Source organism: Spea bombifrons, chromosome 2 (genome assembly GCF_027358695.1).
Source record: "Spea bombifrons isolate aSpeBom1 chromosome 2, aSpeBom1.2.pri, whole genome shotgun sequence".
NCBI lineage: Eukaryota > Metazoa > Chordata > Amphibia > Anura > Pelobatidae > Spea > Spea bombifrons.
Genome location: NC_071088.1, coordinates 127,592,521 through 127,736,699, shown reverse-complemented (window position 1 = coordinate 127,736,699; position 144,179 = coordinate 127,592,521). Strand labels below are relative to the sequence as shown.

At 39.7% G+C, this 144,179-nt stretch overlaps 3 protein-coding genes across 6 annotated transcripts; 2 read left to right on the top strand and 1 right to left on the bottom strand.

Annotated features, from left to right (window-relative positions):
- Positions 1–2,465: 2,465 nt before the first annotated feature.
- Positions 2,466–42,095, top strand: PARP4 (poly(ADP-ribose) polymerase family member 4). Its single transcript, XM_053456081.1, has 40 exons — positions 2,466–2,617; positions 8,664–8,796; positions 9,298–9,490; positions 11,216–11,279; positions 11,709–11,787; positions 13,063–13,161; positions 13,627–13,776; positions 14,001–14,138; positions 14,756–14,929; positions 15,530–15,690; positions 15,958–16,095; positions 16,424–16,522; positions 16,704–16,887; positions 17,264–17,435; positions 18,217–18,341; positions 18,423–18,554; positions 18,633–18,719; positions 18,887–19,051; positions 20,147–20,193; positions 21,040–21,121; positions 21,572–21,709; positions 22,786–22,966; positions 23,155–23,222; positions 23,721–23,908; positions 24,285–24,384; positions 25,061–25,231; positions 25,755–25,835; positions 26,459–26,539; positions 27,376–27,471; positions 27,896–28,021; positions 29,390–29,410; positions 32,054–32,227; positions 33,444–33,683; positions 34,218–34,463; positions 34,976–35,182; positions 35,763–35,975; positions 38,095–38,163; positions 39,583–39,685; positions 40,202–40,334; positions 41,538–42,095. The coding sequence occupies exons 2-40, from the start codon at positions 8,665–8,667 to the stop codon at positions 41,710–41,712; spliced, it is 5,232 nt and encodes a 1,743-aa protein (XP_053312056.1). The 5' UTR covers positions 2,466–2,617; position 8,664; the 3' UTR covers positions 41,713–42,095.
- An 11,997-nt stretch (positions 42,096–54,092) lies between these two features.
- MPHOSPH8 (M-phase phosphoprotein 8) lies at positions 54,093–74,586 on the top strand. Its single transcript, XM_053456449.1, has 14 exons — positions 54,093–54,367; positions 60,260–60,415; positions 60,663–61,478; positions 61,972–62,065; positions 62,260–62,514; positions 63,137–63,268; positions 63,350–63,438; positions 63,639–63,779; positions 65,403–65,489; positions 65,830–65,984; positions 71,546–71,700; positions 72,289–72,416; positions 73,851–73,934; positions 74,207–74,586. Exons 1-14 carry the CDS (start codon positions 54,173–54,175, stop codon positions 74,246–74,248), a joined length of 2,529 nt encoding a protein of 842 aa, XP_053312424.1. The 5' UTR covers positions 54,093–54,172; the 3' UTR covers positions 74,249–74,586.
- Positions 74,587–78,683: 4,097 nt separating this feature from the next.
- Positions 78,684–124,877, bottom strand: PSPC1 (paraspeckle component 1). Of its 4 annotated transcripts, XR_008346321.1 has the most exons (10): positions 124,382–124,877; positions 122,640–122,941; positions 119,337–119,432; positions 118,830–119,026; positions 118,532–118,616; positions 118,254–118,338; positions 105,026–105,083; positions 101,840–102,009; positions 81,420–81,511; positions 78,684–78,782 (listed from the first exon to the last, which is right to left on the bottom strand). XR_008346321.1 is itself a non-coding variant. In XM_053456446.1 (9 exons), the coding sequence occupies exons 1-9, from the start codon at positions 124,760–124,762 to the stop codon at positions 81,482–81,484; spliced, it is 1,404 nt and encodes a 467-aa protein (XP_053312421.1). In that variant the 5' UTR covers positions 124,763–124,877; the 3' UTR covers positions 81,354–81,481. The 4 variants fall into 4 exon arrangements, 3 of the variants coding, with proteins under 3 accessions (XP_053312421.1, XP_053312422.1, XP_053312420.1); XM_053456446.1 differs by lacking the exon at positions 78,684–78,782 and having other exon boundaries at positions 81,354–81,511; XM_053456445.1 differs by lacking the exons at positions 78,684–78,782; positions 81,420–81,511 and adding an exon at positions 98,297–98,853.
- Between the last annotated feature and the right edge of the window lie 19,302 nt (positions 124,878–144,179).

The following is a 144,179-nucleotide window of genomic DNA, read 5'->3' as shown; positions in this document are numbered from 1 at the left end:
AATCAAAAATTGGGAACTACAGGCGGTCCCCTACACAGCTGGATTGGTTTAGATATGCCCAGCTGGGCGATTTCTTTCATTCCCTGTGGCGACTGCACCATGCTTTGAGGGACCTCACTGTGTTTGAGTCGCTTTGCGCATCCACCTTGTGCCTGGCCAATGGAATTTCCCGGCTTTACAACTTGTTGTCCAACTTGAATCCGGTTCCCCCAGTTTTTCTGAGTCGCTGGGAGTCATTGTTGCAGGTCGTCCTCACGGAGGAGCAGTGGGAAAAGGTGTGCATCCTGACCCATCGTTGCTCTCTGAGCAATCGAGACCAGGAAAGATCATATAAGCTACTGGCCCTCTGGTATCGGCCCCCAGAGGTGGCATCACGCTACAATCCTGCTATTGCGGACTCCTGTTGGAGGTGTGGGCCTTCTCCTGGCTCTTTGATCCACCTGTGGTGGCACTGCCCACGAATTGTCTCATATTGGCAAGCTGTCCATACGTGGATTACAGCCCTTACGGACAAGGCAATCCCCCTTTACGCCAGAATTTGATCTTCTCCACCATATGCCTATCTCAATCTCATGGTATGCGTCACCTACTTACTGCGGCATTTCTGCTGTCAGTTTTCATACACCTCTGGGGTTATTATGTTATTTTATGCTTTGGGGCTTATCACCTTCCTTTGTATTGTTTGACCATTTCCCCCCTGCTTTCTCTTTCTTCTGTATCCTGTTTATAAAAAAAATCAATAAATATTGATTCCCCCCCCCCCAAAGGAGGCCCACAGATCACTGCAACACAAGCAGCAATTGGGGAGAATAGACGGACAGTGTACTTTGAAAGAAGAGAAGGTGAGGCAAGGAATTTGTGGCAGACATTAAAAGGTGCAACAGGGGGAGAGGAGAATGCAAACACCCCCTCAATGTCTAGGTGTGTGGCTGGAGCAAAGACCACTGTAACAGCAAGAGAGGTAGTGGGTGCAAGGAGTGGTGGTTAGAGATGAAAAAGTCAGCAGTGAGTATTGCAGAGGGCGCAGGAGAAAGGTGTGTTAGGGTCATTTGGGATTGCAGTAGTTTGTGTTATTATGGAAGGTGTCGTGGCGCATGTGGGTCTAGGGTTAGATTTAATGTCACCTGAGCACAGAAGGATACAGACAGAAATGGGTTTGTGATTTGTGGAGATGGGATGCCTTTACCTGTGAGTAGTTAGTGGTGGGGAGGGTATGAAGAAAAGAGAGAATGGTATTCCAGTGTAGTAAATCACCGCTTGTCTTTAATATAATGTAGTGGTGTTACTACATCAGCATGTGATCCAGGATTACAAATTTTAGAATGCTGTTTCGGTTCAGTGTGTTACGTTTTTGTGCCATTTTCTAAAAGCGTATTTCCAAGGGAAAAGGTAGAACCTGTAATGGCTGTAAATCTCCAAGTCGCCTACAGGTGGAGGCAAAACCTGTGTAATCCAGATGAAGATACACTATACATTTCAACCATTGAAACTGCATATTAAATGTTCTGATTTTGTTTTCTGAATAAGAGGTTGTTTCCCTCCTCTTGCAAAAAGGTGGGCTCAGTTATGTATTAAATATATTTTGTGCTGCAATTCACCTATAAATGCAGCTTGGATTTTCTTACCTACATGAATTACAACATGTAAATTAGACATAACACAAGTTTACTCACTGAAGGGACGGTTAAGGAAGAGAGGTATGTTTCAGCTTCACTGTACATTATGAAGGTCCAAACCCAGTGAGCTTCTGTTGCAGGAACATCTTGGGTGTCTCCTGTATAATGTATAGTTAAATCAGAGAGACTCCTCACTCAACTGGATACTGCATTATGCAGGGCCATCTCAGCCTTTCTTGCTGGAGAAACTTGGCAGTGTTTACCGTTTACATGAATTCTGATTCATGTCAAGTCCAAATTTACCTTATTGTAGTGCTACAATTAAAAGGTGTTTTTTCACTTTGCTTTTGAACACTTTGCTTTTGCAAAAGTGAATGAGAAACAAGAACTCGCAGTTGTATAAAGTTCTGGAGCATAGAAAAGAATCTAGTCTGCCCATTTTTCCTGATGTAAGGACTCAAACCCCAATTAAGCCTTGGTCTGCTCCTATAGGATAGCTTTATCCCTATCCCATGCATGTTTAAATTACGTAACTCTTTTTAACATTTAACAAACGCTTTATTGCATTGTCTATTTTTAAGTCATTGGAAACAATTTTCAAATCCCTCTCCTCTATTGTTGCTTACAAAACAGTGCCAATGCTATAGTCTACTGCTACACTGTCCATTCTACTAACTTAAATTGTTTGCCATTTGACTTGTTCCACCCGAAAACCCTACCCTGTTGCAGACCTTTGTATCCTCTGCAAAATGACATAAAATGTTGAAAAAAATTATTGATATGAATCCAATCTTGAACATATCATTGCTGTATACAGCTTTAAAAGCAAGGGAGGGTGTAGACTTTGTGCCTCCTCCTCTCCAGGAAGAAGTCTGCTGTAACCTACAACACATTAAGCCTGGGGCAGAAGGGCTCACAGTTACACGTTCACTCCGGGCACCCTATACAGCTATCCGGACATTAAGTCAGCTGTGATCGGCTGGACAGAAGAAAGTTGAAAGGTGAGGAAAAAGCGATGCTCTGATTTAAAAAGTACTTGGCACTGAAGGTGTTATGTATATGAAACAAACTATGAATGGCAGCCCCATAATTGATTACAGTACATAGGTCTTAAAACAGTTCCCTAAACTGTCAATAAACCGCACAAGATATGACATAATTGATTAGTGTTGAAGACAGAATATAATATGTCACACAGAAAAGGACAGATTTGCAGGCAAAGTGAAAACACCTTATGGTTTGAGGCAGACTAATGGGTCATATTCTGTTATTATTAGGATGTCCCTGGTTTAATTTTGATACCACTAAGTGTAGAAGGACGCAATACCGAACATGATACACAAGGTTGTATGTCAATCACCTCTGCTTTGTTTCTCCAGGACTCTAAAACAAAAGAAATATGCTTTTCTTCAGCAATTCGACAAATCAGGGAGTGGCGTGAAGCATTTACAGAGCAGATTCCTGTGAGAGAGATTTCCTTGTGAACAGGGACACACAACATACTTCACCCTAACTTTCTACCCATGTATAGCAGTCTGAACTTTATAGGGCCTTAATGACCATACCTTTAATTAATATTAACAGTATAGAAATTAGCCTTAAACTTCATGGTGTGATGCATAGTGTTAACAAAATAAGTATTGAAACTCTTGTGGGACTATGGGCCCTCAAGAACCAAATTCAATAGTTCTGGGTGTGTGGTTGTTAAACAGCTTGTGGTTAAGTGTTAAAAGAATTTACTGGAAGACCCACCCTGTTCTTTGGAGGCAAGTCCAGCCAATAGCTATCCTAACAGGTGCAATCTATTGACAGGAGGAAACTGGTGGCAAATTGAAGTACATTAACTATTTACGTTCACTGCATCACTGTTAACTATTTATATTCTTTTGCCGTCTCATTCTGCCTTTTCTTCTGTGCTAGAATGCAGTAACGTACACTATTGTCAGTTTTGCATATTGTCCTTTATGTTATTGTTAATTTCCATTTTACAGAATCTGCTGGCGCTTTGTCAATAAATTTAACACTTTTTGTTCTCTCCAGGGGCATTCCTAGAGTATTTGGAACCCGGAGTGGGTTCTGTAGGTGCCCCCCCCACACACACACACTTTAAAATTGAAAGACAACCACAAAAAAAAATAATGTTGGCAAGAATATTTATTTTTAACACGTTTTGTAAACTGTATGTCAACATGTACGTGGTAGCGTTATTTGCCGTTGATCACAGCGGTTTCCTGGAAGCTATCCAAAACAAATTTTTCTGACCTTCCGATTGCCATGAATCACCGCGATTGGCAGTTTAAACAACAGACCAGTGATGCAAATCACCCATCTGTTAAACACACCCACAAAGCCTGCAATGCCCCAGAGGGGGCTTCACAACCTCCCGATCGGTGGGTTAAACGACAGACCAGTGATTCAAATAGTAAAATAAATAAATATAAATATATTTTAAAAAATATGGTAACATGTAAAAATAATTCCCCACTGTCACCAAAAAAGTGCAAATATATAGTTTTTTTATGAGCAAGTCCTACAATTAGCAATATATCCACAAAAAGTCCTGCATGGAAAGAGTTAAAGTATTGGCATTATAAATGCCCATAGGGTGCGTAGTTTTTTTTTTAAAAAAAATTATGATTTGATGGGGTAAATTGAATTGGCCGGCTTCAAAGATGTCCCAAATATGGGATGTGGGCACAGACTGACCAGATGTCTAAATTGCAAAAAAATACACACCTCATTTTGTGGTCTTTTACCTCCCAAATAACCCAACAAACCCATGCATGTGGGGTATCACTGCGCTCAGGAGATGTTGCTGAACACATATTGGTGTTTGGCAGTGACCTATACCAGGGACAGTAAATTTATACCTGGATTACAACGTGTGTGGAAAAAATAAATTTTTTACTACCATAAAGATTGACAAAGGCTGGTGGTAGAATAAGTGCATGGAGAGGGTTAAAATGCCAGCATTTGAAATACCTTGGGGTGTCTAGTTTTCGAAAATATATGGTTTGATGGGGTAAATCATTGGCTGGTTTCAGAGATAGCACACGAGGCAGAATGACCAAATTTGGGGAAAAATGATTTTGAAATCGCAAAACGCTACTGGTACTTGCCCATAAGAAGCAGAAAAAAGCAAAAAACAAAAACATTGGGCATTTCTAAACTCAGTACAAATAGTAGAATCTATTTAGCAGGTTTTTTCATTAGTTTTTGCAGATCAGTAATAGATTTTTTATTAAAAAGTAAGTTTTTTTTTTTTTTTAACAAAAAAATCACCATTGTTTATAGTAAATTAGATGATAAAAATATTGGTATCTAAAGAAAGCCCTGCTTGTCCTGAAAAAAACAACAATATACTGTATGTGTATGGGTGCACATTAAGAAGAAAATTAAAGCTACAGCAACACTGAAAAATGTTAAAAGGGCCATGGTGCTCAAACACTGTGTGAGAAAACTCTTTTCCTGTCCGTTCGTTTTCCTGATGAGTGGGACTCGGGGCTGACCCTTGAAAAGCCAGGGATGTTTTACGCTTCAGGACCAGAGCATTTTTTGTGTTTTTGCTATGCCATTCTTTGTTTATTTCTCTCTAATTTAATAAACCGATACAAATTCTTTTTTTTCGGGACAAGCAAGTCTTTGTTGTTTTTTTTTTTAACCATATTGATTTTTTGACATTTTATATATTTTATTTAAAAACATTTATTGTTTATTCGCAGTTTTTCAGGGTATATAAATTATGCATAGCTAAATATGGGGGGAAAATACTGAAAATATTTTAGTTAAGCTGCCTTTTTTTGGAAACCACCCTATGTTTCTATATTATTAATTTTCTATATATTTTTTACTTTTTTTTTTTAACCCCTACCGAATCCAAACCCTAGCTGACTATTTCTGCAGTAACTAACCCTCACAATACTAACTACAAAATATAAACCTAGACCCATATACCGTATTTGCTTGATTATAAGACAAGGTTTTTTCCAGAGCAAATGCTCTGAAAAATACCCTTCGTCTTATAATCGGAGTCGTCTTATAATCAGACCTCAAATAAGTCTGACTATGATACTGAGATCCAGATCCCCCGCAGCGATGCAGTAGACCTGGATCCTCCTGTGTTATGCCGTAACCGCCCCCCAACTTACCGGTGCTTCTGAGTCCCCAGTGCTTAGTCCGGGCAGCGTGTAGAGCTCTCCGCGATTCGCGTACACAACTTCAGCTGCAGCTGGGAGGAATTGCGTTTAGCAGTGGGGGTTGTCTGCGTCCATCGCGCAGACCTTCCCCGGCTGTCAGAGATCAGAGTTCCCCGCACCGGGGCGGCCGGGGAACTCTGACAGTGAATAGTTAATGAGATCCTGATTTCTTCAGAAACATTGTATCTTGTTTGTGGCTTGTATCCAGTTTGTAACCGTTAGTAATATTGAAAACATTTACAGTCTTACTGATCTTGTATTTACTGTATTTGCTCAATTATAAGACGACCCCCCCAAAATCTGAATATTAACATACTATATATATATATATATATGTATATATATATATATATATATATGTACTTATGAACTTTAATATCATGCATTGAAAGTTTTCTACTAATGCACCATTATTGTAAACAGATGTGAATGGTAGTGTTAAACCCCACTGTTGTGCTTCTTAGTTATTGGGGTTAATATATGTCACATATCTATTCACTAGTTTGTAATTATAACAAAGGAATTATTAATAGTAGGGCTGCAACTAACGATTATTTTAATGATCGATTAGTTGGCCGATTATTTTGTCGATTAATCGATTAATTGGATAAAAAAATACATTATTTTAAATTGAAGAAAAATAAAAAACGTACAATTTACACTTTCATCTCTTTATTGCAATGGCCTCTCTCTATTCACCTTCTTATTTTACTGACATAATAATAAAAGCTACAAGAACCCAAACACGGTGTTTCTCAAACTAGGTTTTAATACAAAGTTATTAGTAAATATTAATTCATATGTTAACTATTTTTCATATTTAATAAAAACTGAGAAAAAAGCCTTGTTTAAATTTTTTTATTTACCAAACTGCCCCCGGTTATGCACATCTGACCCCCAGCTTGCCACTCTGCCCCCATATATGCCTTATACCTCTTATATGCCAGATTCCACTGTGCCCCCTGATATGCCACTGTGCCCCTAATATGCCTTATACTCCTTATATGCCAGTGATATGCAACTGAGCCCCCTGATATGCCTTTTACCCCAGATATGTTTATGCCCCCCTGATATGCCTAATATCCATATGCCTTATACCCCCTATATGCCCTAAAAATTCATAATACCCCCATACACCACTATAAACTCACCCATACACCACTCTGGCTCCTCCCCATCCCATACACCACTCTGGCTCCTCCCCCTCCCATACACCACTCTGGCTCCTCCCCCACCCATACACCACTCTGGCTCCTCCCCCTATCATACTCCACTCTGCCTCCTCCCCCCTCCCATACACCACTCTGCCTCCTCCCCCGCCCATACATCACTTTGCCTCCTCCCCCTCCCATATACCACTCTGCCTCCTCCCCTCCCATACATCACTTTGGCTCCTCCCCTCCCATACTCCACTCTGCCTCCTCCCCCTCCCATACTCCACTCTGCCTCCTCCCATACACCACTCTGGCTCCTCCCCCTCCCATACATCACTTTGCCTCCTCCCCCTCCCATACATCACTTTGCCTCCCCCCCCTTCCCATACTCCACTCTGCCTCCTCCCCCTCCCATACTCCACTCTGCCTCCTGTGAACCTCCGTTTCTGACAAGACACCAGGGAGCCGGGTAGAGAGGCAGAGTGGCGTATGAGAGGGGGAGGAGCCAGAGTGGTGTATTGGAGGGTGGCTCCCATACACCCCTCTGACTCCTCCCCCCTCCCATACACCGCTCTGCCTCTCTACCCGGCTCCGTTACTGAAGGCACTTTCACTGCAGCTTCATAGAAGCCACAGTGTAAGTGAAGGGCAGTAACGGAGTCTGTCTGTGCGATGCAGACCCTCACCGGATGACAGAGAGGATGTTTCTCTGTCAGCCGGTGGGGGTCTGCATCGCACAGACAGACTCCGTTACTGCCCTTCACTTACACTGAGGCTTCTATGAAGCTGCAGGGAAAGTGCATGTCAGGAACGGTGCCGGGTAGAGAGGCAGAGTGATGTATGGGAGGGGGGAGGAGGCAGATGGGAGGGGGAGAGAGACGGAAGTGAGAGACCGGCCGACAGTGAGGGGAATCCAGGTCCCCTGCAGCGTAGCGGGGATCTGGATTCCGGTGTTATAATCCGATCTCTGTTTGAGGTCGGATTATATAAGGAGAGGAGTTTTTCAGAGCATTTGCTCTGAAAAAAACCTCTTTTTATAATCGATAAAAATTGATCCGATTAATCGATAATGAAAATCGTTGACAGCGATTTTCATTATCGATTTTATCGATGAGTTGTTTCAGCCCTAATTAATAGGACATGGGCACAGACTCAGCAGATGTCGGAATTCCAAAAAATGCACACCTCGCAAAGGTGGCCTTTTATCCCCCAAACAACCCAACATCACTGAACCTAGGAAATGTTTCTGAACACATATTGGGGTTGTTTGGCTGTGGCATATACCAGAAGATATAAATTCATACCTCAGGACAGATATTAGAATTTAAATTAAATGATAAATCAAAATAGTGGTATCTAAAGAAAGCCCTTCTTGTTCTGAAAAAAAATATATAAGTTGTGTGGTTTCAGTAAATGAGAAAGAAGAAAATTACAGCTAAAGACAAATACCACAGAGATGTAAAAACTGCCATTTTCACAAAGTAAAAAAACTGCTCTAACCTTAAGGGATTAAAGCACTTTATATTTATCCTTAGAGTGTGAAGCCTGCGTCATGTTTATTTGACTATAAAATGCCTTCAATTGAAATCCATAGATAGCATTACAAATCTTTATAATGCGAGGCAGATCCAGCCAGTAACAGACGTCATTCCTATATATTCCATTAAAAATCTGATGCTTAATCTTTTTAACTTTTAGGATGACTGCAGGCATTTTTGCAGATTGTGTCTTCTTCATCAAAGTCAACCTCTCATCCTTTAAAGAAAAGAAAAGGCTAAAAAACATAATCTCTTCAAATGGTGGGAGTTTTTCCTATGTGCTGAATGAGAAGGTAGGGTTGCATGTGTGTGTTGATAAGTGCAAGTTCCGGTATTTATTGAAATAATAAAAGTAAATGTGCCCACACACCTTGCTTTCAAACAATTATAGTCTCTGTTTGGCTTTGAGTTACCTCTGTGGTCCTGTACATATATTAGTTTTTAAGACAGATGTCAGAGGTAAGAGTGAAATACGTCTTTTAAAAGTTGACGCAGACTGCATGGTTATATCCAACATGACCTAGTTTATAAAGTTTATGTGAACGTGTGGCCCGTGGGTGAAACATAGAAAGTATTGCTCACATTATCAATGACTTTGTGAAGACATGATACAGAGTTATCTGCAACCTCATCTATTCTGATTCCTGCATCTTTGCCATTGTGCTCTAAGGCACCCCGTGGTGGTCTAGGCTCTGTTTCGTCAAATTATTTTCTGTGCAATAAGATGAATTCTGGTAGCTGTGTCAATTAAATTTTGTTACTTTTCAATCTATTACATGTTTTGTTTATTATAGTGCACACACATCATTGCGTATAATGTCAGCGATCTCAGAGGTTCCCATTTGAAAAAGATTCAGAAACATCAGATTTCAGTTGTTGACCCTGATTTCATATGGAAATGCATAGAAGAGAAACAACTTATTGAGAAAGCTGATGATAACAAATCCGTGCATGTTGTTCCAGAAAAAAAAGTCAAAAACATACAAAGTAAGGTTATTTTCTCTCTTTTTTTTTTTTTTTTTTTTTAGTCAGTTATTCTTCATTTCGGTTGACCATATTTCAGACAAATATGGCCTCAGTATTAGATTTAAGAGCAGTTAAGTATACCTAAAAAAAAAACAAAAAAAACCAAACTTTGTTTTGTTAAGAAGGTTTGAATTTCCTGAGAGGGTGTTAGATAAACGGTACAACCTCTCATCAGTGGTGGTAGAGGCTAATATAGTAAGGGAATTTACAGATGCATGGGATAGGCATAAAGTCTTGCATCAGGAAAAATGGGCAGACCAGATGGGTCAAATGGTTCTTATTTGTCATCAAATTCTATGTTTCTATTATCTATGTAATTTTTTTAATATGTATCTTTTTTGCCTTTTTTCTTAACTGAAAAAAAACTAAAATTTCTCTGAAGCAGCGGGGGGGGCAGATGGGGGATCTGATTTGTCGAAGGCTGCTGGAGAGTAAATTTATTTTTCATGTAAATTAACTATCTAGTTACAGTGGGGATTTAAGCTGACCTACTAAAACTAAAAGTGCTGTAAAACCAGGGAAACACAAGATTATCTTTTTAAAATTCATTTTCAAACAAGATAAGCCATTTTTTTAAAATATTTAAAAATAGTTTTATATTGAAAGGTGCCTTCAAGGTGTCTGATAAATATAACTCTGGAGGAAAATAGATTGCCAGCTTTGCTACCAATGGATTAACTCAGCAATCCAGGGATAACACTTTCAGGCAGATCAGGTGGAGTTATTTATATGTTTTAAGCAGCCTCCATTACCGCTTTATCTCTTAGTCGTGTTCTATTGCATTCAGAATTTGGTGTAGAAGACGTGAACATTCAAAAATATTTCAAAAAGACTTGTGGTTACATTTAGCTTGCGAACTACAAACAGAAGTTATGTTTATAAGTTGAGGAAATTCTGTATTGAAAATCAGTTGTATTACATATGGTGTATATTATGTAATGTATATTGTTTTTTTTTTTTTTTAAATAAACAATTATTTTTATCCGAACACTATAAAATCCTATCAATTTCTTGCGCTGCTTGCTACTAGCATCTACTACATTGTGAATACATTCAGCTTGCAATAGGAAGAGATATCGTCAGCATATGTTTCACCCAAAACACCTAAGGTCCTTGTCGGTGTTTAAACCACAAGGCAAATAATTCAAATAAGCCTGTATTCTGTCTTTGTACTTTCCCATATGTGATTTATGCCCTAATGATGACATGTATTTCAGTCGAAACATACGCTTTTAATGCTTTGGTCATCCAGATGTGGAATCCATGCCCATTTGTTCCTTTAACGGTCCACAGGCATGGCACTGTCCTCCAGGATTTTTAATGGCCCTTGAGTTTCTGGAAAAAGAATTGGTTATGTTATCTTAGAACAATAATTAAACGGTCCCACAAATTCAGACAATAGCCCAATACAACTCAGCTGTAGTATGTTTCAATTTGTTCCCAGCAATCTCCTTCTTGAAAAAAAAAAAATAATAATAATTCAATGAAGACCATATTGTGGGCTGTACCTGACATGAGACCCTTGTTGGTAAAATGCACACAGCATTGCATACACCACCTAAAACGTGTCGTCTTCACATCTAGGGAAGGCAGGATGTACGTGATATAAGATGTACGTGATACGTAAAAAATCTTGACCAGGATATAGAAAATGTTCTTATCAATATTTTTATATGATTCCGGCAGATTATCAGAAAACTCAATCATATGCTAGAGATGAAGAAAAGAACAAGGAAGACATTCACGTCTGGTATTTATGTGCTTCATTCGCATCAGTCTCCTGAAATATAACCAGACTCTCTGGTGTGGCAAATTCAGAGCTTTGCTTCTTGATAAGATCTAAAAGATATTAAATGTGCATATCTTGGTTAACCAAGCCTATGTCATCAGTGGGTAGTGAGGACGTCGTATTACTGTTTGATCTATGCATTGTGCAGGCTCAGCCCTTCTTCTAGAGAAAGCTGGTCAGGGTTGTCTGTTCAGATTTTGTAGTAAAGCGAGTGAGATGAAATGGTTTTCTGTGTACACTTCTTTATGTCTGAATTATCTGTGATACCCTGTATTCTGGCCAGACCTTTTTAACCTTTATGTTACTTGGGAGCATCTCAGAATCAGCATGATGATCTAATGATGATGCTTCATGGCATATCAATAATATATTGACATTTTCTCACTGTAGGGATAACGGTGATCCTATGGAGGATGAATCCTGGTCTGCAAAAGATTTTGAAGTGGCAAAATACAGTTTTCTTCAAAAAGTGTGTGTCCTCTGTGAATGTTTTGGGTTTTTTTTCTTAACTTTTGAAACATTTTATTTAGATATATACCTATATGTAATGATCTTTTAATGTGAGATTAGACAACTTGATATTGAATTTAGTAGCCAGGTTATTTTATGAATAAGACATTAGAAATAACATATACAATTAGTCTATTTCTGCCAACTCGTCCGACCATCATTCTGAATATATAATAAAAACAAAAGGTGCCACCTTAGCATCTCCCAGCTCATTTATGAAAATGTACACAATAAAATGCACGTGTCAATGGAACAACATATTTATTTGTTTCACAAATGTCCACACAAAAAGTGAAACAATGAATTACTTAATAACAATCTACCGTTTCCATGTAATCCATGGTTGTGAGCTCCTGTACTTGGGTTGGCTTAGTTTTCCTGGTGAATTGACTGAAACCTTTTGCGTTAAATCTACGTATGCCGTATATTACGGAGCCTGTTTATATCACACTCCCTTTCAATGATGAGAACCAACATTGCTCTATCACAGCCTTCTACGTAGAAGTAGCAGCAATCTGATCCCTGTTTTAGCCCAAATGGTAAAGTAAGATATTTCTCATCGACCAGCAAACATGGCTGTTCTTTTTTTCCCACTATTTGACCCCTTGCTTCAACAGACACTATAGCCATACAAACCCTGCACATGTTAACCAAGTCTTTCACGGTGGCAGAAGACCTTTATTGTCAGGATAATCACCATTTTTGCTGGCATCCCCAGGACAAAAAAATAATGAAGTTCTAAAATATCACATATACTGAAGTTGCAATGACACATGTAAATGTTTGTAATTGAAAAGGCGTTGCCACTTCTCACTGCACGTGTACTGTGGCATGCTTTTTGAGGACACCGTAAAACAGGCAAGAATTCTCCCTTTTACTTTTGTCTTTTTTTTTTTCTTGTATGGTAGCTCCACAGAGATAATCCTGCTCCATATCCGTTGGCTCTCCCAAAAGATTATGGTGTCGCTTCGTTTTATCTTTGGTCAATATTGTTTTGGGGGTCACTTGCCACACAAGCTGATAACTGCTTCCAGTTGTAACATATTGAATGGGCAACTACCCGCATCAAAGTGGCACCAAAGCTTCTGGTGGTAGAACGCCAAAGTTGGTAGAGCGCATGCTAAAGTGGCACCAAAAAAATCCCTGTCAGCTTACTATTTCACAATGTACATATTCATATATTAGAGCGACTCAAAGCACAAGTCATTTTTTTTCCCCTTAATTGGTTATTTAGGACTCGGAAGTGGCAGTTGTGGAGCTACTCAGCCTTAAAGATGAATGCTTGCTTCCATATAAAATATCTACAAGGACGGGCCTTCTAAATGGATCTAAAGTAAGAACTATGTTATACCTGCAATAAAAATGTATAAAATTGTATTAACTCAGTAAGTATAACAGTGTATGCGAATTTAGGCACATATAGTTGTTATTTAATGCTGCAAAGACTCAGGTGAAACAGCCCTCAATATGACACCAAGGTAAATCAAGTGTCAAAATTGTGAGAGTGTGCAAAAAAATTATTTAACTTTTTATGTATTTTACAATCAAATTAGACAGGTGATTTCTTGGTAGTACTCATTCTACCTACTACACTTTGTCCTTGTTCACCTGTACAACCTGATTGTAAAATACATGAAAAGAGTAATGAATGTTTGTGCATCCTCACAATTTTATCATGTTTATATATAAATGTATTTTTAAACACCTTAGCCATTGGATAGTACGTAACTTGATTATTTACGTAGCCCGCTGTGTAATGTATTTATTTTTCATTCACTGAATTTGTTGTTCTTTGCAGCAAGAATACACATATTTTCTGGCAGAAAACTCCATGAAGGCCTGTGAGAGATATGAGCTACGTGTCAAAGAACTGAAAAACAAAGGCTTCCTTCAAAAAGATATTATTCCCCCTGAGGCAATGATCTTCATGTCAGAGCCACTGCAGGAGGTAATGAGTTTTTATTATAATATGACTTAATAAAGTTAAAACTACATTTATCCTTAGTGGATCCTTTAGATGTTCCTTTTCAGAGGGCTGGTTTTTCTGTTTGTCATTGAGCATTTCAGTATTGTATGTATGCAGTAACTATAGGTACACTTTATTTGAACAAAGTGCATTTCTTTATTATGTAGCCTACAATGTAATACGTTTTCTTTGTTTTACCTCAACAGGTGCTACTGAAAGAGGCTATAAACACTACTAAACTGTCCCAGGAGGTTGGCTGTTTTGTGGAATCCATCTGGCATGATGCCTTTGGTCATCTGTTTGATATACTGTCCTCGCACATAGAGAGCATCAGTCTCAATGATGTAAGTCAGTGAATAAACTAAATATTGGTTAACTTTTGTGTTGTTCTGCCACATTCCCCCTTTTATCTTCTTTTACGTGGGAAATGTCTTGACCTGGCAGGAGGTGGTGTGTTGTACACAGATGGCGGTGTCCAGCTTGGTGTTCCTGCTGTCGGACCCAAGACTAGATGCTGCATGCTTGGAAGAAGACCAGGCAGCCTACAATATTTAAAATATTTTCAGACGTCAACAAAAAATACTGTGATAGTCATTGATCACATTCAAAAAAATACTCCAGATTCAGTCACCACAGCCAAAAAGAATCCAAACGTGGTCACCAGCCAAAGATTCACCAGATATGGGGGTTGCTTTATTAGAGATACTTTGTGCAGGTAGTTTATCCAAAAACAAGGGAACCTGCAGTTTTTGTCCATACTGACCAGGACTGAAAACAGATTTAGTTATAAAATGTATGTGTCCTACAATTATTATTATCTTTGTCAAAATATGAGCATTTTACTCTTCTTGAAGCAAGTAATGTTATTGCTTATTAAATGTACCCGACACCAATCCGTTTCCTGGCTTTTATATACTGTGAATTTTTTAGTTATTCAGTTTGTTCTTCACTTGGTTTAAAGGTAAGCAAAGCCGAGGGGATTTTGCTGCAACTGAAAGGTGGTCTAACCACAGCGGCCACGCCAGGAGAGTTGCAGAATTTAATGGCTGAGTTTCACCGGCTTATCCCTCATAATGTTAACTCATTTCAGCCGATTACAAAAAAACTGATATCGGAGAAGCAAGAATTGTGCCAGGTAAGTTTACATAAATATGACAGGGAAAAGATTGATTCTGTGTCACGTACTCGGGGTCCAAGGATGGGTAGGTTACTTAATTATAATGAAAAACTATGAGAACGTTCTGGAGAAATGCTTCCGGTAATTGATTATGTACCTGGGAGTCGTGGGTGGAATTTCCGTGTTTTTTGGAATGAGTAGCAAGTTAAACCATGTTGGGTGGGAGATGTATATTTGTGATAATGATGTATGAACAGCTTTGCCTGGAATTTAGGGTCTCAGTTGTGGATATACTTTCATTCTTGTCTTCCTTAATCAAAATATCTAATGTTTTACCCTCCCCAAGCCTCAAAAATTAACATTAATCCTTGGCTGAAGATAGCGGAGTTAGTAATAGTAGTTGGAGAAATCCATGAGCTATGTCCTTTTGGAACCCATTAGCTGAAAATGTTGTGGTCAGCTAGATAAGTGCAATGCATCATGGTAAATACAGCTCTTGATCGTCTGTTAAATAATAATTTTATCTGTATATAGTATTAGTTAGGTAAATATGTCTGTTCAGGTGTGTTCTGAAATGTGAAAAGAGCCCATCATTTTTTTTCTTGTTATTATATTTAGCTTATTAGAGACTTTCTTAATACTTGTGAGACTACAAAAGCATGGCACATGTATAGTACTTTTGCTAAATACCAAGCTCTGAGATGCAAAATAGAATATGTGGATCCCAACACTGAGGAATTCCTTCAAGTGGCCAATCAAGTCTTGGAGAAGAACTACAGGTAAGACTCGGAGTATCATATCTACTAAATGTTCTCTCTTTTAACCTTCCCACTCTTAAATAAACAAACAGAATTATATTATCTTATAGATATATTGTATTTCAATGACACTTTTTTTGGTTATAGTCAGATCTTGTGGATGGTTGGAGTCTGTCTTCTTTGTTTTTTACTGTACCAGACAGAGATATGATGATCCAACGTGCTTTATATATGATTATTATATAAAATTATAATGAAACGCCATGCTATTTTATGTCGTCTACACAGTAATGAGTCCTTTGAGGTTTTAGAAGTATACAGAATTGGGAGACTGAGCGAAACCTCCAGTTTTCAGAGCAAGATGGGAAACATTAGGTCCTTACTCCATTCGTCCTCCGCAAGCAATTTTCTTGGAATCCTTTCTCGGTAAGATTGCGTAGAGGAGATTTGGATACTGTTTGTTATATGGGATAAATATCAAATGATGTAAATAATGTAAGAAGAACGGTCAAATACAAGTTTTACTATGCATATGAAATATGAAGGGTATGTCTGAATGATTTGCTGTATCACTTTCCCAACGCCATATCATCTTCATCCGTTCTCCCAGTTTTAGGTCGAATGTAGTACCATGTAGCCTATTACAGTAGATTTGTGTGTTCAAGTGAATTAGGTCTTTCTTTTCCTGCTTTCCTATTATAATGAATGTAAGCAATGCACACATCATATAAATTACTTTGACATTTTTATCTAGTGGGTTACTGTTGCCAAAGACGGTCGTGGAAGAATTTGGATTGGAAAGGACAGATATTGGAAACCTTGGAAGTGGCATTTATTTCACTGATTCAATAAGGTGTGTATGTAATTACATTAATTGCCTACAACACCACACATTGTCCTTCCCTATTAAATCATTTTTTAAGTGCTGAGGAGTGAAAGATACATCGTCGCTTGCAAAGAATATTGTAACTTTATTTAGAATCCTTTGAGTTGAATGTATCCATCCAAGAGCATGTTTGCCTATTCCTTTGCAGTGCTTGTGTTAAGTACTCAAAACCCAGTGACACCAGTGGCGCAAGACTTTTGGTGCTTTGTGATGTGGCCCTAGGCAACCCACAAGACACCTACAAGATGGACTTCTCAATAACAGAGCCACCCAGTGGCTTACACAGTGTACATGGCGTACGGAGAACTGCAGGGGTAAATTCGGACTTTGAGGTAAGTGGCAACATGGGCATATGTGTAAACTTGGCACTTACTGCAGCAGGTGAAATTGCAATTTGTGATGGTTTGCTTTATTTTAGTATGGGGTGTATTGATTTGTATAGCACCATAATGGCAGATCTTAAAAACTGCCTGTTTTTTATGTTAAAATGTTCAAAATTATTTGGACTTTTTAGTAAAATGCTACACAACATATTTCAGCCACAAAACAATATCCATATATATCATCTGCATACGTTTGATTACATTCAACCTTGTACAGGGATATAAATCTTCCTCCTGGTGTATTTTAGTTCACTGCCGGATCAGGTATTTCTAATGTTTAATACAAAAACCCTGTTAAGCATCCGATCTGCTTCTTTTTCGCCAGGATGATGAGTTTGTGGTATATAACAGGAACCAAGTGAAAATGAGGTATGCTGTGCGGTTTAGTGTGAGTAATGACAAAGTGGATCTGAAACCTGAGTTTCTTTTCAACGAGAATGAGCTTGAGCTTGAACAAACTCCGCAAGATGTCCTAATGGTGCCAACACAGTCAGAAGGTTAGAAACTTTAGTATGATTTTCATTCTCGTATGATGATTTGTATTTGCATGTATTCCCATGCCTCATCTGACATTTGTACCAAACTAGTCCTAAATTCTAAAAAGCTGCCAATCCAAGAGCAGTCGTCCTCTGTAATGCAACTCTTTAGGGTTTATCATTTAAAGAGAGAGTTGAGATTTTAACTACACGATTCAATATTTATTATGAAAAGCCAATCCCTTTGAGTTTCTGCTACAGGAAAAGCTTGGCTGGCCCTGTGAAAGTCATAGGAAAATCAATGAGATTTTTTGCTCAAGGACCTAATACATTACAGGGCTAACTTTCTTTCTGGGAAAACCTGTCAGCATTGATCCTTCATAATAACTATTATGTGATGTTAAGGGAGTTGAAACCACAATTTTCCTGCCAATTCTCCCTTTACCGAATAAACCTCTTAGTTTTCCCAAAGTGACCTGATCTAGGGTGGGAGCTGTGGGCAAGCGATGAATCTTGTGCCGCTGTTCCTTTTGGATTATTTTACAGCTACAGCAACACTTGAATCAATTTTACTTTTTATATAAAATAAATAAGGGCCTAATAGTATGTGTCTAACTAACTTGCTCTCGCTAATACTCTGTCTCCTATTAGTGAATGTTAAATTATTCAAAAAAAAAAGAGTATTTTATGATATTGATACCCTCTTTAGGACACCCGGAAGTGCTAAGCATTTACTTATCAACCTTTTGTGCATGGGGTTTCCCGTACAAAATATTGTTATTAAACTCCCTTACTTTAACAGATGCTGCCATAGATGAGCTTCCGCAATCCAAACCCATACATGGTGGTCTTCAGAGTGTTGACGGTAAGCAAATGCCCTTGGAAATGATCCATGTGAAGGCTAAAGTGATGGACCTCATTGCGCAGGTGGGTTTATAGATACTGTACCGTTAATTCAAAGACATAACCATCCTTTGTAGACTGTTAATATTTGGTGTGTTCTTTTAGGTCGTGATTTTTCAAACCTATAAAAACAAATCGCCCATGCCCATTGAAGCCAAATATGTTTTTCCACTGGACAGCTCAGCAGCTGTATGCGGTTTTGAAGCGTTTATCAATGGAAAGCACATTGTGGGAGAGGTACATTAAAGCATATATCATTATGGTTATTCAAACTTGTATGTAGATATTTGACTTATGTTTAATTTTTTTTTGCAGGTTAAGGAAAAGCAGCAAGCTCACCAGGAGTACAGAAGTGCAATTCAAGAAGGTCACGGTGCTTATCTAATGGATCAAGATGCACCTGTATGTTTTGATCCAATTAAACCCTATGTTAATTAAGAGTAATGAGTTAATCTGTTTTTAGGGGTATACTGTGTCAGTGGAAGCCGCACCCACAAGTCATAAGAATATTAACAAATGTCAAATAAAGCTAAGGAGAAGGGTTCATGTGATACCTTTTATCTTTCTAGGATGTCTTCACTGTGAGTGTTGGAAACCTGCCACCAAATTCCACTGTAATTATAAAAATTACCTACATAACTGAGCTGGTGATGTCATGTTCTGAAGTCAATTTCCACATTCCGGGAACAGTGGCTTCCTGGCAAAAGGATAAAGCACTCAATGAGAACATTCAGGTAATCTGTGTTTCATTTTTCATACCTAAAGATAACTTACCTGAAACTAATCCTACAGGCTGCTGTGGAGAAGTCATTATTGGACAGGCTGTAGTATCAGCATGTTGATGACATCAAAGCCAGGGCCATGTTTTTACACAAGAAAATGGGTAGTTGACTGCACAGCCCCCAATTCTGCAGCTTATACCTGCTGGATGTAATGAGGAAATTAATTTGTGACTTATTCCACCCTAGAAATTCTGCAAGCTTTGGTGCAGAAATGGGGAACCACTGATTCAAAAGTTGTTTTGCATATTTCCCCCAAACCTGGCGTCTATATAAATAAATCCCAATGGAACACATGCAGGAATCGGCAGCCATTGCTCACAGTGATCTGCCAGATCATCTGTCACTAGTATCTTCATACCCTGCATATATACACGTGTCCTCACAAAGTGCAGTGTTTAACCCAAAGCAGCACCACTGCTGGCCCCTCTGTGCCATAGACCTTAATGTTGAGGGCCAGGATATGACAGCATATACCGACTCACTGACTTTTAAAAATGTGCCATGTCAGGTGGAAGGAAGCTATGGAGGCTTATTGACCGGTGACACTACAGGGAGCCTGAAAGCCCAAAAGGGTGACTGCCTCTGTGTTATATAGCAAAGGGGCTAGGATATACCCTAGGCCAGAATATACCACTGCTTTGGCAACCTGACACCTCAAAACATTCATGAGGTAGACATAGGATTTTCCAGAATAAAAGAGCAAAACCAAGGACCAAATAAGGCTTTTACAGCATGACAACAATGCTCAGGCTATATGGGCTGAATGATTCTTATCTACCATTTAATTTCATGTTTGGCTTAGTCCTCTCCTTCAGTTTTGCCCAACCACCAAAGGACATCCAGGACATATGCAGGGAAAGATCCCAATGACTTTGCTATTCATTGTCATGTTTCCAATGACCAGTTTGGCACTACATGCAAAATCTAATCGTGGTTCTTCATTTTGTGCCCCCATTCTAAAATATCCCCAATTTTTCTTTCTTTTTTTTGATTAAAAATCCAATGTATTGCACTTCTTTACATGTCTTTCACTGTTTTGTTCTGTAGGACACAGTGACAAAAGTGAAAATTGATGAAGGAGGTGCACCAAAAGGGTAAGTATTTCAGAGAACAGGGGGTGTGCCACTGGTGAAAGAAAACAAAATATGTTTAAGGTACCTTTACATACTACAACATATAGACATAAATATTATACTTTAAGGTTTGGAGGTTTTTTCTTAATTCTATATTTAAAGAGGGACTGTTGCAAAGTGCTTTTTTCATTTTGTTCCTTGATGCTTTTGTAGGAATCTCTCTTGTAAACAGATTTATAACTCCTAATAATGTTAGGGAGACATCACTGTGTGTAACTTTTATTTTATTTTTAAGCATTTTTTCACACAGACATCCACTAAGCACTGATCCTGCCAAGAGGTTCTGTGCAGACCATGCCGGGTCTCTGTTGCAGGGTTCAATGTTTCCATCTGTGCCAGCATTGACACCATAGAAGTTTGGGCATACAAACACTGTTATTGGAGCAGTGTTGGCACTTGCTCCCACAGAGGACTCATTAGACAGCATCATCTGTCCCCCAAGAACATTAAGCAGTTAAACAATGGCAGACCATTCAGTTGTTTTAAGGACCAGGGTGCCCCTAAGCAAACAATGCATTTGAATGTACTTTGTAATTTGGCCTCAAGTAGCCAATCAATGGCAGAAAAGCAATCTTATTCCCTGAAAAAATCGTTAACAAGGTAAAATATTACATTATCAAATTATGTCCGGAAAGGGTTTAGGTATTTCACAATGATGTTTCTTATATTGCAAGGACTTGAAAGTTTTACACTGAAAGTGTTAAATTCAGCAAAGTAGGTAGGACAAACTCTTTAATGTATTAGTTTATAAGTATCGTTGATTAGCCTAAATATTCAAGATATACTATTTTCCATTTTATTTTCCAGGTGTTTCTGTTTGGATATGTCCATTGAGATGCCATATAAAATTGAGAACATATCAAGTTATCAACACAGTCTAAAAATTAAAGTAAGCTAACATTCTTGTTCGTAAATATAGAAACCCATAGAAGACAGGAATGTGTCAAATGGTTCTATTTGTTCCTTTTTCAAGGGGACAGTAACTTCTTTCCCCAACAGAGGCTTGCAGCACGTAGTATTGACATATTTCAGATAACACACAGGGAATATCTTCACTGTGATATAAATTTGTACATCAGAGAAACATCTCATATAATTATAGCTAGCAGTGAGTTAGATGTACAGATACATTATGGTCTCTTATCATAATTTACCCAGTCTAACCCTTAGACTACTGAACTCCAAAACCTAAAAAAAAAATCATACTTGGTGTTGTCTCTCCTTCTCCCTTCTGAAGGATGAGAATTTATTGAATCCACACCTTTGACCATTTGTTGCTTCTATTCCAGTGCTAGAAAACAAAACCTGTTATAGTAAAAAATATATTTTTCTTTTCTAGAAAACAGATTGCAAGGCTGTAGTCCAAACCAGAGAGGGAGCTTCTCTAGATGAAAATGGCTTTACATTGGTTATTTCAATGACAGATGCCTATCTTCCAAGAATGTGGGTAGAAAAACACCCAGATAAAAACAGCGAGGTATACAAAAATACAACTCTCTGGTTTTATTTTTTTTATGGTATGACATGATTGTAGGATAGCAGCTCTAGGGCTTACCGTGAACAACTACAATGTATCAAAAAAGACTTGTCATTTTTTTCTTTATAGCACCATCAGTGTTGTAGAATGAGGTGAAATGTTTACCCTTATATTTATACCAACTATTAGGTTACTTCTAAGAATGTGAGACCTCTCCTATTACTATAGCAATTTATCCAGTTAGGTTGGGATTACATGACGTACTGATACAGCTGCTTAGCAGGATATTTAAACATTCAGAGGCATTTTAGCCATGCCTTTGTAAAGTATCTGGTCTGTGTACTTAATACTGTTTATTAGCGTAGCTTTTGACTCCTGTTGTGATGAAATCTTGATTATTCTGACCTCTAGTATCCTGATCCAGGGTTTGTACCACTGACCTGCTCTCTGGTAACCGCTGCATCTGCTGAGTGGAAATCAGTAGGTCATGTAATCCCAACCTAACTGGATAAATTGCTATAGTAACAAAAAGTCGCTACATAGGTAAGGTCTTGCATTCTTAGAGGTAACCTAATAGTTGGTATGAATATGAGGTAAATTGCTAAACCCAGTTTGGCCAAGGTGTGCAAGGTGGGGCAAGGGGTTTTGGTGGTGTCTCAAGTATGAAACGGAAGCACCCGAGGTATTTTACGGAAGTGGAAGTAGGAGGACTTACCATGTGATTGAATATGAGGAATGAAGTAAAGAACATAATACAAGATAACATACTTCAGATATTGTAAAGAGGGTTGACTTATTCAAAACTAGAGGTATGGAAAGACAGCTGGTGTCACAAGCCAAGAGAGCAGGTTTAGTTTCAAGGCAACATTGGAATCATTGGTAAACGTAGAAGAATGAGTGCATGAATGAATGAATTAGGTTGCCCAGAGAGGAAGCATAGAGGAAAAAAACGAAGGCCTAAGATTCTGGGAAATGCATCTTTTGAATAAGCTTTGTGTCTGCATTGACCAGGGTCTTTTATTGTGAAAAATGTATTTTATTGCATTTTTAGTAAAACGTTGATCCCCCTCCCACAGGCGTGCATGCTGGTATTTCACCCTGAATTTGAGTCCGAATATCAACCAGCAGATGTAACCATTTGTCTAGATTGCTCTAATTCCATGGAGCCATGTTTCCAAAATGCTAAACTACTTGCTCTGCACATTCTTCGATCGGTGCATCTAGCCTACCATGTTAACCTAATCCTCTTTGGTACAAGTAAGTCTCTACACAATTTTAAAACACGGTGTCAAATTGTCCTAAACATTGTTCTTTCACAATTATCTTGAAATTAGGAAATAATAGCTCAGATATTGTTTCCTAAATAATTTGGATAAGGAAACTTCCTAACATAAATTCAAGTACATGCATGTTATTGTCATCTAAGTGTCTCTTTTTTGTTTTAGCTTACAAAGAGTTTGACATTTGTCCAAAAAGACGAGATAATTTACAGGACCTGGAGAAGTTTATTAAAGTAAGCAAGACTGCTACATGGGGATGTCATTTTTTCGAAAAAATAATCCGGGAACCTTTCTGGTAGTGTTTGGAGGAGGAGAACTTTATTATAATCCAAATATGCAATAACCAATTTAATACAGATTATATATATATATTCATCATGAATTTATACATAGATATATAACTATTTTTTTTTTAAATGGTACGGTAATTGCAAGCTTTGATTAAATATAACATTTTTGTGATGCTTTTGCATCCGGATGAAGTAAGTGGTCTCCTTGTCACTTTTTTTTTTTATATAGGCTACAATCTGTATAATATTTCTAGGTTTAATGCAGGCATGTTAGCCCCTGACTATGCTAGGCATCTTCTGATGAGGATACGCCTAATAAACTGTTATTAAACCCGATCTACTGTAAGGCCTCCAATCTTACTTTTTCCAATGCTAGGTTACATTGTGCCCTCTGGGCTTTTGTATGACTTCAGCTTGCAATTACTTTTGTTTATCTTCTAGATGGCCAAACCAGACATGGGCAATACAGAATTCTGGAAGCCCCTGAACTCGATGTGTTTGCTTCCACCATCCACAGGAATACATAAAATCCTCCTAATATCTGATGGACAAATTCAAAATGAGTACCCTATCTTCCAGATTCTGAAAAGAAATGTGGGGAAAGTCAGGTTATTCACCTGTGGTGTTAGGTAAGTGACATTCCATTATTGTGTAGCATGTTCCAAAGATAAGGCCGCATGATGTGAAATGGTTGTAATAATTCATTTTTACTCGTATGGCTCTTTTGCTTAGAGAGGAATAATGCTTTTGTAGCACCTTCTCTTCCAGATTGGGTGCTTATTTCTCTGTCTTTTATACATGGACCTGGCTGAAGTTTAGATTTCCATATCAGGGACTTGGCCTTAAAACTACTTAAAATCCATAAATGGCCTGTTGCTGACCTTTGAAACCTAATATTACTCCCTGCTATCTAGAACTGAACTTTTAGGTATATTGAAGAGCTCCGCATATTCTCTGTACTGTGCCCTATGTATTTCAACATATGTACCATGGATATTTTCCCAGTGCAACAGCAAACCGCCATATGCTGAGGAGTTTGTCACAGCAAAGTGGGGGAGCCTTTGAGTTTTTTGAAGACAAATCTAAGAGCAGTTGGGACAGCAAGGTAAGGACATAAATTAAGGTAGCATCACAAAGGCTTGTGGATATTAGAAATCATGTTAATCCATAGATGAATAAGACTTTCAATCCTTGTGAAGGTTTATTGTAATGTCATAGTGGATACAGCAGTGTACTCTGAAACCCATAGAGAATAAGAACAATTAGTGGCAAAACAAACAAAAGCTTCTAATTTACCTAGAATAAGAGAGCCACTTTAAGTAACTAGGGATGGATCCTTCTCCCCGATCCACAGTCATACTGTATTTCAAATGCCTTTTATTTATTTTTGTAATTAAATATGAGAGTTTAGTCTTTTGTACTGGAGTCTAGGATAAAAATCATGCTATGATTAAAAAAAAGACAGTAACATGGCTTCTACAAAACGAAAGCAATACTTCATTTTATGCCATCAAACATTCAGATTATTAGCATTTAGGTGTGTATATATATATATCTTTTTTTTCTTTTTTTTTTTTTTTAAACAAACATCAATAAGTGTAGTCATATTTTAGGTTCTTGATGTCAAATGTGTTGTATAATTGTAAAATACAAATATATAGTAAGTTAGCATTTGAAATTTTATATAAAAGTGAGATTTCACGCCGAGCAGCTTGATGCTGAAATTAAATATGAAATGGAATTTTCACTGTTTCTTACTGGAAATATGTTTGTTACTATAGGTACAAAGGCAGATTTCCAGACTGTATTCTCCCAACTGTAGCGCTGTGTCTGTCAAATGGAGACAATTTGATCATAATGCCCCAGATCCACTCCAAGCACCATCTCGGATACAGGCGTTATTCTCTCAAGATTCCCTGCTTGTCTATGGGTTCATTCACCATTGCACTCAGGTATGTTGTATTTGACATGATCCAAAGCTTACATGAGAGACACTGAAAAATATTTGAGTATAAACATCATGTTGTTTGCATGTACCGGCAAGTAACACTGGGTAAGTTGCTGTCAGCCTTGTGTCATCAAGTGTAGCAGTAAACCAGGGGTCGGCCATGGGATCTCTGGCTGTCACTGTCACCTACCTCATAGTAAGTGCCTGCTACAGGTGGGTAGTAATGACACGGCACACAAGTCAGGATGCAAAAAAACCCAAAAAACTGTTTATTGTGGTTATTTTTAAGATTCAGGACAAAGTTTGGGTAAAAATACAGGACACAAATCCATTTGTTGTCACCTATGGCCCAAGTGGCGTTGAATTTGATGGGCGAGTTTCCCCTTAAAGCGGACAAATAGTTACTTGGATGAAAGGCAAACTGTGACTGTTCTGTTATTGAATATTTAAGTTCTGAAAATGCTTCTATAAGTTCGATGAATAAAATGTCACAATATAAATATTAGTCTATTTTATTTTCATTTTAGGCCACCCTGAAGGGTTTAATTGGCGATAAAGAGTTGGATACCATGGTATCAACAACAGAATTACAGAAGACAACAGGAACGGTACATTTTGATTTAAACTTGTTAGGATAGTACAAAATTAGCAGTTACAACAAACCATTAACTAATTTGTGTACGCAGTTCAAATTACTACATGTATTGTATCTATTGACAAATATTATCTATATGCTTAAGATAACAGTTGATCTATCAAATCAGCAGTTCTAATATCATTACCATTTATATTCACAATTGTAGTTGTTGAGACTGTCTGGCCCCACGTAACATAGTTACGGTTTAACTATACATGATGCACAGCCAGTTCTGGCTTATCATGATGCATTGTGATACCAGACCGCTTAATTGTTTAGTTTTCTTGCAAACCACCTGCTTATTGAATTGCACCTTTTATAATTAGTGTCAAGAGATAAAGTCAGAGAACCCATCCATGAATATATTGGCAGGTAGATGAAGGGTGTCTGCAGTCTAGGTGGAATTGGTTGTTGAGATGCATCCCCTAACTAGAACATAAGGCTCAAATCACAGCAGATAAATGTAGCCAACCTGGCTGTTGGCCTTGGAGGGCAAGTTATTGGTTCCGCAGGAATATTTTATTATTTGGCATTCTGCCTTCTATATAGATACACACTGCATTTCATTTTTACTTCATATCCCATTACATCTAGATGTTGCACAAGCTGACAGCTAGAGCTCTCATTCGAGATTATGAAGATGGAATTCTAGGTGAAGAAGAAGATGAACATGAGGTTAGTATGATGGGACATCTTTTTAGCAGTTGGGTACAGTTCAACACATTAAGCACACTTGCTAAGTAGTTTAATACCTATTTCCTACAACATTTTAAAAAAAAATATTTACCTTAGGCGGAAGCTGCACAGAAGCTCTACAGCTGTAGCTCCCTGCCTTCACCATGGTCCAACAATTTTCACCTTTGATTTACTCCTTGAAGGATTGGGCTGATGCCAGGCAGGGGGCAGATGCCCTTTTGGGTAATCAGTATCCCCTTTGTTCTGCTGCTCAGTGGGCTGGTTACAAGGGAGAGCTTTTGATCTCCCCATTAGGCTCATTTACATTATGGAGGATTGTGTTGAGCTTGCACAGCCTCCATCGCACGTTATTCCCAGGTGCAGTGTGTATTTTTTTGGTGGAAAGCTGAGATATGATACCATATCCTGTTGCTTAGCATTAAGGATAGCAGCTATTGAGTAAGTCCCAGGGCAGAACCTATGATAAATATTTTGCAACATGTGATGGCTGGAATGTCCCTTTAACATTTAACCCTTCTTCTTGTTCATTCTCTGACATTATTATATCTATTCTATATGAAACAGTGAAAACCTAAAACCCTGTCACAGAGAAATTTCAACATTTTGTTTTCTTAAACCACTGATAGCAGAAACAAAGATTCCTGTAGATCAACTTTATTAAAGGGCAGGGAACGGACAGCATCAAATCCATACCAATGCAAAAAAAGTTTAAACATGAAGGGAGTGATCCAAAAACAAGTCTTTGCTATATAAGTTGCTTTTCTACATGTCAATTATTCTAATCGATGGATATCATACTCCATTATTTTCTACAGCTGAATAAAAGACTAAAGAAGATGTTAATTGTCGAGCTCAGTAAAGAATATTCCCTTGTAACTCAGTTTACAAGCTTCATCGCAGTAGAAAAACGAGTAAGTTTCATTTCATGTAACAAAGTCACTGGGGCTGATGCCAAAGCTACGTGCCATAGGTGTAATGCCAAATATTGCACTTGCTGCAATAGACGGGTTAAATGTTTTTTCCTTCCTTTGTATTATATATGTATTGAATTTTAGAACCTGCAGAAATATGATTTAACTACAGTGGATGTGTATAGATCTTTCTAGTGTTTTTGAGTAGAGGAAAACTGGAAGAAATGTTTAGTAATAGATAAGTAAACAAACTGATCTCTAAATTTCAATAGGAAGTCGATAAGCAGATGTACATTTAGCAGAATATACCGTAATAGTTAATTCACGGCAAAAAAGAGAGCATGGAATTACATTCTCAGTGTCTGGTGATGGGTCTGTGCTTGTCTGCAAAGGCAAACTGGAAACAACTGCGTTATTCTTTTAGGAAGCAGATGAAAGCCATCTGGACATTGAACCGAACATTCAGGAAATTATTGCATCAGAAGATGTGGATTTCTTGCCATACATGGATTGGGACCCTACTGACCCTACTGACCCTACTGACCTTCAAGTAAGTGCAAATATCATTTATTTAAAATACTTCTGCTAATCTGACTTCAAATAGGCTTAGATTTTTAACATGATCACTGGCATCAAATCTGCAACAACAACCAATATATGATGTGAATCTCTAGTTAGGGTGCGGTAAATTGATTAGATCTTTTGACTGCAGGGCCTAGTATGACCCAGATGAAAGTCAACATGGTCTGGATTAAAATTGCAAGGGTTTTGTTTCCCATAAGGAATATGTTTTTGGTGCATTTAGATCAGGGATATTTACAAGGTTTAGCAACGGATTGCTGGTGCCTCGGGCATCCTTTTATGCCACTGAAGGCTTTACGACATTCCAGTCCATCATGAAATAGGTGGTCTTTAAATCTTACCATGTCTTCAGTAGCCATGTATTAGTCCCTGCCCTTCAGTACCTAATGTTTTCCAGTGCAAAGGACCGCCATGCAACAGAGGCAGTCCATGGGAACCACTAAGCACCCACCTACGTCTTGTGGTCACTCTGCCAAATCAAACCGATCACGTGGCTCTTTAGCTGCATCCTGACTTCAAGAAACAGTTTCAGCACTGATGATAGATTGATAAGTCTTGTGCTGTGCAGGTTATTTTTTATTAGACTGGCAGGTCAAAAAAGAAAAACATGCATAAAATATATTTTCTGTATAATACCAGCTGAAGAACCCACTTATCCTGTACTTCTGAAACCCCTAGAATGTTGCTAGACTCTGCAGCGTGTATTTTCTGACCAGGATTCTACACACTGTCTCACAAAATATCACTGCAGAAAGCTGGGGGTAGTAGTTCCTACTGCCTATTTTGCCTTCTGAGTCTCAACATAGGCATAGACTACTACATTCTACTACATGAAGGAATGTAATTCCCCATGCTACCACATTGCCTGATCACAATGTAAACGAAGGCATGTGATTCCCTTACCAAAATGTTACAACGTTTTAACCATGCCAAGCCTAGTTTGGATACACGTTCTCCCCGAAACCTCATATTTGTCTACATCATGAATACATAATGGATTCACAGCATTTCTTCTCCTGACGTGTTGTCTGTGCTTTCATGCCATCATGATGGTAGGTTAGGTAATAATTACTTATGTCTTTTTAACTTAAATAGACAATAGGAGCTTGAATATACCTATAGGACTGCCTCGGTTCAATCCAGGCTGTCAATAACAGGATATATTAGCTCTGGTATGTTACTTACCAGAAATAAGTCCATGCATCACGTATACATTTCTTTTCATTTTAAGATATACATGGCTAGACTAAAACAAAAACCTTACAATTATCAAATGGAATTTTGAATGTGTTCTGTGGGGTTTAACCACCATCTTCTGCATTTTTTCTTCTTACAGATGGATTTTGACAGTGAAGAGGTACTGTTGCTTATGCTTATTACAGTCATGTTAAATAAAACAAAAGGCCCCACTTGTAATCCTGCATTTACAGTAGCAGCACCACGAAAAAAAGTACAGATCTATTGGAAAGGAGGTCGTATTTTTAAATGGGCCTGTCAAGTGAGCCAAAAATGTCGGCTTCAGAGTCTTAATGTATCCATACCAGTGTATGATTAAAAAGTCACGATGACCTTGAGCTTTCTTTTCTGACTGACTGAGTGGGCTCTGTGCATGTACCCCATCCAGTAGCTAACAGCCGTAAGATCACGTTAGAATTATCAAAATAATCTTTAAATGTGCTACAAATGTTTACATTCCACCTTTTATTTTAGTGCAATTGAAAAGTGGTTATTATTCTCAATGATGTGCAGCTGCTTATTGATTAGCAGGGTTCATCAAGTCAAACTATGAAGCAGGGCCGCCCTTAATGATCGGAGCCTGGGCGAGCATTTGCTTCCCCCCATGCTCCCTAGCAGTATGGATGGATGGACTAGGCTTGCTAGTCCTAGATTAGGTGGAGACTGTCAGAGTCAGTGCAGTCTTTTGTCTGAGCCTAGAGTGACTTGACATCCTCACACCACACGTGCTGGTAGGAGCAAAGAATGTGGGTCCAGCAAGTGACTGTTCCTACAGACTTCTGTTTCAGTGCTCCATCACAGTGCTTCATCGCAGTGCTCGCGGCTTCAGTGCTGAGCTCATCATCAATCGCCTGCATGTTTTGTGAGGGTGCAGTGAAACAGAGGTCTGTATGAACAGATCTTCCTTTATTATGGGACAGTTAGAGAGAGACATCACAAACTTTGGTGGTGGACACCCGTCTCCATGTATGGACACCTTGAAGACCCCTGATTGCCACCCTTGTCAAAGTGGTTCCTGGGTCCCATGGACCCACTGGGACCAATGTAAGGGCCGGCTCTGTTTGGGCCCCCAGGAATGACTGGACCCAGTGCAGCTGCCTCTTTCGCCCCATGTAAAAGATAGCCCTGCTATGATGTCAGGAAATGGGGCAGGGGAAGCAGTTCCTTTACATGTGATTGTAGGGTATATAAACCAGACACTAGAATTGACTCACACACACATATATAAAGACACTTGAAACTTTCAATTGGATAAACAGGCCGTGGTCTTTTATTTAGCTTACCATTAAATTAACAACTTACACACTTAACCTTGAAACATTGTAACCATAAAAAAGCAACTCCTGGCCCAAGCCCCAGAGTGCAATCCACTTTAACCCTTAGCATGCCATCCGCCCTAAAGCCAGGACAGCAAAAAATGCACCACCGGTTCACCCCTTCTTTCACTTTTTTTTTTTAATTTTTTTATAAAGGGGCAACCTTAACTCAATAAAAGCCACGACATAAATAGTATACAGATAAAGATTAACAATTGGGTGGGAGGGTGGGCGCCTCAAAAGCAGCTCTTCCATCTTCCACCCTTGGCTCTCCCGCTATGCTGCTGCTCACCAGACTCTACGAGAGGTCAGTGCAGACAGCTAGCGGTTCGCCGCAGGTGAGTGAGGTGTACCTCAAGGACGCTCTATTTATAGAGCAAATTCCCGCCCTTAGCGCAGCGCGAGACAGCCGCAAGCGCAAGGCGCGCAAAAGGGGGGCGTAACTAAGCGGCGCGCGGCGCCCTCGAGCGCACTAACATGAAAAAGGCGGCAATACTAAGCGGCGCGAGCGCAACTAGAAACTTCTCCACACACACTTTTTTTTTTTTTTTTTTTTTTAAACATAACCTGCCTGACCTGAATACTGACCTTTACATGACCCCAATCCCCACAACCACATGCCGCCCTGTCGTCTAAATAGAGCCAGGGCTTTCCATTTCTCAGTGCGGTGTTTTTGGAGGAGGAACACATACCCAAGTTTCTTTATTAAAATAGCAACAACTAGTTCTTGTTTGTATCTGCTCCTCGGGGCTTACATATGTTTGTGTAAAATTTTTATTTTTTATGTCTTAAACTTTGCAATTTCTGTTGGCTACTATAGGTTAATTTCCAAAATTTACGTTTTGACGATCGGGGCCGCCATCAGGGGGTACAACCATATTATGTCACAAACCCAATATCAGGCTTCATGCTTATCACGCGCTTGCCGAAGGTTTAGAAATAAGTAGCTTTCGGGTGCAAAGTATTACAAAAATGTGCCTTCACATCTAGATAAATGGAACAGCCTTCCATCAGAAGTGGTAGAGACCAATGCAGTGAGGGAATTTAAACACCGAATTGGCATACAGCTATCCTGAATCTAAGGCAAGATCAAGGGCTGATTAAGGTCTACATCAGGAAAAATGAAACTTCATTCATAACCAATTAAATGTATCACTGCTGTCGTTTTCTGCCAATTCTCAAAAGACAGTTGCATATTAAAGTTTAATATTTTAGTGAGATTAAATATTTCATGTCACCTATTTTCCATTCTTTAGTAAATAAGCCTCAGTGAAATATGCTGTTCTTGTTGACACTGTTTTGTTGTATTGGGGTTTATTTTTTTGTTGAGGCACTTGTTTATTATGCTTATGTTAGTAATAGAATCAAACTCATTCATTAATTCTCTGTACTCTCAAGTTAGACAAAATGTTAGTCTAATTACTAATTTACTGCTATTTTCATTTCAGAGTGAATTCGTTGAAGAACCAAGGTTACATTTAGACGTTCTGGAATGCTTAGCAGAAGAAGTTTATGAAGGGGATTTTGAGTCTGCCCAATATGTACTAGCCGCCTCAGCATTTCCGACCTTCATTCCTCTAAGTCCACTACCTTGTGTTGAGAGGAATCTGTCACTAGCTGAGGTAACTAAATAGTGAGTTTAGAAACATAAAATAAGCTTTTTCTGCATTTCCTGACCTAATTATATATCCCAAGGCCCAATGAAGTGTGCACTAAGCCTGTTTCCATGCACATTTGATCCTTCTCTTTTAACTCTTTGAGTGTTAGGGTCGCTATACAGAAATTCCAGTGATGTTGTCATGTTTTTTGCTAATCATCCGTTAAAAGTTCTTATTTATTTTTCATGGTAACTTTCTTTGCTTACGTCCCGTCTACTTTTTCATTAAGATATTATAATTAGAAGTACATTTTGTTAGGAATAGCCTGGATTATGGGGAATTAAAGAAATTCTAGATGCTGTTTGTAAACACTGTTGTTCTTTCTGTCCCGTAACAAATGATAAGGCGAAGATGCATATTTTATTAGTAAAGGGTTTATTTCTGAGGGTAAACCTGTGCAGGGCTAAACACAACCAGGGTTACATAGGATAGTTACAGAGTAGAAATTACAGAGATAGAGATGTAGCTGAAGTGTAGCTAAAATGTAACCATGAATTATGGAGAGACTGTCTGTAGTGGCATCAGATTTACAAAAAAACCCAAAACACTTATTTCACACCAGTTGTCTCTACGTTTATCTATACAATATAGCTGCACAATTACACTTTGATACAGGATTTAAACAAGATCATTTTTTAAAAAAAATTTCATTATCACCCTCACTCCCTCTGCCCCTCCAAATTCTTCTCACACGGCTAAACTAATTTACCTTAAAGTGCTGTGACCTGATCTTATCGGTCTCTATCCGTCGCCTTAACCCCGGTTCTGCCCACGTTGCACTTAGATGCTTTGTGGTTAGTATTGCTTTTCACTTGACAAAGGGAGGTTGATTTTCCCAAAAGCTTGTCCTCAAAATGTAATGCTACTCCAATAACAATATATTATTCTATGTGATTTACTAATGTATAATGTATAGATAACTCCTTTTATATTCCACAGCTCTGTGCAATGGGTAAACAAGTGCATCACACAACAATTTGAACTACATGTGAGCAGGGCCTAAAGAAACAAGCTCATGTTTTTACCTATAATAATAATACCACTGCAGCCCACAAGGGCAAACAATGTCTCCGTTATCCTTAAAATTCACAATTTTTGGAAATATAATAGTTTAAGGAAATGTCTGGGGTTGCTGCCTAGTAATAGACTATTCACACCATGTTGATAATTTGCTTCCCAGATTGGAGCCCAAACAAGTTTATTTTCAGGCGCTCCACAGCCACAAGCATTGTCATTCGATGCCCAGCCGTATCCACCACCTCCCCCGTTGTTTGGCAGCCCTTTCCCTCATGCACAACCGGATTCTCTCCACCCTGCGTCTCAAAGAAAGATGGAATCCAAAGGAATTATGCAGCGCAGAAAAATTCTGGGGCGGAAGATGGATGTGGACATGGAAATGCGTCCGTGTGGTTTTTCAAAAGTACGGATCATGTGTTTGAAATTTTCATTGAGGATGGTATTGTGTTAAATTTGTGTTAACAAAGAGGAAAGAAAGCATGTTTCAGATAGGGTTATCTTTGATTTGCAGAGAATGCTTGATACAATTTCCCAACATTATTTTAGGGTAATATTAGTTATCTATTAAACGTTGCTCTTGAAGTAGCATACTCACAATTTACACAATTTTATTTTTGTAAACATGTTACTCCAGCTTGTGTGCAAAATCTGTTTTCTTTTTTACTTTCATAGAATTGTTGTGGTCTTTATAACGAGACACTTCTATAATATAAACTCTCTGTTTATGGTACGCAGTAATAGTTTTTTTTCTTTTATATTTGGGAGCCCCTGTTCTTTTATTACTTAACTGAAAGCTTAACTTTACTGTTTGCTGTCACCAAATTCATTTAATAAACCATCATCAGGGCACCCAGGTACCACAGCGTGAGGGAGGAGGAGGTCTGTATAAACTTTAGTACAACCTAATTAATTACCATGTTGATAATTTGCTTTCCAGATTGAAGCCCAAACAAGTTTATTTTCAAGCGCTCCACAGCCACAAGCATTGTCATTCGATGCCCAGCCGTATCCACCACCTCCACCTCCCCAGTTGTTTGGCAGCCCTTTCCCTCATGCACAACCGGATTCTCTCCACCCTGCGCCTCAAAGAAAGATGGAATCCAAAGGAATTATGCAGCGCACAAAAATTCTGAGGCAGAAGATGGATGTGCACATGGAAATGCGTCTGTGTGGTTCTTCAAAAGTACGGATCATGTGTTTGAAATTTTCATTGAAGATGGTATTGTGTTAAATTTGTGTTAACAAAGAGGAAAGAAAGCATGTTTCAGATACGGTTATCTTTGATTGCAGAGAATGCTTGATACAATTTCCCAACATTATTTTAGGGTAATATTAGCTATCTATTAAACGTTGCTCTTGAAGTAGCATACTCACAATTTACACAATTTTATTTTTGTAAACATGTTACTCCAGCTTGTGTGCAAAATCTGTTTTCTTTTTTAGAATTGTCGGTGGTCTTTATAACTAGACACTTCTATAATATAAACTCTCTGTTTATATATTTTTTCTTTTATATTTGGGAGCCCCTGTTCTTTTATTACTTAACTGAAAGTTTAACTTTACAGTTTGCTGTCACTAAATTAATTTAATAAACCATCATCAGGGCACCCAGGTACCACAGCGTGAGGGAGGAGGAGGTCTGTATAAACTTTAGTACAACCTAATTAATTACCATGTTGATAATTTGCTTTCCAGATTGGACCCCAAACAAGTTTATTTTCAAGCGCCCAGCAATATCCATCACCTCCCCCGTTGTTTGGCAGCCCTTTCCCTCATGCACAACCGGATTCTCTCCACCCTGCGCTTCAAAGAAAGATGGCATTCGAAGAAATTACGTTGGACAGTGCTGCAGGTTGTGAGACGGAGGTGAACATGAAAATGCGTCCGTGTGGTTTTTCCAAAGTACGTATCATGTGTTTGAAATTTTCATTGAAGATGGTATTGTGTTAAATTTGTGTTAACAAAGAGGAAAGAATGCATGTTTCAGATACGGTTATCTTTGATATTTCACACCATTTAAGAAAGCTGAAAGTTGAATTTAATTGCAGAGAATGCTTGATACAATTTCCCAACATTATTTTAGGGTAATATTAGTTATCTATTAAACGTTGCTCTTGAAGTAGCATACTCACAATTTACACACAGAAGAAAATACAATTTTATTTTTGTAAACGTGTTACTCCAGCTTGTGTGCAAAATCGGTTTTCTTTTTTACTTTCATAGAATTGTTGTGGTCTTTATAACGAGACACTTCTATAATATAAACTCTCTGTTTATATTATTATTATTTTTTTCTTTTATATTTGGGCGCCCCTGTTCTTTTATTACTTAACTGAAAGTTTAACTTTACAGTTTGCTGTCACTAAATTCATTTAATAAACCATCATCAGGGCACCCAGGTACCACAGCGTGAGGGAGGAGGAGGTCTGGACAAACTTTAGTACAACCTAATTAATTACCATGTTGATAATTTGCTTTCCAGATTGGACCCCAAACAAGTTTATTTTCAAGCGCCCAGCAATATCCATCACCTCCACCTCCCCCGTTGTTTGGCAGCCCTTTCCCTCATGCACAACCGGATTCTCTCCACCCTGCGCCTCAAAGAAAGATGGCAATCAAAGGAATTACGTTGGACAGTGCTGCAGGTTGTGAGACGGAGGTGAACATGAAAATGCGTCTGTGTGGTTTTTCCAAAGTACGTATCATGTGTTTGAAATTTTCATTGAAGATGGTATTGTGTTAAATTTGTGTTAACAAAGAGGAAAGAATGCATGTTTCAGATACGGTTATCTTTGATATTTCACACCATTTAAGAAAGCTGAAAGTTGAATTTAATTGCAGAGAATGCTTGATACAATTTCCCAACATTACTTTAGGGTAATATCTAATATTGGTTATCTATTAAACGTTGCTCTTGAAGTAGCATACTCACAATTTACACACAGAACAAAATACAATTTTATTTTTGTAAACGTGTTACTCCAGCTTGTGTGCAAAATCTGTTTTCTTTTTTTACTTTCATAGAATTGTTGTGGTCTTTATAACGGGACACTTCTATAATATAAACTCTCTGTTTATATTATTATTATTTTTTTCTTTTATATTTGGGAGCCCCTGTTCTTTTATTACTTAACTGAAAGTTTAACTTTACAGTTTGCTGTCACTAAATTCATTTAATAAACCATCATCAGGGCACCCAGGTACCACAGCGTGAGGGAGGAGGAGGTCTGTACAAACTTTAGCACAACCTAATTAATGACCCCCCCTCCTCGCAGTCTCTGCACCGACTGATGACACTGCGCTCAGGAATATTGCAGTCACAAATGGAAATGTCTGTGTGAGCACCACACGGGAGTTGGGACCACCAGGGATGAAGCTCCTAAGCGGTTATTGAGCAGGAGTGTGACTCCATTTTCTTTTATCGAGTGGTCGAGGATGGGGGGTGAGAGATAATTGAGGTAAAGGCAACTAGAGAGGAATGGCAAGCAAAAAAGGAAAAGAAACGTAATGGAGGCAGACAAAGGAGGTGCTGATGCAGTGTAGGGGTTTGGGCCGGAAAGAAGGATCTGGGGCCAAGAGATGAGTCCTTGGGCAGAGGAAGGAGTATTGCATAGGGAAAATTCTAAAAGGGTGGACACGGGATATGGTCGTTATATTACAAAAGGAGAAGGGGATCCAAAATGCTCTAATTAATCCAAATCCTTGACTGATCCACTTTCCAAAGATGGCCTCTAAAGCATTGAACAAGTACACGTGTGGTTTCTTGACCAGACCGTGAAACCTGACCATGACCAACTATCATCTTGCTCCTTAAATACAAACACAAATAAACAATATTCCCCCTGTCTGACACAATTTTTTTTAACTTTGATGCTCAAAAATCTAAAGTATCCCAGTTTCCAAGCCTTTTTGGTCTACGACAGACCGAACAGAACACTTCTTTTACCTTTAGGATACACAAGTTGATTAGCTACGTCAAAGTTATAACCCCGCAAATAAATGCTAAATGTATCTACGGAGGGCACAAATTTAATTACCCCCTTGTAATCTCCTCCCAAAATGCACAATCTAATAATAAAAAATATAATACTTCCCAACCACAGTCTTCAACTACCTTGCCTATAGGTAGGGCCAGCACTGTATAATAGAATAAAGAAAGAGACACACAACTCTCCCCTAGTGAATAAACCTAAACATGAGGCACTGATGGTATCCAATGCATGAACTCGCCTACATACCATATAAGTTCCCCAATATCTTCCACATGTACTTACAGTGAACATATTTATGTATGTATGTATATACCGTATATATTTATATGTGTGTGCATGTACATACATATGCCCAGTTAATCAGTATTCAAGAAAAGTGTTTGCATTGATTGCAGATGGACTTGCTAGAACTAATAGAACTAAAGGAAAATGGTGATCATTTATTGTTGTGATTTAAATTTAAATATATTTAACATCATACATGAAGACCCTGTCATTTTGCAGGAAACTTACCTGTCTTCAGGTTCAAACTTGATACCCCTCACCCACCCCTAGGCACATGTACACACACACACACACACACACACACACACACACACACACACACACACACACACACACACACACACACACACACACACACACACACACACACACACACACACACACGTTCATAACTGACTTATTAGAGTGACCACTGCTTCTTATGAAGTCAGTGCTTTGACAAATCAAGTTCTGTGGGGGTGGGGAAGACGATATTGACTTTATTAATTTAGGTAACCAATACTTATACATTGTGTTTATTCATTTATCTTTTTATAGCGCTCTATATGTAAACGCCCACTAATAAAAAGTCCTACTTGGTCATCCCTTTCTGCACTACAACAGGAGGTAATGTGTTTTGACCTTATATTACACATTTATCCACTAGTGGGGGGCGCTGTAAGTTTTTTGGCTGTCAGTTTGCTGAATTTATCAGACTTGCTTTACTATATTAAGCTCTTCCTAATTTTTGGTGTTATAGAAAGTACACTATACAAAAATATTGGGACTTAATTATTGAATTCAGGTGTTTCAATAAGCCCCATTGCCAGAGGTGTATAACATCAAGTACCTAGCCATGCAGTCTGCATTTACAGATTGTTCTGAAGAATTGAAGCATGGTACTGTGACAGGAGGCCACCTTTGCAATATTCAGTTTGTGAAGGTTTGTCCCTGCTAAATATTTCACATCAACTGTAAGGGGTATTTTTGGAAAGTGGAAGCATTTAGGAACAGCAGCAACTCAGCCACGAAGCAGAAGACGAGGTAAAGTCACAGAGTGGGGTCGCTGAGGCGCACGGTGCGTAAAAGTCATCAACGCTCTGCTGATTCCATAGCTGAAGAGTTCCAGCTTTCCACAGGCATTAATAGCAGCACAAAAACTCTGCAGCAGGAGCTTCATGAGATGGGTTTCCATGGCCAAGCAGCTGACGCAAGCCTCACATTGCCAATTGTCAGATCGGGTGGTGTAAAGCACGCCGCCACTGGACTCTGGAGCAGTGGAAACGCGTTCTGTGGAGTGACAAATCACGCTTCTCTGTTCAGCAATCTGGTGGCAGGTCTGGGTTTGGCGGGTGTCAGGAGCACATTACCTTCCTGACTGCATTGTGCCAACTGTAAAGTTTGGTGGACAATACATTGGTGGATATTGGTCTGGGGCTGTTTTTTTAGGATTCCACCCCTTACTTCCAGTGAAGGGAAATCTTAATGCTTCAGCATACCAAGACATGAAAATGCTATGCTTCCAACTTTGTTGGAACGGTTTGGGGAAGGCCCTTTTCTATTCCAGCATGACTGTACCCCAGTTTACAAAGCAAGGTCCGTAAAGAAATGGTTGGATGATCTTGGTGTGTGGAAGAACTCAACCCCTTTGAACACCTTCGGGATGAAGTGGAACGGAGATTGCAAGCCAGGCCTTCTCGTCCAACATCAGTGCCTGAACTCACAAATGCCCTACTGGATGAATATGGACAAATCCCTACAGAAAAACTCCTAAATATTGTGGAAAGTCTTCCCAGAAGAGTGGAAGCTTTTATAGTTGCAAAGGGGGAGCCTACTACATATTAATGTCTATGTATTTAGAATGTGATGTTATAAAAGTCCCTGTTGGTGTAATGGTCAGATGTCCCAATACTTTTGTCCATATAGTGTAAATATAATATAGTATATGATACCACTCTAGGGTGAGCCTTGTAGTAGCTAAATGCAAGGATCCTGTTAGTAGGCACTCTACTAATAATATAATGGGTTATATTTCTATGCTCATAGGAGGGATTCTGGTTGTTGACACCTGCTCTTGGCAAACTTCTACATATTGATGTACCTTTCTTGACTGATGTTTTCCTATACAAAAAAGGCATCTGCTCTCTTGGTAAGTTTTCGTGTATAGATAACATAGAATTTGTTGGTAGATAAACGTGTTTGTCCCATCTAGTTGACACATTTTCTGCCTGTTGCAACACATCAAACCTTACTTGAGCCATGATTATTATTATTTAATTTTATTTATAGAGTCCTTAATGTTGTTATGATAACGAGGAGAAGGCCCTTCTCTTGTAAGCTTATGGTGTGTTAGGATGTACAGGGGAAATGAGGCAGATTGTGATGAACTGCTTGGGTGAAGATTAATTAGGTGCAGTGTAGGCCATATGAGGGTAGATCGTATGTTTCTGGCCACGTTGATTTTAAGCAAGCATTTGGAGATAGAATAAATGTGTGATAGAACAATGTAGGGAAATCCAGAGAATATGTTCAGCAATGGGGATGACGTCATAACGATTTAGGAGAGATTCTGTCTAGAGTCTTGTTTTGAAAAACCTGACGTGTATGATTGTTTTATTACTATAACTAATGTTTTGACACTTTTCTTGACATTTTTCTCTCCAAGGGATCAAAGGAAAAGATGAGGTTCAAAAACTAATTGCTACTCTTCTGGTGCTGCAAGCAATACGCAACTACGGATTGATTCATTTGGTCACGTTTAAGTCATTGATGAAAATGGATGACTCCTCCACTACAAGGTACGCTATTCATCTGAATTTTATTTAACCTGATATGAATACTTTTTTGTGTAGTTTAACAGTTCTGTTCAATCTTGACAACGACTAAAATGTGTCCTCTGTTTTTTCAGGACAATAGGGGCTTTCTTTAAATACCATTATTATCTAATTTACTGTAAAAAAATATATATATATATAGATATATATATATAAAATATGGTGAAAAATTTGAAGAAAAAAAAAACACTTAATGTCTGAATTTTATTTGAAAAATCTTTTGTTTTTATGTTTTGTTTTTATTACAGGGCAATAAGTATGATGGCATATTGCATATTCTACCCTCCATGTCCTATATGGGACATATTTGAAGCAGTTAATTCAATTTGCCCCCATCCAAACATCCAAACAACTTTTTTTATTCACTAATTATACTACCAGCCTTTGTCAAACTTTGTGGTAGTAACACACATTGTACTTCAGGTATGAGTCTACAGCTCCTGGTATATGCCACTGACAAACACCCCACTATGTGTTCAGGAGCATCTCCTGTGAGGTTGTTTGAGGGCCAAAGGGCCACATTTGGAAGGTGCGCATTTTTCAGTGTTGGGCAATGTTGGACATCTGGACAATTCAGCTTACGTAATGAAACCAAATAGTTTTGAAAACTAGACACCCCAGGGCATTTCAAATGCTAGTAGTTTAATACTTTACATGCAGTAATTTTACCACCAGTTTTTTTCAGAGTTTGTGGTAGCAATTTTTTGGCATTTTCAGGTATGAATTTATTGCTCCTGGTATATGTCACTGTTAAACAATAACTCCAATATGTGTTCCGGAACATTGATATCACCTATGCATTGGTTTGTCTGGGGGCTGAAATGTCACATTTGGGAGGTGCATATATATATATATATATATATATATATATTTTAACTTTGACATCTCGGTAGTTTCTGCCTGTGCCCTATTTGGAACACATTTGAAACCAGACAATTCAATTTAAACTAATCAAACCATATATTTATGAAAACTAGACACCCTAGGGTATTTCAAATGCTGCTATTTTAACTCTTTCCATGTTATGATTTTTGGGAGGATACAAGACCAATTTTTGCATGATAGAGCATTTATGTGCAATCTATGTTATTCCTAATATAATACATTGTGACTGTGCAATTGCATTATTATGTAAGTGTTCTCTTTTGTTTCATTTTTTTTACATAGTGAATTCTACCCAAATATCAACAAAGCCATCAAATGGGCAAGGAAAGCAGAGCAACAATATCCAGGCATTTGCCCACGACTTGGTCTGGGGAAAGACTGGGATTCTGCAACAAAACTGTTACTAAGGATTGAACCTATAGATCTGTCTTCTGACCTTTACCCAGCAGTAATGTAAGAGGTTTTGTAAGAGACAAATCTGCTATATACAATTTGCCTATAGCTAGCATAGTCTTTAAAAAAAAAAATACCCTTTAGTCCCTTTCACTTTGAGCAAAGATCTCCACTTGCTCTCTCATAGATCCTTAGTGTGCTCCTGTTTTTAATTTGGAAGCTTATTTTAGCAGCATTGGCCACCCAAGGCAGCACATCACAAAGATATGTTTCAGAAAAGGCACAAAAAGATTGAGGAGCAAAGATCATTAGGTTGCAAGCAAAACCAAGTTGCACCATCACCCCCTTGAGCCCTCCTCAGTAACATACATACTGGCACACATTTTAAACACTAATACACATACATACACGCTTGTGCTACAAACAGACTATATGTACACAAACACACACACACTCAATTATTCATTTACTGCCCCCACCACATTCATTATCCCCCCACAATCATTATCACCTACCATCATCACCCTGTATTGTATCACATTCTTCCCAGTCCATCTTCATGACCTCTAACATAACTTATCATCTCCAGCCTTATTTACCCATCATCACACCCTTACCTTAACTCACCTCCATATTCATAAAAACACACACATATTGAACACAGGTACATGGCTATTATGGGTCACTGATCTCAAAACCACCCCCTTAATCAAAATGTTAATGAAAAGAAAAAATACACCAGTATGCAATATTTCCTCTCATTTTTAGTTGTTGGTGTTTGTAGAAATCAAATGTTGTGCACTTTTTGTTCCTGTTACAAAAGTATGTGTGCGCTGAATGCTTCTGCAAATGTAAACCTGAAATTGTTTCAAGATAATTTTGGCATAGCCTCTTTCTCTGTCATGGCTAATAAAATTGTATCGCCATGTTTTACTATATTACAAGTATGAATGCAATCTATGAAGTTATGTATTTAGTCAATATTTCATTCTATACATTGACATTTGAAGTACTTTGGACTAATTTTTTAATCAGTTTTAACATTTGTGGGGTGCTCGTGTTTAGCTGTAATTTTCCTCTCTCCAGGGGCGTAACTAGAAGCCTCAGGACCCCCGGTGTGAGAATCAAAATTACATATTGAATCGTATCTCTTAACTTTTTCAACTTACTTTATCTTAAACAATGCAGCATTCAGGATAGGAAAAAGTCACGCGTCGCAGCCATTTATGGTGTGGTTCTGCAAACATAAAGGACAAGCATTAATCAACATTGTTTATTAAGCATCCCTCCCTTTAATAAAAAAAATTATGATTTATAAACAACTATTTTTGGGGGTTAGCTATAAATAACACTCAATTCATCCACATATTAATTCATTAATTCTCATTCTTTATTTCAATATGCTTACTACCCCCCTTTCTTACTTTTTATCCCCCCTTTGCCCCTCTTCTCACACTATCTACCCCCTCTAACCCCCTTCTCACACTATCTACCCCTCTCCCCCTTCTCACACTATTTACCCCCTTCTCACACTGTCTACCCCCTCTCACACCATCTACCCTCTCCCTACCCCCCTTCTCACCATCTACCCTCTCCCTACCCCCCTTCTCACCATCTACACTGCCCCCTTCTCACTATCTACCCTCTCCATATCCCCTTCTCACTATCTACCCTCTCCCTACCCCCCTCTGTAGTTTACTTACCGTGTTAAAGTCCTGTGGTGGGAGTGCGAGACCTCTGTCTCGCTTCTCTGCCGCGGTGCGCGTGGCTTCACTGCTGGGCGTCGGCATATGACGTTCCCATCACTGCAGTTGGGTGGCGTCAGGGAGCAGAGGAGACAGAAGGACGCCGAGCAGTTGCTGAAAACGACAGGGCCCGGTCGCAGTCGCGACCCCAGTAGTTCCGCCACTGCCTCTCTCTCATTTAGTGTACCCACACAAGTTATATATTGGTTTGTTTTTTTCAGAATATATATTATAAAAAAAATAATAAAATATGGTGAAAATTTGGAAAAAAAAAACCCCTTTTCTGACTTTTATTTGAAAAAATATTTTACTCATCTATAAAATCTAATGAAATTTGTCCTGAATTTAGAAATACCCAATGTTTTGGGGGGTTTTTTCTTTGTTTTTGTTATAGGGAAATACATATAACATGTTGCCATTTTAAAACCATTTTTGTCAAATATGGTATTCCTGTCCCCATGTCCCATCTTTAAACAAGGCCAATTTAATTTACCCCATCAAACCATATATATTTTTTAAACTAGACACCCAATGGTATTTTATATGGTGGTATTTAAACTCTTTCCATTAATTCTACCACCAGCCTTTGAGTTTGTGGTAGTCATTTTATGTGGGTTTTTTTCACATACATACTAATTTCACTTTAGGTATGAATTTACAGCCCTACGGGTAAATGTCACTGACAAACGACACCTGAATATCTGTTCAGCAACATCTACAGGGTTCCATCCATGTATTGGTTGTCTGGTTGTTTGGGTTAGTCGGTGCCCATGTCCTAATTGGGACATTTTGAACCCGGCCAATTCAATTTTCCCCTTATTAAACCATACATTTCTTAAAGCGAGACACCCCATAGGTATTTAAAATGCTAGTACTTATTACAAGCCAGGACTTTGGGAAGATACAGCACTATTTTTGGCACTTGCTCATAAAAATAAACTTTTTTTAATTTTATTTTTAAATGTTATCACTTTTTTTAACCTTTTATTTTTAACTATTTTTCACTAATCACATTGTGATTAGAAATGTGGACTCTATTGACTTGCATGGTTGAATGCAGAGCCTAGAGCTCTCAGGAGTTTCTGGAGACACCCTCTTGGAAATGTGTTTATTTTTTAAAGGGCACCACCATCTTGCAGTGGTGCTTGTGACCCCTCTCCGGAGCAGTCACAGTGAGCCCTGGGGTGGGTTTTCGCTATGAAGGCATTTCAGCGACACCGTTTAAGCTTAGGAGACAAACGTTGATGTCCTCCTAAGCTCTTTTAAATCAGGCGTCTGCCACAATACAGTATATGGCGGATGTACGGGGAGGGGCCACACAGAGCCAATGGAGAACGTTACAACGTTGCTGAATGCCTCAACATCAAGGCATTACAGCAACAGCGTTTAAGTAAAGAAGGCAATCTTAGATCACTTTCTAAACTTATTTAATGCCATGACATTCCAGGCACGTCACTGGTTGATAAGGGGTTAAATAAAACGTCAATGAAGGTTACGCCAATGTCCATCAACTTGTGTATTTATGTGTAAGATGTCGGTGTATGTATGTATGTGTAAATGTTGGCGTGAGCACATGTGTGTGTGTGTGTAGAGCTGCCCCTGATTATAATCATACACCCGACACCATAATTCATTTACTGCCCTGATAACCAAAATTTCCATCCCCTAACATTAAAACCCCATATAACATCAAATTCTTCCCCCTCCATTGTCACGGTCAGGACTACTTGCCCAACTGTGACTGTGTGGAGGGCGTGGGCATGAAGGGGTTAATAGCACCAGGCCTCTGGATTTACTAACTTCACCCCTTAACAAGGCATCAGTTATACCAAATTAACCCCCAAATCCTGCCTGTATCTCCCCAGGTAGTCTGCCACCACTCACGATTTTGAGACCGGATTTATGAGAAATCCGAATTAGAACATCTCTCTCTCTCTCTTATATATAAATATATATATCAACCCACCCCGGGCAAACAACATATATATATATATCCTGTACCCTGGGCAAACAACATATATATATATATATCCTGTAGAACTTAATAACAATACGGTAACGTGTTATCCTCTCTTGTGGGTTTGTGGATATCAATACTAGAGCCCAAAGACAGACTTGGATTATGAATATTTTAATAACAAAAAGACAAATATTACACAGTGCCAGAATTACAAAAAACAAGACATACAAAAGAAAAATAAAACAGCAAACAGTTCTTAAAAACAATGGGACTTAAACACAGGACCCTCACTCACGAGTTTCTCCAATAAGCCGGCCTGTAGGAACTCTGTAAGTCCAGACGGTTTCTTATGATGTTGTTCCGATCAGAGTATATCATGGAGTTCTGCTTTGAGGTCGCTGCATTGCCACTAAATCAGGCTCTGTTTCAAGAAAACAACCCTCTGACCACATGTCCAATTATATGACACCTTTTCCAAGAACTGGTTCCCATCTTTGATGTGCCAATAAGTTATGGTGGGGTAAAGGTGATGGAAACCCCTCCACTTAAGATAGGCATGGAATTCCTATAACTCAGGGTTCTTATCTGTAAGGCCATGAATCACCACAGGGGTCCTTTGGGAAGATGACACCTCTTGCCAGAACAGATACAGAGGGCATGCACAAAGAAACACATTTAAATCAACCTCAGATTAACTCATTGAATGCTTAAACAAAGAAACTAACAACCTCTGCTGGGTTACCCTTCCATGCATTCACTATATTCCATGAGTCAATCATGACATCCATCTTCATGACCCCTAACAAAACGTCTACTCATCTCCATACCCACCCAGCATTATTTACCCATCATCATATTCTCCCCTTAACACACCCACTTTCATATTTCTCCCCTCACTTCCCTGTCCCCTGAGTCAGTCTTGCATGCCGTCTTGCTCTGCATGTCGCCGGTTAGCACTGTGCCAGATATAATGTCATATCCAGTGTGGTACTGACCGGCAGATGCGCAATGAGGAGATCTGTGCTTCAATTGGCACAAATATCTTTTGCGGCGCCAGCTGTGTTGGATTGTACCAGTAATTGGGTAATTTTAACATTTTTCTTTGCAGCCATTTCATCGCTATTTCACAAAATTTGTGTTATTGCAGTATTCACATATATTGCAGTTGCTGTTTATTTCCTGCCCAGAAAATAAGGGCAGGAAAAGTTTTGACTAGTTTAGTCATAAAATCTTTTTTTTTTCTCTAATAAGTAGTCCAAGAATTTTTTGTGTATTTTTTTACTTTTTTCTTCCAGTAACTAGGGTGGTGTTATTTCATCTCTCACAAATGAATTAGAGACTACAAATACACCGTATTTAAACTTTTGTTCTTGCATCACAATCACATTCATCAATACGAAGCCGGCATGTACTTAAAATGTCTTTTTTCCCCCCTAAATTGTATTTCTGTAGTATAATATGGCTTTTTTACTATTAATTTTATTTGTTCCTACCCTAAATTGTATCCCAAGAGATAAGTGTGTTATGTAGTGGGACAGGCTCGGATTGATCACAGCTGCAAATGCCCAGTGGGTCGGTGCCCAACAGCCCCTGCACGCAGTTGAAAACAAGCAGCCTACACCCCTCAATGTGGCCGGTGTGGGAGATCATGGGATGTCCGTTCACCACCCCACTTAAATGCCCAGCAGACATGTTAATCCACGGCAGGTACAGCCTGGCTGTATTAGAAGTTATCTTCTGATACAACCTTACCGATCCACTAGGCCACTGTGGAAAGTCGCACCACCCGGTGGTAAAAGGTAGGCAAGTGGTGGGGGTATTATAGAGGCTAGTGGGGACATGACAGGGCTTTTGAGAGAACAACCGGGTTGAAGGGGATATGGGGGGGGGCTGGTGTGATATAATACAGGGGCTGGTGCTGAGATTACAAGCAGGGAGTTTGTGTAAATGGGTATTTAATATTACTACATGTCATTTTTTGCTGCTCTATGGACAAACAGCATAATGAATTAAGAACACGCACCCTAGGGCTGTAAAGGAGTCTATAGTAAGGTGATGTAAGGCTGGTGTAAGCGATGTAGTAAAGGGTAGATGATACAGTATGTAGGTATCTGTAGGTGATCTAGTAGAAATGGAAATAATGGTGATAAATTATAGGCACATTGTTATTCCAACTTGGCTATTCCAACTTTGCAATTCTTAACTTAATGAATTGATCTCACAACTTTTTCAAGTTTGCTAAGGAAAAAATATTTATTCACAAATTTTATATATTTATTTTTTTAACCAAATTTATTTTCCCCCATGTTTTCATAATTGTGTTATTGCGATAATAATTGGGGTGTCCCTGAGGACTTAACTCACTAGTTCTGCCACTGCACAGAGCCATATATTCCAGTATCCAGCAGGAGGCAACACGCGATCACTTTAAAAAATATAGCTGACTGCGTGTGGCTGCTTAATGGATGCAGTGCTCTCATGATCCCGTGTTACAGTGGATCGTGCAGCCACACAATGTCTACACCTATGTTGGAATCCACATGCAGGCTGAACAATCGGTTATAAGTAATGGCTAAACCAAAGATAAGCCTGATCTAGCCTCAATAATCAAGCTTTGCAGTTGTGTGTAAGATGATGAGGCTAGATCTCAGCTCAGTCCCATAGTTACCAGGCTAATATTGCCTACATTTTGGTGTCAAAAGACACCCCATGTTTTTTGTTCCAATCGGCTTCCTTAGGGGCCACATCAATGGCACAATAACAATAGACTGTAAGCTCGTTTGAGCAGGGCCCTCCTCACCTGTTGTCTGTTAGTCAATTTGTTATGTTACTTACCACTTGTTGTGTCCTGTCTACCCATTGTACAGCGCTACAGAATTTGATGGTGCTATATAAACCAATAAATAATAATAATAATAATAATACAGCTGTAACCCTCTCTCTCTATTCACATTCACTCATATTACAGGATGATTGCTGAAAGTGTTCCGTGACCCAATAACTAACTCTAACTCGCCTTTTTTGTTCTTATTTATGTCCATTTTGTGTATAAAAAGGAGATTTAAAACAAAATGGACAAAAATGAGAAAGGAGTATTGCAGAGTATGCGGTGATACCTTTTTTACTGGACTAACATAATATTTAAAAAACAAGCTTTGGAGAGTTATCCTCTCTTCATCAGGTCTGAAGCAATACGGCTTAACCCATTTACATTATAATATATATATATATATATATATATATATATATATATATATATATATATATATCCCGTATTTGCTCGATTATAAGACAAGTTTTTTTTCAGAGCAAATGAAAAATACCCCTCTTATAATAGAGGTGGTCTTATAACCAGACCTCAAATAGGATCTGACTAAGGGACTAAGATCCAGAATCCCCGCAGCACTGCAGGGAATTCTCTTCTCTGGCAGCCGGCTAACTCTGCTCGATGGACACAGACAACCACCACTACTGAGTGGCACATAGGGAGTTAAAAGGCATATCATGGGGCAGAGTGGCATATAGGGGGGTATAGGGAATATCAGGGAGGCAGAATGGCATATAGGGGGTATAAGGCATCTCTGGGGGCAGAGTGGCAAGCCTGGGGGCAGATGTGCATAACTGGGGGGGGGCAGGTTGGCAAATACAAGGAAATAAAACCAAAAAAATATTGTTCTCAATATTAAATATGAAAAAAAACTTTAAATGAATTAATATTTACTACTGTATTTGCTCGATTATAAGACGACCCTGATTATAAGAAGACCCCCCCCAAAATCTGAATATTAATTTAGGAAAAAAAGAAAAAGCCTGAATATAAGACGACCCTATAGGAAAAAAGTTTTACCAGTAAATGTTAATTCCTGTAAACTATTTTTTTTAATAAATGCCACTGTGACGCATGATATGCCTTTTAACCCTCTATATGCCACTGTGCCCCATGATATTCCTTTTGACCCCCTATGTGCCACTCTGCCTCCAGAAATGCCTTATACCCCTATAGCCCACTCTGGCATTTAGGGGGTTAAAAGGCATATTATGGGGAAGAGTGGCATATAGGGAGGTATAAGGCATTTCAGGAGGCAGAGTGGCGTATAGAGGGTTAAAAGGCATTTCTGGAGGCAGAGTGGCATTAAGGGGGTTAAAAGGCATTTCTTAGAGCACTCTGCCTACAGAAATACCTTAGGCCCCCCATTTAACCCCCCCCCAAAAAAAAACTGACCGGTGCGGTTAGAAGCAGGGGTTGTCTGCGTCCATCGCGCAGACCTTCCCCGGCTGTCAGAGAGAATTCCCCGGTGTTAAAAAACCTTGTCTTATAATCGAGCAAATACGGTATTTCCCTATAGGGTCGCCTTATATTCAAGCTTTTTCTTTTTTTCTGAAATATTCAGATTTTGGGGGGTCGTCTTATTATCAAGCAAATATGGTGTGTAGTTGGTGGGACTTAGGCAACGATAAGAGTAAGTAGGGGGTACATGTGTGCTTTAAAGTGCACGGGACTATTTTAAGTTCCAGTTTGGCCCTAAAGTGAGATGAGTTGTGCAGTATGCCCTATGGTTTCCATAACCATATAGTGACCAATACATGTGAGCATACACGGGAACTCTCTACCCAGACCCCCCCTCTTGCATGATGCGGGTGAGACTTCACAAGACACACGCCATTTTTAGAGAGGAAGTGGGCATGGAATGGGGTGTGCTGCAACCCCATTCCTGCAACCAGGAGCTTCCCCGCAGTGACCCAGAGAAGCGGAGCTTCACCTGGAGCCAGGGCCGGACTGGCCCACCGGGATACCGGGAAATTTCCCGGTGGGCCGGAAGGTCCGTGGGCTGGGCGGCCATGAAGACAGCCGCTGAGCTGCCCCCCAGGCTGCCCGAAATATAATCAAAGCGGCCGCTGGGTGCTGATGCGGCCGGCCGGCATCAGCACCCAGCAGCCGTGTGCGATGGCCGTCTAGTGATGGGAGCAGCGTGAGGGGTGAAAGCTCCGCCCCCTCGCACTGACCTTTCACCCCTCACGCTGCTCCCATCACTATGCGGCCATCAGATTGCTGGGAATGTAATCTGAACGGCCGGTGCGTGCTGATGCCGCCGGCCGCCTCTGCTTTAATACTTTTTTTTTTTACTTTATATGGCGAGCCGATCCAGCTTACCATATAAATTAAAAAAAAAAGTGTTAAAGTAGCAAAGTAGCTCCGGCCGGCGGCATCAGCACGCACCGGCCGTTTAGATTACATTCCCAGCAGCCTGATGGCTGCATAGTGATGGGAGCAGCGTGAGGCGGAAGCTCCGCCCCCTCGCGCTCAGACTGCTGCAGCACCGGATGTCAGGTCAGTGGCATCCTGGCTGTCAGCATAGAGGAGAACAGTGTGCAGCTACCAGGAAGTCAAGAGAAGTAGAAGGTGAGTAAAATAATGTATTTTTTGTATTGTATGTTTTTTGTATTTGTTAAAAACAAAAAAATCGGCATGTGTGTGTATGTAAGTGTGTCCCCCTATATGCCACTCTGCCTCCAGAAATGCCTTATACCCCCCTATATGCCACTCTGTCCCATGATATGCCTTTTAACCCCCTATATGCCAGAGTTGCATATAGGGGTATAAGGCATTTCTGGATGCAGAGTGACATATAGGGGGTCAAAAGGCATATCTGGAGGCAGAGTGGCATAAAGGGGGTTAAAAGGTATATCATGGGGCAGAGGAGCATATAGGAGGGTATAAAGCATATCGGGGAGGCAGAGTGGCATATAGGGGGCATAAGGCTTTTCTGGAGGCAGAATGTCCCATGATATGCCTTTTAACCCCCTTCATGCCACTCTGCCTCCAGAAATGCCTTATACCCCCTATATGCCACTCTGTCCCATGATATGCCTTTTAACCCCCTATATGGCAGAGTGGCATATAGGGGGTTAGAAGGCATATCATGGGACAGAGTGGCATATATTATTTTTTATTTAATATGGCAAGCTGGGTCGGCTTGCCATATAAAGTAAACAAAAATGTCCCACGATATGCCTTTTAACCTCCTATATGGCAGAGTGGCATATAGGGGGTTAGAAGGCATATCATGGGACAGAGTGGCATATAGGAGGGTTGAGGCATATCAGGGAGGCAGAGTGGCATATAGGGGGGTATAAGGCTTTTCTGGAGGCAGAGTGCCCCATGATATGCCTTTTCACCCCCTTTATGCCACTCTGCCTCCAGAAATGCCTTATACCCCCCTATATGCCACTCTGTCCCATGATATGCCTTTTAACCCCCTATATGCCAGAGTGGCATATAGGGGTATAAGGCATTTCTGGATGCAGAGTGACATATAGGGGGTCAACGGCATATCTGGAGGCAGAGTGGCATAAAGGGAGTTAAAAGGGATGTCATGGGGCAGAGGGGCATATAGGACGGCATAAAGCATATTGGGGAGGCAGAGTGGCATATAGGGGGCATAAGGCTTTTCTGTAGGCAGAGTGCCCCATGATATGCCTTTTAACCCCCTTTATGCCACTCTGACTACAGAAATGCCTTATACCCCCCTATATGCCACTCTGTCCCATGATATGCCTTTTAACCCCCTATATGGCAGAGTGGCATATAGGAGGTTAGAAGGCATATCATGGGACAGAGTGGCATATAGGGTATAAGGCATTTCTGGATGCAGAGTGACATATAGGGGGTCAAAAGGCATATCTGGAGGTGGAGTGGCAAAAAAGGGTGTTAAAAGGCATATCACGGGGCAGAGGGGCATATAGGAGGGTTGAGGCATATCAGGGAGGCAGAGTGGCATATGGGGGGTATAAGGCATTTCTGGAGGCAGAGTGGCATATAGGGGATTAAAAGGCATATTATGGGCAGAGTGGCATATAGGAGGGTATAAAGCATATCAGGGAGGCAGAGAGGCATATAGGGGGGCATAAGGCTTTTCTGGAGGCAGAGTGCCCCATGATATGCCTTTTAACCCCCTTCATGCCACTCTGCCTCCATGAATGCCTTATACCCACTATATGCCACTCTGTCCCATGATATGCCTTTTAACCCCCTATATGGCAGAGTGGCATATAGGGGGTTAGAAGGCATATCATGGGACAGAGTGGCATATAGGGGGTATAAGGCATTTCTGGAGGCAAAGTGGCATATAGGGGGTTAGAAGGCATATCAGGGGGCAGAGGTGCATAACTCGGGGGTAGGTTGTCAAATGAAAGGAAATAAAAACCAAACATGTCTCAATCATAGCTTTTATTAAATATGGAAAAAAATAGTCTACATGAATTAATAAAGAAATAAAAGTTTCTTACCAGAATATCGTGAAGAATAATGTGATCAGTGTTTTGTTCCACTGAATAAAATGGAACTCTTTCATCTAAAAATGTTCGCAGTCTTAAATGTTTTGATCCCATTATGTGTAATGTATTTCATTTATTAGGGCCTTTTAACACTTTTGCTTTCTGGCATTTTAATACAAATAATGAGATAAAAAGAATGGCACATAGTGTGACTCGGGTATGTATAAGGGGTGCGTGTGGGTATAAGAGCTTCACCGTGAGATAAACAATATGGGGCTGGTCTCCAAATTTTTCCAGGGCTGCTTTTCAGTCCCAGTCCGGCCCTGCCTGGAGCCTCTGGGGAAAACCAAGAGAGTTCCCAGGCATAGGTTAGGTTCCGTTAGGTGGAGATGCAGCGAGTTTTTGTGTACTAAAACAAAACCTGCGCAAAACATGCTATCCAACATGAAAGCTATTTCCGAAAAAACTAAATGAACATAATAATGGCTAACATGGTGGCCAAATGGCTGGATTACAAGAGACTAAAGGTTCCTACTGAAATACCGAGCTGTCTGCTTTTGACTAATACATTTTTTTGTGGGTTATTCATTTGTTTTTGTTCTTGATTACATTACAAACCAGTTATAGTAATTCTAACACATCAGCTTTTCGGCTCCAGCTACCCAAAGCCCCCTTTTCGGGACGCGGACAGGACTACCCGCTGATGTCAGGGGCTTTCCTGCTGATGTTGTGTGCTTTCCCGCTGATGTCACAGACACCCCCCCCCATTAAGGGGGAAATGGGTGGGGAGCGGGGCATGCTACTCTCCCGGAGATATATCAGGTATTTCCCATACTCAAGACAATTTCATGAATATATTTCATATTTTGGCCAACTCATCTACAATTAACGCAAAAGCGCAAAAAACGGTGGCTTTTTAAAAATTAAAAAGTGGTATCAAAAGAAAGCCAACCTGACCTGGAAATAAAAGGGGAATCGTGGTTGAGTCAATATATATCATAAAAATGTGCTTTTTTTTGCCAATTTCCTCAGCTCCCTTGAAATTTACACTGAATACGAAAATAATGTAAATGGGAATCGTGGGATTTATAGCTTCAAAAAAACTGGCGGTACATGCAAAGAGACCACATCCTGACTGGAAATCATTACTACGCAAACAGAATTTTTCCACGGTAGATCTGCAGCGGAAACTTTCTTGCCCTTAATAAAAATGGTGTCTCCTGCACAAGCTCGCATGCGCAGTTCCGGGCTCCAATTCAGACATTGCCTGAATTTACCTTTACAAAAATGTACGCGTTATGGTACAACACACGCCGATTGATTTAACTGCTCTTGCCAGCAGATTTGCCTAGCCAACCAGGTTACCCGGTCCTTTGCCATGTGAATAAAGCTCTTCCTTTCTGAAAGCCGATTGGTTTATCCCCGACATCCGCTGCTACTCCTGTACTCGGTGATTGGTAGAGCGCTTAGCCCTTTGGGACGTATCAGGAGGTGTGTGGCGCAGGAGGATTTTCCCCGTTGTCTTCCGTCCAGCTTAAACCTTCATGGCGGAGGTTGCGGGACGAGACAGTAGTGGAACTATGGAAGCTGGCTCCAAACCGGAACCGTCTACGGGGAAAGCGACGGCTGCGCAGCAGACAGGAGATGGAGGCGGTAGGGCAGACACGGCGGATAGCGAGCAGGATGACGAAGACGACGTCTTCGAGGTGGAGAGTATCATAGACTCCAAGATTGAAGGGGTGAGCGAGGGAATCCCGGGTCATGTGAGGGTGTCTGGGGGATACGCTTGCTTGTCTAGGGCCTGCTCACAGGCACGTAGCTATGAACAGAGAGGGCCTCAGGCTTCAAGCGCTGCAGCGGCATGGGATATAGGAGTGCGGGCGGCGGCCGTGGCCCCCCGGTATTTATTCGTATCAGACGCGGACAGAGATGCGGGGATAACGCTAGCGGAAGCTGCAGGGCAAGGATTAGCTGTATGTTTCTGCCATCGGCCAGCATAATCCCACGTAGGCTAATCGGGGCGCTCGCTGGTTTTATGCGGGGCTTTTATTTTCGGGAATTCCGTTTTTGCCCTGACCCCGAGGCTGTACTCGGTCCCCTGGTAATTCCCACCCCGTGTTATCAGGAAGCCCATGCAGATAAGAGGAGGGCTGGGTGGGGGAGGCATTGGCAGGTCAGACAGTGACATCAGACGACAGGGAGTCGCCTGGAGAATATTAACCCCTTCCATAACCCGGCTGCTTCCTACACTGCTGATGCTAACCAACCGACGGGAGAGTTACCGGTGACAGCGCCGTCCGCCACACAATCTATTGATACATTTCTCTACACCTCAACGTGAATGATGATGTAAAAATATAGTGTGACCCGCTTTGCCATCTGAGTGTTAGCTTTGAGGGCCAGCGCTTGCCCTTTGGCTCCCCAGGTCTCATGTGCCCATTACCCCTTCATTACGATCCCTGTTGTTTGGCGTGGCTTTGGTCTGGGGCTGTTGAGCTCAGGATGGTTTCGCCTGTAAATCGTCTGCTTTCCTGTCTGGGAAGGCAAAGCGGTATTTGAAGGGCATTTTGCTTCAGTCGTTGCCAAAGTCAAATGAATTTCAGTGAAATGTAACAATAACGTTGGTAACGATATTTTATCTTGCACAAAAAATATACAAAATGGGGGGGCAGCGCACAACCTAAAAAAGCTTAAACATTCAGATTGCTGGGTTGTCACTAGAATAATAAACAATATAAACCAATTCTTACCTGGAACGCTTTCTGCGGTGTGCTTGTGTGTGTATACCGTATTTGCTCGATTATAAGACGGGGTTTTTTCCAGAGCAAATGCAACGTATATTAAATATGAAGTACTGCGGGGGAACGTGGTCAGAGCTGATTTTATTTCATTTTGTTCCTATAAACTTCCTTTGTCTGCGGACCTGGAGACTGTTGCCTGTTGTGTTATTTCACGAGCCTTCCCTCCCACGAGCCCCAGACTTCACTGCTTCTATATGACTGATGCCTATGAAGTATTGCCCATAGAATGAAATCCTTTCCCGTAGACTTTCAATACTCAGAATGGGTGGTTAAGACCGAGCTATTCTGAGTGTCTCTTTACCACAAGGTGACACCAGAAAGGAATCGGGGCGTTCGTCTAGTAAATTGGACTTACACGACAGCTACAACACGCACGCGACTGATATGCAGCTGTATGAAAATGTATTATTTGAAATAATATTTAAAGCAACCTGTTTCTTGTCGTACTCGCGATAAAATGTTGGGTGTTCTCCCCGAGTTCTTCGTTATTCAGGCCGCTGAATCTTTCATAAGGTAGAGTGATTTGTGGTAGTTGAAATGTTCAGTGCTTCTGCAGACCTCCAGTTTAGTGAATACTTCTTGAGCTAATCTATCCCCATATCATTGCCCCAGACCAGGATCTCCAGTACCAGGTGGCGGAGTACTTGGTGGAGTAGAAATGGCCCTCAGAGGGGTAAATGGGGTGACCCTTAAATATAAATAGTATATTCCTTGAACTGAATATTACCGATCAACTCCTTCCTTTCATGTGACTAATGACCTTTGCAGTGGAAGTTTCGGCTGGGTGGGTGCTATGCCCGGGAATATGCGGATTCTCTCTCCACTCACCCCTGTGACGGCTGTCATATGAGCAATAAACCGTGAGCAGGAGACTAAAGTGCATGTCCCGGAGTACAGAAGGCAGCGTTAACCCCTTCCTTGCTAGATACATTAGCATTACCATCCACACACTCGAAAAGAACTTTGCGTAAATCTGCGCAGCGTTCGATGACTTCATGGGATTTATTTTTCCAATATGGTTTCTCTGACCTACTTTGAAATCCATTTTGGGTCCAGCGTCGCAGGGAGTGTAAATCTGTGTCGTGGGATTGAGAATAAAAAGCTCTCGGCTTTACTCACACTGCAGCTATGAATTATATAAACTTGAATTATTTTTGGGGTTTATCATTTTGAGTTTGCCATACAGTAAACGGCTGCGTAAGAGACAGATCTATTGGTACGAGATCCCATGTTTTATGTTGTGACGTTTTTCCCATTCATTTTTTTTTAATGATGCGTCTGCTCGTGTATTTGTCGTGGCTTGTTTATCATAGAGCTAGTTCACATCATATGAAGATATTTCATGGAAGCTGTGTCTGGGACCTGTTACTTGGCACAATATAATAAAACAATTTCAATCCCAGCCAGGGCATGAGGCTCTGTTTACCCTCATGTGATGTGCGTGATTCCTGTGTAAAGCGGATTAACCCTTCAGATACTCTGCGTTTTATCCTTATGTATAAAAAAAAAAAAAAGTTCTGATCATGTTTTACCAAAAACAGTAACTCATTCTGCGGATGAGTAAGCGAATCTACTTTATGCTGTTCCCTTTATCTCTAGAGCACCAGCCGGTTCCGTAGCGGTTCCGTATTCGGGGGGGGGGAGTACAAATTAAAGGGACACTAGTTTCTGGGCAGATAATAGAAGTACGTTAAATCTAGAGCTGAAACAACGAATCGATAAAATCGATAATAATCGATAACGGAAATCATCGATAACGATTTCCGTTATCGATTAATCGAGTGATCAATTCGTTGTTGGAGCACTAGGCTCCTTTTACTTACCTCCGCGAGCGTTCCCCGCTTCTGCTACACGCTCTGCAGTCTCCGCCTTCTAGCTACGTGACGGATGTGACGCGTTCCGGAGGTAAGTATTCTTCATGTCTATGTGCACGGATCGCACAGAGCCACTCGCACAGAGCGAATCGCTCTGTGCGAATGGAGCCACTCGCACAGAGCGGTTCGCTCTGTGCGAGTGGCTCCACTCGCACAGAGCGGTTCGCTCTGTGCGAGTGGCTCCATTCGCACAGAGCGGTTCGCTCTGTGCGAGTGGCTCCATTCGCACAGAGCGGTTCGCTCTGTGCGAGTGGCTCCATTCGCACAGAGCGGTTCGCTCTGTGCGAGTGGCTCCATTCGCACAGAGCGGTTCGCTCTGTGCGAGTGGCTCCATTCGCACAGAGCGGTTCGCTCTGTGCGAGTGGCTCCATTCGCACAGAGCGGTTCGCTCTGTGCGAGTGGCTCCATTCGCACAGAGCGGTTCGCTCTGTGCGAGTGGCTCCATTCGCACAGAGCGGTTCGCTCTGTGCGAGTGGCTCCATTCGCACAGAGCGGTTCGCTCTGTGCGAGTGGCTCCATTCGCACAGAGCGGTTCGCTCTGTGCGAGTGGCTCCATTCGCACAGAGCGGTTCGTGAGTGTGGGTGCAGGGCAGAGTGGGGGTGGGGGTGCAGGGCAGAGTGGGGGTGGGGGGTGCAGGGCAGGAGACTGGGTGCAGGGCAGAGTGGGGGTGGGGATGCAGGGTGTGAGTGTGGGTGCAGAGCAGAGTGGGAGACTGGGTGCAGGGCAGAGTGGGGGTGGGGATGCAGGGCAGGGTGTGAGTGTGGGTGCAGGGCAGAGTGGGTGCAGGGCAGAGTGTGAGTGTGGGTGCAGGGCAGAATGTGGGGGCAGGGCTGGGTGCAGGGCAGAGTTAGAGACTGGGTGCAGGGGCACAGTGCAAAGTGCTGGGTGCAAAGTGCCAGTGCTGGGTGCAAAGTGCCAGGGCTGGGTGCAAAGTGCTGGGTGCAAAGTGCCAGGGCTGGGTGCAAAGTGCAAAGTGCTGGTGCAAAGTGCTGAATGCTGGGTGCAAAGTGCTGGATGCAAAGTGCTGGGTGCAAAGTGCCAGGGCTGGGTGCAAAGTGCTGGGTGCAAAGTGCTGGGTGCAAAGTGCTGGGTGCAAAGTGCAAAGTGCTGGGGCAAAGTTTCTTGAACAGTAATAGTCCACCTCTTTTCAGAATGTTTGGGGTTATTTTGTTTCATAAATATTGTGTTTGGGTTCTTGTACTTTGAAAATATTGTTTTTTATTACATCATAACAAAATAAGAATGTTAATGTAAATTTTAAGTTGTTTTTTAACATCCAGTTCATTAAATTCTTTTAAATAAACGAAAAATTTGCATATTGTTTTTTTTATCCGATTAATCGATTAATCGAAAAAATAATCGGCCGATTAATCGATTATTAAAATAATCGTTAGTTGCAGCCCTAGTTAAATCTGCAAAAACAAAGAACTTACGGAGACTGATTGTCTGTCCATGGTGTGTATGGAGAGGCTTGTTTGAGGCCTTGCTAACCCAACGCTGGTTTACCATACTCCGTGCTTTTGATGTTGAAGTTGTAGTCCACGCAATCGTGTCAGCCTGTCTGGTATTGGGGGGGAGAAAAATTATATTAATGAATCAATGCAATAAGCAAGCAAGTAAGACTACGTTTTTTGGTACTTAATTTTTGTTCCATTGGCATATTTGCTTTACAAAATAATGACATTAACACAGGGCTCGACAAATCCCAGGCGCCAGGTCGCCATGGCGACTCAGAATTTTGTCCTGGCGCCTAGGAGTTTGTCAGCCTCTTACATTCACAAAAAATGCCCCCGTGTCACCACGTGGGGGCGCTGCTGTTGCTGTCTGCCCAGGAGTCTGGGCAGACAGCACAGCCACTCAGACCCCGGCCCCGAGCCTGAGATCACTCCCACGGAGTGATCCTGTAGGCTGAAACCGCGATTGCAGAGAAACCTGCAATAGCGTTTTCAGCTGCCACAGGCAGCTTCAGGAAAAGGGGTTCAGTGTTGATTGGGTCCCCACACAAGTGCGGGGACCTGACACAACATCCCCCTGCTGCCTGATCGCTCCATGAGAGCGACAGGGCAGCGTTAACCCCTTCAATGCCGCGATCGCGGCATTTAGGGGTTAATTCCCGTTTTTCAAGGGGCTCTGCTGCTGGTGGTCTGCCTGGAAGTCCAGGCAGACCAGCAACAGCAAAAACGAGCCCCCACAAGCCCTTTGATGATTCCTGTAGGCATGGAAGCCTACAGCAGTCATCAGAGACTCCCCCTGCAATGGCTGGTCTATAGACCAGCAATTGCTTCCCAGCTGCCAGAGGCAGCTTCAGGGACAGGGGGAGAGGGTTCTTTGGTGTCCACATGAGTGTGGAGACCAGCCCCAACACCCCCCTGCTGCCTGATCGCTCCATGAGAGCGACAGTGCAGCGTTAACCCCTTCAATTCCACAATTGTTTATAACACATTCGTGGCATTGCAGGGGTTAACATTTGTCCCCACAAGCTTGTGGGGACTAAATATCAATCAATGCTGTGATCCAATGGAACATCAGCATTGAAAGTGTTAAAAAAAATATATATATCAAAAAAAATTATTTAAAAAAAAAAAAACCCAAAAAAACAGCACTGACCTGAAAGTCCAGGGTGCTTCCAGGTCAAATGCTGTGAGTTTAGTAAGTGGGCTGATGATGATCAGATCCCTCCTAACCAACTGTTAGTTTAAAAAAAAAATCCTGGCTCCTAACTTTTTTAGCTGGCGCCGAGATTCACAACAAATTTGTCAAGCTCTGCATTAACATGTTAAGCTATGATGGTAGAGATCTTGCAAGCTTACAGCCTTGATCTCTTTTGCTGGTACTGATCCTTGGCACTAGCATGTGGTAGAAGAAATTTTATGCATGTCTTTTTTTTTTTGTTAAGGTTTGTGATAGAGGCTTTACGTTAACGATTGCTGGTCCTTTCACTGGCTTATTTTGCAGGGTGAAGTACTTTACCGTGTCCGGTGGAAGGGATATGATGCTGATGGCGATACCTGGGAGCCCGAGGCTCATCTTGATGATTGTAGAGAGGTTCTTCTTGAGTTCAGACGCCAACAGGCAGAGGCCAAGCAAAAACTGGCCAAGAAGGAAACTCCTGTAAGTATTACAACACAGTAGAATCTTTATTTTTAACATATTCATTTTTAGTGTTTAGAGGGCAGCATTTCAATTACCAAAGCTTACATGCATAGGCACCAGCATCTTGTACACACCTCTTAAGACAAAAAGTCTGACTTGAACTTCCATGCTGTTTAGCGAGACTTCGATTTGGTTTTAAGAACATAGATATGTTATATTCAAATTGTAAATTCAGCTAGACAATGCCTTTTTTTTTTCTTTGCAGAAATTATCATTGAGTGATGTTTTCCAGGCAGATTCGGACAGTGAGCCCCAAAGTGACATAAAAGATGCATCCCCTCACAAGAGGAAGAAAAAGTCGAGTAATGAAGAGGACGACAACACTTTGGACGATTTAAGAAAGAAAAAAAATAAGTCTGTAAAATCGAAAGAAAAATCCAAAGAGTCTGAGCCCTTAGAGTCTCCTGAAAGTAAACCCAAGAAAAGGATGTCAGAGGGCAAAGAAGATTTAACCAGCAAAAAGCAAAAGAAGGATGATTTCAAAGAGTCAAAGAAATTAAAGAAAGAAGAAACTAAAGATACAAAAGCAAAGGGTAAAGAGGAACACAAAGATAAAAAGCACAAAAGGGAGAGAGATAAATCGCTTGAGTCAGAGCAGCCAAGTCCTGCCCATGAGGTGCCTTCAGAGTCTATTCCTGAAACCACCGATATGAGTGTAGATGTAGTATTGGATGAAAAAATCAGGCCTACTCAAGAGGTAGAAGACAAAAGTCAAGAGGCAGTGCCTGATCTCCTGGAAGAACCATTAGGGGAATTACAAGCAATGGATGATGAATCTGATGATGTAAAAATTAAAAAGAAGAAAAAGAAGCACAAGAAACTAAAATCTGACAAAGGGGATGAAAGCAAGACAATAGCCAGCGATGACCTCCAGTCAGAGAGAAAGAGTCTACACAAAAAGCAAAAGTCTGTTGAGAAGGTGAGGGAACCTTCAGTGGAAAAACTCCCAGCTCCAGTCCAGAAGACTTCCAAGCTGAGCAGCGAGGAGAAGATAAGGAAATCTGTAGACTCCGTAGCAGAGGTATGACGTAAAACAACTGGGATGAAGCTTGGTAATGCTGAGTGATAATCATTCTCTTTCGCGTTAGTGAGCTTTAATGGAATCCACAGGATCCCAGTGAAACTAAAATAGCAGAGTGGTACTGTGCCCCAGGAGCAGGTGGTGATTTTAGCATGTGTCACCTCTGTGGTCCTCCTGGAAGTTCTTTGAAAATTGCTTAATATTAAAATGAAATTATATAGTAGCAATTCTGCAGTCCGTTACACTAATATAACATTGTTGTATTTTTTTTTTATAGGCGGTGCTTGCTTAATACATATCTTATTACGGTAGTTTTTGTTTAAAAAAAAAAAGAGAAAAATACACCTATGACATGCCATATCCACGGGCTTGCATGGTGCCGCGTTGTAAGACACCTGTGTTATAAACTTGTGAAAATATGCTTCATGTTTTTGTGATGTGTTTATTAGGAAATATTCTTTGGTTTTAAACGATATTGTTTTTCTTCTGCCAGAATGAGACCAAGAAACCAGACTTGGTAAAAGACAAAACAAAGAAGAAACATGACTCTGAAAAGGAGGTTAAAAAAGACTCAAAGGTGATAAAAAGTGAGTTTGCATAAGTGCTTTTACTATAGTTGGCATCAATAATAATTCATGTGAAGGTATGGCAGTAGACCATATTTTTTTTTGTACTATTGGTGAGTGTGTTAATCTTTGGTAGTAAATGGTGACTGGCTGTGCTATTTTTCAGGCGTTGTGGTGACCATTAACTTAATAGTGTGCCCCAATATCCGTTGTAGATTCAAAGGAACATAAAAGTACACCATTTGGATTTACAATATCTCCAGAAGAAAAGAATGAAATCACAGAGTGCGCTAGGAAGAAAGAAGATCCTTTGGACTGCAGACTTTCAGAAGACTTCAAACCTAAGGAGCCAAAAACAGCTTTCAAAGAACGAAGAAATACAAGAGATGAAACAGATTCATGGTCTTACACTGCCTCTGAAGGAGATCAAGAGGTGGTCGACTCGGTGTGTCATTTGCAAGAGAACTCCGGTACGTACGTGGTCATTTAATTTACATATCTGCCTTTAAATAGTCTGAAATCTTACATTTTGGATTCCTCAGTTTGCAGGTTACTTTACTTATGTCTTGGAAATTGTCCACAAACCTCAAGTCACAACCTTTGGCCTTTATGAAGCGGTCATGGGATTTTGGAAAATTCACATCCAGTGGTTTATTCATATATACATCAATGTCTCGGTTTCACCCGGTGCTCTTAATCAACACACACACACACACACACACACACACACACACACACACATATGTATAATGGTATTATAATTGGTGTGAGTGCTTTCTGTGGATGCTAAATCATATTTGAATCTGGGGTCTGCAGCCAATACTATCCTGGTGGTAGAGGATACATTTTATGTCACAGAATAGAAGTATAGAGATGTTTTGGTGTTTATCGACCTCTATTTGAGGTTGGATTATAAAACGACCTGGAATATAAAACGAGGGGTATTTTTCGAAGCATTTGCGCTAAACCCTCCCCCCCAAAAAAAACTAGTCTTTTATATTCGAGCAAATACAGTATTTCATGTTTAACCATTTTCTCATTCTAAAAAATTTCTTGAGAAATTGACAGGTTATTTTTATGTTATTATTCCAGCTGCCTTGGATAGTAAATCCCAAATTCTGGGTTTAGGGATGGACCTACAGTTAGAATGGATGACACTGGAGGACTTTCAGAAGCACCTTGATGGGTCTGATGAGCTACTTCCAACAGAAACGATATCCAATAGTATGTAATGCATTGTTTCTTGGTTCCTCAGTTTGTCAGCTTTTTGTATGTTCACCTAAGTAAAAATTGTGTTTCTTTTAGATGCGTTGAAAGATGCTGTTAAGAATGGAGACTACCTAACAGTAAAATTTGCACTTAATTCCTCAGAAGAGTACAATTTGGACCAAGAGGTAAGTGCTGGACCAACAGTCCGTTTCACCCATCAAATCATAAACTTCTGAGTATTTCACAAAATGCACATGTATTTTATAACGAACAGATTATTAACATTTTGTGTAATGTATGGTCATCTCACCCTTGACCTTCTTTGTTTATTTTATTTTTTAAAATTTTTATTTATCTTGCCCAAATTGTACAAATGTGCTTGCAGGATTCTAGTGGAATGACTCTTGCGATGATGGCGGCTGCCGCTGGCCAGGATGACCTTCTCAGACTTCTTATAAAAAAAGGAGCAAAGGTTAATGCAAAGCAGAAAAACGGGACCACCGCTCTAATTCATGCTGCTGAAAAAGTGAGTATTTTGTTAGGCAATGTCTACAACGTAGGACTACGATCTAGCCTATAAATTCCCGCCAATTTCCTTGATTCCCAGAGTGCTGAGGAAAACAAAGCAGGACAAAACTCGAGGGTTATACTAACTACCCTCTTCTGGCCCTGATGTTCCTACTTATGCCCAAGATACAGTATTTGACACTACCTCCCAGGCCAGATCTAATGTTACAGTATCAGAAGCTGATGTTGGAGATCCGGAGAATTTGGTTAACGGCCTGGTTTCTGAATTGGAGGTACTATAGAACATGTGGTGGATTCTGAGGTCATTAATATTTTACTCGGGGCAAGGAGAAGGTTCACAAATCGAAGATCTATGCCCAAATCTGGGAGCAATTTAGAGGCTGGAGTATCCAGAATGCTTTGCACTCTTTCGTTGCACGTATCTGGTATCCTAAAACTTGCAATTGGGATTGCCATGCTAAAAGTTCACATTTCAGCGATCACTGCAGGGGTGTAACTAGAAACCACTTCACCAAGCAACATGTCCCGAGTGGCACCTTTACCCCCAAGCAGGTTATAGGTGACGTCCTAACCCCCGAACGCAACAAATACGTACATGCTCACACAAACACGCATACATATCTATGCTAACACACGCTTACACATTCATGCTCATACACACAACTCTTTCACATAGATTCATGTTAACACACACTTACACACAGCTATTTATTCTACCATACAATACATACCCCCTCCCTGTTTTCATTCATGCCTTGTAATCTCCAAATACCACAAAAAACCTATGAAATATGGGGTATTCTGGAGAAAGAGGTGAACATACTGTGTGGTCTGCAAGTTTCCCATTTGAAACCTGTAAAGGGTGTATTGTGACCTGTATAGTCCAAATAATAATAAATACCCTATGGATAATGGAGTATTTCTGTAATCTGGGGATGCAGGTGATAAATTGTGGTAAATTTCTCAAACAAAATCTTAAATACGTCAAATTTTGGCAGAAATGTGTGGCAAAGTGACTGCATGGCAAGTGTCCAAGGGGTTTGATTATCCTGCCTTAAACATGTACATGAAGAATCACGATTAAACAAAGATATAACAATGGCAAAAAGGCTTTGGTCACTTAGAGGGGTAAACCCCTCTGTCACAAAGGGGTTACATAAAACCGTGCCTATTATAGAAAAGGATGTTACAGCGCACGCTATAGTGAAAGATAGAAATTACACTGCGTGTGCATTATATTTAAGCGTTACTGTTTACCCTTTTGTGTGTACACGTGTGGTGCCCCTTCTGACTTTCAAATGCTGTATAACGTTCAATAAACTTACTGCGAACAAATTCGCAACAGGCATTTCAGTATTAAGTGAACACTCATGTCCCCTGACGTGCAGAGTATTTCCCATAAATGTTATGTTCTATAGGCTGGTCACCATAGGGTTAATTGTGAGTGATGTTGAATGGATGAGCTTCCATGGTGGCATTTTTAAATGAGGCCGATTAGTGAAGTTGACGCTGTTTACTCAAGGCATTTAGAAAGAATTTTGTGTTTTCACTGTTAACAAAACTAATTTACGTGTTTTTTGCTTTTGTAAAAGTAAAAACCTTGGATCTTTTTTTTCCCTAGAATTATCTTACAACCGTGGCCCTCCTTTTGGAGGCTGGAGCTTATGTCAACGTGCAGCAGGCTTCTGGTGAAACCGCACTGATGAAGGTAAATTCGACAGAATCTAAAATACTGAAACGTTTTTTTTTTCTTGCTAGCGTTTAAATATTCATGATGGTGAAAATAATGAACCTGCTTTGTTAAATGGCTATTCTGTAGTGGATGTCTCCATCATGAAGCTTGTTATATATGGATCCAGCTTTTCAGCAAACAATCTTTACCAGTTTAATTTTATGTGCCTGTTGGTATCCTTGTTTTTGGAGGCAGTCTATTAAATTTGAATGACCGAAACCGTTTTTTAATGTTCAAACTAGAAATATTGCGATAGCGTGTAGAAATTCCTATCCATATATAACAAAGCACTTTCTTTTTTTTCTTGTTTCTCTAGGCATGTAAAAGAGGGAATTCTGATATTGCGCGTCTCTTGATAGAACATGGAGCAGACTGTAATATACAATCAAAGTACCAGGCCAATGCTTTACAGTTTGCTAAGCAAAGCAATGATGTGCTTTTATATAAGTTGCTGGAAAGCCATTTGGAAACGTAAGTATCGGTTTCTATTGTCTCCTTTTTTATGTAATGTAACCAGGGCGGTTTGTCAATGTTTTTTCCCTGCCCAGTAGATTAATATGCAGCTCCCAACTAGTTTTCTTGATGGTCTCAGACTTTTCTGTATTAGCCACTGTGAGTCTAAGAAACTAGGTTGCCCAGCAGCTTATGTGCCAAAGGCTGGCTGACTTGGGGTGCTGGGGGGGTACTGTAACGAATGCACACTACTCCAAGGTGGCACATGACTTATTTTAGCAGTAAGAGGGTGTAAATCTGTCTTCACTAGAAATGATTAAACTCCCTGTTTAATCTGGAACATAAATGCAATATCCAGAGCCCACTAATGATCAGAGTAGCTTAAATTAATTCAATAGCCATATGGTGAAGCCCAAATGCAACTATTGCTCTTTCTTTAGTATGTCTTATTGCAGGGAGTATGTAGGCCACATAACATGATCCTTGCCAATGCTCAGGTAATCTAGGAAATGCATAATTTCCACACACCCAATAATGTCACATGAACCTACCTATACCCCAACATCATCTTCCCATGTAATGTTAACAAGATGTACAATGACACCTGATTCCTGCAAAGCAGGGGAATTTGAACATGAAGTCTTGTGACGCTTACTAGTTCCTACAAAAATACCTCCCTCAACATTTATCCGTTCTAAACATAAAACCCCAATGTTTTGTTATTCTTGGTGCGTTTTCCTCATGTCTCTTTGAAGAATTAGAAGACCGAACATATCCTGTCTACGCGCTCAGTTTAGTTTTATGACCTCAAGACAGAAAGGGAGGATAAAGAGTTTTAGGGAGACCCGGGAGTTAAACTTTAGTCTTATTTCTAAATCATACCATTTTCATTAATACAATACTCGGTACTATTGAATGGGTAGGGTATAAAAGGAACACCTGTGTCTGAACTATGAGGCATATGAATGCAAACACAACACGGAGCATCTTGTACGTTCTCAACATAACTATTGGCAAGAGCTCCGTTCTTAACGTTGCAATAGAATAACAAAGGATAGAAATACAAAAAGAAACCTTTGTATAATTAGACTTTTTAAAACTTCCCATTTTTCCCTGTGTTAAAATACTTGTTAATTATATAATCTAAATGTAAATAAGCAACATAAAATAAAACAAAACAAAAAGGAAAATGAAGTATTTGAAATATAAAATTACTAGGAGACTATCCGTCTTTTAAATCTTTTGTGGGAGACGCGAGTTTGCAATGGGAGATATGGATCCAAGAAACAAGTTCAGAAATTTTAACGGCAGTCTGTGTTGTACATAATACCAGATATTCTCATTTCCAGTGTGGTTCCTTTGGAAACTGTTAATAAGGACCAAGTCTCTAGACCGGATATGGAGCACGTGTTTCTTCAGATAGTGTTGGCTGTACAGCTTTGACCTGTAGATGTCGACATTTATAAGTTTTCCTCTTGTATGCAACATAGATTTTGATAGCAAATAAGAACCTTTCAACCCATTCGCTCTGCCCATATCCCAATCGGCCCCCGTCCTAGACTCAAGAACCACATGCCCGTGTCCTGTATTTTGCATTTACCACTTCTGCTGGTAGGCGGCTCCATCAATCTTCCACATCTCTGTAAAGCAAAACTTCCTTGCATTACATCTAAATACACATTGACATATGTATTACATAGACTAAAAGTATAAATATACTTAGGGAATACAAGCACAAGATTTTTGTAATTATCATTTAAGTGTGAAAAAGAAAGTGGTTAGAAATTTAATTCCATGGGATAGAATCTAGAAGGATGTAATCCTATATCTGTAGATTTAGAAGCCACAAAGATTTTCTTTTTACCTTAACTGCAGTTCTGCACTAAATTAGAATTGAAATAAAAATTCATAACCTAAATTTATCCCCTAGCTACTAGGCCAAATCATGACTTTATGCGAACATTCTTGTTAAAAAGTGCTCAGTCGCCAAGCGTTCAACTTTCTTTCAGATCTGAGTTCTTTTGTGGCTTGAGAACCCTGTTGAGATATAACGCAAATCATAATGGTTAGTCCATCAATATTCTAATAGAATCTGACATTGCATAAATATACTTGAGATATGGATGTCGTTGTATCCTAAACCTGATATTTCCTAATGAACACAATCCTAATCTCGCATACATTCAGTACTAAGAAATATTCCTAATGGATATATAGTTGGGGAACTATTCCAATGAAGATATATGGATGTATTCTATTATATAAATCCAATCTGCTTAATCCATTTTACACGCATTATAACAATATCCATGTTAGTTCCTATCCAACATTCATTCACACTTCATTCGTATCACACACACCGGTAAAGCAGATTGGAGTAGAAACAACTTTTACAATAGCAGTTATCCAATGCACATTGTATTCACAAACACAATGAGTGTTATTACTTCCATACAACTTTGCTTATTGCAAACTCTTAAGGCAACTGTCAGGCATCCTGTTTCAAAACTTACTCCCAAAATACAAAAAGAAAAACTGATATCTTATCAAGTTACAAATATATTATTTTGCCTATTTTGTTTAAATATGTGTTTCCCGTACATCACGTTCAAGTTAGTCTTTTTCAATGTTCCTGTATGCACAGAATAGGCAAGTTTAACACTTACATAAACCACATTTATAATAACTACAAATCTCATCCACTTCCTAGAATGTTCAAATGAATATCTGACAGCAAATATAGAGCAATCAAACAATTCTATTTCTTTACCTGTTGATAACATCATACCAGTTACAAATCATTCATACAACCACCACAACTAGCAGCCCATTCCATGCTTCCACTATATATTTTTTTTTTTTACTTTCACAAAAGTACAACTCACAAACACTCATAATATGTTTGCATCTGTTACAAGATGCAACAAACAAAATTTGTCTTTGTGCACATCTTAGAAAGGAAAATATACATACATGCATTCTTATATATACACGCCTTTATTCTTAGAGAGGCGCGCCAGTAATTCTAAACACTTTTGTTTAATCATTTTTCTTAGACTTTTGCGTTATGTGCCAATTTCACATTACATTTAATCTAAGGTACCTTCTCGGGGAAATGCAGTTTGATATTTCCCAATTTGCTCCGATAAATTTCATATACCTCACGTGAATTCCTGGTAATTAAATACTAAACCGGGGTTCCCTTTTTCTGAGACCACCACTTCCTTGGAATCATACTTATTTTTCCTGGACCAGCTACAATTAGACAATTATCTACTTGCACTTGCTCTGAGTCCACTACATCTAAGTCACCACGGCCAGTCTCCTCCCGGGACCTTCTATCAAATATAACCTGACCGTCCTTCAACCGTCCTCAGGGGTCTCATATGTACTACTTCATTCAGCTCTCAATTTTCCTCTGACCACCATTGCAATCAAGATACCCTGGTCAACCCCCGAGAGGCTAGCAGGGGTCTTGGGGCGGCTGCAGTCTGATTATTACCCGGTCCCGACCCACCTGGGTCTCAGTCACACAAGTTCCAATATCCCTGACCTAGGTCACCTTATACAACCTTTATATTAACGTTTATACATTCAAAGTAAAAATATCCCGTCACAAGGAATATCTTGCCTTCCATGGGAACAATACCACTCACAGGAGACACAAACAATGGACATTTCAAAAGGTGTCTTACCTTAATAGTGTGCTGGGTTTGTGTGTCCTGGACAGAGTCCCAAGGAAGGGTTCGATCAGTTTTCCTGGATGTTGGGATCCTGCCGACTACGCCAAAAACTGTTGTGGAAATCAAACGTTGTGATGACCACCAGACTTGTTTGAATGTGTAAAAGTTTATTCCGGATACAAGCAGATGCAGGGAGATCTGACAACTTTACAATGTCACACAATATATATACATTGGTCACAAAAGAAGATGAATACACTCATACTAAAGGCTAGCACTATTAGAATAACTCTATTCATAAAATCCATAAAAGGCAAGGCTTGACCTACATAACATTAATATGTATGATATGGGTGGGTATTATACCCCTCCCACTGGAGATATATAGATATGTAATATAATATAAATCCCTTTCCTGCAACCCAAAGTTCAAAAATAAGAATAGTTTAGCATGTAAAGAAGCATTTTATTCTCTTTTTATAAAGTTACAATACATAATTTGTTTCTGTACGCCAAAAATGGAAAAAGGAATAAAAAAATCTGATAATGGCAAAAATGCTTTGGTGACTTAGAGTAAAACCTCCGGTCATGAAGGATTAAAAATACTGATAAACTTGCTTATGTCATAGCTATGATGTCCCGGCCGCCTCCAAGTGTCTGTATTTGGATGGGGTGAAGTACCGGCTCCGCTGCCAGTGACTATAAACCATGCACACTGCTGGTTAAAAGCCTGTGTTTAGGTTAAGGTGGATGAAACTACTTAATACTTTTGTGTTTAATGGTGATGCTTTTATGTTGCTTGAAATGTTGTTGCTTTGTTTAACCCCTTAAGGCCAAAGCATTTTGTGGTTGCAGTTTTTCTTCAACCCTATTCTTCCTTTCTATTTAATCTTAACCACATAAATAAGAATATTTTGTTGAAACCATATGTTATACATATAACACTATTGCTTAGAAATAGAATTTTTAAAACATTGCCCTTTTCTTCCTTGTAATTCTGCTCAATATATTTCTAGAGGATAGGTGCCACTGCTAAAAAGAAAATGAAATTGTATTTAGCAATATCCCCTGAGTAGGGCAATACATGGCATGCGAAATGTTAAGATTTACGAGGATCAGAACGATACCTTACGTTCTATGATATTATTCTTTATCATAATCGGTGCAACAGGACCAGGGATCCATTTAAAGACTCTTGTAACTGTAGGTGCTTGGTGAGATCACTGCACTTGTGTTCAAACTACTCTGCCAGTGGTTTATTGCAGTGCCACCTTTGAATGCCTAAATGGAAATTCAGGTGATCCTCCTCAAACACAACTAGTGCCCCCATACCACAGTGTTACACTGATTTTGTCAGCTGAAGGTTTTTCTAGTACATATATTTTGTGAGATCTTTATAATATATTTTTAATTTATAATATACACTCACTGGCCACTTTATTAGGTACACCTGGTCAATTGCTTGTTAAAACACATCACATGGCAGCAACTCAATGCTTTTAGGCATGTAGATATGGTCAAGACAACTTGCTGAAGTTCAAACGGTGCATCAGAATGGGGAAGAAAGGGGATTTAAGTGAAATTTAAAATTTAAGTGAAATATGCTACAGAGAATGAAGGCGGTTCTGATGGCAAAAGGGAGTCCAACCCGGTGTACCTATAAAGTGGCCAGTGTATAAGAACATATGATGATGGTTTAGCATTGCCTTAGAAAGGAGGGGGGGGTATAACCAAAACTTCACCCCTGTTATAAGTATCACATAGCAAATCTTTTGACCTGAAGTGTGAGATTGCTTCATGTGCTTATTTGTCTTTCCTGTTACATATGAGTTGAATACACTGTATTATCCTAATGTTTCCATTTTGTAATGTTTGTTTTAAATTATTTGACAATAGGCTTACCAGAGTAGTGGAAGATGCAATTAGGGACTACTTTGAGATGCGGTTGGCAATCCTGGAGCCCGTTTTCCCAATCGCGTGTCACAGACTCTGCGAGGGACCAGATTTTTCTTTGGATTTTCCCTATAAACCTCCCTACCTTATACCAGAAGGTAAGAGTAAAAGTCTTAAAGGGGATGAATTCACTAACCACTGCTGCATGCACTTAAAATATTTCACTTCAGTGAAAAAACAAGCAAGCTTTGAAATAATCATTGTCCTGCATGCCAGTATGATGTAAACATCTATAATGTCATAAAATAAGAATGAATGGCTGCATTTAAACACGATGTCCAATACTCAAAATCTAAAGCAGGGGTTCTCAAACTGTGGCCCTCCAGCTGCTGCAGGACTACATCTCCCATACTCCTCAGCCAGCCCCTTAGCTGAAGGAGCATTATGGGAGATGTAGTCCTGCAGCAGCTGGAGGGCCGCAGTTTGAGAACCCCTGATCTAAAGCATTGTAATTTACAAGCATTGTGTTCTTGTAAAGGTCTTCAAATATACTTTGCTACCTCGTCTACCAGTCTTGTTCATGGTAGTATTTCTGTTGTATCAGTATTTATGCATTTTGTCTCCCTTTTTTTTATATTACAATATTTTCCGCGTGATTAATTTGTTTTTGGTTTTTAAATATATAAATATACTATTTGTATATATTTCAGATACTTATGCTTTGGTTTCTTATTGCATTTAAACAGGATCAGGAATATTACTGTTTGTGTTTCATGCAAATTTTTTTGGCAAAGAAGTTGTGGTGAGGCTTTGTGGACCATGCAGTGTACAGGCCGTCGTGTTAAATGACAAATTTCAGCTCCCAGTATTTTTGGTAAGTCTCCCCCCCCCCCACTCTCATTGAAATGAAAAATAGTCACATTCAAAGAGCACCCCTCCTCCCCTGTAATCATTACCTACTGTCTTGTCATTTAGGAATCTCAGACTCCACAGGAGATTATGTGGGATGTGTAGATTTTAATCATTGGGAATGCTGGGCTTCTATCTTTTAATAGATGGGTCTAGAATGACATTTTTACTGTATTTGCTTGATTTATAAGAAGGTTTTTTTCAGAGCAAATGCTCAAAAAGAGGTCTAACTACAAGACTAATATCCAGATCCCCTGGCGCCATGTGACCTTCTGGTGCTCGGTCATAGAAGCCCCGGCGGAAGTCCCGGGTAACAGCAGAGGTTGTCTGTGCGGAGGCAGACGCCCACCGGCTGCCCCCACTTGACACCAGATGCATCGATAAGTTGGGGGAGGGGGGCATTTAGGGGGGATAAGGCATATCATGGGCAGATTGGCAAATAGGGGGATAAGGCATATCTGGGGGGCAAAGTGGCAAATAGGGGGTAATAAGGCATCTCTCGGGGGCAGAGTAGCAAGCCGTGGGGCATATGTGCATAACTGGGGGGCAGGTTGGCAAGTAAAAGGAAATAAAAAAAAAAAACACTTCTCTCAATCATGGTTTTTATTAACCCCTTAAGGACAATAGGCGGTCCATAAACCCATTGAAAACAATGTATTTTCATTAAGGGGTTAAATATGAAGAAATAGTTTACCTGTAAATTGATATTTACCAATAACCCTTTTTTCCTTTAGGATAGTCTTCTTTTTTTTTTCTTTTTTTTTTTTAAGTCGGGCTTTTTTCTTTTTCTAAATTAATATTCAAATTTTGGGGGTTCCTCTTATAATCGAGCAAATATGGTACTGTATTATATTAAGGTTCAGAGACTGTAATATGATACCTTGTAGCCTGGGTTATATCAGCCTGTATCAACAATAGGCAGTCTTGGCTACTGACATCTGGAAGGCATTTAGAGACCGCATTAGGACGGAATACTCTTACAAATCAATTAATCTACATCACACCAACAATTTAGGCTGCAACAAATAGTGTTATTCACAGCGGTTATATAAAATTTATATAGCCAGGTTTTAAATTCAATGTATTACCGCATCATGTCATCAGTATACACATCTTCTGCTCCTCTTTTTAACGTATTTTGTATTATAGTAGATTGTGGTTTCGATAGAACTTTAATAGTTTGATTCAGTAGGGAATATCCATATATTCTTTGTATAAATACACTAAAGGAAAGACATGACGTATCCCTCGTAATGCAGAGAAGTACTGTGTAGGTTTAAAATGCTTCCCAGAGAAATGGTCAGTCTGGAAGCCATCGTTGTGTTGTGCAGCTCTGTCAGTTATTACACTCCTTCCCTATTACGCCTTGTTGAAACTTTTCCTTTCTCTTGTCTTCTAGGATGCGCACTTTATTTATTCCTTTAGTCCTGTCAATGGCCTTAATAAACTGTTTATTAGACTGTCAGAGGTACCAACCGCGAAGGTGAGTTTATTTTACACGTAGTCTGTGTGTGTACAAAGATGCCGGAGTAAAGAGAGAGGCCCTGACAAATCCTTAATTCTCCTTCAAAGGTGTATAAAGTTTGGGGGGTAATTTACTGCTCTGTGTAAAGAGGCTAGAATGATCATGAGGGTGGAAATTATAACAAGTGGGATCACTGTGATTGGGTTTTACACCCCCCCCCTTTTTTCTTTAAATTAAATGTCGATCACGTTCTTTCTGTGCTTTACTCTAATGCACATCTTTGTTTACAGGTGAAGCTGCTGATCTGTGCATATAGAGTTCAGCTGAAATAATTGCCGATGTGGGATGTTTCAGCATTGAAGTGGCAGTCACTTTACTGTATAGAAAATGCGCATGGATCTGGGATTGAAGTTGGACAATCTGCTTTTTGTGACTGAATTTTAATTGTGTGTCACTTTCATTGTTTGTGGATGGAGTTTGTTTTAAGGATGTATACATGGGGTAATGCCAGCCTCTATTAGATTGTATGCTATTACCAGAATCATGTGGTAACCCCCCCCCCCCGGTTTTGTTTTTTTACCGTTCCCATGGCATGGCATTCCCTGCACCCACCAGCAGCAGTCACTCGTCTACCCTCTAAATAGTTTTGTGTTGGTGGTATCCCCATCTCGATGGCTGTGGTGCAGCCCTGCTTTTTATATAAAGCATCCATGCTTGCAGCTGGAACTGGATTCCTGTTTTGAGACATTTAATAGTGAAAGGCCTTCCCTAGATCGACATGTAAAGTGTTTTCTGGTGGAAAGCCTGACAGTGGGGGGCGATGCGGTCTTGTGGATGAGCAGTGCTAGATACTGTGCATCTCTAGGGTGAGTTCGCAAGACACGCAAACTGAAGAGGATGTTTGATACCAGTGTGAGGAGTACCACGGACATTCCGCTGTTATATCCACAATGTGGAGCTTGCAGAATGTTGTTGGTGTTTTATAATATGCCCAGGATAACAACTTTGTTAGCCCCTGATTTTTTTATTTGCATTAAATGTTATGGACACTGAAAAGTGATCTTTTTGGTTACGATCAGGGGAAGAGGGTTTTGCTACTCTTGTCTCCTAGGGCATGTCACCCAGACCAAAGTATTGACAATGCTGCTTACTGGACGCAATCGGTAGAATCCGACATTAACTGCTCTGTTTCCATAACAGACGTACGGTCACTTCCATTTCAACACTTTCTCCTGGAAAACTTTTCTTATTGTATACTAGTCATCGAACTATATACTACAGCAAAAACAGAATATGGACACGCAAGCTTTTAAAAGTTGCTTTTTATTTAAAAATAACGTATAAAGAAGTCAGATTGAGTTTGCAATATTGTCCACGGTTAACCCTGTAGAGTAACCATGGTCATGTGAATATCCCATAGTTTATATTTTTGTATATTAGTAGCCAGGTATCTCAGTTGTGTTGGTACAGTGCTTTGAGACTTGTAAAAACGCATGAACACACTATGAAACTGTAAATTAAATGTTAATCTGGAAACATGGCTTCTTTTTGTGTCTTTGGGTTCTGTATTTTAGATCACATTGCATATTCCAACATCATTAAGAGGAAGGCGATATGTCCATATAACACTGCCTTACACTCCCCTACTACGCGTGTCTCTGAGCACCTCCTGAAGCCCCTCATTAATTCTGAAATGTTGGCCATAGCAACCTTTTATTAAACAGGACAGATTAACAGCACAAGTGAGCTATCCCAGGTGGGTCTAAGCTGACTCATGGCACAGGCTACAGTTAATTTTTCACAAGCCTTTCATACTGTTTGTTCATAACTGGAATTGTACAACTCGCCAACTCCAATTTAGTTACTTATACTTTATACTTAATATAGCTCCACTGAATTATCCTGTACTTCCAACGTGAAACGTTTTCTTCTTGCCTATAACATGCAACAGTGGCCATGAAAAGACAACTACAATTTAATTTGCTTTTATTTTTCATATTTAGAAAAGTCTACAAAAAAATATCCAATCATACATCCTGGATTGACGTCGATGCATTTTCATCAAGATCCAGTAATGTTTTGATTGAAGCGTGTTTATCTGCGTGGGGAGAGAGAGAAATATATTGGTATTACTAGCCCTTAATCCTAAATCAAACAAACGGGAACTATTACCACATTCTATTACTAGTATCATATTAAGTTTTCAAAACGTATATTGAGGCAGTTTTATTAACCCCTTCATGACAATGGCTTAACATATCTGCGGTGCTTGTGTTTTAGCTGTAATTTTCTTCTTTCCCGCTAGTTTACTGAACCCACACAAGTTATGTTTTTTTTTTTTCAAGACAAGGGCTTTCTTTAGATTTATTTTTGTCATTTACTAAAAAAAAAAAAAAAAAGTTAAATATTTTGAAAAAAGACTGACTTTTACTTAGAGAATATATTACTCTTCTATAAAAACTAATGAAAAAAACTGCTAGAGTCTACTATTTGTCTTGAGTTTAAAACTTTTTTTTGCTGGCTTTCTACATGTTATGAGGCAATAAGTACAAGTAGCATTTTGCAATTTCAAAACTAGTTTTTCCAAATCTGGTAATTCTGCCCCCATGTGCGATTTGGAAGATCTTTGAAGCCGGCCACTGCAATTTACTGCATCATACCATGTATTTTTGAAGCCTAGAAACCCCAGGGTATTTCAAATGCTAGTATTTTAACTCTTTCATTGCACTAATTCTATCAGTCTTTCAAACTTTGGTTATTTTTCCTGCGTTATTTTTCACACATTTTATTTCAGGTGTGAATTTACAGGTCCTGGAACACCCCGATATGTGTACAGCAACATCTTCCGAGTACAGTGATACCACCCATATATGGGTTTGTTGGGGGCTAAGAGGCCCCAACATTGTGGGACATTGTTGAAGCTTCACTTTAATTCAAATCATACATTTTTTTTAAAAGTAGACACCCCATGTGAATTTAACATGCCTAATTTTAGGATATATATCTAGAGTTCACAGGAGGGTCTGAAGAAACTCCGCCAACTTAGCAGGTCACAACACCCTAGAAGCTTAGGAGGCAATCAACTCTTAAGATGGGCGTTCGCTGCCGTACAATGTATGGTAGACGTTGATGCCCAGGAAGCTGCCAGACATGGTCCCTGACACAGTTCTCGGTTTTGCTACATTCCTCAACATCGTGGCATTACAGCAACACTGTTTGGGTGAAGAAAGTGACTGTAAATCACTTTCTATACCCGTTTAAAGTCAAGACGGTCCCGGCCTGTCAATTGTCAATAACCCCTTCAATCCCCTACGGACGTACCGGTACGTCCGGCACTTCTTGCTGCCGCCGGGACACGTCCCTGCCGCTGCACAGGAGATGCCGAAGCCGAGTTTCTGCTGTCTGATCTGATGTAACAGTTCAAGGCATAAAGGCCGGAAAGCTGTTACATTTTAAACTGCGCGATTGGGCATTCCCTTCCAGGTTGCGTGACTGCTGCAGGGGATATTCTGTCCTCCGATGAGGCACAGACGCTGCGATCTCTATGCACGTCTGAGGACCTGCATAGAGATCACAGTGTGATCGGTGCAGGGGGATCGCAGGGAGGGGAGTGAGAAACCATGTCTCTCACGCTCCTGCCGTGCTGAAACAGGAAAAAAAAAACGGTTATTCATTTAAAAAAATAATCATTAAAATAAAAAAAAAATAAAAAACTGGCATTAATTACATGTTCAGGAGGTCCCTAAGAGGCCCTCTAACCATTTTTTTTAAAAAAATATATAAAAAATATTAAATATAAAAAAAACTTAAAAAAAAAAAATTAAAAACCTTACATCCCATTGCCCTAGCATAACATCTACCCAGTATAACCCTCCTGCCCCCGTTCACAACCCCCAAAGCCATAAGCATAAAAATTCTACAAAAAATGTACACCTTATAGTATGTTCCCTGGTGCTGGGAAAGTATGGAAAATCTGATTTCAGAAATACCTAATTTATATAGGACACCTGAATTGATAAACTTGGAGGGGATTTTCCATCACTTTACCTAATTTTGTGAGGATTCAGAGGGATTTTTTTTAAAAAAAATTAAATGATTTTACCCCAATCTAGATAGATACCCTGAGGTGACAGACTGCAGTTCAAACCACAATTCTCCTATTGATTCAAAAATCATTTTGTTTACAACAGTGTAAAAAAAATCAGTTTGTCCTGTTTTCCTCAATAAACTCATGAGCTCAGTATTTTAATGCTCAAAAATGTTCTGAAAATATTTTTTCCCCAGGTACTTTCAAGTGGTGCAGTTTCCAATGTTTTTCTTTTCTTTTTAATTGGGGGGGGGGGCATGAATTCCTTACAAGCTGTAGAAGTCATCAGGTTATTAAAGTTGCAGTCATGAATATACTGCTTTATAGAAACAAACTGCACCCCCACCTCCTCTGTTTCCCTGGTGCACTCATTCATTTACCTGGTGGCTGCATCCTATGAAACTCAGGCAGCTGGGAACGTGGTATTCATACGCCTCTAATGTTGCTGCTTAGAAAAACTACAGTGAGGGTTTCACAGAAGTATTATGCTAAAGGAATGTATAGGGAGGAGGATTTAATATTTTAGGTTTCTTTAGTCACCTACAACTTTCTGAGAATGACCCAAAACTATCATCATCATGAATCGGGGGCTTTTAATGGTTTGTCTGCTCACATTCAACAACTGATATTCTGTTTTTAGCTTTTACATTTCAGATGAGCATGCTATAAATGCAAACCTCACATTTACCTTGTATTTCATTCCAAAGACGATCACGTATTCCCAGAGGTGTGTACTTTGTTTAGCTTTAGACACCATATCTGAAGGGTACAGGTGAGTCCTGAAACAAACAAATGAGATTTCTAAATTCAATGCCACTTAAACCACTTTTAGGGACACAGATGTATGAAAATGTATGAAATAAATTTCTGTTCTTTAACCCCTTATCTTTGCACTATTTGTGACAAAGGCGGTTTTAACATTTCTGTGGTGTTTGAGAGACAATAATTACAGCTAAAGACATTTACTAAACCCACACAAGTAGACCATATAATTTACTTTACTATAAAATATGGTGACCAAAGCCTTTTCTATACCTGTTAATTTGTTGCCGTTTACCAACTTTACTTTAAAAATCTTAATGACAATTGACGGTCCAGGCACGTCACCCGAAAACGAAGGGTTAGCGACAATTGACGTGCCAGGACCGTATGCAGTACCTGCATGGTTGAATGCAGGTACTGCATTCAACCATGCAAGTCAATGAAGCCCAGCTTTCTAATCACAGTGTGATTAGTAAAATATTTAAAAAAATAAAATAAAAATAATAATTCAGGGGAGCCTTCAAGTTCCAAAAAATGTAAAAAGAAAATTAAAAAAGGCAAAAAATAAAATATATTATATATATATATATATAAAAATATTTTTGTGAGCAAGTCCTAAAATGAGCACATTAGCTTAAAACAATTCTCGCATGGAAAGTGTTAAAATACTGGCGTATTAAATGCCCATGGGGTGTCTACTTTTAAAAAATGTATGATTTGATGGGGTAAATTGAATTGGCCGGGTTCAACAATGTCCCAATTAACATGGGGGGAAGGAGGACCACACATCTAATTTAGAGAAATGCACACGTCCCAAATGTGGCCTTTTAGTTCCCCCAAAAAACGACAAACCCATGCATGTGGGGTATCAGGAGATGTTGCTGAACACATATTGGGGAGTCGTGTGACAGCGGCATATACCAGGAGCTGTAAATTCATACATAAAGTAGGTGTATGGGGAAAAATACACACACAAAAATTACTACCGCAAACTTAAAAAAAAATGCTGGTGGTAAAATGTGTGCATGGAAAGAGTTAAAATACCAGCATTTAAGATACCCTGGGGTGTCTAGTTTTCAAAAATATATGGTTTTATTGGGCACACTGAAATGGCCCGGATCAAAGATGTACCAAATAGGGCATGGGCTGTGGATCGCCAAAGTTCAACGTTGAAAAATGTGCATGCCTCAAATGTGCCCCCCCCAACAGCCAGGCAAAACCATTCATGTGGGGTATCGCTGTACTCAGGAGATGTTGCTGAACACATATTGGGGTGTTTCTGACATATACCAGAAACTATTAATTCCTACCTGAAGTAAAATGTGTGTGAAAAAAAAAAATGCAAAAAAATGACTACCACAAAGTTTGACAAAAACTGTTGGTAGATATAGTGCATGGAAAGAGTTAAAATACCAGCATTTGAAATACCCTGGGGTGTCTAGTTTTCAAAAATATATGATTCCATGGGGTAAATTGCATTAGCCGGCAAAATGTTAAAAACAGCCATTGTCACGAAGGGTACAAAAAATAAAATCAGCCTTTGTCACGAAGGGGTTAATCATCTACAAAAGCTAATGAAAAAAAATCTGCTAAGTAGATTTAACTATTTGTCCTGAGTTTAGAAACACCCAATGTTTTTGTTATTTTACACATTATAGAGCAATAAGTACAAGGAGGTTTTTTTTCTTTGTTTTTTTTTTTTACAGATCTGGTCATTCTGCCCCCATGTGCTATTTGGGACATCTTTGAAGCTGGGCAGTTCAGTTTATCCCATCAAACCACATATATGTTTGAAAACTAGAAACATCTGCGTATTTCCAATGCTGGTATTTTAACTCTTTCCATGCACTAATTTTTCCACCAGCCTTTGTCAAATGTTTTTTCTATACATTTTGTTGGAACTGAATGGGGACATCATTGGGGATTTTTTTTCTTCTTAATCACAATGATTAGTAAGCTGGGCTCCATTGACTTGCATGGTTGAATGCAGTACCTACAGAGACCTTCTTCAGAACTTGTTTATTTTTTAATGGGCACAAGAAGCAAAGCCTCCCCGCAGCGGTCACAGTTCTTCCAAGGGTCTGCCACACTCTTCCTGCAAGAGAAGCTTACTGTAGATGGCTTTTTGTAAATGTATAGTGAAGAGAAGGCGCTTCATCCCCCATGGGCCACTACTGATGCCGGCCTATTCAATTTCACCCCATCAAACCATATACGTTTTAAAAAACTAAACACCCCAGGGTATTTTAAATCCTGGTGTCTTCACCCTTTCCATGCACTAAATTTACCACCAGTCTTTGTGGTGGTCATTTTTCAAAGACTGGTGGTAGAATCAGTGCATGGAAAGAGCCTCGGGTGTCAATTTTTCAAAAATATGTCCCAAACAGCAAATGGGGGCTGAATTACCGGATTTGAAAAAATGGTTTTGAAATAGCAAACCGTTATTACCCTATAACATGCAGAAAAAAGCGAAAAAACATAGGACAAATAGTAGAATCTATTTAGCATTTTTTTCATTAGCTTTCATAGACTTTTAAAGATTTTTTATAAGCAAAAGAAAGTATTTTTCTCAAGTTTTTACATTTTATATTTTTTTATAGTGAATTATATGATACAATCAAAATAATGGCATCTAAAGAAACACTACAGATTACCTGAAAGAAACAAGCCACTTGATTCTGTTTCAGCATTCTTGGAGCACATTTGACATCATCAGTTATCCTCTATTGAAAATGGTGAGGCTTTCCTAAAATCACAGAATATACAGATGAATTAAATGAAATCACAACTGGTGAAAAATTTCACACTAGCATAAAATAAAATTATGTATAATGTATATATTAAATATGGATTATCGAGGTGTCTGCAGGTAATTGGTTCATATAAATGACTTTCTTTTACCTACACTGTACTTAAGTGGAAAATGTACATCACTCTACAGAAAATAAGTCATATAGGTTTTAGAAATTTCCATTGACTAATTACAAATATATATTTTATCTTATTACCATATAAACTATGAATCCCTTTAAACGTACAATAAAAAAGTTTAGATTTATTGAAATTTAACAAATTATGCAGTAGGATTGATATAAGCTGCTGTACATATGGAAAACATGAACACAGGAAGCAATGTGTTTTATAAATTGTCGGTGTACATCACAAGGCTCACTACATAGTAAAATTCTGGCTCAACACTGATATATTTAGATAGGAGAGAGGAACAAAAAAATGGCCTGAGGATATCCATCCTGTTTTACCTTTTTTAGCCACTGCAATTGTCTAATATAATATATATAATATATAATATAATAACTTAGATATCGGTCTGTTGAAACAATCAAAACTTGCACCACGATGTCCCAGCACACCTGATGGGCAAGCTATATAACAGGAAACATCCACCACCCCAACAAAGGGATAATACTGAGTAACCTCCTAGTTTATTTTCTTGCAGACATGATGGAGGAATTTACAGCCACGTGTGAAGTAGTTTCCAAGAATTATAAATGATTTTCCAAGAATTATAAAACTAGCCACTACTTCATACAGTTTTTAAGATTTTCTCAAATAAAAAAAAAATAAAGTATGATGATATGCCAATCCAATCCAAGTTAATTTTCTTGAAAGGAAGTACTATTAGACGGCATATGGCACAGCATTTACACATGTTCATATGAATTTACAATCAGCCCTCACATCATCACGAAACAAAGAGTTAAATGTCAAGGTTAGCGATATTAAGGTGTGGCAGGTCTGCGAACACTGCTTCTTCATACGGACATGGATACCATTGTAATAGCTTTCAGTAATGCGCACATATCATCACTCATTGCCTAGTGGCGGCAGCTAGCTATGACCACCTTATATCTTGCAATATCATACAGTGAATTAAAAAATGCTCACCGGAGGATACTCACAGAGATTTTTGCAGGTGTGATGGAAAAGTTAAAGTCCGACGGCATTATGTAGCGCCAACCCAAGTGAGATTTTACTGAATGTAAGTCTCTGTTGGCCCTGTATAATTCCAAAATACTTGGCCCTACCTGAAGTGCACCACAAAGAGAACTTTATACTGCATGCTAAGGTTAGCAGGAACACAAACATTTGATCTCAACATACAGACAGTTGGTTTTAAAGGGAGATTTCCAAAAAAAGGATATATGAACATTTTTAAAACTTCCCTTACCTGGGATTTCATTTGAAATGCAGGCAAAAGTTGCAATTTTGGCCTCATGCCAAACACAGCATTCCCACTATCAGATCACGGAAGCAATCTCACCAGTTTACCATTCAGTGATTTGCCACTCCATTGACGTTAACGCAGCATACTGAGGGTGTTTGTTTTGGCAGAGCTCATTTAAGGATTGACACCCCCCCCCCGGTATAATACATTTCATCGTTACATATACCTAAATCACAAGGAAATACCTGGAAACTGTGTTCATTGTGCTTACTGCATCTGAACTTCAAACTATATAGTGTTGGGATTTTTTTAGTCGCATAAATCATATCCTATATATTATCCCATATTTTATATTCTATAAAACTATTAAAAATATAGAATAATATGAATTTGAATTAAATTCCACAGAACGCAATTAAATGGAATTTGATGCTGAACTGAATTTGTCAACTTTTTTTTAGGCCCCCCTCGCATCCCCAAAAAATTAAAGAATAATAATAAAAAAAGACGTCAGGGTGTAGTAGAGAGTCATTTGTATGACTGGACTTGTGGATTAGAGCTTTGCACCACTGATGTATGGTAGGGGGTTATGTACCACAACGTCCTCTATATTACGAGCCTTTGTCCCTGCTTTGCTCACCTCTATAGCCACATCCAGACCCAAAACCTTCTCATCAATGGCTCCCTTGGCTAAAGTAAATCTGCAATTACCACTGTTGGTGTTTGTTACCCCTGTAAACAGTAAGCTCTTGAGGCAAATATATTCACTCCAGTGTTATGTATACTTTTTGTAAAATAATTTGTTTATTCATTCCCACCCACAAGGAAAGAAAATGTTGACATTTTGAAAAATATTGCCATTAAACTATGTTTCAGCAAAGCCATCAATAAGAAAACCTTTGACTCAGGTCATACACTACAGCACATAGATAAAAATAACCATAGTACAAAGAAATAAAAGAGTTGGGCTAAGAAAGCCTTTACCTGAAAAAAAGCAATAAGATGCCAATTTTACTATAGATATTAGATGAGAAAAGGATTATAATACACAGGAAAAGGACTGATAGTTAGCATGCAGAGTATGTACGTGGGCCAAAACACAATTGTAATAGTACAATTTACAGCGTGCACGTCAGCATATTTCCTTGCTAAAGGCTATATAATACTTCAATCTAAATGTACACGATGGTTTTAGTGCTAGCTTAAAAAATATAATAATCCAGTTACAAAAGCATTGCATGGGTGCTTTTAGTTAGGACACGCTGGCCAATCTGAGAAAATGTTTGCACACAAATAAGTGTATTCAGAACTTTATCCCACGCCAATGTTTTGAGAGCTTATTCACAAACAGGGATCTACAGAGTATACAAGATTATTTGTTCCATGACAACTCGAGACCAACCTCTTTTTCCCAGTCTAAAAGGATTTATATTTTTTCCTGTATTACCAAACTGTACACAAAATAAAACTATGTCCCTGGCACCCCCCAAAGAAAAGTTAAAAAATGTAAAAAAACAAAACAAAAATAACTTACCTGACCTAGAAGTTGCAGCCCTGCTGCAGCAGCTGCCCTCATCATCCTCCTCGGTCTGACATTTGTTGTTATTGATTGAATGTTTGAAGCAGCCAATCAGTGGTAGGAAAGCACTCCTACTGAAATCAACATGAACACTTGTTGTACATGTGTACCTGGGTCTGAACAGACCCCCACTGGGAGTGTTCGCCAGGCAAAGCTGGGGATGGGGGAGAGGTCAAATGCATATGGGGGATTCCTTACATTTGTAAAGCAAACACCTCAAAAATATAAAGGGACCACACAGCTTTCATAATAAGCACGGTTTTGTGTATAAAACCCCACATTTTATATATACTTTGTCACCACAGTCTTAATGGAGGAATGAGATCTGGAGAACATCCATTATCATTAAAGTTGCCGATTTTGGAAGCTTTTGGAAAGAGTGGGGGAGGTGAACAGAGCTTCAAGACAAAATATTGATTATATAATGCTAATTGTGCTAGATTCAAATATGGATTTCATCTTCACACGCTTAGATATTTAATCTTAATCTTCTAAAAAGCCATTGCCAATTGAATACATGTAGTTATGCCGAAAGCTATAAAGTAAATGTTTTTTTATTCCAGGAAGACATGGATTCCAATGTCAAGAGTGGGTATATTAGATATTTGAATAATAATCACATGATTTGAATGAAACCACAGATATCCATTAGCTATCTTGATGAAATTATCATGTCTTATTTTTATAGTTCACAATAGACTTTTGTTTATGTACAGAACATATAAAAGCAAGTTACTCATATTAAGCATAGAAAAGTTCATTTTAGAATACTGCCACAACAAAATATATTAATCTGTGGTATTTGAATACTGAATGTGTCATCACCTTCTAAAGTAAATAACCATGTCAGAAAAAACCCAAACATGTGTAAATGGCTCCTTTTGCTGCACTACAATACGCAAACAAATTGGTAACAATGTATGACATAAAATAATTCCTCATAGGGTCCCACGTAACAAGTAAACAGAAAAATCTGAAAGCAAATTCCTGTATTTATCTTTGCACACTTAGGATTTTGGTAATTAAAAGAAATATGATAACGGATCACAGATTCGCAAACAGCCCACAAGATATGTTTCTGAAACCCTGGCAATCTAGGCCATTTTACAAATTCTAATTCTACCGCTTTTTTGACAATAATCTTTCCATGGGTTGCAAAGGAAAAGGGTGAGAGCGTACAAAAATAAGGCACTACAAACGTATTATGTATGTCTGTTACTTGAATACAATTTAATCAAACCACTTTTTTGACAGCCATTTCATGCCTAGAATTGTGTCTGCAGGAAAGATCTGAAAAATCAGTTTCAGGGGATCACCAGAGACCCCAGCAGGGTCTGTACAGGCATGTATATGTTCAATCAGCAAGGTTTCGACAATACTTACACCAGCATCATACATACGTTCTGTGCAAGGGATTTTTATGGTCCTCATCTTATGGGCTGTCGGTGTGGCAGAGCCTGTCCTGGTGTGTGTCTCTGTGTGTGTGTCTATGTGTCGGTGTGGCAGAGCCTGTACTGGTGTGTGTGTTTGGGTGTCTGTGCGGCAGAGCCTGTCCTGGTGTGTGCGTCCCACGCACTCATACTTTTCTGATGAAGTGGCCCACTGCAGCAAAAACTTGGACACCCCTGTGTTAAGGCATTCATTTTAAACAGACTCGACTATGACATGGGACATTGTCATAGACTTTAAAGATGTCTAGATTGTAAGCTTGCAAGCCGGGCTCTCTCCACCTAATGTATCGGTTTATCTTAGTCTGTCAACTCTAGTTTTGTCATACCCCTTTAAGCGTAGATGAAGCGTTGCATAAATTGTTGGCGCTAAATAAAAGAAATTGATAATGCTATAAAAATAGACATTAGTAAGTGCGAGGAAAAACATTTACCCCAAAGTAACTGATCTACCTAAACTTTAGCCTTAGCTATTCTGTTATAAAACGTTTTAATATTGTATAGACGTTGAAGATGTATGAATATAAACGCTGTGTATTAGACCAAGGTAAATGTTGCTACAAAACTTGCTGCTCCAAATACATAAGCTAAGGCAGAAAATTGTCACTATATAAATAACAATACTATGACAACTAAGACTTATAACTACTCTTAAATGATTGGCAGACAGTCATCTTTACCAGGAGCATTGTTCTTAATGTACTTTGGTACAATAAAGCATCTTCAAAGCAGATGTTCATGACAAGGCAACAAAAGCAATGCAGCAGTTGGGTTTAAAAAGTTTCCCTTATACACCCTGTACAGATTTTCTATAAGCAATGTTGAGATGGACTCGCACACAGCATACGATCTCACTAAGCTTTTAGTACAATACGCAACACATTCAACACAGCTCAGCATTTCGAGGCTATGAAGCATGTAAAATGTGCACGTTGACGGCTTCATAGGTCTTACTACCATTGGGTTAATCTGTTCTGATTTTCCTCTACTCAGTTAAGAAGAGTATAACATACATGTGCATCAATGAAATGCACAAAATGAAAAAAAATCACTTACCCACATTAAAGCTTGTCGCAAAGAAATCTTGCATTACCCTTCAGTCAGTTTAGAACTGTAAGTCCCAGAACCACCAACTACAGGAAAACAAATGTTAAAAGCAGGAGGCAAGAGAATATCAAACAATATCCCACTCAATTGGACGGAGACCGTTAGTGTTAAAGGTTTATCCTGATTTTACACATAACACTTGTTTTACAAAGCAAGATGTTTCACAGTAACATGAACCTACACATTGCACATTTCAGATCGATGACATTCTCCAAGCTTTTATGGAAATATCGAAAGTGCTTTCTATAGGTAAAGGACACCCCACAGTTACTTATATAAATTAGATTCAATGCACACGCAACCAACACACATTCTTGCTTTTCACTTAAATCCTGACATGTTACTCTTCACTATTTTGATTCCACAATAATACCAATGAGCTGCAGTTACCCAATCAGTAACAATGGTCGGTTTCTGAAACTGATCCATAGTTGCTCAACACCTGAGGTTCTGAATAACAAACTGAATAAGTTGTTGTACAATGTAGGACTCACAGTTCATGAAGCCAGAGTTACAATTAACAGCACATTGCTGCTATATATCAATCGTTGCTGGGGACTGATGTTTATGAAGTGGTTTGCTATGTTTTGGTGCCTATAGTGATGCGTCAGGTGAAGCTGAGCGGCTATCTCACGTGTAGACAAACTCATCGACTCTTACTTGTTCCCCAACTAATTTCTTCTTAAAACCTTAATTTAGTGCCAATGCTCAAGATCCACAGTTAATTAACCCTTCAGTTAATCTGATGCCATGGAACATACAAAAAGTAATACTTGAAATGGACAATTAAGTCTGCTCAACCTGGCTCCCCCACAGTCACCTGAGGTAAGAAGAACGTTTTCCTTCATTGGATCCATTTTATTTTTTGAGTGTTTGTCTATAGTTCAGGCAGCTGCTGTTTCTCTTCTGCCAGGTCTGCTAAATGCAAAACCACAATAATCGGGAGTACTCATTCACACACTCTTAATACATTCTCCTTTAGTGTAAGGCCACAGGATCGAGACAATTAAACTGTCCCAATGGCACACTAGGCCAAAACAGTTTATACTCTTGAGTTATATGATCAGATTAAGAAATATACAGATATTATGGGGGTGAGTTGATGGAAATATGTTGCCACATAATGTTCAGTATTAGATTATTCTGCATCAACCATGGCTCTCTCTTTCAATAGAAAATAGTATGCAGCTAATCAGACTGTTTCACATGTATTTTCTTCTGTGTTTCTCTCATTACATGGTCTCCCAAAATAACAGGGTTTCTCAATAAAAAGTCATAACAGTCTCGTTACTTTGCAAACTTTACTGATACATTTGAGCGATGGGTTTTCTTTCCCCAAAATGTGACCTCTCCGCAGATTCCCCGTGCACTGTGTTGAGCGAGACTTTGCTGGACTGATTGATGCATACGTTAGCTTGTCTTGTAGGATAAAGTACAAACCGAAGCACAGACTATGCTGAACCCTCAGCCGCTGGGTAAAAGGTATTGGAAAAGTATAGAAGCTTTCAGTTTTATTGAAAGTTGGGGAAATATTAGCATGACCACTCTTGCACAAGAGAGCATATAACTGGCAGACGAGGACAAAATAAAACAAGTGAATGTGGCAATGAGAATTATAACACTGGCATACACCATTATGTAATACTCATATATTGTTGTTAACAAATACATGGTACTTAAAGTGATGTTAATAAGGACTAACATTTAATTCACTGCAAAAAGCATTTTTGCGGAAGATAGTCATGTATAAATTACTAAGTTTTGAGCACAAATGTTCAAACACTTCTTAAAACACACACAGAACGAGCAGAGAAATTACTACCAAGGAAATGTAGGCAACGTTCTGGGGTCCTTGGAATGTGTTGCTAGACGCCACAGCCGAATATCTATTTAATACATTTAGAGAACATTTGTGTGTTCAATTCAAGGAAAAAAAAAATTGTTAAACAATACAAAGATATAAGAATTAACTATTACACAAACAAGTAGTTTAAAGCTTTTAATTACATTTTCACAATTACCATTAGATTACTACAGAGAAAGTCTGCGAACTTTGGTTTAACGTTCCGGTTTACCACCTGGCTCCAAAATAGTGAAAACGCTAGACTATAGCAGCTGTGTGTGTGTTTGGGCGTCTGTGTGGCAGAGCCTGTCCTGGTGTGTGTGTTTGGGTGTCAGTGTGGCAAAGCCTGTCCTGGTGTGTGTGTGTGTCCGTGTGGCAGAGCCTGTCCTGGGGTGTGTGTGTGTGTCTGGGTGTCAGTGCATGTCCTGGTGTGTGTGTGTGTGTGTGTCTGGGTGTCGGTGTGGCAGAGCTTGTCCTGGTGTGTGTCTGGTTGTCAGTGTGGCAGAGCATGTTCTGGTGTGTATTTGGTCATCTGTTTCCTGGCACTTTACTTTCTGGAGGAATAAATTGAACTATTTAATTTTACTTATCAAGAGATAAAACATCTTCCTTAATTTTTTAGTCACTTCAAAGGACAAACCGTTCTTGGCCCAGAAATCAATAAAGGAAAAGTAAAGGTTTTGTGTTATTTACTCTATTTCAATCTGCATATTTTATTAAAAAAGGATTAGTGACAGTAAATTGTGGCTTCAGGCGTGCCGCATATGATGACTTTTTTTTAGTGAACCCAATCTCATCACATAAGATTCTATCTTGTATTATCTGCCGACGCACTGATGTCATCTTTATTCAGTACAAATCGATGCCGATGAGTTAAGATTCTGTCTATTTTATTTATTTCCATAAAACGGCCACCAAAATCCTCAACACCAGGTCCGTGATGCTCTTAATCCGGCCCTGATCAACTCAGTGTGCGTCAGCCATCTTAAATCCATCTTGTACCCGCAGGGTGCTCCAGCCTTGTGCAGTTTTATTTGAATAAATTTGTTTTAAATGGTTTGCGGACTGTCTTTGTTTTACTGTTTAAGTAATTTAGTATTGATAGAATCAAAGTTGATCAAAAAACCTTTTCCACTGCTTTTTTCATTATCGCCAAATTAACCCTGCATTAATACGCATTATAAAGCTAAAAGACCATATTTTCTCAGTGAAAAAAGGTATAGAGGGAAAATACACCACAAGCCATAAATTAAAGGTTCACTTCTCTCTATACACAAGAGGAAATGTGATGGAATAAAGAATGAGCTTATGTGGATGTGCAAGGTCAAACAAATGCACAAATATAACCTGTATGACCTTCCAGAAGCGCCACTTATTCTGTGAAATAGTCAAGTTATGATACTAACGCAATGTTAACATTTGTTGTATACTATACATTGTTTGAAGAGAGAGGAGATACAGGAGATGCCGCTAAATATACTGAACAAGCATGAACGCTGGTGGGAATAGTTACTGACAGGTCATGAACAATGTCTAACGAAGTTGGGTAGATACCCAACTAGTCTCAAATATCATTATTCAGGAGACATATTAGACCAGAGCCACAAGACTACAAAACTCTTATGAACTGCAGTGTCATTTGTTGTCCTTTTCCCCTTCCCCAATTTAAAATTGCTGCACATAGTACCCCCCCACACCTCAATATTTATTAAAGGGCTCCAGATAAGATACATGGAATTAACAAGCTATTTTGGCTAAAGGACAGATGTTTGATGCCCTGACTACTAACACTGAACTGAGTACATAGATCCAATGTGTGTCAAAACGTAAGCTTTGTCCTAATGCATATTATAGATGGTTAACATAAATATGCGAAACACTTTTCACTGCATGATTAATACATCCACCTCCAACAGTCCTCCTCCTATAGTTACCGCTATTCCGATATACACTCTGTTTTTAAAGCTGTGGTCTGACGAGCAAAACGCTGAGTATTAAAGTATATAACACCTCCTCTTGTAGGCAGAGACATGAAATTAACCCCTTAATGACAAAGCCCGTACATGTACGGGCTCAATATGCATTCTTTTCAATTGGTTTAGGGACCGCCCATTGTCCTTAAGGGGTTAACTATATAATGTATTCCACTTTTTGATTCAGCCAATTTAGTCCATTGTTATAGAAACTGAATCAACAGAGTATTATTCAGTGCTGTAGAGGAGTAAAAGTTAATGATTATAAAGGCAAGGAGGCCTAGCAAAGTCGTCAGTTTTCCCTGGTAGTCTCTCCTGAAACTAACAAAGCATCATCCCTTTGCAGCCCCTTCGACAAGCCCATACGCTTGAGACCGCAGGTGAACGCTGGATGATATTAACGGAGACTGTAAAACAGTGCTTCACTTACTCGAAGGATGCTCCACGTCATAAATCTGTTGACATAAAAAAAACAAATATGCTGTGCCCTACTTTGGTACCAACAGTAGGTGAAAAGAATAACCATATAAGAAAATGCGAGGTTGTATAAAAGCACAAGGTAAATGCAGGTAGTAGCATGATGATATATGACAAACGGCACGGGACAGTAAACGAAAAATGAGCAGGTCAGTAAGATGAGATCACGTTGACAAAGGTTGTGTATGATGCATGAAAGATTTATAAGGAGCGTCTCATTATTTAAAGTGGTGTGGTTTTCACACAGATGCTAAACCTAGTTTAAAAAAAAACAAACAAACAAAAAAAACAACAATGCAAATCAGATGCTCCTCGTATTCAAGTTAATTCTTTCCTGCGGATATATCTTTCCATTCTTGTGCCAGACTGGGAAATCTTTGTTTTCCAAGATTTTCACAGTACGGCACATAAGCTACATAAACTGCAACAGACACTGCATCAATAAATTCACCGGCTCGTTAAGAAGACATCAAATATTCTTACCAAATAACTAGGGTTTATTATTAGGTAACCTAATGCTGGAAAGAAGAAAAAAAATTCCCAACGTAGTAGACGTATACAGTCGGCAACTGGATAACTATTGTCTATAAATAGTGACTTTTCCTGGCCGCACTGTAGGTGTTTCAATAAAGTGGCTTTTTGGTTTTGTTTTTTTTTTGCAACTTTTATGCAAAGCACTATGTATCATGTGCCAGGATTCTTCTTAAAAGGTCATAACTAATTAACCATACAATAAACTGAAAACGTTTGCCAAAATAAAAAATAGATTTGCTACAAACATTAAAGACTTCACAGCGGCTTGTGCATTATTTCCTCTCGATAGACTGAAAAGAAATCCCTTCGTTTCTCAGATATCACCATGAGAAAACAGATTTCATTTTAAAGAAGGCAAATTGAGAACCCTCTAAGCGGTAAAGAGGAAATTATGGAACCAACAAAGATTTCAGCACAACTGTATTAAAACAAATTATTTACACATATACACAAAAGAAAAACCAATGAACTTTGGTCACTTGTATATGGACCTTGGTTTGAAGCTGTACGCAGGTATAAATCTACATTAAATGTACATATTTATATATTAAAGCATGAACAATCCAAAGTTTTTAGCACAAGTTTTACATTAGGAAAAAACAGATCCCAGTTTATTTCATCTAACCCAACTAAATATGTTTGTAATCTGCAAAGGAGCTCATATGTATATATGTATATATATATATATATATATATATATATATATATATGTGACAGAAAGCAGGGGATGATAATGGAGGGAGTGTATATATATCCCCTTATATTTTGCAGAGTGGTTACCAACAATAGTTTCTACTAGCCCCAGGGAGATGTCTAGTTAATAATGGAATTATTCATGTCTGATATTTGTGTATTTTGGGTCCCTGGGGTGGAGCACTTGGCGAGTAGGGCGGGCCAGTGCGCCACTCCACATTTTGTGAGCAGCCAAAGACCAGCAGGTGGGAATCCAGTCCGGAGATTCCTGGATACTCTCCTAAGCACTCACCTGTTTCCACTAATTAATGGGAGAGGTAGTTAAGTAGTCTCCTGATCTCAGAGCAAGAGAGATCATTTTGTCTCCCTGAGAGGGAGAGAGCTGCTAAGCTACTGAGTGCTGCAATTATTGCATACCAACTGCAGTTAGGTTGGAGAACCGTGTATTAGTTAGTGCTCACAAGAGCAAGGCTTTTGTTTTGATTTGTTTATTTAACAGGCCCATCCTTTTATTTTACCCTCCTCGTGTCTGAGCCGTCTCTGCAGCCTGATAGACTGTGTGTGAGTAAAGATTCCCGGACAGAGTACCAAAGTGAAGGGGTATTGTGTCACAATATGTATTTATACACACACGATATATCTATATATATATATATATATATATATATATATAGATAGATATATATATATATATCTATATCTATATCTATATATATATATCTCAAGTACAGAAGTTTTTAACTTCCCTATTTATTAACACATTTCTTAAAGTCAGCATCTTTCTCTCCAATCTTACCACTGAAGCTTGCTTGTTCATCACAGGAATCTTCCTAGAGAAGCGCGGTGCACAAAAAAAGCACAACACAACAGACACACACTGGCTGGTTACAATCGGCTAAAACTAGAAAACCATGTGGGCAAAAATACATCACAAATACCAGTTAAATTACATTTAGTTCATCATGTAACCAAATTCATATACAATACAGACATATATTCCGTAGCTCAAATTCTTTTGTTATGCACTACTTACGTCATGCTTACTCATTGTACAGGGCTGTGGAACACGTAAATTCCGCGGAAAGCAAATTATATATTATATATATGTGTACAACAACAGGAGGTTTTATTCACTGAAAGGAGAGTTGTGAAATGATTTGTAACTTCATCCACCTCACTTCATTCAGATAAGCCCGGCTGGCCCGTAAAATGAAGAAATAAAAGACCCTCATTGATTTAATAAAACATTAAACAGGGTCAGCCAAGCTCTTCCAGCAGCAAAACGTTCACTGGGTTATATAGGGCAGTGAGGGAGCTGAAACCACAACTCTCCCCTTAGTGAATAATCTCTGTATTTTATAAATTCACACTTTAAAGAGACCTCTATGCGTGGCTATGATTTAGCCAATTAGATTATGATTTAATCTTATTTTAATAATGTAGCAATATTTATTATTCTCACAAAATTAGCATTTCAAAATGCTTACATTAGGATTTTTTTTTAAAACAATCTCCCCAATAAGTACTTTTAACAAATCAAAAGATTTTATTTTTTAAATAAATTGTCAAGGCTGCCAAGTAAAATATGCTGTAAATGCTAGCTGCTTGTCTAATTAAATCAAATTAATCTAATAAAGGGTATTAGTATTACTATGTCATTAAAAGGTATACATAATGTATTATACCTACAACTAACCCCTTAATTGAGTGAAATTTAGGAAAAATCATCAGCGTGGTTTGCAAACAGAGGTCACATTGCTGGCACTCATGCATTACAGCAGTCAGTAAGAAGTACTGGTACCAGATCAGATGTTTGTATATGCCTGCCAAGCATTAAAAAATACTATGCTTTACATCCCTTTTCAAACATTAGCCTCAATGCTTTTAAGAACAGATGCTGAACTTTACCATTCGGGTGTTATTAGTGCTGATAGCCCTCTGGAAAGTAAGAGGCCTGAAGCCCCGTTGGATCTTTTGCCAAACTAGTTTCCTAAATATTACGAGACATTTACTTTTTTAAAAACATTTTTTTTTAAGTTTTAAGGTGTTAATTCAATGACTATCATAAACTACTACCAGATACAAAAAGCATGCAGATTAAATATAGGTTAAATATAGGATCAAATTAAGAGAAAGGTACGATTTCCATCTCGTGCTAACCATTTCAGTCTCCTAAAGCATGACCAAACAAACCTTCGGTACATAAAACAGAAGATCAGATGATATTAATGTATAAAAGGTTCCAGATGTTACGTTCCATTACTAACTCTTTAATACAACATGTTAAAAAACGATACTACCGCATTATAGACTCGGAGTTGAAGTAAAATTAAAAATGTGTCATATGAACATACATCCCTCCTTTTGCCAATGTCACAGGGGAAAAAAAATCTGGGAAAGGTTAGGTGTTTATTACCTGCGGCCATCTCATCGGCATCCCATGACAAAGTATTTTCACATTACAAATAGATTCTGCCCCGTGACCAGCAGACTCCAGCCATTATCTCTTGATTTTCACTTTGGAGGGGGGGGTCTGGGTTTTTCGGACGGCGACCTTTTCTCTGTACTAGTAGATATGGGACTCTGGTTGCTGCTCCAAACATCTTAAAACATCTTTTTTTTTCATTTCCACAACGTATTGTGAGAAGTACAATTTACGGTGTTATAATCTGTCCAGTACCCGAGCTCAGAAGTTAATTTGTCTTTTGTAATAGTTCAGACGGTTCAAAACGAGGCCATAGGTGTTGTTAAAACGAAACCGTATAATAGCAAGAGTACTTAAATACATTTTGGCCTCGTAGAGCCTTTTGGTTTTCTATATTTCAAAATATCATTAGAGATACAACAGTGGTTTAAGATATTCCAGTCACAGAAAGGAAATTAAGATACTAAAACATACATGATGTAGCTTGACTGTTTTGGTAAATAAAACTTTAGATGAAGCACAAAGATCTATTTGTGTTTTTTTTTTTTTTTTTTTTTTTTTTTTAATAAATATGGTCTGTGGTGTCTCTATAGACATGACACAGTAAAGAGTTAGGAGCTTCAGTGCACAATTATCCTGTATATCGCTGACTGTGTAATGAAACAAAAAGGGTATTAAGACTATGATCCAAATGTCAAATATAAATGAAAACTTGAATTTTAATCAACCTAGTATAATCTCCAAAGTTACTTGTTCACGCGGTCCCCGTGTGCCTTATTCATACTTATAAACCATAAGAGATGACCTGCCAAGTAGGCAAAATATTTAAGGAGAAGGCCAATGGAAACAATGGGGTTCCTTTTACTTTCGATAAACTTCCTTTACCTCGTTTTCATTGTAAGCAGCTGGGATATTTTGTTTAACTTTTTCTGCTCCAAGGCCACGTTGACCTGGAAAATGCGAATGAGGTCCTATTTGTTAAATTAAATTCTTTCATCCAGACATTTTGACAACCACAAGTCCGTTTTATGAGCGGCTAATGCATTTAGTAGGTTGGGCTAACTAGTGCTACCAAACACACATGTGCAGCTGTAATAATATTTCTTGTAAATAATATTATATGAAAAGTAGAAATAGGAAAAAAATACTTTAGATAAATATTAAATGGGAACTCCTCATTTTTATTACTATCAGTTTAAAAATAAGTTTTCCAAAATCCAGTAATTTATTTTCTCTTGTTCTAGGTCTGTTAGCCCAATCAACTAAACAATCTACTGCTTCCCCTGGGTGGGACAAAAGAAGAGATGCGGTGTGTGAACAACGCGAAGGCAGCCTTGCAGGAAAACTGCAGTTCAGGTAAGGGGGTGGGAAAGTTTGTATGCGTGATTGAGGGAATTAATGAGTATCTGAATGCGTATCTGTAAATGAGGGGATGAATGCGTATCTGTGAATGAGGGGATGAATGCGTATCTGTGAATGAGGGGATGAATGCGTAAATGAATGAGTATCTGTGAATGAGGGAATGAATGTTTGTGAATGATGTTTGCGGGAGTAGGCAGGATTGAACACACACGCTGCAGGAGCGGCCGGTAATGGTCAGAAATTCTGCGGGAGCAGGATTAAGAAAACAGTCCCGCCTAGGGCTCTACTTCATTGTAAAAGCATCAATTAATTAGCATTTCTATAAGATGCTTATTGCGGTGTTTGATCAGAAGAAGCACGAAAAGCACAAGCTAAAAATAGTATTAATAAATTTTCCCCTCTGAAGATCAAATGTATCTTTCCTTCCAGATGGACCTCTTTGTCTAAAAAAAAATTGAGCCATTTCCTTAGTGCAGCCTTCCGAACAAGTTTCTTCCACAATTTGGCAAAGTTAACAAAGTTTTTCTTGTTGGGGGAAATTGTTACAAAATGGAGCAAAAGTTACAAAAGGGAGCAAAGCTCAGATCTCCTATGCAGTGCTTAGCTTTTGAATGCTGTGCATAAGGGCCTCTATAGGTCCACCTAAAATCCCACACAAAAAGTCAAAGGAATACCGATGTCACCCAAGTAAAGAAGATGCAGCAGGAAAGAGTACTTTTCTTTTAGGCAGTGCTTCACATACATGGTATAATGAAAATAAGATGAGAAATATTTTAAATGACCAGTTGGCAGAGAGATTACTCATTAAGAGACCCATTTCAAACCTCTTAGAGATAAATCAATGGGTTCTGCATAACTCTGAAACCCTAGTTTACATTTCCCTATACTTAAAGATCCAGTTAATGCATGTAGCGTGGGAGCTTAACTTATCTCAGGATATGTATGATCATTGATAACGTATTCCTCCTTCTGTTATTATAGTTTGCATTATAGCAGCAGCTTTTGTAAGTAGGTGGAGGAACATATTAATGGAAAATTGCAAAGTCTTGGGAACCCCAAGGGAAGTAGTAGGAAGTAAAAAAATAATGAAAAACCTCCAAAGCAATTCCATTGAATTTGAAAAAAATCGAAGAGTACAAGCTAAATACAGTTTTTAATAAACCATTTAATTTTGCTGAAAGCTGTGTAGACAACAGTTTTTCACTAAATGATGATGATAGGAGCTTGTTTTCTCCAGTGCACTAACAACATAACCATAAACCTAGCCAGGCTTGTTTTATTATCCAGTGTGAATCTTATAGAAAGCATATGAGCAACATCACAAAATAACTACTACAGAAACGACCTTATGTTTGTCTCTTAAAATGGAAGTGAAGAACATTCCTTGTTATGCGAATTTTAAATAGCGAGATATATACAAAATCCTAAATTAACAATGGCAAATAATTTTATAACCATTATCGTCCACAGTTAGCTAGAAAAAGAAAATCAGTTCCCAGTCTTGTTTCATGTAATTTTATGTAGTGTAAGGTTAAAAAAAATGCGACCGGACATCTAAGTCATCTACAACACAAGATTCAAGACATTTTACATGGTTATAAAAGTACAAATGAGATATAGTTTCAATTACATTTGTACATTGGGTTTGTTAGAAATGGTACCAGCTGACTTTATAAATACGTGGAGGCTTATAGTTGCCCCGTAAGCAACTTAAATAACAAAACAGGGGCTACTTTTACGGAGATGGACATGGGTCAGTCAATGTGATCTACGCAGAGCCGGGCAAACTGTTTTTATTCTGGGAACTATTTTGTTTTTCTTAAGGCCACAAGAGACCTTCCAATTTAATATTTTACGCTGCATAAGCATAGATTATGGTAAGAAAAAATAAAACAAATCACAAATTAAAATACAGCCCCTTGCTTTATTTGGGCTTCAGATTTAATTTCTACTTTTAAAATGTAGTTTATTAGACCATTCAACATGTAGCTTTGCTTTTTTGTCAACACATTTTTATGCAACACACCATCACAGATAGATATATGTATTTATATAGTTTAGATCAAAGTCACATTCAACTATCACAATGAATTATGTTAATATCACATTATTGACCAGAACATAAAAAGTATGAGGGTACATAAAAAAATCTACAAATACTACATGTATGTCAAAAGGGTGGTCTTGTATAACACTTTAAAATAAAAAAAAAAAAAAACGGCATTCCAACGGAATTCGTGGAACCTTTTTCTGAACAGTATGGAATGATGTACTAATAACGGCGTCGTTTGTTAGATGCTTCAAAATTTCCCCCTTGATTTCCTCTACCAAAGCCACCAGGTCCACCACCACCAACAGCATTTACACCACCCATTGCTGGCGGAGCAGCTTCAGTTCCTGCTCTGTTAACCATGGGGGAGCCCATCTGTGATGGAGATGCTTGTGGAAATCTATCATTGCGCTAAGAGTGCAATTGTTCATTACGTAGTCCATTAAGAATTAAAAGGTATTGGCAACATGTTTGGAAAAATTCACAAAGCGCAGTCATGAAGTTCAGAAGAGAGTCCGGAAGTTGCATCATACATAGAAGGAAGAGAGGAGCAATTACATTAGTCACTAAACTACATTTATGATTTAAGGAAAAATAAGAAAAGCAAAAAAACAAAACCATAGTATATTTTTTTGTGGCGCAAAACAGTCAGGCTTTATTTCTCACTAGATGTAATTTGTGAGGAATTTATAAGTATGATAGAGCATTTGGAAAAACGCATTTCTATAGAACAAAAGGTGAAGTTCCATCTGATAGATATCTAAAAATCAGCAGAGTTTCTAAAAATCAGAGCTCAGAAATTACGCAATCAGACACAAACCGATTCATGTGTTCAGCGTCTCCACGTATTAAGGATATTTCAGGACTGATGTTAAGAAACACTGCTGTAGAATACCTTAACGTGCCACTTGTGGTATTTTGGTGAATGAAAGTCTAGCGGTGCTGAAGTTCTGACTAAACCACTGAGGTTTTCCACTGAGAATTAAGCGGAAACGGACCAAGGGAATTCTGATGCACATGGCTGCAACAGCCTGCTGTCAGAGATTTGAGAGAACTGAGCTTTCTAAGCCTGCAACTCAAAAGGCTTTACACTAGATTAATAACAATTTTAGTTAAATTAATTTAAAAAAAAACAAAAAACATTTGAACGAATATTAAGAATCAAACAAAAATAGTGTGTTAAAGTACATAACTTTAATTTGATGTGATCGCTGGTTTCTTGCCTACTTGCCAAAAGCACTAGTCACCGTCAAGAAATGCCCAATCCAGCATTCTCTTCCGGTAGGGGTCAATGCTGACCCCCACAGGAAGTCCACCTGAGGACAGGAGAGCCTCAGCAGGGTCTTTCAAAAAAGGGGGAAAAATAAAATATTAAATAAAAAAATAAAGATTGATTGGGATCACAGTGATGTCACCATGACATCACCAGCATTAAAAAGAATGTATGAGAGATCCCCAAAAGGCTCTGGGAACAGTGCAAAAATAATAAAAAAAATAATTATAAAATACATTTTTTTAGCCCTCCCACTATAAGTACAACTATGTATGTATGTATGTATGTATGTATGTATGTATGTATGTGTATATATAACTACCCCTAAACCCCCTAAATTAAGTCAATAGTGTGGGGTATAACTGCAATCAGAAGTTGCTGAACATGGTTGAATTGGGTCACTGTTCAGCTGGGGCACTTACGGTATAGAAGAAAAAGTTAGACTGCAAAGAATATGCCGGTTCCTCAAATATGGAAAGTGAATCATGGTTTAACAAACCTTTGGTAAAAATAACAAAATATTTGTCCTTTGGTTATGAAAACCTCATGCCTGAACGGGTTAATATGCACAATGTTTAAACAGAGAAAAAAATATGTTTTTCAGTCACCAAAATAGCCCCATTCCCATTAACTAACTCAAGATGGAACTTCCCATAAAAATATACAAAAAATAACCAAAAAGTGAGTAAAATAAAAAGTAAAATATTATTTAGCGGTATTACATCATATTCCTTACGAAGCAACAAAGTACATACCAAATTCAAAGAGATGGAGAAAACCCCCCAAAATGCAAGTCTATCCTGCTCCCTGCACCATTGAGGTGGAGGGTACCCGTGTAAATAACAGTGTCACAGATATACAGTATCAAACGCTGTGTAAAAGCAACAGCAAGTGATATCATTTGGGAATAATCAGAGAAAAGGTAAAGCTGTGAAAAAATCAATCATACGAATTCTCAATTTTACCGGAAATTTAAATAAAAAAGCATTTACTATCCGCCGTGCTTAACTGACCAACTTCCAACACTTTAGATTACCCACAAAACACTTGAATATTAAACTACTAATCAGGTTTTACATGTGCGTTTCAGTGTGATTTTTTTGTCCTTAAAGGGAAACTTTTCTCTACTAGTGTAACATATTCCTGTTATTCCATTACTGGAGTTTTAGAGACCAGAGAGCGATTTTACGTTTTCATGTACTGTCCATATACATTTCCTAACAGCAGTCATTACATAATGTGTTCAGTAAATATTACCCCCTATATGGAACACACAGCCACTCCGAGCGTCTTTATTTAATGAGACCCCTTCTGTAAGGTTAGCGGAAACAGAGGACCTAGAAAAGATAGAAATATCTACTACAGATAAAATACTTTTCAGGGCTCATTGAGCTACGCTTCTGCTGCTAGCCGTCACCCCACGGGGATGTTTGGCTTGGTAACACCTAAGGCTATAAAATAGAATTGTGGAGATGCAGAGTAATGGAATAGATTCTAAACTATCAAACAGCACATTGCCACAGAGAGCTCAGATTTAACGTGCTAGCCTCCAGGATGCACTGCGGCCCAATAATTTGAGCTGTTGGTTAACATATATTAGGAGGAGGGGAGCCAAATCCAAAAAGGAAAAAAAAAAAAAAAAAAAAAAAAAAAAAAAAAAACTTTAAAAATTACAAAATATCTATTGTCCTTCTTAATTATCAGACAAATTAGCATTTATAACAAAATAACTGCAAGCTGCAATAAAGGGAAAAAGTAGACTTTATTCAAAAAGCAGAACTGGCTAAAACTTTCACACTGCTTCAAGGAATACAGTAACATCTAAATTGAGGAACACAATGTGAAAGTTTCCCTTTAAGGAGTCCCAAAATGTTAAGCGTTAAAGAAGACAAAGTTAATTGTCCTGAGCACACAATTGTTAAAGTGTAGACGGTGGGATATAAATACGCTATCTATAGCATATAGATAATTCTTAGAAAATAGTTCAATATTGCATACCTACATCCCAAGTAAAAATCAAGTATCCGGGTAGGGCCAGACATATACTAGTGGAATGTGCCATCTCCGTTATGAATCACAAACACATACAATACAGATTAGAAACAAATACTACAGATACTTTACCACTGATCCATCATCTGGCATCATTGTTGCTCCCAGGCTGGCCGTTCCCTCAGTAGGTATCGCGGCACCAGAACCCATAGAAGGGCCAGGCATTGTCGTTCTGCTGTTCATATTCATCCCCATCATGGGAGGAGGACCTTGGCTACCAGCAGGTGCTGGGCTATAGGTATCTATGTAAGACAATCTATACTTAGAAGAGCTGTTCTAGTTTATCTGCAATGGTTGCAAAGTTCAATAGTCAATGCAGAATGGGATTGTGAAACATTTAAGACCAGCTTTTATCCACTTAAAGGAGAGACTGTTTAACATAGAATTCTGTTTTACAAATCGATAAGAATTTTTTGAGACTGTACAGGTGATCACAGGACTTGTTGTAAGGTTTAATCATCAAATAAAATAGAAGCTAGCAGTCTGTCTGTTTATTTCAACAAGAACATTTATAGGCAAATGCAAAACATGAAGCTTGTTAAGAGTAAGGTTTGCTACACATGTTTATCATATAGCATATGTTAAGGGAATATTTAGGGAAAAAAAGTATTTTCATGCATATACACAGGGGTCTCGTTAGACCCTAGCCATCTGCTGGAGCGTTCACCAAGTTATCACCAGAACTGACTGGGGTAAAGTATACAGCTGCAACCCAAGAAAAGACACCGACTGCCCAACATAATATAGATCCACTAAGGGGCGCTTGCACAATGGGGGGGAAATATAAAAACACAACAGTGTAGATTTTTATAGTAATTGCAGAATATAAATCTGTGTATTTTACGCACTCACAAGAAGGAATATATTTCCTACTGCAGCGTTTGCACATCTCATTTTATGTGCAATATATTCCTGTAAGTGTTCTGGAACGTATTCCTTTATTTCAGATGTGAGGGTACTGTGCCATTGTGTCTTTTCCCCCCTCTTATTTTAGAGACCATTTTCCTCTTGTGAGTGCGTAAAATACACGGATTTATATTCTACAATTACTATAACAATCTACACTGTTGTGTTTTTTCTATCCCCCCCCCTCCCATTGTGCAAGCACCCCTTAGTGGATCTATATGGAGTTATGTATAGCAAGAGTCAGGAGATGTATTCTGGTAATCACATCCCTTTAACCTTAAATAGCTGTGCATTTGTGTCAGGGATCACACAAAAGTAAAAGAACCACTCAGTTAGCATATGAATGAAAGCACATCTGATTTAATATGTACAATCCGATACTGATAAACTGCACAACTTGCATAAAAAAAGAACTGTCACTTATTAACAATCACAAAAATGTAAGCTACCTGTTCCTATGGAATACCTACCAGGCCAAAGTTCTGCGCTTGACAACTCAGAAAGCAGAGAAGGCAACAATCTATCCAATTCCCAACGTGTGTCTAGATTTTGCAAGCAGCTTTATAAGAGGGGCTTTGAATTATCAAGCGAACAAATAACTATTAGCTTGTTGATTTAATCAAGAACAGGCTTTTTGTTCAAATTGCCTCGTATCGTTGTTGTGAGAACAATTTAGGCCTCTTGCACACAACGGCACCACACACAAAATTCACTGTTGAAATTATACATGAGGGTTATAAAATAACAGAGCTTTACATTAAATAAAAAAACAAAGGAAATAAACTGGCATTCATATAATAGAGGTTATGTTAAGCCTGGCTGAATTTCGTTTATGAGGATGGAACACATCTCCAGCAAAGCAATGGGCCAGGTGAGGAATGGCTGCAAGTATTTGCAAAGGGGGCGTTTAGTTGAAGCAGGCACTCTGTTATACACTAAATGGCCAAAAACATACTCATTTAGTTTACATGTTTCAGCCACACTAACAGCCAACATGTGCATAACATAAAGACCATAGGTGGCATTTTCATAGAAAAATACTGGCAGCAGAATGGGCTATACTCAAGAGCTCAGTACCTTTAAATGTAGCACTGTGATGGCGCCTTTGCCACGCGTCAGTTCATGGTTCAAGCTCTGCCCTGCTAGATCTGCCCTGGCCCACCGTGCTATTATTGTAAAGTGGAAGTGTTCAGGAGTAACAGTTCAGTCACAAAACCATAGACCGCGCACAATCACAGAGCTGGACTGCCGAGAGCTGAAGGACGTAGCAAAAAGCCTGTCCTCTGTAACATCGCTCACTACAGAGTACAAAAGCTAAAGAACACTATACGCAATGTGAAGCATCGGTTGCAGAGGTGTACAGCACATCGCCACCGGACTCCAGGGCAGTGGGAATGCGTTCTTTGAAGTCACCAATTATGCCATCTGGAAGTCTGATGGATGAATCTGGGTTTTGGAGGATGCCAGGCGAATGCTACCTACCAGAACGCATAGTGTCTATTGTAAAATTTGGTGGAGGAGGGATAATGGTCTTTATCGGTTTGTCAGGGTTTGGGCCCCTTACTTAAAGTGAAGGGTAATGTTAATGCTACAGCATACAATGACATTTTAGACAAATGTATGATTCCAACTTTGTGGCACCAAAGGAAGGCTCTTGCCTGCTCCAGCATGACTGTGCCTCTGTGCACAACATAATGTCCGTAAAAACATGGTTGGATGAGTTTGGTGTGGAGGAACTGACCTCGACCACACTGAAAACTTTGGAGACAGAACTGGAATGCAAACTGCGAGCCAGGCCTTCTCGGCCAACATCCATGCCTGGCCTCCCAAATGCTCTTTTGGTAGAATAGGCACAAACATACACCAATAACTTGCAAAACACCTTCCCAGATGGGGAGGGAACTCCATATCAGTGTCCATGGTTTTGGAATGGGAATTCCAACAAGCTCATATAGGTGTGATGGTCAGGTGTCCACATACTTTTGGTCATATAGGAAAAGAGAATCAATAATTATATACACACACCCACATACATATACATACTTGAGCATAACAAGATGTCCTTTAATATTTCAGCTGTGGGTAGAAAGTAAATATTTCAAGGCTGTGTCATTTAAACTGACAAGATTAGAAAACAGAATGTAGTTAAAGAGGCCCCAACAAACAAGTGAAACGCATTTCCCAACATGGTTAAGATACATTTCAAACACATTTAATTAATTTATGAGCAAAACAATCCACAAAACCTGAAAAGCCAACTGTCCGCTATGTACAGTCTCAAAAAAATCTTTTAAAGGATGGAGAACTACTTAAATGTTTTTTTATTTTATTTTTTTTTAATGGAATCTTTACCTCCCATGCTTATTGATCCACGGACGCCCATATCACCCATTCTCATATCCTGTTCTCTCTGAAAATAAAAATAGTTTTCAAAGTCAACCTAACATATTTAGTGGGTTTTTTTTTTTTGTTTTCTTGAGTTTGGGTTTTGTGAAATTCACATTTTTCCAACAGTGGTTATACCCCCCAAAAACAAAACACACAATTACAATGTTATCCACTCTTATTACAGACCCACAAGTTCAGACTGTAATCATATTAACTACCTGGTAGCTTTTCAAACCACAGCCATTAAGAAATATACATACAATTAAACATAGCAAGCAACAGCAGAACTTGCACATTTATTTAAGTCATTCAGCCAAGTGAACAATGGGAGTTGTATATAAATGTGTCACAAATGTCAAAGTATGAAATTGCATCTATAATTGCAAATTACTATAAGAGATGTACAACTGATCTTCACAGAACATGATGGATTTTGTGTATGAATATTTCTTGCCCTTTACACAAATTGTTGCATCCAAAGAAGAGTTATCACATCCGCAAAACTCTAAATCAACCATATGTTTAGCCCCTTAAGGACCAATGATATTTTACGCTATAGGACAAGAGCAATATTCGTGCTTATGCCATGTCTTAGCCCTACTTGCCCTGAAGTAAGAGTTGAACTATTTTTATTTTGAACCACATCCATATAGGCAAGATATTTTTAGTAATACAATTTTTTTTTTAAAGTGGGGTTGTCACACCACCGGCAGGGAGACCCGCTGGGTCCCCCGGCCGGCAACAGCAACCGCCGCGAGGCAGGGGGAGACCCCCCGCTTCGGTCCGGCAGCCGCAGCTGCCGCGAAGAAGAGGGAGACCCCCCGCTTCTGAACGGCAGCAGCAGCCGCCGCGAGGTAGGGGAAGACCCCCTGCTCCCGCACGGCAACCTCGGTCCCCGCGCAGAAGGGGGAGACCCCCCACTTCTGCACAGCAGACGCGGCCGCCGCGGAGAAGGGGGAGACCCCCCGCTTCTGCAGGGCAGGCGCAGCCGCCGCGGAGAAGGGGGAGACCCCCCGCTTCTGCAGGGCAGGCGCAGCCGCCGCGGAGAAGGGGGAGACCCCCCGCTTCTGCGCAGCAGAGACAGCCGCTGCAGATGGAAGGGGAACTTACCTCTTCCACGTCGCGTTCCCAGCAGCTTCACAGGTCCAGCTCTGGTGTCCGGACGCGTTCTTCTTCACGCCACCTAGTGGCGGCCGAGGAAACTGCACCTGCTTATATAGGACGATTACGCAATCGCCAACCACAAGATGGCCGCGCAGGAAGTGACGTAACGGCACTTTGAAATTTTGGCGGGAGATCTCCAATTAGTGCCTAACTTCCTGTGCCTACTTAAGAGACTTCAGAACACTAAGACCTTGCCTTCTGATGGTCGTCTATGCCCTGTGCTAGCACCCAGATAGCGTTCCTCTGCTTGATTCCTGTATTTGACCTCGGCTTGTTTTTGACTATTCTGATCTCTGGTATCTTGACCTCGGCTTGCTCCTCGTTTATCCTGCTCTCCGGTATCCTGACCTCGGCTTGCTCCTCGTTTTTCCTGCTCTCCGGTATCCTGACCTCGGCTCTCTGGACCATCCCTGCAGTCCTACCTGACTACGGAGTCTCCTCTGTACGCTGTGCCGTGACAGAATCAGAAGGCCATCATGAGACCCGCTTCGGTAGGACAAGGGTCCACTGAGGCTCGACTTGACGAGATGGATCATCGTCTGGATCAATTTGCTCAAGCTCTTCAGACCTTGCTTCAGCGTACTGATCCTTCGCAGCAAGCACCTCAACCTGTGGCGGCTCCTACTCCACCGCCGTTACCAGTGGCCACGGTTCCTGCTCACCTGCCTCCACCCCAACGCTACAATGGGGATCCAGCAACCTGTCGAGGTTTTTTGAACCAGTGTGAGATACACTTTGAACTGTCTCCTTATGCCTTTCCCACTGAACGTGCCAAGGTGGGATACGTCATTTCACTCCTTACGGATAAAGCCTTGGCATGGGCTTCACCGCTTTGGGAGAGAAACGTCTCTACAGTGCGCTCCTATGCTGAATTTGTTTCCAGTCTACGTGCCGCATTTGATACTCCGGGTAGAAGGGCCACTGCTTCTAATTCGCTCTTTACCATCCGTCAGGGTTCCCGTCCACTTCTGGAATACGCTATAGAGTTCCGGACCCTGATGGGAGAGGTGAACTGGACTAATGAGGCATTAGTGGCTGCCTTTCTGAATGGACTTTCTGAGACCCTCAAAGACGAGACTGCTGCCAGAGATTTGCCCACAGAACTAGACTCCGTGATTTCGTATATTTCCCAAATTGATCTGCGTCTCCGCCAAAGGCAAGCACAACGGGAGAGTTTGAAGTTACGTGACAAGGGTGAGAGATCTACTACACGCTTCTTACCACAGTTTTCTTCTGCCGACCCCTCGAACGAACCATCTGAGGAACCCATGCAGTTGGGAGCCACTCGACTCTCTGATCGAGAGAGGAACAGACGGAGACGGGAGGGATTATGCTTTTACTGTGGACTCTCGGGTCACTTTATCGGACACTGTCCTAGCAGGCCGGGAAACGCCCGCACCTAGGTAGGCCAGGGGAACCTACCATAGGTGTGGTGAACTATTCCCCTAACCTGTTCACCACCCGAATGACTGTTCCGGTTCATTTAGTCTGGGATTCTGGATTCATTGACACTGAGGCTTTCCTGGATTCCGGCGCTGCCGGCAACTTTATTGATTCTGTGTTTTGTGAGCAGCAACGCATTCCCACCCTATCCCTGCCCGTACCGTTAGCTATTGAAGCTATTGATGGTAGACCGCTTCGTCCTGATCAGATTTCTCGTTCTACAGCTCCACTCAACCTTGCCGTCGGGATTGTACACAAGGAACGTTTACAACTACTCGTCATCCGCTCGCCCTCCATTCCCATTATATTGGGATTTCCGTGGCTACAGGTACATAATCCTGTTATTGATTGGACTACGACTCAGATCACGTCCTGGAGTGCGTCCTGTAAGGCACATTGCCTCACTCCTCTAAAGCTTGCCACGGTTTCAGCCTCTTCGAGGGAGGCCTCTTCCCTGCCGAAACAGTACCAGGACTTCGCGGACGTATTTGATAAGAAAGAGGCTGAGAAACTACCACCACACAGACCGTATGATTGCCCGATTGACTTGCTTCCGGGGACCATGCCACCCCGGGGGCGGGTTTACCCACTCTCCATTCCGGAGACCCAAGCTATGGAATCGTACATAGAGGAGAATCTTCGCCGAGGATTTATCCGCCGGTCTGTATCACCCGCTGGCGCAGGGTTCTTCTTCGTGAAAAAGAAGAATGGGGAGCTTCGTCCATGCATCGATTATCGGGGCCTGAACAAGATTACCAGGCGTAACACTTACCCTATTCCACTGATTTCCGAACTTTTCGACAGGCTACGTGGGGCTACTATCTACACCAAGCTGGATCTCCGGGGAGCGTACAATCTTGTCCGAATCCGTGCTGACGATGAATGGAAGACCGCCTTCAATACTCGTTCAGGACACTATGAATATACCGTTATGCCATTTGGGCTATGCAACGCCCCGGCGGTCTTCCAGGAGTTCATTAATGACTGCCTTCGAGACTTCCTTCAACAGTTTGTGGTGGTGTACCTCGACGACATTCTGATATACTCTTCCGATTTGCAGTCACACCGCACCCATGTTAAGCGCGTTTTGTCCCGACTACGGCTCCATGGACTATACGCTAAACTCGAGAAGTGCGAATTTGAGATCCAGAGGGTGATATTTCTTGGATACGTTATTACGCCCTCAGGCTTTGAGATGGACCCATCCAAGGTGCAGGCCATCAGAGACTGGCCTCAACCACTGGGCCTCAAACCCCTACAGCGTTTTTTGGGGTTTGCTAATTATTATAGACGTTTCATCCGTGACTACTCCAAGGTCGCTGCTCCCCTGACGGCCCTTACTAAGAAAGGGGCCAATACCCTGGAGTGGTCTCCCGAAGCCATTTCCGCTTTTTCCCGACTCAAGACCAAGTTTACCACCGCGCCTGTGTTACGTCATCCTGATCCTCGGTTACCGTTTGTTTTGGAGGTCGATGCATCTGAGTCTGGAGTCGGGGCTGTGCTTTCACAGAGGGCTTCCTATAGTGGTCCTCTCCATCCTTGCGGGTACTTCTCCAGGAGATTCTCCCCGGCGGAGAGGAACTATGATGTGGGAAACAAGGAACTTCTGGCTGTCATCCTCGCGCTGGAAGAGTGGCGTCATCTTCTGGAGGGTGTTCCTATTCCCACGCTGATTCTGACAGATCATAAGAATCTTCAGTATATAGAGACTGCCAAGTGCCTGAATCCCCGGCAGGCCAGATGGGCCTTGTTTCTTTCCCGCTTCTCGTTTGTCCTGACCTATCGTCCAGGCTCCAAGAACGTCAAGGCGGACGCTCTCTCCCGTATGCATGTGTCCCCCGAGGAGGAGGGTCGTGCGCCCGAACCCATCATACCTGCTACCAAGGTCCTGGCGGCTCTACATACTTGTTGCCGAACTCCCTTGCTTGACCGGATCGCTGGTTTTCAAGCCCGAGCTCCAGCCTCCTTGCCAGCTGGGAGACTGTTTGTTCCCGCGCACCTCCGTACCCGCGTGCTTCGCCTGTCCCATGGGTCCAGAACCGCCGGCCACCCTGGGCTAGCACGTACCAAGGACCTTGTTTCGAGGACATTTTGGTGGCCAGAATGGACTAAGGATACTGCCCTGTTTGTCCGCTCCTGTCTCAAGTGCGCCGCCAATAAGTCCTCCAGGAGACACCCTGCCGGGTTGCTTCACCCATTGCCCCGTCCTTCAAGGCCTTGGACTCACCTTGCCATGGACTTTATAGTGGACTTGCCCAACTCTAAGGGGCATACCGTGATTCTGATGATCATTGATCGTTTTTCAAAGATGGCGCACATGATACCTTTGAGGAAACTTCCCACGGCATCAGTATTGGCGGACATATTCTTGCGGGAGATAGTCCGTCTTCATGGAGTACCCACCGAGATCGTCTCCGACCGCGGTACCCAATTTATTGCACGTTTTTGGCGCGAGTTCACGAGGGCATTGGGTGTTACACTAGCGTTTTCATCGGCCTATCACCCACAGTCTAACGGCGCTGCAGAGAGGGCTAACCAGCACCTTGAACAATATCTGCGCATTTTCATCAACCAACATCAGGATGATTGGGTTGACCTGCTTCCTTTGGCGGAGTTTGCTCGGAACAATGCGGTACAAGAGTCTACGGGAGAGTCCGCCTTCTATTGTGTCTACGGTCTTCATCCGCAACCCTTCCCTGGAGCCTTTCCGAATTCTACTGATCCTGCTTTGGAGGAACGACTGACTAATATACAGTCCACCTGGGCTTCGGTGCAGAGAACTCTGGAACTGGCTGGTAGACGACAGGAACTCCAAGCCAACAAGAGACGTTCCGGTACTCCTGCGTATTCTCCGGGGGACCGCGTTTGGTTGTCTACGAGATACCTGCGACTCCGCGTGCCCAGCATGAAGCTGGCACCGCGTTTCATCGGTCCCTTTTCGATCGTCCGTCGGGTGAATCCTGTTGCCTACGAACTTTCTCTGCCTAGGACACTCCGTATCCCTCGAGTCTTTCATGTCTCCCTATTGAAGCCACTGGTCTGCAACCGTTTTTCTACTAGACCCCCTGTCGCGGGGACTTCAGGGCGTATTCCTCAAGCCATCCTGGACTGTCGCAGACAACAAGGGAGTCTTCAGTATCTTGTTCATTGGAGAGGACATGGCCCAGAGGATCGTTCCTGGGTTCCTGAAGCTCGCTTCCACGCCCCTCATCTCGTGCGTGCATTCCATGCTAAGAGGCAGCGTGGTTCGGGCAGGGGTCGCCCTGAGGTCGCCCCTTTAAGGAGGGGTACTGTCACACCACCGGCAGGGAGACCCGCTGGGTCCCCCGGCCGGCAACAGCAACCGCCGCGAGGCAGGGGGAGACCCCCCGCTTCGGTCCGGCAGCCGCAGCTGCCGCGAAGAAGAGGGAGACCCCCCGCTTCTGAACGGCAGCAGCAGCCGCCGCGAGGTAGGGGAAGACCCCCTGCTCCCGCACGGCAACCTCGGTCCCCGCGCAGAAGGGGGAGACCCCCCACTTCTGCACAGCAGACGCGGCCGCCGCGGAGAAGGGGGAGACCCCCCGCTTCTGCAGGGCAGGCGCAGCCGCCGCGGAGAAGGGGGAGACCCCCCGCTTCTGCAGGGCAGGCGCAGCCGCCGCGGAGAAGGGGGAGACCCCCCGCTTCTGCGCAGCAGAGACAGCCGCTGCAGATGGAAGGGGAACTTACCTCTTCCACGTCGCGTTCCCAGCAGCTTCACAGGTCCAGCTCTGGTGTCCGGACGCGTTCTTCTTCACGCCACCTAGTGGCGGCCGAGGAAACTGCACCTGCTTATATAGGACGATTACGCAATCGCCAACCACAAGATGGCCGCGCAGGAAGTGACGTAACGGCACTTTGAAATTTTGGCGGGAGATCTCCAATTAGTGCCTAACTTCCTGTGCCTACTTAAGAGACTTCAGAACACTAAGACCTTGCCTTCTGATGGTCGTCTATGCCCTGTGCTAGCACCCAGATAGCGTTCCTCTGCTTGATTCCTGTATTTGACCTCGGCTTGTTTTTGACTATTCTGATCTCTGGTATCTTGACCTCGGCTTGCTCCTCGTTTATCCTGCTCTCCGGTATCCTGACCTCGGCTTGCTCCTCGTTTTTCCTGCTCTCCGGTATCCTGACCTCGGCTCTCTGGACCATCCCTGCAGTCCTACCTGACTACGGAGTCTCCTCTGTACGCTGTGCCGTGACAGGGGTTAAGAAAAACAAACATTTACTGTTTTTACAGATATATAAATCACACAAAGCTAGTACAAATGCAAAAAAACCCCCCAGAAAATATATTTGTTATCTTATCCTTATTTGGAAATCACTTGGATTCCTATATAAATTTTCATTTACGTTCTTATTTATTTTTAAACCCCTACCAAAATATATATACACACATTATATATATATATATATATATATACACACATATACACACACACACACACATATACATACATACATATTACACACATACACACTATATAAAAAAAACAAAACATATATACACATTGAGTAGCCATAACATGAACACCGACAGGTGAAGGAAATAACACAGATAACCTTGCTATCATGGCACCTGTCAGGGAGGGGGGATATTGGGCAGTGAACATTTCATCCTCAAAGTTGATGTTAGAAGCAGGAAAAATGTGTAAAGATCTGAGCCACTTTGACAAGGGCCAAATTGTGATGGTTAGACAACTGGGTCAGAGCATCCTTAGGTTAGAAAAAGAAGAGGGGAAAAAAGGATCAGGGCTTGTGATCCAGAAAATCCAGTTTCTCGTGGCTTTCTGTAACTCTTCAGCTCACAACCACTGGTCATACAATATCGGTGATCCAGCAACATACAAGCATTAATAGATGACATACCAGATACATCATTGGTCTTGTAGGGACATCTTTTCATGACATACCTGGTACCTGACTGTGCCACCAAGGAACAACGCATATTAAAGTTTTGTTTTTTTTAAAGCACTCACCTTAAGGTGAAGCTGCATCTCCCTGCCTCCTCTGTGGTACAAACATTCTTGCCACTGATTTGCTGTAAAGCTCTCCCATTCAAATGAATGGCAGTGCTTTCCATGCATGGGGGGGGGTCTTGTTTAGCTGAACACATCTTCAGCAAGGAAAATAGCTTGGGGTAGGAAATGGGGCAAACACACAAGGTGGGGCAAACACGCATTTAATATGATCTCTGCTATCATGTGTATTAAAGTGCATATGATGATTGGAGTGGTTACTTCGGTTTATACATAACTTTTGCTGCGTGCACAATTTATGCATCCTGCTTATGATGCAAACCTTTGCATTTAATCATTAATTGATTTTATGGGGTCAATCCCACTGTCCCAATGTCCACTGCAAACTCCCACTTTAATGAACAAAAAAATAGAGAAATACTCTACACCACAGCTGCATTTTGAGAAAGGTCTGCCTTTCCGCAGAGTACTGTGCAAGTTTTAGGCAGGTCTGAAAAAAATTCTGTTAAGTAAGAAAAATAGACATGATAATGGTTTAATTTTTTTTGTATCATTTAACAAAATGTGAAGCGAGCAAACAGAAGAAAAATCTAAATCAATATTTGGTGTGACTGCCCTTCAAAACAGCATTAAGTCTTCTCAGCGAACTTGCACACACTTTAAGGAACTCTGCACGTAGGCTGTTCTAAACATCTTGGAGAACCAACCACAGCTCTTCTGTGGATTTAGACAGTCTCAATTGCTTCTCCTTCTTCATGTAATGCCACATATAATCGATGACTTTGAGATCAGGGTTCTGTGTCATACTATCACTTCCAGGAGTCCTTGTTCTTCTATACACTGAAGATAGTTCTGCGTGACTTTGGCTGTTTGTTCGGGGTCGTTGCCACGCTGCAGAATACATTCGGGGCTAATTACATGTCTCAATCATGGTAGTGCATGATGGATGAGTATATGTCTGTACTTCTCAGCATTTAGCATCCTCAACTGAATTTGCAGAAATGCAGCCCAAATCTTGCAATGAACCTCCACCATGCTTCAGCGTTTCCTGAAAACACTCATTCTTGGTTTCTGGCCCTTCTGCAAATAATTAGGCCGAACAAACTTTTGCTGTGTGGCATGGTGCTGGTATATCAGCATTTTGGAAATTCTGTAACAAATTTGGGGCCCGAATGGAGCGAGTTTCTTAGGCCCTATGGAAGTGAAAAATGCCCAAAACATTTTTACAGTGTGTTAATGATACCTTATCTTAAGGGCTCAAAATGACTCTTCTGATAAAGGTTTTACTGCAGTATTGATCTTTATATTTTCTAACACATGACAACCACTTCATAATTTTTCTTCTCACTATCCTTCCAACCTTAGCAAATGTGCACTGCAGATGAAGCATCCCCTCCAGCTACCAACCCGTTATTCTGAAGGTCTCTGCGTGGTTTCCAAAGGTTGTGCTGCCTTACAGTAAAGGCTCTAGATGGGGGATTTTTCCCCCCTTCTTTCCATTCAGTTGCCTTTCAGTAAAACCAATCCCATTTGCTTGTGGGCTTGAATGATCCTTAAGGTGCTGAACTTTTATACACCAACAGCTCTGGCGATCTTGCTAACATTTGAAGTTAAAATTCTCATCTGAGTGAAAATACACGCACTTTCGTTCTCTTTAAACACTTTAGAACTCCATGGCTAGGCACAGTAACAGAATATTTGTAAAAGTAGCAGACTCCTTAAATTGACCCTGTTTTTTCCATAGGGACCAAATAAAATTCAGTACAGTGTTTTCTTATACATGTGAAAATTGATAGAACATTTAGCATTAATAGTGTAATTAAGATCTCCAGGGTACACTTGTAGTGTAATCTAAAGTACACGGCCTCACATTAAGCTAAAGCATAGCAGAACTGTACGTTACACGGACATGTCCAGTTCACGTGGTATGAGGAAGCGCTTAATTAGAAACATGGCGCAGAAATTATCAGAATAAGGAGAAGGCAAAATACAAATCTTAACACATTTGAAAGGGAGGCATTATGAAAGAGCGAATTGCTGTCAGCTGTGCCAGTATGAATTATTTATGCGAACATCCTATGGAGTACATGGAATTAATGTGATCAGGCCACATCAGCATCATGTAAACCTGGAAGAGCGATGTAGGTGCATGCGCTGCCCTACCCAGAAGCCAGGTCAGCATATGTTTTTATAAAACCGATACAGGCATTTATCCCATAGAATTATTTTGTGAAGGCTAGACCTGGGGGGGGGGAGAGTCACACGAAAAAAAGGTTTAATCCTATGGCTTACTCTTTAAAACTAAGTAAGCAAGTGTTTCTCACGATTAACTTAATTTCATAATCTAATTATAGTGAGCGAAAAACAGCTTAAATAGAAAACATTAAATTGCAACTTTCTGGAGCACGACCACCACAAGCCTGCAAGTATTCCCTTCAAGCAGCCCTTGCATAAAAGATGCCCGGGTCACTTCCGAAGGAGCCACAAACAGATAAATATAATAAAAGATAAAAATCACGCACAATAAACACACAAAAAAATCATATATGCTTATACGCATGGTTATTAACAGCAGAGCTGCATGAAAATAACTCCATTAAACAAACCTGAGCAGAGATAAAACATAGTAGATCAAATGCATATTTATCTGTACATTTTCTTACAGTGGAACGCTTAATTAGACCAATCTAGAAGTGCTTTCATAGAATTCAATTGGATTTGAATGAAGAAAAGGCACATAATACAGCAGCACACGCTAGCCTTATTTTGCACATGAAATTAGAAACGCTTCCTTTGCCGTGTGACTACATCCATCCATCCATCCATGTGGCTGCAGAAGCGCTCAGCAACCCGAGATCAACGCACCCATTTTACCCGTGACATACACCAGGTAGGTCACTGGTCTCTAGAGACCCAGCTTTATGACAAAGATACGCCATAGTTCACAGAGGGGTTAAACGCAAGTTCACGTTCATAGAGAAAACCATACAGAGTTAACCTCTTTAGCCCTGGCTACTTTAAAGATCACTCACACAATGGCAATCCAAGTATCTGGATCCCAAGAAGAATATCAAAATAAACCATAAAAAGTGGTATTTAACTCATGGTCAGTGAAACTTAAAGAGAATTATTTTCATTACCTCCACACAAGACACAGAGGGGGAAGAAGAAGGAGGAAAAAAGTCATTATATACATTCAAGAAAGCTTGGGATGCCTAGGATTATCCTAAGAAGTAAATGAAGTAAACGGTCTTTCTGTAATGGTAGACTAGATGGGCCATTAGGTTCTTTTCTGCCATCACAGTCTATGTTTATACGTAGAGACTCACTAACTACAAATATAACAGAAAGGTAATCGTTTCAGTAAAAGGATGTGGTAGATTCTGTGACTTCTTTGACCATGTATTTTTGATAAGGTGGAGGTCAAGCAGACTGATACTTTTGAAGAAAAACATACAATGGAGCGACAGTTATTGTTGAACTGTAGGGAAAAATCCAAGGAAATATTTTAACAATAACATCGAGCTCGAGAACATAATTCTGGAAACGTTACAGGGATCTGGGAGTGACATTTTAGGAGCTGGTCACAAACTGTATAGTTGAATTTCTACCTGAATATAACCATCTTTCATTTTTTTCTTAAACTATCACCAAGTGACAGCATTCTGCTAAATCCCTGCACCTAGAAGAGAGAGACGAGACTACTGCATGCCCCCGTCCACAGCTGCTCCGGTATAAACGCCAGGACGCCAAGGGCTTTCACAATAACAAAATATGTTCCCATTATACATTTTTTTGTACATTGAATTACAAATAGCCTTTACTACTCTTCTAGTGAGGTAACTAGTGTAAAATAGATATTATCTTAGCATTACACAATAAAATAACATCATTCATTATGAACCGTATTCATTATACTAATCAGTTCAATAACCCAGGGTGTGATATTCTTAACACACACAAGGAAGTAGTTAGGATGAAAACGTCATTATGGTGGGTCACAGAAAATATTAATATGAACATTATACGTTATGTTAATTTTTGTTTTTCCGTTGTTAAAACATCAGTTGACAGTTAAGTGCTGATGTCCATTACACAATTATTCTGATATCCATATATGTTCTATTTCCCATTCAAATGCGTGGATTGAGATCTCACTTGACCCAGTGAAAGAAATGTTTGGGATGTGCTCAGCTTGAGATCAGAACTTAATTTGCAAGTTATTATGTATGTATTTAGAGAGACCAAAGAATGACACCTAAATACCATGTATTTACAGTGTCTTGCAAAAGTATTCACCCGCATTACAACCCGGAATTTAAATGGGTTTTTATTTGATTTCATAGTTCAAATTGGTGAAGTAAAATGAAGAAAACAAATTCAAAAAAAAAAAAAAAAAAAAAAAAAAAAAGTGGTGCGTGCGTAAGTATTTATGAAATTCTGAAAGGCCACAGAGTTTCCAACACCACTGGACCCAGCAGCTCTACAAACAGATCAGGGGCAAAGCTATGGAGAAGTACAGGGTTGGGTTATAATAAAAAAAAATTGGAAACCCTGAACATCCCACGGAGTACCATTAAATCCAAAATCCATTATAAAGAAATGGAAAGAATATGGCACCACAACAAACCCGCCAAGAGAGGGCTGCCAACCAAAACTCATGGACCAGGCAAGGAGAGCATTAATCAGAGAGGCAACAAAGAGACCAAAGAGAACTCTGGAGGAGCTGGAGGGAAACCAGAGATTTGAGACTTGGACAGAGGTTCACCTTGCAGCAGGACAATGACCCTAAGCATACTGCTAAAGCAACACTTGAGTGGTTTAAGGAGAATTAAGTCTTGGAATGGCCTAGTCAAAGTCCAGACCACAATCAAATAGAGAATCTGTGGTATGACTTAAAGAACCCATCCAACTGGAAGGAGCTGGAGCAAGTATTCTGTTTTCTGGATGTTTTCTGTTTCTTTGTCTTATTTCTTGTTTGAAGATACTAAATATCTTTATTGTGAAAGAAAGTGGTAGGCTTGTTGTGTAAATCAAATGATACAAACCCCCAACAAATTAGAAAAAATGCCAAGGAGCGTGACTACTTTTGCAAGGCACTGTATGCAAGTGATGGGATGTAATTCAATATATTGATAACAAAATGTATAACTGGCCAAAGGTGCCAAACACTAAGTTTGAGCCAACCATTTGCAATAAGTCACTAGTCTAATGTTTTGATGTGAGCTAGCAAATTTTGTAACGTAAAAAGGTATGAAATGCATTATAACATTTTAAGGGTGGCACAACAAATGGGATCGAACAGCCTGTCTTAACATCAAACATTAAAGAAACTTGCAAAAAAGAGGCTGGTCCCTGATATACTTATCACCAGTTAACTTTATCAACAACCTAAGTAACCAATAAATTCAATCTACATCTTTGTCAGATCAAGGTTTACCAATTCATGCAACTATAAAAGTGCATAATTTCATTTTTAGAGAAAGAAAACTGTATTGAAAATGGTAGTTGTTTGGAAAGCATGTGTTACTAGCTGTATAGCATCTGTACATCTTTACTTTCAGCGATACCTAAAATTACATTTTACTTACGGCATCCATGTAGCCAGACTTGAATCCCTCAGGGTCACGATGGCGGATAAGCTCTTCTTCACGTCGCCTTTGCTCTTCTTCATGTCTTTGAGAAAATGGATAAATCACTTGGCATACTAAACTGTAATTCTAAACTAGGGACTATATAAGCAGTGATACAGAATTCTTTAAGGGATTCTGACATATAAAAAAGGAGTACCAACACCCATTTAAATTGTACACATATTGTGTGGTGTAAAACAGGGAAAATTAGGCGGAAGGAAAATAATCAGAATTACCTCATGTGATATTGCTTGCGTTTTTGGAGCTCCTGATTTCTTAACTCTTCGAGTCTTCGAAGCTCTTCTTGCCTGCGCATAAGATCTGCAATGGTAGTGAAGCCATAGATCTTTAGGAACTAGTTTAACACCATGAAAAAATTACAAAAAAAAAAGAGAAGCCAAATTTTTTGACGTTGTATTTAAGAGGCTTTTGATGCAATTTATGAATGAGGCATAAAAATTGTATATAATAACTTTACGGACGCAGCATTAAACAGAAGAGCGTGCATAATACCACCAAGACAACATTTCTCACCTTGCCTCATGAGCATGAGCTGATGTTCGTGTCTGGCAGCTTCCATTTCTGCCTCCAGCTTCTCTTTAGCTTCCCTGATGTTTCGGTCCACCTGCTCTCTCTGCTGTTTCTCCATTTCATCCAGCGCCTTCCATCGAGAAGAATATTCAAACTCAAATGTACCAGGCTGAGCAAACCGTGGAGGTTCCTCCCTTTCCCTAAAATTACACATTTTTTTATTATTTACAAATCATCTATAAAACACACTAATCGTGCCATTAATGAAAAACAAAAAAAAAAATAAAAATGAATAAATAAAGCATAAAAGTAGTTGGTCAAAAAAAAAAAAAAAACAGAAAAGTAATACATTTTCATTACTATAGGGACAATATCATGAGGGCAACCTAACAAAAAAAAATTATAGCAATACATGCAATAGGCGGTTTCACAACAAAGCATTACAGCCACATGGAACAAGTTTCTGAAAATACAAAAATATTCAGCTTATACGTGACGAAGTTAGCATACTTAAGATACTGCTGAGTCTTCTGCATGAATTTTTCTGGTAAACCATCTTCATCGTCGAACTGCTCCATTGGTTCAACAATGACCGGCCGTGGCGTTCTGAAACAAATCAGTGGGAATGTGAAATATCACTAACTTGATATTTTCTTAGGTAAAAATGAAAACCTTTTTTTTATTTTTTTTTAAGTCACATGAGGGGAAAGATTCACGGTCGTAAATATGAATCACCCATGAAGAAAAGAAAAACTAATTGAGATCAATGTGAATGCTACCTGTTTATGTAAACAGATGGGATAGGGTGCAATGCTGCACAAGGGATGCGTTTGGCCAATTGAATCTCCTGCAATACAGACACAGCTAGGGTACCAGGCCACAAAGATTTGATTCTAATTAATCCACCCATGCATTTGCAAGGACAAAAAGTTAATTTAAAGGCGACACTCCGGTAACAAATAAATTATATATATATATATATATATATATATATATATAAAATCATAGAAAAACATGTTTTTTTATAAGCAAGTGTTAATATTAGCGCTATCCTCCCCAAAATCCTGGTATGTGAAGAGTTAAAACACTAGCATTTGAAATACCCATGGGGTGCCTAGTTTTTAAAAATGTATGGTTTGCTGGGGTAAATTGAATTGGCTGGGTTCAAAGATGTCCCAAATAAGACATGGGTGCAGACTGATGTCAAAATGAAAAGAAAAAACGCACACCTCAAATATTGCCTTTTAGCACCCCAAGCAACCCGACAAACACATGCATGGGTGGAATCACTGCACTCAGGAGATGTTCCTGAACTCATATTGGGGTATTGTTTGACACAGGCATATACAAGGACTGTAAATTCATACCTAAATTACAATGTGTGTGGAAAGAAAAAAAAATGACAACCACAAACTTTGACATAGGCTGGAAAGCATGAAAATACCAGCATTTGAAATACCCTGGGGTACAGTTTTTAAAAATATATGGTTTAATGGGGTAAATTGAATTACCCGACAGCTCTGAGAGAATGAAGGGCAAAGCACTTCTGTATTTTTCCTTTGTAAAGCACAGCGAAGTCAGGAAGTTAAAAGGTACTGCTCCACTTTCTAGTATGTCAAGTGCCAGTGGAGAAAGGTTTGCAGGATAAAGTAAAGACTATGGGATCTTACTGGGGTTTATGTGCTAAAGGGAGAGTTTCATCTCTCACTTCACGATCCATTATGAGGGTACATCCCTGGTGAGTTTCTGCTGCAGGAAGAGATTGTATTGCCCTGTATAATGTAGAGTTAAATCAGCAAGAGTTCTTTAAAGATTCCTTGTTGTTGAAGTGATGGCCCTTCATAATAAATAGTGATGCGAGGAAAACTAAACCCTAAACTCTTCTTCAGTGTATAAACCCAAAAATACCACATAGGGATAGTAAAAGAAGCATCCTTGAGACTGTTGACTTTACTTTCCGCATTTTGAAGCAAACTTGGGAGATAAAATACCACAACACGACTGTAGTTACATTTGAGTACTAACAAGACGAGAGAATAAATTCCCTTGCTCGGATCTGAACCGGGAATGGGAAGGTGAACTAATTTTGGTAAAAAGTCCAGAATCATATGGGCTTTGTGTGAGGATCGGAAAATTAGAAAGCAAGGAGGCGGATGAGCAGCGAGCTCTAGTTTGTAACCATCTGTATAATTTGTAGGATCCAGGTATTTTATTTTAAGTGTTCACTGAGCTCTTCCAGGAAGAATTGAAAAAGTCCTCCCACGAGCTGCAAAATGGTTTCAGAAGCCTTGCCAAGACCCCGGGATGATTTATCACAAAACAAGTAAGGATTATCCCCGCTGTAATCTATAGAAGGATCCATACTTGTTTCTAGAAGGAAACAAAAGCTGTTTCTTCAACTTGCTTAGGTTCTTTCATAGCAAGAGCGAAGCAGACAGATTACTTCGAGAATTCTGCTTGGTGTAAGGTAGAGGAAGGCAATTCCTCTGCCTACCAGAGACAAGACATCTGCCTACCAGGGCAGAAAAAACACAAGGTAACAAGGGGGAGTCAGTCTCCTCAGCGCTGCCTAAGATACCTAGGAAAAGCATATGGCTATCCTAAATTTAAGACAAGACCAAGGACTGATTAACCCCTTCAGGACCAGAGCAATTTTCATGTTTTCTCTGTTCAACTCTAATCTTGTTTTTTATTCAGCACAAGTAGGCTTTTCTATTGAAACCATATTCATAAACGCAAGATATTTTGTATGCCTAGCAATTCAGGTTCATTTTCCGATGTCCCATTTAGGACAGTTTAGAAGCTTTCCCAACTCAACTTCTTTCCATAAAAGTATATGTTTAGGAATAGTACGCAACTCGGTACCGTAGGGTAATTCTGACACTTTTTACACATCCATTTCATCACTTATATTGCTTTGGACAGTGTTGCTTTATTTCTTGTCCAGAAAAGAAGCGACTGCAGGAGGGTGGGGAGAACCACTATTTTTTTTTTTTATATATATATTTTATTGTATTAACGTTTATTTTACATATTTTAAACCGTTCTCTTTCAGAAAGCACAATGTATAAATATCCACTTGAGTATAACTCAAGGTATCTATTAGATATCAGTAGTGTTCTTTTGCACAGTAATCAGGGGGTTCACTCTGTATATCAGAAATAGTTTACACATGAATTCATATTTACTAGTAAAACTGTTTTTCCTATAGGGTAGTCTTATATTCAGGCTTTTTCTTTTTTCCTAAATTAATAATCTTCAAATTTGGGGGGGTTGTCTTATAATCTGGGTCATCTTATATTTGCGCAAATACGGTAGTTTGATGGTGTTTTAACATTTTTATATTGGCTCCTTGATGTTTTAGCTGTCTCCTAGAGCCAAACCAAATTTGTTAATCCCTGATATAACTGATTTTCAGAATGCTCAAAGATGTCCACAAGAATGGACAGTGTATCCCAGAACAGTATCCATGCATTGGTTCACTCTACCGATAAACCTTATTACTACATTAAGACCAGAAGGAGGGCATTTTCAAGGTAAATGATAAACAATATTCTAGGCTGTAAGCTCATTATGTTCTGCACTCCTTGTTATGCCCAGTTTACCCATTGTACAGTGTTGTGGAATATGATGGTGCTATATAAATCAATAATTAACAGAACGTATGCAGGATGTTGGAATAACTACCTTCAATTAATTTAAAATCTGCACTTGGCTAAATAAGGAAAATGGAAAAACATGGAAAGATAAGTATATATCTAGAGATTGGCCATTAAGTTTTTATTACTAATGGATTTCACTTGTTTTACTTACGTGGTCAATAGGAATGCTCCTTCTGTGCACCTCTCCAAAGCCTTCCGAGCTGGGGGTTTTGCTGCAAATTCTACAAAGCCTTTGCCCGTTGGTCTGCCACGGTCATCCACAATAACCACAGCTCTCTCTACAGGACCAAAAATGGAGAAAGCTTCTTCAAGGAGTTCATTTGAAACCACAGCAGAGAGGTTTCGGACACTTAATGCGGCTCCATGAGTAGCAAAACGAATGCGCAGGGGTCTATTTTTGAGGATCATACCATCAAGCTCGGCTTTGGCAATTTCCGCAAGTGTTCTTGATTCCTAGGGAAAAACCAAAACATTAGTCATTTCAAAAATACTACAAATTATAAAACAGAATATGTTATTAAAACAACTTGTTTGACAAATTAAAAATTGGACCTCATGTGCATTAATCGGGGAAAAAGAAAAGGTAGGAGAAAAGTGTACCTGTATATTTCTTGTGGAAACAGATAAAATATTACAGTTAATTTATGTTCTTACAATGTATCTATTTTTTTTACTTTAATGGAATTTTCACATTGAATATGTGGACTTCGCATTTAATTGGAACCATAATGGTTTTTTTTTTTACATTCTGACAAGCTTAATCTTGCACATAAATCAGTAAGTAAGGGATATAAGGGGATATCAGAGTCAGTTCATTTTCAGGTATTTGTGCCTTTTAATTTCGTTGAACCCCACATCCTGAGGCATAAGAAATCTGTTTATTTCCTATATAACCACCTTCACAGCACTCAATTCCACGGTGACCGCAGTGAAAGTTACTAATCAGATCACAATCATGCTTTTTACATAAAACAGCAACGCACAAAATTAGCGTCAATTAAGTTTAGCAAACAGAGCAGTAGTAATGAACTTTGTGAAATCTCATACGCAAAGCTTAATAGTCACCTTTTCAAATAATGGGAAGTTATGCCAAGCACAGTATTCAGGGGAACCGATTATAAACAGTGCATGGTGCCTCTGGCCAAAACATTGCACAGTATGCCTTTATTTTGATATGTAACAGAATAGGGAGCCCTGTCCCATATATAAAAATACAACATGAAAGATAAAGTTCTTATTATGTCCATATCCACAGGACCAATATCAAGTCTAAAATAAAACTGCATAACACCTAATAGGTTTGTAGATTAAATGAACTGACGCGTGGCCCAAATCTACTGCAAATATAAAATGTATCGAAAGACAACGATGAGTAGTTGATGAGATGCTGTAGAGAGGGGTAGGTGTAATGTGACAAAGACACAACCAAAGGGGGTTCAAGAAAATGCCACAAATGTATTCAAGTGTGCCGAGTATTGCTATGGTGTGTTTATGCGAAACTCCCCTTCCCTTCATCACAACAATTATGGAGATCTGAAAAGCCGCTTCATCAAGTATGATGACACACGATCAAACCCAATACCCGTCCCTGTAAATGCAATAATTAACATGAAAGAAGAAATGCAGACCATCCATTTAGCCCCGTGCTATACCAGGCTGAGGTGCCCTGCGCTATGCCAGGCTGAGGTGCCCTGTGCTATACCAGGCTGAGGTGACCTGCGCGATACGAAGCGCGGGGGGGGGGTCGCCCCGTGCTATACATGGCTGAGGAGCCCTGCAGGCACCAGGAGCCCCACTCACCATATTCCAGGCTCCCTTCCCCCAGCCGGTGAAATGGTGAATACGCCGCAGTGCAGTATCTAGTGAGGCAGCGAGTTCTCTCTCTCAACTTACCAGACGGATAAAGCCGAAACCCCGGTCCCTATTGATAAAAACCTCGCTGGGCTCGCCATATTTATCAAACAGCTTTTTGAAGTCCTCCTCTGTGATATCGGTGGGCAGGTTCCCCACGAACAGACGGCAGCGCTGAGTGTAGCTCTTCTCTCCTGGCTTCAGGAGGCTTTTGATATCAATGGTCACCGCTTTCTCTTCCTCGCCGTCTTCTATCTTGGGTGGCATGAGAGAAGGATCCCCTTCGGAGAGGTCCAGGCTGTGCTTATTCTTGTTCGAATGTACCAACTGCTGCTGAGGCGGCGACATCAGTTCACCGCCGTTATTCCCATTGTTATTCTTTTCTATGCGCACCTGCCTCAGGTTTCTGTTTGTCATTGCCATCCCGGGAATCCAAAACCGTCAATATTTACCACGTTGCAGCCAATCACCGGAGCCAGAAAACTGAAGCTACCGCGTCTTCGCCGCTTCAAGATGGCGCCTAGAAAATTTTCCGACTACAGCTGACGTCACCAGCTCCTGCCACAGCTCCTGAGTTCCCGCCCATTCAGGGCATGCGCTGAGCGCCACCTGCCGGACAACCCTAAAAACACTGCTTACTCTATCTGTGATCACGGTTTATATATAACGTTTTTGTCTCACGCTAGCGTGAATATTTTATAAACTTTTGGGACTAGACGTTCCAGCACAGATAGATTTTTTTAAACTGTTATTTTTTATTCAGAGGATGATAATATCAAAATATTCAGTAGCGATATTTATTTTTCCACAAGACCTGTCATGACATCTATTTATATAGCGCCAGCAGATTCCATAGCGTAAGTCAGTAACATAAATCAAAATCACAAACAATGTCAAGTATTTCTATTATTATGTTTTATTGATAGAGCGCCGCACATTCCGAACATTCAAAGGGTCTGACAGAACTAGAACTCACAGGGCCCGGCTCACAGGCTTACAATCTAAAGGGAATGGGGTATAGAGAAACACAAGGTATGAAGGAAGGAGAGAGAGTTGTGGAGATGGATGTGGACGTTGTATTAATAGCAGGTAAGTTCTAGCTGCAAAAGACTATATGCATCTCCTAATTTTTGTTTGAATATTGAGAGGGAGGAAAGCTGGAGGTAGAAGTGAGTCCTAGAGGTATGGGCTGCTTCTCAGGGTCACTACAGATAATCTCCAGGTCACAGGAACAGCGTCTAGGCTGTAACCCAACAAACGTATTCATGAGTGGTATTGCTGTACTCAGGAGATGTTGCGGAACACATATTGGGGGCGTAGTTTGGGAGTGACATGTACCAGGAGCTGTAAATTCATACCTTTTGACCAAGGCTGAATTAGTGCATGGAAAGAGTTAAAATACTAGCATTTGAAATACTCTGTTGTTTACATTTCAAACAAATATCTTTTGATGAGGGTAAATTTAACTGACCAAATAGGACATGGGCGCAGTATGATCAGATTTGGATTTTTTTTTTAAATAACACACTACTAATTGCCCTATAACTTGCAAAAAAGCCAAGAAAACACAGGACAAATAGTAGAATCTATTTAGCAGGTTGTTTCATTAGCTCCACACCAAACTTGTCAAACGATGTCTTTATGGACCTTGCTTTGTGCATAGAGGCACAATCATGCTGGTAAACGAAAGGGGCTTCCTCAAACCGGTGCAACAAAGTTGGAAGCATACAGTTTACTAAAATTACTTTGTATGCTGTAGCATTAACATCATCCTTCACTGAATGGAAAAAAAAACCAGACCATAATCCATCCTCCCTCCTAGACACTATCCATTCTGGTAGGTAGCATTTTGCTGGCATCTGCCAAACCCAGATTCATCCATCAAACTTCCAGAGAGCACATTTCCACTGCTCCAGAGTTCAGTGGCAGTGTGCTTCACATCACTCCAGCTGACGCTTGGCATTGTGTATAGTGATCTTCGTGCAGCTGCTCAGCCATGGAAACCCATTTCATGAAGCTCCTGAAACACATTGCTTGTGCTTATGTTGTTTCTAGATGCAGTTTGGAATGCTGCAGTAAGTGATATTACAGAGGACAGGTCATTTTTACGCCAAATGCATTTAAGCGCTCAAAGTGTGCGTGGTCTACCACTTTGTGGCTGAACAGTTGTCACTCCTAGATGCTTCCACTTCACAATAATATCACTAACAGGGGATCAAGGCAGATCTAGAAGGGCAGAAATTTCATGAATTGACTTGTGGTAAAGGTGCCATCCTATGCCATGTTTAAAGTGACTGAGGTAATCAAATATGACCCATTCTACTGCCAATGTTTGTCTATAGTGGTGGAGGGCAATGCGTGTGGCTGAAACACCTAAACTCAATATTAGGAGACCATACATTTTGTCATACAACGTATGTCAGAATATAGCCTTCTCTATACAAAAAAACTGCTCTATAGAGATCCAACTCAAAAGCCAGTAAATATGGGGCACCTCTAGATATTACATATATTCTACGACATTGTTTACTGATTAAACGCTATCCATTGCTGTGGCTGTGCTTTTGTAATTGAGGAGGGAAACATTATTTGGAGATAGATAAGAGGCGTTTAGCGTATCTATTGTGACCATGTTTTCCTGTTAAAAAACCTCAAGCCTATTTTGGTCCTTAGGCTGATCCTATCCTAAATATAAGACTTTGTCAGCCTCTACCACTCATTGGACCTGGACATTGGGCACACTGGACAAATACCTGACGGGTCAGTGTCCGATGATGCCTCGCAAAATAGTTGCACCTAATCCATGCTTCAATGTGCAGAAGCCTGCAGGATATAAGGAGTCATTTGATGCAAAAACATAATACTATACTCAAAACCAAGCAATGTAATTTTTAATTCACTGGCCTTAAAATGAAGGGCCAATTCAGGGTGAGCCTAGGGTTAGTGGTGCCTGGTTACAGTATTCACTCAGCACACACCCATATCTAACACACACACTCTAAAACCTGCTTCTTCTAATACCATACACTTACAATGTCACAAAGATGAAGGAGCCCCCAGGAAATAGCAATCCAAGGGAGACAGTGCTAACACATTGTGCCCAGCACAGATTCAAACCCAGGTCTGTCATATACTAAATTATTTATACTAAATAATACTAAATAATTCACCTCTGTACTATTGGGCTGGTTGAAGTCAATTTCTATTTAAACACCTTACACCTGACATTAGATGCTCAGCTGCTTGTGCTTCATTGCAACCTAGAAGTTTGTGTGTCCAAGCCCTTCCCAGTCCCCTGCCATATTCTCATTAGTATTCCTGTTGCTAACTCCTGGCTACATCTGACCCTAATTGTGGTTCCTGATTTTGCTGTGTTACATATTTCTGGTTGCTAACATACAGCTATGGCTGGCCCTAATTACAAGTCTTGATTCTGCTGTGCTGCTGACGCTAGTAAAGTCAGACCCCGGTTACAGTTCCTGATTTTGCTACGTTGCTGAATCCTGGTTGCTACCATCGTCCTCTGCCAGGTTTCCTGTTGTTCTCTACTCAGACTTAGTAAACAGGGCCATTATTCCATTCTCACTGGTCTGTAGTGTAGGCTATTCTCTACAAATGTAACACCATGCACTTTCATACCTACACACATACTCTCTCTCCCAACCATATAGTAACATACACTCTGGCACCATAGGTTCACACATACATGCTAACACCATATACATGCATACACACTTCCTATCACCATACACAGATTGAACACACACCTTCAATCTAACACAATACACTAACACATTTATACTCACACATACACACACAGATACTTAATCACTCCATTATGTACAACTCCATCTTTTGTGCAGCTCCCACTCTCTGAGCAAACGACTACAGGGTAACATAAAGCAACACTCATTACTCTGCAGTAGTAGCATCGTAGCTTGGGTGTTATGCACATGCCTCACCTGCTTTAGTTCAATATTTCTGTCACATATCCATATACTATGTCTTCGTTGTGAGTTACACAATTAACGCAATTATGAATTCTCAAACCCATTGTTCTGTTTATATGATGCAGGTGTTTAATTTGCACATTTACAAAATCTGTAAACATGGATTATTGCACTTTGTGCTCTACCGACGCATTTCTAGATACAACACAGCTGCCTCCTTGTGGTCATTTGTCTCAAAAACCAGAAAAAAACAATTGCACAAAAATACCTATAGCCAATAATTTTTTTTTTTATAATTTCCATACTTTTTGTCCGAAATAAGTATTTTACCTAATAGATTGTAAACTTTTAGGAGCAGGACCCTCTTTTCCTTCTATACCAGTACAGTATGTCTTTATGTGTGTTAAGGTTATCATCAAATTGTGATGATTAATGCCTTTAGGACCCCAAAGCGATCTTCAAACAAAAAAGTGTAAAAATAAATAAATAACGATAAAAAAAAGGATAGCACCTTAAAATACACTATATATATTGTCAGCAGGGTCTTATATTTATATATATTGGCTGCAGGGGATAATATTAATATATATATATTGTCAGCAGGGGCTAATAATATATATATCGGCAGCAGTGGCTAATATTTATATATATATTGCCAGCGGGGATAATATTTATATATATATATTGGCTGCAGGGGCTAATATTTATATATATTGGCTGCAGGGTCTAATATTTATATTCATATTGGCTGCAGGGGCTAATATTAATATATATTGGCAGCAGTGGCTAATATTTATATATATTGGGTGCAGTGGCTAATAATATATATCGGCAGCAGGATCTAATATTAATATATATCGAAAGCAGGGGCTATTACCATATTTGCTCGATTATAAGACGACCCCCAAAACCTGAATATTAATTTAGGAAAAAAAAAGAAAAAGCCTGAATATAATTATAATAATATTAGTAATATGTTAATTCATGTAAGCTATGTAAACTATTTTTTTTTTAAATAAAAGCTATGATTGAGAAAAATATTTGGTTTTTATTTCCTTTAATTTTCCAACCTGCCCCCCCAGTTATGCACATCTGCCCCCAGGCTTGCCACTCTGCCCCAGAAATGCCTTATACCCCCTATATGTCACTGTGCCCCATGATATGCCTTTTAACCCTCTAAATACCACTGTACCCCATGATATGCCTGTAAACCCTCTATAAGCCACTGTGCCCAATGAAATGCCTTTTGACCCCCTATGTGCCACTTTGCCTCCAGAAATGCCTTATACCCCTATATGCCACTCTGGCATTTAGGGGGTTAAAAGGCATATTATGGGGCAGAGTGGCGTATAGAGGGTTAAAAGGGTATTTCTGGAGGCAGAGTGGCATTAAGGGGGTTAAAAGGCATTTCATAGAACACTCTGCCTAAAGAAATGCTTTATGCCCCCCACTTAACACCCCCCCAAACTTACCGGTGCTTCTGATTCCCCGGTGTGTAGTCGGGCAGCGTATAGACGTCTACGTGATTCGTGTAGACAACTTCCAGTGCAGCCGGAATGAGGTGCAGTTAGCAGTGGGGGTTGTCTGCGTCCATCGCACAGACCTTCCCCGGCTGTCAGTCAAGTCGGGGGGGCATAAGACAGGAAGATCCAGGTACCCTGCAGCGCTGCGGGGATCTGGATCTTAGTCTCATAGTCAGACCTATTTGAGGTCTGATTATAAGATGACCCCGATTATAAGACGAGGGGTCTTTTTCAGAGAATTTGCTCTGAAAAAAACCTTGTCTTATAATCGAGCAAATACGGTATTAATATTTATAAATATTGGCAGCAGTGGCTAATATTTATATATAATGGCTGCAGGGGCTAATATTAATATATATCGGCAGCAAGGTCATTAGTTATATGTATTGGCAGCAGGGTCTAATATTTATATATATCGGCAGCAGGGGCTAATATTAAAAAATGAAAACTAACTGCAGTTCGGCTGTTATTTTTAAATCATATTTCAATCAAGGTCTTTACTTCAAAGAGATAAGTGCATATTATGTAGTTAAAAATTCATGCATATATATATATATAGATAGATATATATATATATAGTGTATATGTAGCGTTTTATAATTGCCCCCCCCCTACTTTGGTCCCTGTCCCCCCAAAATATGAAAGCTGGAGATGCCACTGATGTGCAGCAGCCTTCTGCTCTGGGTACTGTGATAGATCTAAGTGGACAGCAGCCTGTAGCAAGTCATTTAGCTGTTGTCTTGCAACATACTTATTACATTTTGGGTCCAAAAACTAAACACACCACTAGGAAGTGTCTATGACTCTCTTGTACCAGTAAACTAAGGAGAAAGATAAGAAAGAACACCAAGGAGAAAGTCATATTAGCACTAAAGAGACATAGAAAAAGCAACTCTCATCACAATACCTTTATTGAAACCTTATATAAAATGCTGATTTCATAATTTAAAAAATGCACCTCTTCGAGTCTGAATAACATTTGATTTGAAGAAAACTTAATTCTAATGCTGAATTGACATTTCTATGGCAATCCTGCGTAATCTGCAAACCTACTTAATCCTACTTAATAGCAAGGGGAGAGAAGTTTATTTCAGTGGAGGAGAAATGTTAGCAGGAGAGGCCAGAATCAAAAACTAGTGGGTCTGAGGCTTAGATTTGATGAAAGTGTGGTATATAAATAGAACACCCTCCCAACAGAAGTGGTATAGGGTAAAACATGCACAGGATAAAGCTATCCTGAATCTAAGACGAGAACTAGGACTGATAATGTCTGAATCTTTACTCAGGGGAAATGGGCAGAATAAATGGGCTGGATGTGAAATTCTATGTTCTAATTTTGCTATAAGGATTATTAGTGAACCTCATTACAAGCAGAAATGTGGACTTAAAAAAGTAATGAAAACCAAGGTGCACTACTAGTTTCAATCAGCAGGGGTCGCCCTCATATTCTCTGTGCAAGAGATTTATTTACTAACGCACCTCCCATGTGTTTAATGACTGAACAACCTAATCTAGGCCATAGGGCTAGTGAGGGAATCACAGTAGAGTCACTAATGTTTCAATTTGACACTTAGTTTACAGCATGGGTGAGGCTACAGTGAATATTATTTATAGATGGATGTCTCAGTCCGTATATGTTATTTGATGTTTTTCAGCATTTCCGGTTTTCTCAGTTTACGGACACATCTATTTATACATTTGTAAAACTGTCTTTCACAAATCAAAATCAAATAATGAAGTAGAAAATGCCAGGAGCGACGGTTTTATCTCTATTTATAGAAGGGACATTCATTTACAGTGTCACATTCTCCTTTAATTTTAACAGATATACCTGAACCCTATTTTGACATGTTTGTGTTTGCAGTAGAATTACATTTGTTTTGTTATTTTGACAAACTGGCTCTTAATGCTTTTTTTGCTTTCCACCTTGCTATATACCTTGTGTTCTTATCTGTGGGTGGGACTGGGTGAAACTAACATTCAGCTGTACCCACTTGTTTGATTTTTATGCACTAAAAACAAGTGGGGCAATTATTTTCAGTGTACCAATGCCCTGCCGTAAACATACGTTTACCAGAAAGACAAAATAATGTGTATGTATATGTATTTGTGTGTGTGTATATATATGTATGTTTTTCAGCATAGATGCATACTTGTGTAAGCATGGAATGTGCACTTTTGTGTGTGAACATAGATGTGTACTTGTCTGTGTGTGTGAACAGGGATGTGTAGTTGTGTATGAGCATTGATGTGTACTTGTGTGAGCATGGAATGTGTACTTTTGTGTGTGAGCATGGAATGTGTTCTTTTGTGTGTGGGCATGGATGTGTACTTTGTGTGTGAACATAGATATGTACTTGTCTGTGTATGTGAGCATGAATGTGTTATTGTGTGTGTGAGAATGGATATGTAATTGTGTGTGAGCATGGATGTGTAATTGTGTGTGTGACCATGGACGTGTAATTGTGTGTGTGACCATGGACGTGTAATTGTGTGTGTGACCATGGACGTGTAATTGTGTGTGTGACCATGGACGTGTAATTGTGTGTGTGACCATGGACGTGTAATTGTGTGTGTGACCATGGACGTGTAATTGTGTGTGTAAGCATGGATGTGTAATTCTGTGTGTGAGCATGGATGTGTACTTGTGTGTGTGAGCATGGATGTGTACTTGTGTGTGAGAGCATGGATGTGTAATTGTGTGTGTGTGAGCATGGATGTGTGATTTGTGTGTGAGCATGGATGTGTAATTGTGTGTGGTAGCATGGATGTGTAAGTGTGTGTAATTTGTGTATTTACATATGTTTTCTGTTGGAAGGAGGGGAGGCAAGGGGCAATGATGGCACAGACTAGCTGTTGAAGTTAAGGGGCCCGGGGGGAATTTCGCAATGCCAAACAGTATACTCCCGGGTGCTTGTGTTCGGCATGTTGTGGGCCAGGTGCACAGATTGTTGGGAGGGGGTGGTGATGATCCAGAGGTCATAGACCATGTTGGTACTAATGACAAAGTCAATGGCAGGTGGGGCGTCCTTAAAAAAAGATTTTATGGCACTAGGTGACAAACTTAGGGAAAGGACCTCCAAGGTAATATTTTCAGGAACATTAACCAAGTGCTACGCTAGGGAGGCAGTGAGAGCTTAGGGAGATTTGGGGGTTTTAGAGAATAAGGCAGATTTTGCAGTCAGCTACAGACTCTATAGCAGGGATGGACTGCACCTCAATGATGAAGGGGCTGTGGTACTGGCCGAGAAGATGGGAGACTTTAATCTCCTTGATGTAGATTGGAAAAACCAAAAAGCTGGGTCAGCCAGGAGTAGAGACATCCTAAATTCCTTACAGGAATTGTGTCTTAAGCAGTTGGTAGAGGAGCCAACAAGGAAAGAGGGTGTTTTGGATTTGGTATTTACAAATAGAGACATGATTTCAGATGTCACTGTTGTTTGGTCACTCAGTGTCACTCATCAATCAGTATGGTTTAATATAAGGAGAGAGGTTGCATTGCACCACACTAAAACCAAGGTTTTTGATTGTCTGGACATGTTTAGATGGAGTCCAGGAGTGATGAGCTATTTAAGAGATGCCCTGCTAAAGGCAGCTGAACATGGCATTAAACTTAATAGCAAGAGTAAGAGAAAAAAGAAAGCCGCTGTGGTACTCAACAGATGTGGCAAATATATTGAAATAGAAGAAGGAAAATGTAAAAAGAATCAAAATGAAGAAAATGGGAGCAAAGCGTTAAAGCACACACTGAGAAGAGAAAAAATCTGCCTTCTACCTTAAGAGACTTCTGTTTTATATATATGTCCATCAACAAAAAAAAGAAGCTGAGCAACCAATAGTAAAAAAGGAATATTATGTTTTTCAGTGTGTCAAAATGTTGCATGACATTGTGCACATTGCAGTTCCAGATATTAAGACGCTGCAAGATTTATTTGGACATTATAAATTCATTAAAATAACTAGGGTAATATGATAGTACGTTATCCCTACCTATATACTATTGCTATTACTTCAACTGGTTGCCACATCATATTAGCTTAACATTACAATATTTATTTAACAAAAAAAAACTACAGAAGTAACTCTCTAGAGCAATGCGTTCATGGATGGGATTCTTGCCAGACCAATTCCAACAGAGACTTCCTTATAAGAAAAAACACACAGAAAAACAAGCTTAAAATGAAGCAATTACTGACATTAAAACACTCCAAAACCTGTCATTAGATATTTTTGTAACATGAGGCACAGTATGAAGGCAAAACAGTACTGTACTAAAGAAATATGGACATCACAGATAAAAGGGTCGACCAGAGTCATATTAGGTGTGATTCTTGTATCCCTTCCCTGTACTGGCATAGCGATAGATTTACATTTTGTACAGCGGTGTATTCGGTGTGAACACACTGCAGTCTCTCTGCCTGGTGGTCTAGCAAGGAGATCTGCCCATGGTTATGTGTAGCATGGTAGAACACAGAATTTTGTTTTCTAAAGCAACATGAACCAGATTAGTATGTTAGGCCATCCTTCAACTTTAGACATATTTAGGTTCCTTGTTTATTCACGGAAGTATCATGCAAAGTAAGCTCTGACGCATGCTGGGCACACTTTAGCTGGGTGACTCCAAAAGGCAGTCTTTCAACATTACCCCCTTGCCAGGTTGTCTCTGAAATGTACTACCTTGACTCATTAATCTGGTGTTATCTTGCAGAAAATCAGAACTGCTGTCATCTCAGGGGATCACCAATGCAGGTGTCTGGGGTGCCCAGATGTGAAGCCCCCTTATGTGACTGCTGGATGCTCGTTCAAGGTTTAATTTATACGTGACTAGTTTTGTAGTCGTAGCCTCTGGTTCATGATTTGGTGTGCAGCCAGTAAATTTGTTGGGCTGGCTGGGTTCTTTGTTTGTTTGTATCTGCAGTATTGGCATACTGCAGTATATAAAAACACTCAGAATGTGTATGTAGTGCACCAACCTACATCTCAAGAGACATACTGCTCAGGGGTCAGCTGGCACCCTCTGGCCCTGCAGGTAAAGGCAATTGTAACCATGAGTGCCTCCCTTGGTAACTAACATACACTCTAACACGCAGACTCACATAAATACACATACTGGAAATTACACATGCACACTAAAACATGCTTACTCCATCACACCTCCACAGCTTTACCTTGTCCAAAGCCTTTTTCATAGCTGCTTGCACACAGTGCCTCCTCCTGACACCCCACATTCATCCACACACAGAAAAGCACTGCAGTTAAACAGCAGTGCCTTATTTTTGTCAATGCACAAAAATAACAAAATCAACATAGCTGAAAAAGAAGGACATGGATAGATAGAATATTTTAGAATTTCATCTCCATTAACTAAAATATTAAAGCAACAAGTTTAAAGTAGGTGTCAATGTAATGGTGACCAGAAGGAATAACCAGTGCTTATGTGTTATTTCTGTGATACTGGATGTCACAAATGTACTTGCATTGAGGCCACAGCAACATTGTGTTTCTTTAAAACATCAGAGAGTAAAATGACTGCCCGTTTCCTTTGATGTTGTTCATATTAAAATGCCAAGTGGTTGTATGGACACTCAAGTTATTTCTAACATACAAACCGGTTTTTCATTATGTTACATTTATTTACATAGAGCAGATTCCGGAGCATGTTACAATAAAAAACAGTGAAAATAAATAATTTAAAATGACAATCATTAACACATAATGCTACTGAAGGAAGATAGGACCCTGCTCTTGTGAGGTTACAATCTAGTCGGTGGTTAAAGGGGAAGTGGCCCAGTAGGAGAGGACTGCTTGGATCAGTTGATTGTCGCAAGGATCATATGTAGAGGTTGTTGATCTTGCAGGGGACGGGATTAGGATGTTTGATGAGGGTGTTAGGAGAAAAAGTTGTATGCCTCTTGGAAAAGGTGGGTATTTGGAGAGCTTTTGAAATTAGAACAGGGTAGGAAATTCCAGCAGTAGTACAGCACATGTGAAATACTAAATACTTCACGAGGAAGAGCAAATGATGGTAGAAGAGAGATGCAAGTCATGGTAATAAATAGAAGGCGATTAGGGGTTTATTTTGAGATCAGGGTAGAGATTTAGGGGGGTGCATAGTTGTTAAGGGCTCAGGGTCAGTAGTGGGCCAGTGGAGCTGTTGACACAGTGGGACAGCAGATGAAGAACTTGACAAAGAAAGATTAGTTTAGCTGCAGTGTTCAGGATGCATTGGAGTGGGGAAAGACAAGAGAGGGGGAGATCAGTTAGGGGAGTTGCAATAAAATAGATGGGCTTTCACAAAGGACTAAATTAATACTTTGATTGTTGTGTGAGGAATTGAGAGATTCAGGAGATATCAGCAAATCTAAGGTCTAGAAAGACCGCCAGGGCCATCTTTAATGCAGGGCAAAATGTTGCATGATTGCAAGCGCCTTGCTCAGTTCCTGCTTACCCTGGGCGGGACAAGAGAAGTTGCTGACACTTGCGAGCAGGCCCGGACTGGCCATCGGGCACACCGGGCATTTGCCCGGTGGGCTGGGCCACGGCAGGGCCGCATTAACTTAGGGGCTGATGGAGCTGCAGCTCCAGGCCCCTACCCTACCTACCGGGTCCGCCACTCTAAGGGGCCGGGAAGTCCCCACCAAGGCCGGCCTTACGGGTCTGCGGCCGCACAGGGTATAAATTAAAACATCGGGGTTTTTTTTTACTTTATTTAACATCCTCCATGTTAAATAAAGTTTTTTTTTTTTACTTTATTTAACATGGAGGATGTTAAATAAAGTTGGAAAACAACCCCGATGTTTTAATTTAAACCCTGTGCGGCCGCAGACCCCTAAGGCCGGCCCTGGTGGGGGCTTCCCGGCCCCTTAGAGCAGGACCGGCCTTTGGGGTGTGCGACCGCACAGGGCGTCACACTCTAGGGGGCGTCACACTCTAGGGGGCGGTCCGCTCATCAGGGGGTGCCAACTTGCGGCACCCGGCACCCCTCCAGAGACGGACAGTAATGTCCGCCGCTGGAGGAGCAGGTTCGCAAGGGAGCGGTATCGGAGGTCTTTAACAGACCTCCGGTTCCCTTGAGTGCAGGGCCGGACTGGGACTGAAAAGCAGCCCTGGAAAAATTTGGAGACCAGCCCCATATAGTTTATCTCACGGTGAAGCTCTTATACCCACACGCACCCCTTATACACACCCGAGTCACACTATGTGCCATTCTTTTTATCTCATTATTTGTATTAAAATGCCAGAAAGCAAAAGTGTTAAAAGGCCCTAATAAATGAAATACATTACACATAATGGGATCAAAACATTTACTACTGCGAACATTTTTAGATGAAAGAGTTCCATTTTATTCAGTGGAACAAAACACTGATCACATTATTCTTCACGATATTCTGGTGAGAAACTTTTATTTCTTTATTAATTCATGTAGACTATTTTTTTCCATATTTAATAAAAGCTATGATTGAGAAACATGCTAGAACTGTGATGAGCAGAAGCGAGTAACTGGTGCTCTGCTGGCAACAATAAAAAACGGCAAAATTAAGGGGAGAAAAATTACCTTTTCGGCTTTATAAGTGCTCCAGATGGCCACTCCAAAGTTGAAAAAGTCAGGGGGTAAAGTTGCAGGAGAATCAGCAACCAAATTGAAGCAGCAGGCTTCATTAAAGTCATTCCCTGACTGGATCCAAGATGGCGCCGATGACAATACTCTCATGGAGCCCTCCCAGTGTTGTAATGAGGATGAATTAACAGCTATCCAGGGATTTCCTTACAGAACAGCCTTGCAAGGTATGCTAAAGATGCTAAGACAACAAATTAAAGGTGACATGGCTTCTTTTACAAATAAAATCCAACAGGATATTAAAAATTTGGGAGATAGAGTAAATGAGGTAGAAAACAAAGTAGATGAAATAACTGAAGTACAAAATGAACTTTTTACCTCACAAAATAATTTGAAAGAAGAAATTAATAAATTACAAAATCAAATAACAGACCTAGAAGACAGATCCCGAAGAAATAATATACGGATAAGGGGAATTCCTGAGAATATTTTAGGGCCTGTTTTACCACAATTTCTGAGGGAATTTTTTGCATTTCTTCTAAAGGATGTGGCGGCAAAAGACATTATACTTGATAGGTCGCATAGACTTCCCAAACCAAAAGGAATACCCACAGACAAACCACGGGATGTAATTACAAGAATTCATTTCTTCCACATCAAGGACCGAATTCTTAAAAGCCATAGATTACACAGAGATTTACCTGAGAAATATGCCAAATTAGAAATATACCCTGACTTGTCAAAAGGTACACTTCAAAAACGGCGCAATTTAGCACCTATCACCTCAGTCTATAAATGGGGATTTCCAGTGAAACTCCTTGTCACCAAAAATGGAGAGACATCCGTCATTGCATCATTGGGAGAAGGCCAGGATCTTTTACAAAGATGGGGATTGATGGGAGAATCTAGCATTGCTACTGCAAGCCCTCCTAACACTCACCTTACGAAAATATGGACAGGGACGCAGAAAAAGAGGAAAGCAGTAGATAGATCTGCATCAAATTCACCGTCTACTTCTCCAAAAGGAATATAAGTCTCAGAGTAGTAAAGCTTTTCAACATTTATTTTTCTTGTGTATGCATGAAGATTATAAATAGCTTTATACTAGGTATGTGTATGTATATGTATATATATATAGATGTGTATATGTGTATTTATACTATATCTCCCCGCCAATACACTAAGATATAGATATTGTTGCTCCCGGAATACTCGGCTCTATTTCAGAGTTGAAGACATGGTATTACTTTTAAATTTGGTTATCAATTGGTTGTTAAGGTTTTATAGTTATAGTTATTACTGGCCTATCTATCAAATTTTGTGCATGATTCTGGAAGGGACTCTTGATAGAACTCAAAACCACTTTATTTGTATAATTTATTTTTACAATTTATGTCTTTGAATTTACTCTCTATAAATGTAAAGGGGTTAAACTCCCCTCACAAACGAAGAGTAGCATTTGAGGAAGCTAAAACTACACATGCTCATATTGTGTTTTTTCAAGAAACTCATTTTAGCACAGATAACATACCAAATTTTTATGCTAAAAAATTTCCTATAGCTTTTCATTCTACATTGCCTTCGAAAAAACGGGGGGTTTCAATTTTTTTTAGACATGATGTTTCAGTGTCTATACATAAATCCATCCTGGACCCTCATGGTCGATACATAATTCTAATCTGTACTATCAATCAACAAGATTTTACTTTGGCTAATATTTATGCGCCATTATCAGGTCAGTCATTATTTTTACGCAAGATATACCAAGAAATCCACAAATACAAACGAGGTAATATTTTGGTAGGTGGTGACTTTAACATCACAATGGATCCATCCCTTGACAATTCTTACAGTAGAACTATAAAGGGTCAATATATCCAGAATAATAGTAGTGCAAGGATCAGAAATTTACATATTGAATATGGGCTACAAGATGTATGGCGTTCCCTACATCCTTCCGATAGGGAATATACCTTTCATTCATTAGTTCACAATACGTACTCCAGAATTGATTATATTATGGTTGACAAATATATGCTACAGCAAATACATTGTTGTACTATAGGTAATATCAATTGGTCAGATCACGCTCCCGTGATGGTTACAATTAAAAACGACCTCACTATCAAAGGGCAGGGAAGATGGCGTGTCAATGAATATGAACTAGCAAAACCATCAGTGCAGAAGTTATTTAGCAAATGTATACAAAATTATTTCAAAGAAAATATGTCAGATGATATTGCCATAGACACAGTATGGTTAGCACATAAAGCAGTTATGCGTGGTCTGTTTATTCAACACACCGCTAGGGTGAATAGGGCACGTAGATCTCGTGTAACAATGTTGGAATCCCAATTGAGATCACTTCAATCACAAAATCAAACACAACCATCTACAATTCTACTAACTGAAATTCAAAAAACACAAAAAGATTTAGATGAGTTAAACAACTATAAAACTGAATTGGCTATGAGACGACTTAAACATAATTATTATGAAAAAGGCAATAAAGCAGATTCACTCCTTGCTAATAAGCTAAGACAAACAGTTCTCAAATCTCATATTTCTTTTGTGAAAAATGAATACAATACTAGAGTATATAACCCAAAACATATTGCGGATACATTTGCTACATTTTATGATCATTTGTATAATTTGAAAAAGGATCCTTCAATATTTCACCCACGAGTTAAGGACATACAAGGTTTCTTGGAAACACTGCCTATACCTAAGATCTCTCATGAAAATAGGGAAAGCATAAGCAAATTGATTACCTTGGAAGAGATAGAGGAGGTTATTAAATCTCTCAGTCCTCATAAGGCACCTGGACCTGATGGTTTTTCAAATGCGTATTATAAAACGTTTTGCTCGATTTTAACACCATATCTTCAGCATCTTTTTAATAATTTCTTGACACAAGGGTCTATACCTAAAGAAATGCTAAAAGCTTATATTATAAATATACCAAAACCTGGCAAATCTACTGATGAATGTGCTAATTACAGACCAATATCTCTTTTAAATGTGGATCTAAAAAATTTTGCAAAGATTTTAGCAAACAGGATAACACCACTATTAACATCTTTAATCCATAATGACCAAGTAGGTTTTATTAAAGGTAGACAAGCATCAGATAACGCAAGAAAACTCATTAATGTCATTCAGATTTCCGGAAAAAAAAAATTCCATGTGCAATTCTTTCTCTAGACGCTGAAAAAGCATTTGACAGACTAAATTGGCATTATCTTAAAGCAACACTACAAAAATTTGGCTTCCCTTCTGTGTTTGTCAGAGCTATAATGGCAATGTACTCTTCCCCAATAGCAAATGTTTTAAATGAAGGATTCGTTTCCAAGGACATTATTATCTCAAATGGAACAAGACAGGGGTGCCCATTGTCCCCGATATTATATGTGTTGGCATTAGAGCCTTTAGCTATAAAAATACGTAATTCTGGAGATGTAGTGGGTTTTCCCATACCTGAACGAAACACATTAAAATTGAATTTATTTGCAGATGATATTTTATTAACCATTACTAAACCTCAAAAATCTATCCCTTCATTATTTAATATATTAGAAAACTATGGTAAAATATCATACCATAAAATTAATACTAAAAAAACTCAAGCTATGACATTAAATCTCCCACAAAGTACTATAAATACTCTGAAACAACAATATGATTTTCTCTGGAAAATGCACTATATAGAGTATTTAGGGATAAAACTGACTAATACCATTAAACAAATGATTCCAACGAACCTATCTGAACTGTGGGTAGACATTAAAAAAGACTTTAATTCATGGGTCACTTATAACTTATCCTGGTTGTGTCGAATAGCTGCTTTTAAAATGACAGCTTTTCCAAAATTATTATACATTTTTCGCATGATCCCTCTACATATATCTAAAGCTACTTTATTAAAGTATCAAAAAGATGTAAACACATTTATTAACCAAGGGAAAAAAAATAGAATAGCAGATAACTTATTAAGAATACCTGTTGATCTGGGTGGACTAGGCCTTCCGGATTTATATATTTTTCATAAAGCAGTACTTTTAGCACAGGCTATTTTGTTACTTTCTCCTCCAGGTCAAATTGGTTGGGTTGATTTAGAGAATGTTATGTTAATTTCTTATAAACCTGAAGAACTGTTATGGCTTCCTAAACATCTTCACCCCAGTGTAAAATTTACTCTGGAAACATCTAATATGGCATTGAAAACATGGGAGTGGACAGCTAGTTTGTGTCCTGATTTATTTAAAATTCAAAAGATTACCCCATTTAAAACACTCAGTTTATTAATTCCTAACATAGATTTATCCATTTGGTATGCAAAAGGCATAAAACAGGTTAATGATTTGTTTCATGGGAATACCTTTTTATCATTTGAACAATTACATCAGATTTGGGATATACCATATAAGCAATTTTATGTATATTTACAAATAAGACATTGTTTATCAATTTATTCGGATCTGTTACAAATAGGTAATAACAATACTTTACTCCTTATAAGTCTCTGCAAGCAAGTGCCCTATATAAGAAAGGCTATTTCGGTTTGTTATTTTTTCCTAAAAAAGCAAATGCTTCAAGACAAATTACCTTATATGCTCAAATGGGAGGTAGAACTAGGAATAAATTTTACAAAAGAACAATGGAACAAAAATGTACGTACACTTTCCCAAACATCTAGGTGTGCTAATCACAAAGAAATTAATAAAAAAATATTGTATAGATGGTATCTCACCCCAGAGAAATTACATCATATGTTCCCAAATATTTCTCATCTTTGTTGGAGAGAATGTGGAGAAAAGGGTACTCTAAGTCACATTCTGTGGTATTGCCACAAAATTCAACCATTATGGAATAGAATTTTTTGCTTGTCATCCAAACTACTTCAATTCAATGTTCCAGTCTCACCTGAGATTGCTCTTTTAGGAGCAGTACCTCATGGTATCTCCAGATCTAAATCAAAATTACTGGAATATATACTGTTAGCTACCAAAATTGCCATAGTTAGGAAATGGAAAAACAACACGGGCCCACAATTTTCAGAAGTCATGCATATTTTATTAGATATAAAAAACATGGAATACATGTCTCATTCTCTTTCAGATTCAGTGGCTATATATGATCAGGTCTGGGCTCCTATATCCAATATAGCCCTTGAAAAAACTTTTACTTAATCTGGTACATTTTAACAGGTTATTCTTTCTTTTTGTAGAGTAGCAAGTAAAAAGGAAGGGAAGAGGAATGAAACAGGGATGTATATGCATGTGTAGGTATATGTGTATGTATATTATGCATGTGTATGTAGGGATATTTATATGTTTGTATATGGATTTGTGTAAATGGGCCCATGGAGAGACGTGTATTTTTTTTTTTCCTAATGAATTTTCTGCATGTATCATATACTATGTGTAGTTATGTTTGCATATCCAATTATAAATGTATGTCTTTGCTACTGTAACAGTGCGATGTATTTTAGTTTTTTTCCCTTTCATTTTCATGTACTTAACAAGTAGTATTAATAATTGGTTCACAATAAGGTAGAAATAAGGCCAGTGGTTTTTGTTTTTGTTTTCTAAGTCAGGAGTATTTTCTCTTCATATTGTATCCAGCTAATATATTCTTATTTTAATATTCATTAATTTATTATTTTCACGTACTGGAGCCAATTCAATTATTGGAGACCAATTCGGAATTTAATATCAGTTGTAACACATTTCTAATGTATTTTCTTCAACTCAATAGTTTATTGTAAGTTACTATTGTCAATGAAATAAAAACTTCAATAAAAATTACTGAAAAAAAAAAAAAAAAAGCTATGATTGAGACAGGTTTGGTTTTTATTTCCTTTCATTTGACAACCTACCCCCGAGTTATGCACCTCTGCCCCCAGGCTTGCCACTCTGCCCCCTGATATGCCTTCTAACCCCCTATATGCCACTCTGCCTCCAGAAATGCCTTATACCCCCTATATGCCACTCTGTCCCATGATATGCCTTCTAACCCCCTATATGCCACTCTGCCATATAGGGGATTAAAAGGCATATCATGGGACAGAGTGGCATTTAGTGGGTATAAGGCATTCCTGGAGGCAGAGTGGCATGAAGGGGGTTAAAAGGCATATCATGGGGCACTCTGCCTCCAGAAAAGCCTTATGCCCCCCTATATGCCACTCTGCCTCCCTGATATGCTTTATACCCTCCTATATGCCACTCTGCCCCATAATATGCCTTTTAATCCCCTATATGCCACTCTGCCTCCAGAAATGCCTTTTATTCCCTATGTCACTCTGTCTCCAGAAATGCCTTATACCCCCCATATGCCACTCTGCCTCCCTGACATGCCCCAACCCTCCTATATGCCCATCTGCCCCGTGATATGCCTTTTAACCCCCTTTTTGCCACTCCACCTCCAGATATGCCTTTTGACCCCCTATATGTCACTCTGCATCCAGAAATGCCTTATACCCCTATATGCCACTCTGTCCCATGATATGCCTTCTAACCCCCTATATGCCACTCTGCCATATAGGGGGTTAAAAGGCATATCATGGGACAGAGTGGCATATAGGGGGGTATAAGGCATTTCTGGAGGCAGAGTGGCATAAAGGGGGTTAAAAGGCATATCATGGGGCACTCTGCCTCCAGAAAAGCCTTATGCCCCCTATATGCCACTCTGCCTCCCCGATATGCTTTATACCCTCCTATATGCTCCTCTGTCCCATGATATACCTTTTAACCCCCTTTATGCCACTCTGCCTCCAGATAAGCCTTTTGACCCCCTATATGTCACTC

Coding starts and splice junctions, on each gene's coding strand:
- PARP4 (XM_053456081.1), top strand. CDS start 8,665: ATGACTGCAGGCATTTTTGCAGATTGTGTCTTCTTCATCAAAGTCAAC. Junction 23,223..23,720: donor ACCTGGAGAAGTTTATTAAA/GTAAGCAAGACT, acceptor TTTATCTTCTAG/ATGGCCAAACCAGACATGGG. Junction 26,540..27,375: donor AAGAAGAAGATGAACATGAG/GTTAGTATGATG, acceptor TATTTTCTACAG/CTGAATAAAAGACTAAAGAA.
- MPHOSPH8 (XM_053456449.1), top strand. CDS start 54,173: ATGGCGGAGGTTGCGGGACGAGACAGTAGTGGAACTATGGAAGCTGGC. Junction 65,985..71,545: donor CTGGAAAGCCATTTGGAAAC/GTAAGTATCGGT, acceptor ATTTGACAATAG/GCTTACCAGAGTAGTGGAAG. Junction 71,701..72,288: donor TCCCTACCTTATACCAGAAG/GTAAGAGTAAAA, acceptor GCATTTAAACAG/GATCAGGAATATTACTGTTT.
- PSPC1 (XM_053456445.1), bottom strand. CDS start 124,762: ATGGCAATGACAAACAGAAACCTGAGGCAGGTGCGCATAGAAAAGAAT. Junction 122,942..124,381: donor GTTTCGGCTTTATCCGTCTG/GTAAGTTGAGAG, acceptor GTTTTTCCCTAG/GAATCAAGAACACTTGCGGA. Junction 119,027..119,336: donor AAGACTCAGCAGTATCTTAA/GTATGCTAACTT, acceptor GTGTAATTTTAG/GGAAAGGGAGGAACCTCCAC.